At 41.5% G+C, this 121,896-nt stretch overlaps 2 protein-coding genes across 2 annotated transcripts; both read right to left on the minus strand.

Moving 5' to 3' along the window:
• Window positions 1-26,438: 26,438 nt before the first annotated feature.
• pid1 (phosphotyrosine interaction domain containing 1) lies at window positions 26,439-54,051 on the minus strand. The gene is made up of 3 exons (XM_061073216.1): window positions 53,930-54,051; window positions 42,913-43,059; window positions 26,439-29,049 (listed from the first exon to the last, which is right to left on the minus strand). Exons 1-3 carry the CDS (start codon window positions 53,957-53,959, stop codon window positions 28,558-28,560), a joined length of 669 nt encoding a protein of 222 aa, XP_060929199.1. The 5' UTR covers window positions 53,960-54,051; the 3' UTR covers window positions 26,439-28,557.
• Window positions 54,052-57,822: 3,771 nt separating this feature from the next.
• Window positions 57,823-119,714, minus strand: dner (delta/notch-like EGF repeat containing). Its single transcript, XM_061073505.1, has 13 exons — window positions 119,361-119,714; window positions 81,699-82,043; window positions 81,502-81,599; window positions 77,163-77,326; window positions 73,725-73,873; window positions 72,912-73,065; window positions 71,752-71,865; window positions 65,314-65,547; window positions 60,058-60,180; window positions 59,406-59,519; window positions 59,054-59,185; window positions 58,713-58,959; window positions 57,823-57,934 (listed from the first exon to the last, which is right to left on the minus strand). Exons 1-13 carry the CDS (start codon window positions 119,712-119,714, stop codon window positions 57,823-57,825), a joined length of 2,340 nt encoding a protein of 779 aa, XP_060929488.1.
• Between the last annotated feature and the right edge of the window lie 2,182 nt (window positions 119,715-121,896).

A 121,896-nucleotide genomic window follows, 5' to 3' on the forward strand; every position in this document is an offset into this window, starting at 1 on the left:
ACCAGAAAGGGTATTACGATTTTTTTTATATGTAATCGATCTCGTCACACTAAAGATATTCAAGTTAGAAGATGGGCTCTTTTGTCTCCTTTCTTTTCTATAAAATGAATTGACTTTAGTCAATCTGGAAGGAGGAAACCGCTGAAAGCAGCCACACTCCGACCAAAACATTGCTTGACCCCAGAATCCAATTCATCTGCTCCAGCCATCGCCTGCAGTCTTTTTCTGTAAAATAGGAGCCTACCAGACATCTGTCTCCTGCCTGCAGGGATAAGACAAACACATACACATAGGAATACAAGTTAGGGGAGTGGCCATTGGGGAAATGGGTTGAACAGAGGGAAGGAGCAAGGGAGGAGAGAAATTGAAAACTAAGGGAAGAGCAACAGCTCAGCATGGACACACACACACACACACACTGGTTGTGTTTAGTGCACCATAATTTAGTAGGAAAAGGCAAAGATTGAGTATTCGAAGACAGTTCTTTGAATGCCGTTTTTTCAGATTTCAGAATATTGTGGCGAAGATACTTTTTCTCTTGTATCCTTATTGATTTCAGAGCAATGTTCCATTCCATTTAATCCTAGTAAATCTTTGTTATTGTTGTCAACTAATGCATGTAGTATTCTTTGGAAGGAAAATCCAACATCCAAAATTTCCCCCTGAACTCAATAAAGAATATACCCATCTGTCTATCCAGCCATCTTGCATGCTGTTCTTCTTCTGCAATGTTTTAATGGCACTGGACAGTAGAGTTAACAACATCAAGGATTGCATGATGTGCGTTACTTTAGTATTTACATAACTGTAGTGGATGTATACAGACATTAAAAAAAACTTCACATTTTCTTTTGTAAATAGGCTACATATAACATTTGTGCTGTTTGGATGAAACTAGACTTGTGTCTCTTCTCTACCAGCATGCAGGACTCACTAGTTCAACAACGAGGACATGAACCCATATCAGCTAACAAACTGCCAATTGTGTTTGATGGAGCACCAAGACAGGCCCCAAGCACTGCTGCCCAAGATTGAAACAGGATCTCAGCAGTGGTGGGCGAGTGTGTTTTTTCTTTTGCACCATCCGGGCACCTCTGGTTTTATTATTGTATTGTGTACAGAAATTCTCATAAAAAATTTTCACCTAGGAAAGAGCTCTGACAAATCTGTTCTAGTTTAACTGCCATTAGATGTAAGATGAATCACCAATTGTAGATTTTTCTCAAAATGGGGCAAAACAGGATAAACACATTGTGGCCAAACTGAGAAAGAAACAGGAAACAAAAGAAATACCATGAAAAAAAGGAGTCAAAAGCAAATGAGTGGGAAAGAGAAGGGAAAAGTAGTGACTCACAGCAGTATCTCTGAAACCAGGGGTGAAACAAAGGTAAACTGAGAAACAGAAAGTACATGAGAGGAATCGGGGGGAGAAGGAGTGAGTAACAAAGAGAAAGGTCATGGCCGTAATTGGGGCCATTCATCATGGGACAGTTTTAGGAGTAGATGTTATGTGCCAACCATCCATAGAGCCACTGGTTCTCTGAGTGGCTGTTGATAAGACTGTCTGGAGCTGGTCCAACCAGTTAACAGCTTCTGTCCACTAACTGCTGCATAAGGCTTCAAAAAGCTGCTCATACACACAGTGCATTTCAGCATGTGCAGTGTGGCTCCATTTACACTTGTCATTCCCAGTGTCTCGTATCTGCATAAAATCCAGATGAGAAATCATCTATATGCTTTGCCACATATCTGTTATGGTTATGTACTTTTGGTGTGCAAGGTCACATGGTCTCCTGAACATTTTCAGTACGGATAGTATGAATCCTGGTATGAAAACCAACAGCACTGTTGGTTGTAAAGCTGAGTGTGCCAAAACTGTCAAATTATTATTATTGAAGCCGAGATTTAATTACATTTATTGTTTTAAATCAGTTAAGCATTTATCAACAATGGTTAACTGCAGGTGAAAGCTTGTAATTGCAGCCAAAACATTGAGAAACCATATAATGTGGACTAATACAAATCATAAAGTGCAATTTCCCTTTTCCTTTCTTTGTAGAACCTTGAAAACGGAGGGAGGAGAAGCCCCTGCTGAGTCCCAGAGGTGCTGCCAGTTAATAAATGAAGTTCTGAATTGCAAACATTACATCAATCGTTCATCCCTGCTCGAGTCAGCTCAGGACGCAGCAGTGAATTCTCCTCCATCGCAGCCATACCCGGTAAAATAGAAGCCTCAGAAGAGCACAAGCCAAAAGGTATAATAAAGCAGGGTATTTTTTCGGAGAGAGAGAGAAGTGGATTAAAAGAAGAGGACAGAAACTGGAATGTGAAAGAAAAAGAGCAGAAAGCTTATGAAAGGAGAAAGGAAGGGTGACTGGAGGAAGAGATGATAAAAAATTGTTTGCAGTTACAAATACCGACATTGCTGATTTAACAGCATACAAATAGCTTGGTCCTTCTGTGTCAAATCAGAAAGTCTCAGATTTTGTTCCGAGTTTTTCTAGATCGTTAATGGGTGTAAACCAGTGCCTTTAAAATATTTCTCTTAAAATCCTATTTCTCAAATTGCTCAGTTTTTATTATTGCACTTTTAGCCATGTTTGAGCATTACTATCTTGACTGGTATTGTTCCTTGTTTCACCAAACTGAAGACATACAACATGTTCTCTTTATTTTGGGGAAAATGCGAAATTCAATGGGGGTGATGAGGGTATTATGAACCTACAGTATATTATGTATTTATAAATTATTTTGGACCCAAATGGTATGTGGGTGAGCAAGAAACACAAATATGTTCCTGGGAATTGCTCAGTGTATGTTTAATAAAAGGTACAGAGTGCCAATGTCCTTCCATTCTTCCATACATAAATACTAAAAAACATCTTTTACCTTTGGCTTAAACAGCCATTTCAGGAGTGCCTGTTTTAGTGTCTCCATGATTATTGAATTCCTGTGAAATTGTAAAAAGCAAAAGGTTAATAAACATGTTTTTAGTGTGTTCATTGGAACAGAGGGTATTTGAACTTAGAGCTGTGTCTTTTGTATATTGAAGATAAGTGGATGAAACATCTGGTATAAGGAGGAGTGGAATCATAAGTGGCCCTCAAGCTCAAGTTGTATAGGGTCTAAATGTGTTGGATACAAGTCATTTGACAGTGTGCATGTTAGAAATCTATATATGGAAGCTGTACAGACATGCATGTTGAAATGTGTGTTCAGAATATACATTTATATGATGTCAAGAAAACACATAGCATGTACAAGATTTGGCTTTAAAGGGAGATTAAAATAGATTTCATCAAATGTAGTCTGTAGTATACTACATTATTTTAAACTAAGTAACTTTAATTTTGTTTGATTATCTTGTTCTTTTTAAAATATAAAGATAGTGAAAGTTAACCACTCAGTGAAAAAAAAAACATTTGTAGGGCTGTGTGATATGACCAGAATCTTACATCCTGATAGAGGTTATTTAATATCCACATAATGTTACATATCTGTACTTGTTGCAACATTGAAACAGCAGCTGCAATCTCCTCCCATCTTTGTGAGTCTGTGCCATATGGTGTGCCGCAGGCTAAAGTCTCTTGCTTCATAGTTGGGGGTATGTTTCAAGCGCTCGCACTAATGTGTAGGCTCTCTTTGTACTGTGCTGCATGATTCTTGCACAGGTGCTAAAGGAGACTAGTGCTGTTTGAGTCTGGCTGAGCCACGTGTATCTGCAACAGAGCTAACTCCTCTCTTACCTACGAGCTCCTTGTTTTTTCTTGGCTGGTCTGAGTCATTCTCTTGTTCTGTGTTATTTTCTAAAGAAGACTATTGACACAACAAAATAAATGATAGAGAATATTTCTTGACAAATTGCAAATATTTAAGGATGTAAATATTCACAGTTGATTGTTAAGCATCTCTGAAGTAAATAAATGCACTGAATATATATTTTTAAAAAGCAAGAAAAAACCAGAGTCGATGCAGGCCGAGCATATGGGGATGTTTGACCTTGGCAGTGGCCCTCATTCAATTCATGTATGTTCAGTTGAGCCTCCAAAGGGCTGTGATGTGTCACACCCTTGAGGAAGGTGACACAGTACATGGTAAGGGGAGGGCTGGGAAGTCAGATTAGAAACTATCCATTTTGGACAAAAATACACACAGTGGGGGCTTATTTATTATTCATAAGCAACTTCATTTAACCCCCACAAAAACAGAATATATGAAATCTGTGAGATCTTTGTACAGAAAAATATATCAGTCAACTTTTCTAAAGGCTGGATGTCAATTCAGTATTCTGTAACCATACTGAGTCTCCTTTGACTTTGTAGGGCCTCTCTTAACCTTGCCGTAAGCGTTCCCTGTAGGGCTCCAGTTCCAGAGGCCTTTTCACAGCAAGCCCACACTGGTCTCAGAAGAGTCAGTCAACCTAATAAAGTTTTATAACACCGGGTCAGACAAACCACTGGTGTACACAGCACAGAGAGCAAGACAAGTCCAGCTGTTTTTGTCCTTTTAGCTCCTTTTTATATTGGTGTGGTAAAAGTGACGAATCATACATTTTATTCAACTCAAAGAGCAACTTCAAAGCACTAAATCAGTAATTTATTTGTATGCAGACTGGAAACACCGAAACACTGGAATTATTAGATTCAGATTTTGCCAATATTAATTAATCAGCCAGACCTGTGATGTCCCAAGTATTAATCAATCAATTATCCATAAAATCATTCTTTTTATGCCCAATCTGGAATATTTCTGATTTCACACAGTTTCACTCATGGTGCTAAAATGCATCGTCTCTTACAGCATCTACAACAATATAAACACAATGAATAAGGTTAAGAACTCATTACATACCAAATAACATCGGTCTCACAATACAACTAAATGTAACGACAACATTGTCTCACAGCATGTTAGGAGGCTTCAATGAAAAGCAATTAAAGCAAGGACAACATTTAGAAATGTTTCCTAAAGTACGCATCTTCTTTAGAAAACTTTAAAAACAGCCAATCTGTGACAATCATCTTCTTCTACTTCTGAAAATAGATCAATGTCTGAGGACCTTCGGCATGATGTCCAACACTACACTGTAACTCAGGCGGCTGGCTCAAATATAATTGAGTTGTTACAGCTTGGACATGACATGGATTAAAATTGAGGTCACACTTTAAAGGCCTGAGGAAAATCTGAAGTACAATGTGCTTACAGACAACAAAAAATATGGACCTGTCGGCTTGTAAACACAATAAACCAAAACAGATTTAAAACTTTGTATGAGACGTACATGCAGGAAAAATGTAAAACAATAACAGCAGGATGACATCAATACAACAAAAGTGTAAGCAGATGCTAGCAAAGACGGCCAAACGATAAACATTGAAGCAACTCCCTCCACACACCAAAGTGTCAGCTCAGTCAAGGGCGAAAGACCCAAGTCAATTAGACACCCAGCTGGTAGAGTAAACTGGCTACAGGCTGTTGATATCAACTGTGGATCTCACAGTGCAAAGAGGATTTTATCCCAAGTCAATCGCCAAGAGACTCTACACCCGACAGAAATACAAAGGACTGGAGCTGAGTGTGATGGCTGCAGTGAGTCCTGAATGAAACAGCATCAGTTAAATGGCTTGAATACTAGTTTCACTACTGGTGCTATCTCCAACAAGGATCGTCTCTGTAGACCACCATCTCTTTTGAGAATGAGCTCTGGCAATAATGGCACCACAATAATGTGTCATGATCAAACATAGAGCCAACATTCATGTAGCGAAGAATCATGAAAGGAGGAAAACATCAAATGTATTGAACACATTTTGAAAACACAGTTTCTTCAGAAAAGTTGAAGTAAAGCCAGGGATGTGTCACAGTTCAAAACCAGCGGAAATTAGTTTCTTATAAACGACTTATTCCCACCATGCCCCTGAAATGCACAGACCTTTCCAGGGAGGCTCTGATGTATAGAATGTTTCCATCGCTGCAGCACACGAGTATGAAACTCTTTTTGAATGGTCAAGTCTGCAAAATGTCATTCCAAATATTTATTGTATATATATTCAATATTATGGAAATAATCTATTTCACTGTAGCAGAGCAACACACACAATAAATGTTCCTCTCCTACTGAAGCTCCTTTTGGTCTACCAAACCAAAATAAGGCCTCGACTGCTGAGGCGTAGCACCATCTGAACAGTGCACACTCTAAATCCACATTGATATTTCAATTGTATGCATCCAATGTGTTACAAATTACAAGTGTTGTGCATTAACCATTGACTGTATTTAAATACAGGCGACATGAAAGCCCCCACAATTGAAGCCACATTCTTTATCGCTCTTTAAACTGTTTTTGGATGCAATGCACATCCTGATTAACAGTTGCAAGTGAATTGTGATTGACTCTCAATTTCAAATAATGTCACAAGCACAAGATGGTGGCATCTGTATCCAGAATATTATGGCTTTGTTTTCGTGAAGTGGAGACAAATTGACTAATTGTATTCATGGTGTCTGGTATTGACAAATTAAACGCATGTGTGTTTGGTTGTGTCCTTGTTCCTTTCTTGTGAAAATATCAGAAGGGATAAGTAAATAAGGCAAAGGTCTCCCTGTGTGAAATACCCCATTTTATTTGTAACTGAAAACATAAAAAGGTTAAACTTTCAATTCTTCTGGTGGGGAAAGCTGTGCCATTGTGGGAGTTTTGCTTTGTGCAGTGCAAAGCTGTTGCAGAAAAGGAATAAATAAAACTGCAATTTTCTGATATAAATAGGCCTGATATGATTTATGACAGCTAGAATGGAAGAGCATATTCTCTGTCAGCAACATAATCATGTTTACAGAAGCAATAACATTCGAAAGCGATGCAAAATTGTTTTGTGGGGAATAAATAACAAAATCTATCTTTCTCTGGCAACAGATTTTTGTCATTTTGGCACTCAAAATAGTGCAATAGCAGATATTCATATGTCATGTGGGTGACCTCTGCCAAGACGCCAAACTTAATAGCAGCCAACGGATTCTGTTCATTTCTGATCTTTTACAGTTTCATACGAAAAAGTTTTTGCATTTATCACAAACAAATATCTTCTCTTTAAATGTTAAGAAGATATGTCCTCATTTGACTCTTTCACTTCAGCACACAGACTCACAGGGACACATTGCTAATATTAATTTAGTATATGTGCTGGGAATAAATTAGGTGCCTCTAGGCTTTGACCCTTGAAGCAAACACCAAGCTTAGCACAGCAGAGTTTGGGAAAATTAGTAATTAACTTCCCCCCACCTCAAAATCACATTCGACACAGAGTGAGAGGACAGCTTTGGAATCTGGCATTTCAGGGCCAGGCTCCTGCCACCATGTGGCCACTTCCTTAGGATGCACCTCCAAACAATGTGGGGATATTGTCTAGTGAACTAAGATAGTAACCAGCTGCAGGTTAGATACTGTAGCACCTCAGATATCATATAAACGTTACAGCAGATGACCTTCAGTACAAGGGCAATGTGTTTATTTGGGCTCTGACTGTGTTGTCCCACTCACTGAACTGAAACATAACTAGAGGTTTCCTTGCTGAATATTGGAGATAAACTCTGTTCTACATCTCAGCATTACTCTAGAACTTGCTGAGCCTGATTCTGGCAATATAACCTGCGACTTTCAGCCAGTTACTCACCTTCTTAGAGGAGATCTTACCTGCTCACCGACCTTACACGAACAGGAACAGTGAGGAACAGGAATGAAAGTGGCATCATTCTCTCTATTTCAGAACACAACCCAAATCAACAATGACACATTTGAAATGTTCGACAGCTTCAAATAGCTTTGACTCACACTAGACAATAAACTCTGCTTTGAACAGCAAACAAAGCACATTCAGATCAGCCGCAAACCCATCTTCTCTTACTGCTGTACACAAGAATCCTCCTGGTTCACTGTTCCATCTGTTTTTTCAACATCCTCTCTGTCAGAAAATAGAACAAAACTAACACATATATCCTAAACTGCTGCCAAGATACTCTGTCTAAACACTCCCAAACTCTTTGAATTCCGCTTTAAGGCCGTCACTCACAATAGCTCACCTCAATAGCACAGGAAATCCCTTGTTCACTCAACTGTCACTTCGATATTGTCATTTTCTCACAGGTTCAGGTCAGTAAGATACAACTAGCAAAAGCCTGGTACCTGCAGCCCATAACAACAATGACGCAGGACTGCAGCACCAGCACCAGTCAATCAAATTATAATAGGATATACATTCAACCACACATGCTACCCAATTGAATCACATTCATGTGAAAGAGGAGGAACAGTTGGCTGCCTAGCCTGGGGTGTGCTCATATGGTTGTGGATTTTATTTTGCGGGTACCTTTCTGTATAATTGCACTGAGGGATAGCATGGCAGATTAGCAAGAAATCTGGCTATGTTGCATGTCCGGAGCAGCAATTTGTGATTGTTGTTGTTATGAGCACGTCCACGGTCAAGTGGTTTGTAGGGGTAGTGGGTAAGATCGCATGAAAGGGAGCTATTGGCAGAAATTAAATATAAAAGAATCCTAGTGATCTTGTTGATAGTGTGTATCATCTAAATTGTACAAATTGTTGTTGTCTTCACCTTAGAATCAGCAGTTTAAATTTAAAAACATTATATGAGCCTCGGGAGAAGGGCCACCCTAAGTAGGCCGCCATGTTTTTTACAGTACTGGACAAACTAAACACTTTTTACGTTTTTATGACAATTGGAGGCTACCACAGGTTCTGTTTCCTGTATAGAAGGGGAATGTTGCTGGGTCTTTGAGGGTAAATTGTTGCTGGGTCTTTTACGCTCCGAGTGTGAGACAATACTGAAAAAAACAAAAGTGACATCACCAGGTCACAATACAACCTGCTAGCAATGAGTCAACAAAACAATAGGAACAAGCTAAAGTTCAGAAACACATAAATCACACTAGCACACTATTCAGCCGACAAAGTGCACGACAAAGAGGAGGCAAGCAGCACAATTAGCAGCTAGCAACAGTAGCTAGCTACAGCAGCTAGGCTCAAACTAGCTAGGTAACATTTAAAAAGCACAAAAACACAACACAATAGAGCTACAACATCTAGTCCCTGTGCACAAGCAGCAGATACTCACTGTGTTTAAGTACAGCTGAATCTGACCTGGGGGGTAAATCCTTGGTGGAAACTCCAGCTCCTGTTTTCAAGCTCACCGTTGATATGTATTTTTAAATGTGTGTTTAGAGGGAGCAGCATTGAAACATAATTATTCCTACATAAAAGTATTAGAGGATTAGGATTATTAGGAAGCTACAAGAGCAGCAGCAGCTTTAGTCAAAACAGAGCAGGGGGCGGGGCTTAAATAGCCCGCCTTACTTACAGAGGGAGCGCTTGTTTTGTAACTGTGTGTAATTTGTTGTAGCTTCATTTGAATTTAATGGAAATGTTGGGCCTTACTAGAGATATTTGCACTTTTGAGTGCTGTTCTAGTTTATTGGTTTGTTTGGTGTGTATATTTCGTTATTTATATTATATTTAGGGCTGGGCAACGATTAAAAGTTTTAATCGCGATTAATCGCATGATTTCCCTGATTAATCACGATTAATCGCATTTGTATACGCAAAATCCAATAATGAATTAAAAAGTAGTGTATAGCGCAATTTTATTTTCAATGTTCTGCCATATGAACGAAAGTGCCATAACATTTGTTGTGCAAACACTTTTAACATCAGCATTTAATACAGTAGCAGTTAAATAAAATATTCAGTGTAAATCTCAACTTAACAATGTTATCAAAGCAAATACAAAGTTAAAGCTCAATGCCACTGCCAGGGCATTAATGTTATCCTCTTCGTTATGAAAAATGTATACTCCTCCCTGCGTCTAACGTAGTCTGCCGAAGCCTCGCTCCGCTCGCTGTTTCGTTGAGTGATTTGCTGACATCAACTGTGTGTTTTGCATTCAGGTGATATTTTAGACTGGAAGCAACAGACTTTCACAAAATAAAAGCCTGACTTTCACAATAAAACAATAAATAATCAAACCTGAGTTAATGCGAGATAAAATAATTAGTTGAGTTAAATAAGTGATGAGTTAACTCGTAATTAACTAGTTAACTTGCCCAGCCCTCATTATATTATATTTTATTCAACATTATGAGCTTATTGACATTCTCAAATGATTAATGGAACTTGAAAGTCATCCATATCTATGGGAACTGATTTCTATAAGTGTGGGTAATTTGTTGCTGCTTGATAGAATTTAACGTGACTGTTTGGCCTTGGTGGAGGTATGGAGTTAGTTTTGAATATGCAGATATATGTTATGCAGGATGTCATAAAATGTAAAATAATTTAAGCATAAATAGCTTATCAAATTGTTTGGTGGCAGGAGCACCTTAACATACTGTTCGATCAGACATAATCATCTCACTTTATTTGGATTCAGGGCTCAGCACAGCATTGTTCATAAACCTCTCCGCTTTCTGCTAAGTTCATCCAAAGCTCTGTAATACCTGAAGGAAATGCAACCTGGAATGACTTAGACAAATCTCTCTGCACAGCCCCACCGTGTAGCTGGGTGCCTCCACTGAATCCTCACTGGCAGTGTGAGTTTTCAGACTTTTGTCATGCACGTGGAGTTTTGACAAAATGCAGAAAGACAGGGTACCTGGGGCTGCGAAACCAGACACGGTAATCAGTTGTGATTGGTGGTAGTGAGATTCAACAGGAGAGGAGGGGTGGTGAGGATGATGGAGCAATCACGTCCAGAGATGAGTAATCTGCCCTAGAGTATTTCTAGATTTCATTAACCCTTCAGCTGAGGTCTCTCCTCTCCTGCTTCTTCTGTCTCTCTCCTCCTAGCTCTCTGCACTCAGCCTCTCTCTCCAGCCATGTGGATGACTGGCCTGTCAGAAGGCTAACTGCACCACTCAGCTGGAAAATGAATGTCTTTTCATGTGGTGTGTTGACTGCAGTTGGTAAGGCACGCTGGCTCTTTCAATATTCACTGTTTGCAACATAAAGAATGCTGCACACAATGGAAAATCCACCGGTCTTTATTGTACAGATTAATATATAGTCTTTGTTTTTTAATCAGAATATTTAAATAAGCCTTATACTACCCCTCAGTGAGTCTAACGTATTTTTTAAATCGAATGTATATATTTCATATAAATATATTGTATATATTTACCATCAGATCAGGAAAGGCTTATAAAGTATTAATCTGTGTTCAGACAGAGGGCAGAGCCTAATTTTACAGGCAGCACAGCACACAAACAGCAAGTTAATCTAATGATTCCTAAAATCCAAACTCCGCAGAAGTGAAGCGAGCTGATGTCAAGATGTGACCGCATGAGTTTAAAATGTTCAGCTTGACTGAAAAATTGCACAAACCTCATCATCACTATGTCTGAGTCCTACTTCTCTCAATTTAGCCACACCAGCAGCTAGAGCAGATATCTCATCAATCATTGGATGCGTAGCCATTAAATACATGGAGGACAGGATTCTTCTCTGGTATTCAATCATTCATGAAGACTTTATTACCACCTACTGGTCTGGCATGCTTTTGTGATCAATTTGTAAAACAAAGGTCATGTGGACGGGAATTTTAATGTGTGGACAAAGTAAAAGTAAGCTAATGGGTTAACCATCTGTCACATATAACAAAAGCTAGTGAGTTCCAGATGCAAATAAGACATGAAAATATTCAATCTGACTCTGTGCCTCTATGTGTCTGTGCTTATTATAACAGTGGCACAGAATATTGCTTTCATTTACTAAACCTCCTTATCTGATCTGACCTGTACCATGTGTTTATTGTGCTTCGATAGATAGATTGATATGTCTTAAATCATCCAGGAACACCTCTCCATTATCACAATTTTATGAATACTAATCCTAAAGTGGTTTTATGCCTGTGGCTCTTTCAATATGTCTCCTCCTTATCACTACGCCTACCAGTCTTTTCATTAGCAGCCAGCAGCAGTGCACGATTGCTCTTTGGTCTATCATGGAGGATGAGTGAATGACCCTTGACACAGAGACACTGAAGACTGGAGGTAAATCCGGCACTTTATAGACTGATCTTCTCAAGATAGAACACCTGAGCTCCAATGTATGCATTTTGAATCTGTGTGAGTTTGAGAGACAGATAGTGGAACACCAAGCGAGAGAAAAATGAGTGTGAGGGATTTTTGGAGCTCGTGTTTTTCTCCTGGAGAAATGCCTCACATTCCATCAGCCCTTCCATTTCTTACTCTTATCACGACCTCATAGTGCCTAATATAAGCCTGGCTTCTGGTACAGAATCGTCTGTGCCAAGTCTTTGCACAAAACTGTTCAGCATTCGAAATAAACATCGGGATTTTTTTTTTTCTCTTCCACAGATTCCAAGTGCATGTGAGGGCAGTAACAGCCTGTGGGTATACTGTGAATAAAATACCACCCTGTTCATTTACATTTTCAGCTGCACATAGGAGTCAAATCAACGGTGTATTTATAAGAGATTATATTTTAATATCATGATTTGGTGTTAAGCCTTCATCTCATAAACAGATATTCAATTATGTTTTTGTGAGATAACCTGCTTCCATTAAGCAACTGCGTTCGAGCTTGGTCACACATGCGTCGGATTAAAGTTCACCGTATTTGAACTCCACGCTGCGATTTGCTTCGCTACAGGAAGCGAATGTTTTATTCGCCCCCTCGTTTGCAGCGATTGGAAGTGAACAGGTGGCGAAGGTTCTGATACAATCATGTATGAATGGCCCTTATACTTGACAGCGTGAGGGTGGATGTGCTGGCATCCAGCTGCAGGACAGAAGCGTGGAGGTGACGGTCACCAGTTTACTAACAACTTCCTCTAAAATGCAGCAGTGTGCTGGACCTGAGGGAAGCTGCTGCCGGCAAACACGGACACGCAACATCTAAGCTGCTCTAAGGCATGCACTGAACTCTGAAGATTCTTCTCATTTTCCCCAGAGCATGTGTATTTATGAATGCAAATGCCCAAGTGAGAGCCTCCAGACTTTATGCGCACTTTCTCCACCTAGCCCACGAGTATAAAGTCAGCAGAAAGACGCTGATGCTGGTGTGTTGTAAAAAAAATCACGTGACTCGCTGCAGAATTATTATGTTACCTCCCGCCACTGACTTCTGCATCAATACCCGCCTGAATAATGCCTCCCCCTGCTTTGCGTATGTGTGAAAAGCCAACTGCGGGTAGAGTCCAGACCAAGTTCTCCAGACTTTATCTGCAGGTCATGTCTTAAAAGGGTTCTAGTCCATATTATTTGCCATTGAGAGTAACTAAATCTGAGAAGCTGGGTTAAGCAAGCACACAGAGACAATTTGTGTTTCCTTTTGTTTTAGAAGTGTTAAATAAAAGAAGATGAAGGATGAGTGACTGTCTGGTTTTGTGTTGAGTAACACGCAGGAGACCAGTGACAGCAAACTTGTTTGTTTTTTTGTTTGATTTGTAACAGGAGCATTTCAAGGAACTTCAGGGGGGCCCAGGCAAATGGGATCTCAGGGGGCCCTACATCGAGCCAAATCCCCCACCAAACAAAAGAAACAAGAATATTGTGATGAAATTACATACAGTACATAAACATGAATAACATTAAAGTAGTAAAGTTTAAGTGCAAACCACAATAACCATCCCTGACACACTTTTAAACGATCATATTCAACCAAACCACTAAAATTACCAAGTTTTTGGCAAAAAGCTAGTGGCATGAAGCATCATTCACTGTCTTCTGTTAGTAGCTGATCATGAAATTTACGGTGATTCTCAAAAAATTTGACTAATCAGCCATTCTTCTTCTTATTATTGGCTCACAATTCATATACATGTATATTGTATTCATCTAAATCCAACAGAAACCCTAGATCAGTTCAATGGCTTTCACAGCTGAGGATTTTCGCAACAGGCCGTGAAAACATGTGTCAGGATAATACATAAATCTGTATAGTATTTCATTTGGTTTACTTAGTTTATTGCATTAAATTTGTCTGGTAACGGGTCAATGGACCGAAAGATGAAGCGTGAATAAATCCCTGCATCCTGTTAAAAACAAGCCATTATGATCATATGACTCATGATTTGTCATCAAAAATACATTTGCTATTCATCTAGAAAGCAGCCTGCCCTTTCTGTAATATATCAAAAACTCATCATCACCTCTTCACCGACGCTGCCCCCTGATTCAAGTTGTCAACATCCTCATGGGGGTTTTTTGAGGCCGTATGAGAGAGACCTTGACTGGTGCAGTGTATTTTGTTTATTATAATTAGTGGGACGCAGGCAAGGAATAAAATTATGCTAGTGAAGTTTGGAGATGTCTTAACTCAATATTTCAAAGCCAAGATAATTCAATTGTTCGTATATTAATCTGTGTAGAGCAGCATTGTAAAAGACTCAAGCCACCTTTTAAATGTGGGTGCTAGAGAACTAGCTAGCCTCTAGAGAAGAATCATTAGCTTCACCAGGAAGTTTTCCTTTTCGCCAGTGGCAGCTTGTCAATCTGGGCGCTGCAGCCCCAGATTGAAAGTTGCCACAGTCATTTAGACAACATAATGAGAATACATTTTTGAAGCTGGATTAGCATTGCTGAGCAGCTCGATTAAGGCTACAGGATTTGCATGTTGTGTGTTGTGTTGTTTTTGTTTGTCTGTCTTCAGTTTGTTTGTTCTGAAATGTATAGATTTCGAAGTAAATCTCTGTATATACTGAATCACATTGACACGTAATGTGCACATGCTGTTTTCAAACACAGTGGAATTTGTCCCTCTGGCTGTCGTCTTGTGTCCTCCTGTCCACTGAGTTCAAGGACATCACAGAGCTTCTCAGACCCAGGCAGTCAAACGGATGTTCCCTTCTCCTTCACCGGTGCCACCGCAGTTTGAACACGGGCCAACCGCCTGCTTTGGCCCCTGAGCTCCCCGGCCTTGTTGTGTGCTCCCGTAAGGCCTGTAATGAACACAGAGGGTAGACAAGGAAATGTCAGAGCACTGATGGGGAATTGTGATGCTATCATGGGGAAAGGTCAGGAGGAAGGAGGAGGGAGGCTAGGAATCCAATATGATTAAATAAGGATAGTCAGACTGAGAAGTGGATATTGGCTGTCACCAGTTAAACTGAGGAGGGGATCACACAGATGTTCTAGTTAAAGGTTATGTGATAATATTTTGCTAGAACTGAAGCCTATCATCATTTCTATTATTTCATTAGTCTGTTTATTTTATACCATACATACACAAATGAAATTGATGCATAGCGTAAGAACGTAGAAACCACGCGCTGACCAATCACAAGTCAGATCCACGTGCACTGTAACCTGAGTTACTATAGACATTGTTTTTTTGTGTATACTATGTAATATAGTTATATTCATACTACGTTATTTTTCATATTCAATTAATTAAGTTTATTGTTGAGTAAATTGTTACATTTGTATTTTGTATCACATGTGAATTATTTAATGATTTTATACATATATTAATATGTGTATTTAGTTCTTATTTACATTCCTTATGCTTTTGGCTTCTACCTGCCTGTGTGGTTGACCAAATTTGGGGTTTCAACTCTCAGTGATAATAAATGAAACTGTGCAAGAAAAAATATTTATAGATATATGTGTATATTGATGGAGATTCATTTATTAATTGGAAAACAATTTTATCATAAAATTTGTTTTCAGACAGACTTGGCTTCCTTTCAAGTTTCTGAAATCGTAACGTACCACCAGAGCTGAAAAAGGTCACCTCATCTGATGGGGGATTTGTCTTTTCTCTCTATAACCTAAATTATCCACAAAGACACATTATTATTCATGAGCAAAAAAAATGTCCATTTGGTTCAAGTGCTTCCTCTATGTTTTGTTGTAATTGTCGACTCTGCCTGAAGCGGTTTCCGCCTTTATTATTCAAGTGTTGAGCGAGCAGTGACACCTGGGGACGAGTCCAAGGACAATGCCTGGTTTAATAGTCATATAGAACGTCAAGAGGACCAACTCCTCAAGGACTAAAGAACATTTTAGGGCGAGACTCTATCAATGCAATCTGTTGATGCACGACAGAGCTGTGACATTTTTAAGATACATGTGTCTCTACTTGCACATGGACTTGGCACAGTGTTCTGACCTAGTTGGAATTTGTCTGTTTCAGAGTGGGTCAAAGAACAGCAGCTACTGTCACTGTCCTTAAAGAGTATTTTAAACCACTGCCACATGTTGAAATAAACACACCAGCACAGAGCTTTATCATAGGACAAAACACATATATGTAATTCTTACAGAGTGGGATTTGGATATATATATATGTTTTTTTAGTTTTTAGGTCATTTATCAGTCCAGTCACATACACATTCAAACGCAGACCTCATCCCTGCACTACAGCCTGCAGCCCTGAGAACCGAGGTGTGGTAGGATATGACATGTTGACAGGCAAGACTACATAACCTAGAGAAGGACATTCCAGGAACTACTCAGACATATGCCAGCACAAATACACACATACACACATACACACAACACACACACACACACACACACACACACACACACACACACACACACACACACACACACACACACACACACACACACACACACACACACACAGGTCCTTGAATTAAGGATAAAGACAACTGATAAAGTGTCTGGTTATAGAGCAGCAGAATGCTCTTTCTGGCTAACTAAACAAGTTTGAGGTCAAAGTAGATATGGACATGATAGCAATGGGATGGCAGACGCCCACTATGGTTGATCGATTGATCCAAGGTTAAAAAAATTGTTGTCATGTTTATCTGGACATGCTGAAAATAAGTAAGGAAGCCGAGGTGAGTGGCCACGTGTCAAGAGGGAATAAATATGAGGCGTTGTGTTATAATATGAATAATGACTAAATGTTATAAGCATTTATTTTATAAGACTAAGTCATTATTCTACAAAGTCTGAACTTCTAAAGTAAGCACACGCCATGCAATTTGAAGACTCCTTTAGGGAGAATACAGACTGAGCTAATGAAAAAACTCAATCAATACCTTGACCAGTAACAAATTAATAAGATCAATCAGTGTCATCACAATACTGGGTTTGCCCCCATCAAGTAAATTAGCTCTGATTTATGTAAAATAATACAAAATCAGCCTAAATGATTTATGATATAGTGTTTAGTGCATACATTATTCTTACTAGAAAGAGAACAAATTACATTAGTAGAGTTGAAAGGTGTTTTACACATTGATTTGACTCTTTAACATTTTTTCTTCAGTGACAATTAAGTGACTTGCCTGGAGAAATGATGATATAAAAAGTACATCATGTCTTACTTCAATTATCAGACATTTGATTTGATCAATACCTTAATAATCATTGATTGGAATTCAGTAAATTAACTGAAACAATAAAGATCAAAAACACTGTAATTTAGTCTGGTGCAGTTTGAGCGATTGCTTCAGATATCGTTTCAGTGTTGTCACCTTTGACTGATTCATTGCAGTTGCACAAAGTTTAGTCCAAGCTGGTTAAGTGTCTCTGTCACTGGCTATGGGTTCTGGGTTAGAATTACACAGGTTTTTCCATCAATATCCATTGGTCAATTGGTTGGTTGGTTGTTTTGTTGGTAGTTTTGTTGTTTAGTTGGTAAATGGGCCGCTTGGTTGGTCGGCCAGTTGGTCAGTCTGCTGGTTCCCATACAGGAAGTGGGGGAAGTTGCCAGGAGCACCAGGAAAGGACAGGGTTTCTTACCAGAGCATAAAGAGAGAACCTGCAGGATGAACGCATGTATCTTTGCCTTTAAACTGGAAAATAAATCAACCAAAACGTGAATTTTGCCAATCTCTTTTTCTTAGTTTGATTTATTGGTAACCAACACCAAGGTGCATTATCGTCTTATACTGGATCTGCTTCTTCTTTATTTAGTTTATTGACGGCTGATAAGCAACTTCAAGGTGCATTACCGCCACCCACTGGATGCTCATTACCGCAATTCTTTAATAATGTTTTCCTTCAAAGCTATTTTCAATACCCATGCATTTCATGAAGAACCACAAGATCGGCTCTCGGCAGTCTGTCACCTGACAAATCCAAAAAATATTCACAGTCTTAACTAATGCCATGGAAAAATGAAGGAATGCGTCTGCGAAAGAAGGAATGCTGTAGAGCTGAAAGAATGTGCTGACATAGAAAATTAACAATCCACAGAGAGATTTTTACAAAATCTTTAAAAAAAATCTGTGCAATGGGGCTTAATAAAACTATGGCACAACTGAGGTCTTCCACATGCTCACTGGATGCAATCCAGACTCAATTTTTTAAAGAGATTTTAGACAGCTTTCATCTCGATTTTTTTAATTTGCTGACCAGAAGCAGGTATTTTTCCAGATGCACTTAAAAAACCTCTGGAAAAGCCCCTCTTAAAAAATCTAATCTGGACTACTCTATGCTGAACGAATACAGACCCATTTCCAGACTGTCTTTCCTTAGTAAAGCCATATCCAAACAGTTGGATGAGTTCCCATATGAACCATATACACGACCGATTTCTATCTGGTTTTAGAAAGGGACTGTGGAGGTAGCTGGGAGAGCACCTTTACTTGTACCTGAGGATCAATCCGTGCAGGTAAGAGCTGTTAGCGGATTGATCCTCATGTTTTAAAAGGCAGCAGCGGAACTGCCTCAGAAAGACACTCAGAACTGAGACATGGGACATGATCAAAGCTCACACAGAGCTGGAAAGCCAGTTTATGAGTGATGGATGTAAACTCACGTGTGTGGTGGATAATAAAGATGCTGTAAAGAAACAGTACTGTCTCTGGCTGTGTGTGGGGGAGCCCCGTGGTATGGTAATTTGCCACAGGGACATAGCACAGAAATCGCACTGGTGAGAATAATAAATCACCTTCAAGTGAGATCAGATAAGAAAAATGCATCCATCCTAATGCTCCTCGACCTATCTCCTGCATTTAAGTCTTGAGAATCAAAACAGATCAAAAGTAGAGAGCCTGTGTGTTACACTTAATTCAAGATTTGAATTTGCACGTAAAAATGTCACAAAGATTGCCTTTAATCATTTAAGAAACATTGCAAGGGTAAGACTGTACCTCACACCCCAAAATGCCAAAAATGTGACTGTCTCGCCCTGACTACTGTAATGCACCATATCTAGGATTACTGGAAAATTGCAGGGTTTTAACAAGAAATAGTTACACTACTCCGGTTTTAGCGTCTTTAAACTGGCTTCCAGTATCACTGAGGAATGATTTTTATTGATTTTACTTGTTTTTAAATGCTTTATGGTACAGCACCCTCATACATCTGTGATAGAAATTAAACGGGGAAATGTAAATGAGCATTATTGTACCTTTTGTAGGGATGAATTGACTTAAATTGTATTGATATGGCTGCAACGCTGTTTACCCCTGAGTCTCCAGAACTGTTTTGACTCAAACACTTCTTCATTGGCATATATTGGTATATGGATAATGAGTACATTTTCAATGTTTCTGTGAACTATCCCTTTAATAATGACAGCCGTGAGGGTCCTGACGTTGTAAATCTTTCTGTTTCAGTAGCACAGAGCCCCCCCTCCCTCCCCCCCCTCATCTGGCAAGAGTGACCCGTGACCTTTTTCATTCCCCATGAACCCAACTGAAGAGGTAGGGTAATTATCCTCCATGAAGTGTGCAGACAAGCGATGGCTAACATTATTACATCTGACAGCGCTTCGCTGCCCGGCTGCATGTTCTGACAGCAGACATCCTGTACCTGATTACTGAGGAGTCAGGACGCATCTTGTTGTACTCTTGTTCACTGTGGACCAGATGACTGTAGAGTGAATGTCTCTGATGCGCTGGGTCGACTCGTGTCCACACTTGCTAACAATCACCGGTTAAAAATAGAGACACAAAAATCTCATTAAAGTGGATGAGTGCAGTAAAGAGTTGAGCTCAGTCACCTGGCGAAGGCGTCAAAGTCACTCACCACGATCAACAGTGAATCTTGACGGCAACTTGTCACCTTATTATACTTCAGAGCCAAAACCTATTTATGCACAGCAGTCCTAATTGAAAATAACACGATGGATTGTGCTGCTCAGATAATTAGAGCGAGAAACACCACGACGAAACCTTGAATTTCGTCTTTGCAACCAAGTGTACTGGTGATCAGGGGATCAGACCAGAGTGTACATGTTGTGATCTTAAGCTGATAAGAAAATACTTTGAATGAGACACTGCCATGTAAACAGCATTTTGTGATTCCCTTGACCTGAACGAGGTCATACTCGGAATCTAGGGGGTCATTGACCCCAGATGAAAATCAAATTGGCCCCTGTTGTGTCAGTAATCTTATTTTTTTTTTAAAGAGTCACTTAGAAACAATAAGTGAATTATTTACCAACAATACTAACAATAAATGCATCTTCTTTTTTTAATCGTTTTTGATGTGATCATTAGTTACGTCCTGATCATATACACTGTATATAAACATGGACAATATTACAGCCCCATTAAAGTGAAGCCGAAGTGTCTCTGTCACCCCTTGGGTAGCTGGCTGCTATAAGTCATAATAACTCCATGTTAGTGGATAGAACTTCCATAACGCAGCTTTTCCCCCTGATATCTCCTGGGCAGACTCTGGCTCCAAATCACATCATTGTTGAGTGATGGGGGCGTTTGTATCAAAATGTGTTGGCTTCATTTCTGGATAGTGGGATAAGTAGATACTTGTCATCCATCTTTAGATATTGTCTATGACACTGACCTATATATCTGCATTAGTTTAGGCACTGCACTGCTGCCATTTGAATGACTTTGGATCATTGCATTTAAAGGCAGGAGGGTAGGTGACAGTGTTCCTAATGAAGTGGTTAGTTAATGTATTTCTCAGACCAACCTACATGCATGTGCACACATTTTTACAGAAATTGGCACACACTGTACTGTACCTACTAATGGTGAGTGTGGGTATACATGTGTGGTATGCTCATATTTTATGTGTGTCAATGCTGAAGAAGGCCTCAGGCAGATTGTGCTTGTCTCTCCATGCTTCTGTGCATTAACCTATTAAAAGTGTTTTTACTTATCTGTGAGAATTGACGACTTCTTCTGTTTTTCTGCTGTGGCTTCTCTCCCATTATAGACATTAGCGTTGTGCACTCCAGTTTTGAGAGTGAGCAAGTTGCACTGCAGCCGCCAGCTGAGTGTCACGCCTCAGTGGGAGAGAGAATTCCTCATGAGAAAAAAAAAATGTCTGTCAGTGGTTTTGTCGACATGTAACACAATTTAACTGGCTGATAGAGAGCATATTTTTAGGTCGGCTCCCAGTCTGCTGCAGTGGCTCATTGCCTCTAATGTGTTCTCACAACAGTGTTTTCCTGAAAAGCAGAATCACAACACTGTTCATATTCACTGGTATCTACATCTCTACTGGACAGTCATATTATAGTATCATGTCATTATAGGCTAAATATTGTATAATCTTGTCGGCATGCAACAACCAAAACATGTCTGTTTTCAAAGCAACCAAAATAATTGCAGATGAAACAGTTGAGCACCAGAGTGCCAGTAATTTGTAAATCCTTTGTATGCGTCTGTATTGGAACACTATATCTCAAGGTCAAAGGTCAAGCTTGTTGTGACCTTGTAAATCACATTTTTGGTCTTGTGAACGCAACGTCCCTGGAACACCAATAGGGACTTTCTTCAAATTTGGTACAAACTTTCAGTTGGACTCAGGGATAATTAGATTTTGGAGGTTGAAGGTCAAAGGTTAAGGTCCATGTGACCTTGCAAACCCATTTACGCCCTTGTGGATGCTTTATTTTAGGTTCAGCTCAGTGAAAAACACAGTGCTTGATATCTGCTGTGTGCATTTAAAATGTCGATCCTCATGACATCCTGAAATCCATTTCCCATCATGGATTAAGTTTGTGAATCTTTTCCACACACACTGGTGACACGGTGCTGTGAAATCTGTCAGGGATCTTTTGAAGACGTGCTGGGAGCTCCATCTCCCTCCTTCCCAGCAGCCTGCAGAGCTTCTGCGCCTCAGGATCAAACATGTGAGCCACACAGGTAGGTCTCCGCTTCACATGACTTGAGCTGAAAAACTCTTCCCTCCCCATAGGGAGCTGCACAAACACAAAGATTGGCCTTTTTTGACTTGACTGAAAACCTAGTTTATCTTAAGTATGTTGACATCGTCGTATGTGGGCTGAATTCTTGGGTTAAAAATAGCCTTGTGTGGTATTCTGAGCTGCAGCTTTGACACGCGTTCAATGCTCAGTGATCTCATCTTTGTGCTCCTCTCATTGGCGTTGACATGGGGGAAGAGAAGCAAATGAGAAGGAGCATCCATCCAGAAATCACGACATTTTTCAATAAAGGGACCCCGCAGTGGCTGAGAAAGAGAATGAAACATTTCACATATCCTCTCGGCACCGGAGTCATTAGGGCAAACATTCCAGGGATGCCATTCAAACAGGCCTTTTTATATTACCTAGGTGATTTAGAAAATGTTTACCAATGTCATATTAAAATTCCCCCTGTCAGGTTAATCATAAATTGGGTCACACTGTCATGAGAGATAAGGGGGATGAGAAATGTTTTTTTTGTTGTATCTGGGTTCATTTCACTCTGTATTTAGATTAAAGACCAAGTTGTCAGCTATGATTAATTCAACAATCAACATTTTTATAGATGCCGTAATCTCACTGAAGACAGACCCTGCTAAATGTGAGGCTCGGTTATCTCAAAGTTGAGCTATGCTGACCCCAAGTGGACAAAGTGGGTAACATCAGCTGCACGTTGTGTAATCTAGTGCTCTATTTGGACCTTCTTCACATCTCTACAAAGTAAAAGTTTTTTTTTTGTCATCTGTCTATTTGCGTCTGTGATCTCAGCCGCAGCCGATGAGAAGGTCTGGTCAGTTGTTTACTTTGAGAGAGGTTCTTCTGGCCCGGCCTGCAGGATGTGACAGACCTGGACTACTCTTCCCTCAACATCTGGGTGCAAGATGCCCGGCCATATAAGCCATGTCTTCAGTCCTGTCAACAATTCATCCGATTTTTTTCCTCCTCCTCACACATTCCTTTCTAAGACATCTACTCCCTCCTCCTTCCCTGCTATGACTCCTGTCTGCAGTGAACTGTCTGAATCTGTGAATGAAGGCAGAGTACTAATTGAACAGCTTAGTTTAATAGATTAACTACTATGTGAACATATTTTGTTAACATACACAAAAGTTTCAGGTTTTTTTACAGCTTCACATTTTGGGGAATTATTTACTTACCACCTGAGAGTGAGAAAATAAAATTGATTCAACTCTCGGTGTATGTGACTGTATATAAAGATGAAGCCAAATCACCTTGATCCCCACCTTCCAAGATGTTAAATAAAACACCATTAAACCTTAAGTGTGTATTTTTTTCGTGCTTTTATTCCTAATTTGAATACATAATTGATATTAATGTTAATTAACTTTAAACATTGGATATGTTAACATGTAAAATACATATATAGGATAATGTACTGTCACTATATCTGACTAGTTTTATTGTTCAGTGATGTTACTGGTGTTGAACAGTAGCAGGTGATTGACCAACATGAAAATAGTGCACAGGAGGACAGAGCCACTGACATTCTCCTAGGATCACTTTGACTTTGTTGCTCTCTCAGACTTTGATCCCTTGTTCCTGACAGACCAGCTCCTCCTGGATCACAGTCCAGACATTTCCTGTCAGGGGCCCGAGCTCATCTCGACTGCGAGTGTATTACAACGGTGCCGTGTGCTGAATCCTTGGGGCTCAGGTTAACAGAGAGGATGAGAGGATCTGTGGTCTCAGGTTAAGACGGATATGCGCACGCAGAGCACCCCCCACTGTCGTTCCAGTCCACATTTCATAACGACAGGAATCCTAAATCATACGGAGGCTTCAGGGAGCAGGCCAACGGGAGGATGACAGGGGGTCTGGACATGATCACAGGAAATGCTTTGCATGTCACAAAATAATAAATCAAGCTGAGGCTGTCATCTTCATCATTCATCCTCAGCTCTGGAAGAAACATTACCCCAGAAAATAGTTTTCTTTCCATTGTGTTTAGGCTTTATTTAATCCATCATGATTCCCCATGTTGTTGAGGTCTCCTGAAAAAACTAAGTCATTTCTTTTTTACTCATCACTAGCACAGCAGAAACAGAAACTATGTGAATTATAAAGAACCAAACGTAGAATTCATCGTTTAATAATAATAGTTAGCTGCATTGTGTTTATTTATATAATTGTCAATGATAAATGAATAATGAATAAGCATTTTCTTAGATTTAGCAGCTGTTTCAAGGGAACTACTATTTTCCTCCTACCAAGAACCATAACACTCAGTTCTTGCCAGGAAATTATTGTGAAATTACTAGAAAACGATGCACCCATAAAACAAAACGTTCCCTGCATGACATTTATCAAATTTACTTTTTGTGTGAGCATGTTTTCTTCTGCTCATGCCAAAGTCATTCTGTGCACAGAATTGGATGTAATGCCTGCACTGAATTAGCAGTGGTTATTTATATATCTATAACAATCAGTCTTAATTGAAAACTTGTGCTTATTGGCTCCACACATGTTTTTTTTAATGTTTGAACCCTGTTGAACTATTTGCATCTTTTGAAATGCAACGTGTGCTTTTATCAGTCGAGCCAAGAACAGAAAGAATGTCTACAGTTCCTGGTCCGTTTCACACATATGTTACACACACATGTTGACAGAACTCCACTGCGCTCTGTCCGGGGCCCCTGCTCGGGGGAGCGGCAGCAGAGGGAGGAAAAGAGAGGGAGGCAGAGATAGGGAGCAAATCCGAGGAGGCTGATCAGAAGCCAGTCTTGGCACCGCTCCGCTCCCCAGCCGGACCTCAAGCATGCAAGCCCTTGGCGTAGGGATAGACAGGAGGTTCTGGGACTTTGGAGGAGGAAGAGCGGCCAGCTGGAGCGGTAGCAGAGTGGTATTGTGAGCTGACTGACGCCTCGGTGACGCAGAGACGCAGGCTGCCCGGGTGGCCTCTTCCCGGGCCCCACAGGGCCCCTCTCTGCTGGTGCACTGCTGGAAGTGGGTCAGACAGACACAAGAACACAGTATGGAGAGAGACTGGAGAGTGTTCGCTCAGCAGAGATCCAAGACAAAGAGGCAGAGAAAGAGCAGAGCTTGTGTACAGTGGACTGGAAGAGAGCTGGGCAGAGGCCTTTGTTGACATTATGAAACTTCCAGTGAGGAGACGATTATCAGCATTGGGGTCAAATTATCTCATGAGGATGGGCATAACAGAAAAATGTGACATCTGATTTAAATGCTTAGAATAATGACAGAAATATTTTCTCAATATACATGAGTGCATCTTTGTACAGATGCAGCAGCAGTCTGTTTCTCTGCTGCCGAACACAAAATAATGAGCCTCATCATGAGGATTTGGACTGTTTATAAGAGCATGAAAAGGCCTCATTGAGAAAAGAAATCTTCAAAGCACCAGCTGTAGCTCGTCTTGCCAGGAGGAGGCAGTGTTCGCATTCAGCGCACATTAACATTCTTCACAGCATCCATTTTGCCTCCAATTCTCTGCAGCACTTAAACTGCAAAATGATCGCCAGCCGTAGAAGCAGAGAGCAGCTAGTTATCATGTTATTAATGTGGAGTCTTTGAAGAGGAAGAAGCAAAACAAACACAATAATAACAAATAAAAATAAAAAGATCTGAGGAAGTCGGAGGAATGTGAGGAATGGACAAGTAAAAGTAAAAAAACTGCCTTAAGGAGGATGGACAAAGCTGTGGCTGTGTCACACTTAAACCTGAAACATGCCTGGAAATACCATAAAGTTGTTTTTGTGAGTGTTTCATGGGAGCGTGACCACATGCGGCCGAGGCGGCTGATTGTAGTCGAAGTGTTAAAACACTCAAACCTTCTCACAACTGAGCCTGAAAAGACATTTCAAGTATTTCAACCTCCACCTACGCCCGGCAATTATGATCCTGTGGAAACCGAGAATGAATAGCTTTTGTGTTAAGACTGTAGCTTTAAGCCACATCGAAGCATTACACCGAGATGGAATTTATACCTTTCATGGTTTCAGGGAGAGAGAAAAAAATATAAAAATTCACATTCCAGTCAGCGGGAACAAGTGTGAGTGAGTGTGTGTGTGTGGTTACGCTTTACATCTGTCCTGGCATCCTGTCTGAGCATCATCTGGTTATTCATTCTGTTTGTTCTGAAACTGAACATGCTTTGTGTTTATCCTCCCACACGCAGCCGCAGCGGGGAATCCAATAAGTTTCCAGATTGAGCTTTTTTAAGGAACAAAACAAAACAACTTGTCTCGGCCTGGATCTGATGACGGCAGGGACGGACATGTGGAGATGTGAATCAAAGAAACAGACCACACCGTCACACAGTCACTCGTGGTAAATACTTTATATGCAATTGTTTCTTGATCTTTGCAAACACTGTATAGAAAACACTGAAGTAACATTGTTTTTTTGAACATTTAAAGCGCGTCTGAGCTGTCAGACAGACATGACACAGTAATCTAGAGCTTTATAAACATCCCCCCCACACACACCTCTCTCTTGTCCATACACAACCCTCACCACATACAATCTCCTCCACACACACACACACACACACACACAGCATTCAGGCTCTCCACTTATAATTCACAGTAGGCTGTATAACACTGTTTCTGTACCGCATGATGTCCTCAGCATCTTTTTTTTAATTATTATTTAAAATAGCTATCAACATTTATACTGTAATATTTGGAAAGCGATACATTTGTATTTACATAAGCTTATTGAGCGAGATTCAAATACAATGTGTACATATGTATAGTCGTATGTAGGGTGCGAATGTGAGAGTGTGTGCTGATCAGAGTGGTCCGATCATTCTGTTCGAGTCACTGACCACTGACCAGTGACCAGTTTCATTGATAGCGTCCACCTGTTCAACACAGTCCAGTTAGAAAAAGGAGAAAGTAGTCTGGCGCTGTGGCGAGTTTTTGCTCCGCTCAGAGAGGCAATACAGGGCAACAGAGCAAACCCATCCTCGGTTCTCTCCCCGTGTGGCAGTCTGCGAGGACGCGAGGAGATCGTAGGAGGCTGAATTGACCGGAGGTGGCGTGAGGTGCTCACAGCACGTCCGACCCATCGTACATTCAGCAGAAGCCAGGATGCGCCACTTGTTTCCTTGGACGGCTGGGATTTTGTTGAAGGGGTCCTACGATCTCAGCGACCAGGCACATTTAGACTCGTACTGTAATTTCATACGTGATCAAAGTAAGAAAACGTGGCCAATGGTCACAGTACCATGTCTGATTTCAAAACACCTCCGTACGCATCGAAAATGGATGCTTCAGGAACGATGAGAAGTCCCTCCTCCCTCTGATCTTCCTGCCTTTACCTTTTTATCTTTCACACACAGAGATGCAAACACTCACATGTTACATTCATATACGCAAAGTACCAAAGTAAGCAATTACACCTACACACAGAAACACACAAAGAAATGTCCCTCTCACACACACACACATACACCTACACGTACACACACATACACAGGGACCTGGGTGAGAGACCAAACTAATGTGAGAGGAAAGTGAGGCACATAATCCGACAGGCAAACTCCAGCCTGAATTTTGGTTTACTTAAAACAGAAGCCATATGTGGATGATTACCGTGTCTGAGACGGGTCCAGGACTTTAGCCTAGAGAGAACTTCTAAAATGTAAAATCATTTAGCACCTTTAACATACTCTGGATCTGCACCTACCTTTTAAACAGAGACAGACGTAGAAGCTCTGGCTCCGTCGTCCACATGAGTAACAGCCATGCCAGCAAATCATTTCGGGGGTTTGGACTAAGGTACTATAGTGATGATATGGAGCAGTGCTTAAAGGCTGAGCTATTCTTTCACATCCTCATTTGCTATTTAACCAAGGCCTTCTGACAGAGATCCACATAATTAAACATTTAAGGAATTTATGTGCTCCAACAGTCTCATAAACTCTGGGTTGGGACCCAAAAAGGTCCCTGGTCTAGTGCTGCTGGGTCCCTACATGGCAAGAGTAGCAATAGGTTTATAATGAGCTGGGGTCAGAAGAACAGGGACCAAATTTCGTTGTTTCTCAGATGAAAAAGCTTAAGAACCACAAACCGTGTTTCTGCTGGGTGCAGGAGCGACAGTGGCTGAAAAAGGAACTGCTGAGTCAATCTCTTGAGGGCGATTACAGAGGTGCTTAAAAGGCCCTTGTGGGTCTTTATTCAAAGTGGCAGCTATTTGCTCGCCCTGTATGTAGATCTTTTGCAACTCCTTTTCCATCTACCTTCCCTTCACGGTATTTAAAAGCTACTTCATTATCCTGGGTGTGTTGGTTCACAGGGTCAGTTAATTTGATTCCAGATTGAAAACTGATAGAGAGATAGTAGGGGAGAATGAGAAAAGCAGGTAATCTGTCCATCCTTCCAGTCACCCGTCGCTTTGTTAAGACGGGGGAGAGATCAGGAATTTAGCCAAGTTTCTGTTCAACCGTCGTCCGGGGTCGTGTCTTCGGGGGTGGATGAGTCCTCGGCAAAGTCATCCGATGAGCCGCTCTTGTGGATGCGGCCGTCACTGCGCATGCTATGGAAAGTCTTGCGAAAAGCCTCCATCATGGAGTGTGCCAGCTTCTTGGCCTCCAGCTTACTCTCACACTCCACAGCATGGCAGTCCATCTGGAAGGACAGGTCGTCGTTGATCTCCCTGTAGATCCAGGCAAATACGTTGGATCTGACGCTATGGTCGGCTGTGCAGTAGGCGATGCGGGCCACCTGGTAGGTGTCCATGGTTACCGACGCCTCGCTGTGGTCATCCAGGTGGTGAAGGCGAACCTGGAAGGGCCGAATCTCCAGCAGAGAGCTGGTGCCCGGCTTCTTCTGAGTCAGGCCATGACTTTCCACCAGACCAATCACTGCTGACTCTGTGCAGCCAGATAGGAACTGGGTCCCCGAGATAGTAACCTTACCCAGGTAGTTCACCTGCAGGAAATGAGACACAGAGATACTATTAGACTCAACTTTTCCCAGAGTGCAACATGTTAGAGATGTAAATATACAGTTGAGAACAGATTCATCAGAGCATTTTCTGAGAGTTTTTTCCACCAGATGAACAGAAACTGCAAGGACGAAATAACAGCGGACTGATATGTCTTGGATCCTGGATGTTGTTTTTTTTATATTTAAAGAAGTGGTCACCAGTTACTGCAATTTGGTTGCAACACAATTTAAATCATTACCATTTAAAATCACTGCCAGCAGTTTGAAATAATAAAAAACACTGCTCGATAAAAAGTACTGAGAATATTCAATGTACATCTTATTAAACCTCACAAACCGGGGGTGTTCAGAGAATGGTTACTTTGCAACGCCGAAAGCTGTGTGTGTGTGTGTGTGCGATATTTCCCAAAGAGAAGCTGTGGTTGCAACAAGGATCATAGAATTCCATAGTAATGACACTGCATACCAGGAGAGTGATACACTGACTAGATGGAGAGGGATAAGAGATGAGGGAGAGAGAGAGAGAAAGTTAAGAAGTGAACAAAGCTGGAGTCAAACGCTCAAAGAGTTTTCACTCCTGTCTGTGTTTACACTGGGGCAGGGGAATACTCTGCACACTCAAGAGTTCATTACAGCTGCTCAACATGCGCACACATTTGACACACGGCTGCAGATAACATGAATGCAATGATAAGTGTGAATACTAAAGGGCAAGATTGGTATCATATCACAGTCTGGAACATTTGCAGAAGATGTGGCCTGCATTCGTCGGCCAACGCAAATTGGCCCAATATCAAGTCATGTGGTCTCGATAACACCATTCCCTTAAGACATTTAAGTGAACTATTATCTCAAAGCAAGGTTTTATGATGCTTATAAGGGAAAAGTCCACCCAGTAGATCAACAGATAAGCATAAAGCCTGACTGAGTGAGCGACTGACATAAAGGACCAGAAAAAGACAAAGCAGAAGCTTGGGACCTGTTTTATTCATCCCATCATCTAACTGCACCCTTCAATTCAACCTGCCCTCATTCTCTGCTTTGATTTTGACTGAATGGGATCTTTCAGAGTGAGCATGTAGAACAGCCAGCCAGGCACCAGCCTCTCGGGTAGACAAGCAATTAGTCATGTGTAGGATAGATATACTGTAGCATATAGGATTAAGGCGTGTAACGCAGGCACTGATATCTTGAGTAAAATGTAGCAACTTGTCAAATTTCTTTAAAAACCCCAAACTTCTCTGATGCCAACAACAGTTTATTTTATATACAAACACATGTGAAAGAATTGGAAGAGTCTTAAAATATCAGAAAATTAAAATAATAGAGAAATGGAGCAGCAACAAAAGGAAGAGGAAGCAAGTGAACATTTTTATGTAGAAGAACAGTCTGTTAAAAGATTGTTCTTTAAAGTGATAATTTGTGAAAAATAATTTACAAATACTTAGAAAATATTCATAGCAACAAATGTAATGCCACCACCAGAGACATGTCTTAACTCTGGGCAATGAAGCAATTGAACATTAATACTCAAAATTGTGTGAACTTGACCAGGAACAGTGATATATCATATTCCATGGGAAAATCAGGTGAATTAAAATGTGTATTGTGTTTTTCCTAAACGTTGTCATAACAGCTACAAGACTGATTGGGGGTGAACTGTATCCACTATCCACATATACACAAACAATAGCCTTGTACGACTTGGCCCAGGAGGGTTTCCTATAGGCAACAGTGATCCAAAGAGCCAGGCAGTAAAGCAGCTGCCTCCTCAAACATGGTTTCCATTAGTGGTGACCACAGGGTGGGACATAGTGCCTTCGCTCCGGATCCATCATACAGCTGACTACCTCAGGTCTGCAGGAGCAGCGTGGAGGAGAGGCAGTTTTCTATAGTCAACCACACCGACACCGTCTCATAGCCAAAAGGCGGTCAGTCACTCAGTCAGCCAACAAATCTAAAGACTGAGCCAAGATCTTCAGCCATTCAGTGTGCTGTTAGTATGTCAGAAGACATGGAGAGAGTCATTATGGACTTCTTTTCTCTGATACTCCTATTTTGATATTGAGTTACTTGTTTAATCTGTGATTGTTTCTACTGATTGCTCACTTCCTAGCTGAACTAAGGATGAATGCTTTGCCAGGTTTCATTTCCTTACAGGAGCTGGGAGTCGGCCAACGTCTTCTCTCATGTCAGCTTTACTGTCTCTGTTCTGCTGTCATGTTATAAAATGATGTTTGTGCCTGGATAAATAATGGTGGCAAAGTGAAGAGTTGCAGTGACCTGCTATTCAGCCTGAATGACAAGAATTAATTCTTTAGCCCAACTTTGCTTTTGTTTGATGGAATGCTTTCAGAATTCCCAAATGTTATTGGCATCCCAGTGTTTGTATAAACTATGCATGCAATTGGTCATTAAGTTATCAGGGTTGCTAACTTTGTGCCATAAAGGATAGAGGCCTCAAATTTGACAATTCTCAATGATTTTTAGGTTAAAAGTCCGGGTAGGACCTCGGACCTAGAACAAGGGTTTAGGACGGAGAAAATGAAAAATAAATAAGCACCGTCAAGAAAACCATAACCTTCATTGGTATTAGCCCAGGAGTGAAGTCCAGCAACAACAACATAACTCACAAGATTATCAGAGCAGCAAATTCTTTCCGTTCTTTCTTTCTGGAAAAAAGTTTAAAATTCCTACAAGTTTGACCTGTTTTGGCTAAATGTTTCTGTCTGAGTAGCTTTTATCATATAAGAACTGATGAATACAAATTAGATAAACTAGAACACAGTGTGTTTGTGTGTGTGTGTGTGTGTGTGTGTGTGCAGCAGCAGAGATAAGTGAGGACTGTGTGAGGTGAGGAGGTCACCAGACAGAGCAACATTAGACTTTGTTTCTTTTAAGTCCAAAGCAAACATGCAGCTGAAGAGGAAATTGTTACATTGCTTGAGCAGAAAGATGGAGGACAGATAGAGATAGAAAAATGCTGCCTACAAAGCTGTGCTCATAATTCAGAATTTTGGGGGCATTGCAGTGCATGAATCGACAGTTTTAACTTTACTGACTTTTTTCCTTGAGGCTTAAGATGACACTGAGCCCATTTACACCTGGTACTAGAATGTGGTCTGTAGGTGAATTCAGCTAATGTAGAAGGCAAGTTGAGTTTGTTCATTTATGTTCACTAAATGTGAAAGTGAATCTGGAGTTTATAAGGTTTGCCTCTTGAAGCATGGCAATGGATTGACAAAAAATGTGAACAGGTTACAATCTATATTATTGGAACTCAAAAAGAGTTGAGAATGTGCTTTGGTATTTCCTTGTGAAAAGTTCTTCCTCGTTAAAAATAAGGTTCAGACTTGAAACCACAACCTCTGATAGAATAACAGAAAGAGGCGCAGCAGAGCATCAGCTCCACCGTACTTCGTCGAGTTTTGTTTTGTGGGCAAACTCTTCGGAAAATTATAATTTTTCAGACTGAAAGAAGCCAGTGAGATGTGATCACATTGAAATTAAAAGCACAAATCTAACATCTGACACCAGCTGAATTAAATACAAGGCCACAAAACAACAGCATGAGCTGGATCTGTGCACAGTTTGAGTGTCTGGGAGGAAATTGCAGAGGTGGATCCGAGACAAGTTAGTGGGTGACTTATAACAGCCACAGCTGTGAGTGAGTGCCTGTGTGAGTGAGTGTGTGAGCGCATCGGAACAGTTTCCAAATGTACAAATCATGGATTGGAACAATGAAGAGACAAACACTGACTCAAATGATCGTAAAATTCTGCAGATGGAAAAGAAACAGAAAGAAACATGATTCAGGTTGGAAGAGAAATAAAACTTTCTGTCCATAGACTGTACGTAAAAGATGGAAAACATGACAGTTAGCCAAATGTGAAGCCAAAGCAGGTAGATTGCCCCCTGGTGGCTGGCTGTAGCATGGGCTGTAAATCTTTTGCCTCCTCCATGTTGGTGGATGAAACATGGAACAAACTGTAAGTCAAAGCAGGCCTACACCTGACATAAACTTTTCTAAAAGATGGTTTCTGACATTTTAGGTAGCTCTCTTCACACTGCTGTATGTCCAAGTGCTCATTTTTCTGCGAAGATTGGTTGTAGCTAGTTATTAGATGCTATAAAAACAATGTGAAACCTCATGATCGACGGCTGAGACGGACTCGGTACTGTGGCTCCGTCCCCTGATCACTACTGCACAGACTTTGGCTCCAAGTGATATCTTCGGCGCAAGAAGGCAGCATTTATATCTTGGATATTTTGGCATCTCTGACGAGTGGGAAGAAGAAACATGCTGACTATCTTTATATACATTCTAGGGTTTTTATTATTTATTTTAAAACTATGCACAAAATGTATACATCAAATCAACTCGGTCCCAGACCAGAACACATCTGCTGTCCTGTGCTCTGGCAGCCTGCTCACCAGTCGTCTCAGTCTCAGACAGCCAACCTTAAATCATTTTAGAGATCTGCAGAGACGTCCCAGTTGATTCAACTTTCCATGTGTTTCTCCTATTTGTCCTAAACTCTTCTCGTCTTTTGTCGTCCCTTCTTTCCATCTCACTCTCCCTTCTCTCTTTTACCCCCTCTCCTCTAACCTCAAATTCCCTCTACTGTTGTGTACCCCCCTCCGAGGCTAAATGGTAACAGTTCCATACCGTCAAACTGAAAATATTGATTGAATTACATGAAGCAATACAGAGACAGAAATAAGGATGAGTTACAGGAGCTAAGGCCTTCGGGGGCTGCAAAGATGGAATTCTACACTGACAGAAAAATAGACAGACATACAAGCTGGAGGGAGAAAGAGGAAAAAACTGTGTTGGGAAACTTAAATGTTCAATATGCCAAGGTAAGATGTGAAGTACCCACTGGATTCCTAAACTAAATGTGTTTGTGTACCTGTTTCATAGCAGAGAGAGAAAAACAATGAAATGGAGTGAGAGTGTTTGTGACACTGAGATGGGGGGGAGGAGTGTGGTTAAACACTAGCATGTGTGACGAGACATGTGGCCACCATTACTGACTCTTGGTTTATGGAGGTTATTGTCATTTTCTATTCTTTCTAACTCCTCGATTGGGAGACTCTCGATGAGCCGCCAGACCTGCAAGGAGAAGGTCGCACGGCACAGAAAAGACAGCTGAAGTCGTCAGATTGCTACAGTTTATAGCCTTAAGGAAAGTTAAAAGAAGTTAACAGTAAAGTTTAAGTTGGTACGAGAGGATTTACTTACATAAGGAGCATCAGCAAGCAGCTGGTTTGCTTAGCCTAAAGACTGACCAACAGGGACCAGATACAAAACAAATCCAACTTATCGGAAGCTGCTCTTTTAAGCTGCAATGATTTTACACTTCCCTATTCGTACAAAATCAGCAGTTTTATTTATCCTCTTAAATAGTGATCGTTAAAAGTGCAAGCTTGAGGAGCCAGGTGAGCAGTTATCCAGTCTTAATGCTAAGCTCAGCTAATCAGCTGCAAATGGAGCTTCAGATTTACAGTACAGGTACAAGAGTGGTACAAATCTTTTTATACGTAAAAGGGAAAAATCCACAACTCCAGAAAAATCTCAACCCACATCCTGAGAAATACAGCTGTCCCTGAAATTAGTGTTAAAACTCAGACGCAAATGTCCCTGATACTTATTAATCGGATTTTGAAAACTTTCCTGCATTATGGTTGTATTGTAATTTTCCACCAATTCTTCAATGAGTGCATCTGTAGCCCTGCAAAATATCCACCAACTTCTATGTCTGGCTGGAAACACATTAGATCATGAATCTGAATATTGTTCGAAGACACATGTATGATAATAATCAGACAGGTTGTGCAAATGCCTCATTAAGTCCTTTATCTGCGTGTTTGTAACACTGCAAAGGACTTGAGTCATTGCAACCATGCTGCAGTACATGCATGCCAACACAGTCACTCTGCCACCACCACATGCCAGCTTCAATCCGGTCTGAGTTTGATGATGAATGAGGCGGACAGACTTTAACATTTAACATTTTCTGATGATTCACAGGATGAAAACTCAACAATGCCTGATAAACCGCAATTATGCAACGAACGAAGGAGAAACAGACGGACAGAGAGAGAAACTTCCTGCGGTAAACAGATGTGAAAAATAGGCAGAGAAGCTGATAAAAAGGAAGTTTAATGCAAAGGAACACTGAAGAAAGTGAGGGATACACAGAGGGAAACAGAAAAAAAACATCCGCAGCCCAGCAAGCAAACCAGGGGGGGGGAAAGACAGTAACATCCTGGTCCACTCACGCACAGCACACACCGTCTGTGTGTCTGTCTCTGTGTGTGCGTGTAACCTCACAGGCATGCATGTGTATAAGAGGTGTAGAGCTAGGGCAGCTGCTGTGGCTGCTCGGGCCACAGCTGGTTCAGCTATCAGCAGAAGAAAGGAGGTATGGGAAAAAGGGGAGGAGGAGGAGGAGGAAGAGAGAGACTTGGAGGAATCAGTGAAGAGATACCTGTCCCTGCGGAGGAGCTTTGGCAACGTAGATAGAGAAGAAGAAGAAGAAAGGGGCTGAAATGACAGGAAAGAGGGGCTGAGAGCAGAACAAGGAAAGCAGTTTGGTCCCATTGGATCAGAAGCAGTCTGGGAACACACTGTGATGTGAAGGTACAAACAGTTAGCAACACTTCTGGAACTTGTCGTTTCAGCATTAGGCAATTTCCCAGACACCGATCCAAGGACAACAGCTTCTCTTAAGCTGCAGACAAAAACACAGTCTGTCTCTCAGTGATATCGAAGATCTCTCCATCCAAACTTTGTATTGTTTTCTTACTAGCGCGAGATGATTAAACACTGTGATTGTTTTTGTTTTTACCTCAAATATCAGATTTGTCCATGGCAGTTGAGTGTGGCTCGAACTAATACTTCTATCCAAACCAGTCAGAGCCTGAGAGAAGAGCTCACCTAGCCTGACCCTATCCAGAGGGGTACACTGCTATTTCTATCCATAAACCAACCTAATGTTTTCCCTGATAAAAAGCACATGCAGTATAAAAAAAAAGTCAACCAAACCTGGCCCAAACCTGAATATATTTCAAAATTTTAATCAGAACCTCGTGGGTCGGCAATGGTGATACTTATCCTTTGTGAGACTTGTGATTCAGCTAATATTCAAAAGATTAGGACGGGATTGGCATATTCCCCCTCCTCATTAAAACAGGTAACCAGTTGTAATGCTGTAGCCAATCGGTGTATATTCATTATCTGAACATTTGTAAATGTGATTTAAAACTTATTTTTTAGACCAACATTACACAATATTAATCCCTTAAGCACTGACAAGTTTATATTACTCACCAAGCACATATGGTGTCTCGGTCAATATTCATTCTATTTTTATTACCTGATATTCACAGTATCTGTAATGAATTTCAGCTTGAAGTCAGTTCCATGAAATTGGGATAAAGACAGTTACTGAGTCACACACAAAAATGCTACAGCATGTTCTAACGTTAAAACACAAGTGTCCCGCTGTTGAACACAACGGTTACCCAGGCGCTCTCCCTCAGTAGGCCCCTGCGTCTGGATCCCCCAACATGACTGGAAATCCACTGCTTGGGAACGCAGCATTCCTGAGGAGGTTGTTAACATTCCTCTAAACTTATTGAATCAGCAAAGTACAGCTGGCTCCGCTTGCCACGGCATGCAAAGATGGATGAGGGCTTTTTTTCTGAACGTTCTGTGAGTATTTGCTTGTTTGTTCTGCGCAGTGAGAAGAAGGTGCTGTGTGTGTGTGTGTGTGTGTGTGTGTGTGTGTGTGTGTGTGTGTGTGTGTGTGTGTGTTAATGCGCAAAACAGAGTTCGAGTGTTGCAATGTAAGTCAAGACAGGAGCACCTCAGTGTAAATGAAAGAAGCTTTTTCACCCCTCACAGCCTTGTCCATACAGCCCACTATAGGTTAAAATTCTCCATATTTCAACGATGGTCATAAATTGCTCTGAGATCTTCGCTCTTGAGACACTGGAGTCAGTTTATTTTTAATTCCTGTCCCACAAACATTCGCATTGCAAGTACTACTTTAAATACACTATTTGATGCTGTAACAAATGGTGTTTAGTCAAATCCTCCTGTACTGGGTACATCAGGATCAGCCCACAGAGCACACTGGGGTTTATCCCGTCCAGATTTTTGCACAGAGAAGGTTTTGTGTAACACTGTACATATGTTACAGCAGCGCCACAGCTTATGGCTCATACTCCCACCAGAGACATTCTATGTTTATCAGGCCATCGTGATTCTTGTCACACATAAGTAAACAGAGAACATTTTAGTGGTACTGGGAAGATTTGAACCTACAAAAAAAAGAAGGTTGCACCCTGGGAGCCCTGTCAAAGTGAAGTTTAAGTTAAACAAAATGAAAGCACCGTAGGGGCCCTGTGACAGGGCACCAGTCTAACTGGTTCCATCACACTTTCATAATATATTCATAAATTTTTTACACAACATAAAAAAGTCTGTAACTCTATTGTTTTTACACCTTCGCTTCTTGGTCGAACAGTTTGCAGTGGTATTTGCCCTCATGCCACTCTTCTCAGCTGTCAGAAGGTGGAGTGGGTCGTCCACAGACCAGAGGGTCAGTGGGTCAACCTCAGTCTGCCCCATTCCGTGTGCTGATAGTTTGTGAGTGAGGTGTGATAGAGAAAGTACTACACATAAATGCACTGCATGAATGTGTGCCTGAATGGGTGAATAGCAAAGCTGTACCGTAAAATGTTTTGTCATTGAGACTAGAAAAGCTCTACATGAATACAGACCATTTACTCGACCATTCCTCTCCTACACAAACACATTGACCCATCTGTCACAATCAGACTGACCACCTGGAGCCATTTCACCTATGTCTCTGGCCTGTTAAATCATAGAAACGTTTTTACCATCCTCTGCAGGCAGGTCGAATTCGTTATAAACACGGCACCGCTTTCACGCAGCACATTTACGTGACAAGCATTCAATTCACAGCAGGCACTGGCCCTGGTATGTCTCAACATCGCTCAACCTTCATACTAGCACATTCGCGCAGCAATTCTTTAAATTATGCTTACAACATAAATCCTCAACTTTCTAAATTATTAAATTGTCTTGTTTCCAAACTTTCTGTTAAGTCCTGATACAGATAGCAATACCCTCTGCACATATGGTTATTATAACTACACTACAGACACAGAACAGTAGCATGCAAGCTAGCTATTGTATTTAAAAGTCCTTACAACACATCTGTCCTTGTATTCACTGTGACCCTGGACTGATGCTCACAAATATTCTGCAACGGTAAACAGATAGGGAGCAGGAAACTCACTTTGCATTTTATACATTTTTCTATTTCAGAGGAGTATTGTCCTAAGTGTGGTCACACTGACCCTTGTCTGCTGCTCCCATTAGCTATGTGGTCCGAGAAGAAAATTGCGGTAACTACTCAAGCTGGGAAGACACAACCTGGAAAATGTTGAACACTATTACAGATGACAAAGCAAGCTAATGTCCAAAAACCCTGATGTGAAAAAAGGCTGCCCTCAGACTCAAGCACAGACATTCACATTTAGCAGGGAACTGGGAGCACCGGTCATCTCACCCTGGAGGTTACTTATCATATAAATGTCATCACTGTGCGTTCTGTTCTCTGTTCGCCAGAGAAGTGGCGGTACGCATAGCACACTAACTGACATCAGCATACCAATTAGAGAGGGACAAAAAGCCTCTCTGCCTGACAGATAAGATAAAGACATGGTAGGACCAGCCTGCCCTGCGCTGCGAGTGTGAATGACGTCAGTGCAGGAGAATCACGCTCTGTCGCTGGTTTGGTTCAACTGTACATGAGAGAAATTGTGCCAAGCAGCAGCAGAAACAGAGCCAGACGAGCTTGGACTGTAACTGACGATATGCAGACATTTTGACTTGTCATAGCAGTAAGAGCACACATGCTACTGATAACATTAGCAATGGCTGAGCCCTATTTAGGTGTCCCAGTAAAGTCACGACAGGGTGACAGGTGAGCCAGCCCAGCCCAGCACCAGGAGCCTGACACTGAAGCAGCAAAATGGAATTCAGCCATCATGGACTTGACTACAAGCAATGCTTTTCTACTGTACCATCTTTCAAAGGCCTATTAGTCCCATTCTGGCGACAGTACTTAGTTTAATCTCTGCCAGTCACAGCTTAAAGTCAAATCTCTGGCCGTTTCTTTCTACATCTCGAGCTTCTTTCCCTCTCTGAGTGAGGACCTAATGCCAAAACACTAACAGCAAATATTTAGATTGCATCATAATCAATATGCATTCAGATACCAATTCAAAGTTTTTATATTTCTATACCTTTTTTTGAGGAAATACTTTCAATACTTGTCAAGCATATCGCAAGACAGGGCTGACGTTTTTTCATTTTACTCTGGGCATAGCAGTGAGTATGTTTTTGCAATTTTGCTTTAGAAATGAAAGGGTTATCACGATAGCTCTACCCTCAACAATTGAATCACAAATATGACCTTTTAGCAGAATTTTGACAGAGGAGTTTCAACTTTGTATCCATGGTAACAAGCCATCATGACATCCCCCCTCGGTTTGTGAACTGCCACTTTGAAGCCTTGAGTTTGGTATTTTGGTTGGGCCATCTTGTGTGACTCAGAGTTCATTGGACAGTACTAGCTGTCAATCACACGGTATCCACGCCCTAATGCATATCCTCTTTTATATGCTATTTTACTCTGAATGGGACCATCGTTTATATAATGAACATCATGCTGTATTGAAGAAGCTACGATTAAGATCATAAACCTCTTAGGGAAATACTGACGTTATAAATTGAGATAGAAGTGGAGATATTTTCTCAGGCTACGATAGAAATGGGCTCCATTTTTAAACCATTGGAGGCATCCTCTGCTGGTCACTGTACAGGTTGCAGACCAACAGTCTACCATTTTTATTTACTTTTTATAAGCCTAATTTAACTAGTGACGCCCGAAAATAATGAAAACAGGACTCTGAAGAGACAAGAGCAGAGAGTTAAAGGTGAATACAACCACTAACCTAACTGTTCATTCCTAAGTGTGAATGTGTTGGTAATTCTTCATTTTTTACCCTTTGAAAATGAAGAAAAAATATTTACTTCATCCACAACAAAGTCACCGGTAAGCCGCTGAGTTGTATTTTCATCAGTCTCCAAAATAATAATAATGTCACTGCATACGACTGTGGAGCTGGCACGGCTCTAAAGAGCATTGACTATCTTTTCTCAATGGACGTGAAGTGGACCACTTTGACAGCAGCAGGCCAGGCAGGGCAATGAGAGGCAGCCTTTCATCCTTTGCTAGCTGTTAGCTTTGGCAGGGGCTCAGCGGCCCTCGGACAGCCTTCCTGCCTGCCTGCAAACTGGGACAACACCTGGGGGCTGGGAGAAAGCAGAATGAGGGAGACGGGTGAGAAATGAAAGACGGGGAATCTAGACCATGAGGATAATATATTGGATCATATTGCACTATATAAAGGCCAATCACGAAAGGGGAGAGAAAGGCAATATGAGACCACTGTTTCCTAAGTTTTTTACCATGAAATTTCTCCCATGAAAAGAAAATAATGTCTCTTTGAGGTCTGATGGTGGAAGCAGAGGTGCTGGGGCAGGTGGTCAGACAGATATGCAGACAGGCAGGTAGTGACTCAGACAGTGAGTTACACAAGATAGAATACACAGGCCAACAAATGCATGCGGCGAGGCAGACAGAATTGTAAATGAGGAGGTCGCAGACAGATGAGGGAAATGGATTTTTTGGTGCGTGTGGCTGGTATTCTACTGAATAGCTGTAGTGGTATCCATGGCAACATGGCTTTGGCATTTGCGGCAATGCTGGAAAGAGCAGCCGGCGCAGAGTGAGGAGCAGGCAGAGAGCGGAGGGTGGAATTCACACTAGACAGTGAGGAAACCAAGTTCATCTATGTGCAGTGTTCACCGTGGCAATACATCAATATTTATCTTAACACAGTAGCGATAGCCAGACGGATAATACGAGATGCTGCTGCATATCTCTGTTGCCTTACACTAGAAATGTGAATCATTAAACTGTTAAGTTTAGATCTTAAGTTTAAATGTGTCACACAAAAAGAGCATATAACCAGAAACCAAGTATGACACACTGAACATGGGGATACTGATGAGTCGGTAGCTTGAGACCGGACATAAGCTCACTGACCTTAGTATAGATTTCTGTTAAAACATCTTTGCTAAATTGTGTGTGTGTGTGTGTGTGCGTGCATGCGTGCGTGCGTACGTATGCGTGTGTGTGTGTGTATGTATGGGGGCAATTTCTCCCACTTTGATTTACTTATGAGTAGAGATGTTGCGGTACCATTTTTCCTTCTCAATACAGATTCCGAAACCTGGACTTTGGGCCGATACCAAACATCGAAGTGTTGATTTCCGTCATTGTTGTTTGGGCTGGCTCAGGTTAAACCCTCTGAAGAAGAGAATTAATGCCATAGAACTTCATTTATTATCAAGTTCTCGCTCTACTTCTGGGACTTTCCAGCACGAAATATGACCAAATTACTGACACGTCCGTTAGCTCGGGCTAATGCTACATTACTGGAAATAACATATTCACTGCTCTACAACATAACTTGCCAGAGGCGCTGCACTGCTGGCAAAGAAGAAAAACAGATTTTTGAAGAAGGACAATTACAGTTTTAACTGTGTGAAACCAATTCACTTCAAAGACGTGGTATCTGATCAGTAAATAGACTTGCATACTGGCATATGCGCATTTTCAGCAGCATAGGAGGCCTTTCTGTTGCTGGTAGCTGTATCACAACATCACTACTTGTGAGCCAATGAAAACCCTGCTGGATAACATACGTGTCTCCATGTCTGAATGTGTACCACAGACCAAACTTCTCTGCTCTACCAATAAAGGCTGCCTTACTCACTTTCACTTCATGTTTTCATTTGAGCCTCTGGAGTTTTTGGGAAGTGCTGCTGATGAGAACTCAGCACTTTTGGCCTCTTGGCTTTCTTAGAACATTTTTGTTTTCCAACACATATATGCATATAAATATCTCTACAGCATACGTCTGGGTGTGTTTCTGTTAGCTCTTCTGTAAACTGATCCAATAAACGTGGGGACTGTGTGTTCCATGTGTGTGTTTCTTGGCAATTATGTCATAGGGGGAATGACTTTTTGTCTGTGTTTTGGGTAACTAGCTATGAAATGTTTTGTTTATTTAAGGATAAGTTGAAAAACCTTAAACTCCTTTTCCGACATGCTTGTTAACAGTAAAGCGTAACTGACCAAACACAACATTCCAAGTACAAAAAACGAAATCCTCGTACCCAAACAGCCATTTGAAGTTGTCTCCTCTGTGACCACAGTCATCTCACTTTATTTGTTATTGTTACAATGCTGTGGCATAAGGCAGGCGAAGACACAAAGACGCACTCAGTGACATGGTGGGGGAGTGTTGTGTGTATAACAGAACGTTGCTGCTATTTTAATCTGTAGTCGTGTTTGTTTTCTGTTTTGAGAAAAGAGAAAAGACTGCGAGTCCAACGGCTCATTGGTTCAAATGCTACATCTGACACTCGGCAGAGCCAGGGAGGAAAACAAACGCATCCATGCCAGAGCACACACACACACACACACACACATACAAGTGTGTACTTCAAAAAAGTGTGTTGGTGGAGTAGCACGTGGCAGCGAATCTAACTTGGGTGTCCAAAAAGAAAAAGGAAAAACAGTTGGATTATGATTGTATTAATGCTATTATAGGTTTACTGTTCAGGCACGGGGCTGGATTTGGGGGATTATGAGACCCATGTGATCCTACCTTGAATCCAGTATGGGTCCTGCTCTTTGTGAGCGGCGTGGTGGAGCACAGCTCAATGGCCTCGGGCTCATGAAAGATCACCGTAGGCAACGGCTCCTTCCTCAGCGTCAGCACATTCAACTTTGTTTTCAGCATGGTCTGGAAGTGCTGAGGAAGAAAGAAAGAAAGAAGAGACTGAAACACTGCTGTAAGAAGAAATAAAATCAGTTGCAGGCAACTTTATGCCTATGATTCAATATTTAGAATTTCCTTGTCAACACCATTGACTGTATATAAAGATGGATGACAAATGCTCCCCAATACTGAAGGCAAAGCATCTTGTTTGCCCCATGGTGGTTTGCTTGGTTTAGTTAGTTATTTGATATATAACTATATTTTGAGTTATTTGATATATAACTAACTGTACCTATAAGTAACCTAGATCAATAGAACTCAAAACATCAGGATTAACAGCTCTTTCTGACTTGTGATTGGTCTAGAGCTTATAATGGCGGGACATCGACACCACAACTCTATCCCCTGATCACTTCTTCACAGACTCTGGCTCCAAATGCGCAAGATTGAAGTTTTGGTATCTGAGATATTTTGGCTTCACGTATGGTTAGTGGGAGGAAGTGGAGACACGTCGTCCATCTTTACTGTCTGTGGTCAACACTGATGGAGTCTTCAAAATTGCAACCCCCCCACACACTGTTATCTTAGTGCTTTTGTCCATCATAAGTGTGTATAAGCATAGGTTTAACCTTTAACATACATATATGAATACCAAGAATACACATCTCAGTGGTGAAAAATGGGGATGAAGGCTGTAAGTGAGATGGTGCAAGAGGTTTATTCTGCAGAAAGGGGAATGTTGGGAGCAGGAGGAGGGAGAACTGCGCTCGCTGCCTCTGTCAACACAAGAGTAGCGAGCATGAACTTTTGGTCATGAAGCAAAGTATTGCAAACAAATTTTGACGATAGATGAAAAATCAGGATCATTAAAGTGATAACAATTTACCCTGATGCAGATCTAAATGTGTGTGGTAAATTTTACGGCAATCCATTTAAGCAACAAAGTACAAATGTCATCTTCACAGTGGTGCTAGAGGAAAAGACCTGGAATCACTTAAGTCATTAGAATTCGTTATGTGGGAACCAAATTTCATAGTAATTCATCCCAAACTTTTAAGAGAAATGCAAGTAAAAAATCTCGGATGACACTCATTAGAGCGTATAACTCTGAACATGCCCCAAAACTCCTCTAATGAAACCAGGTTTGAATTCACTAGATCCAGATTTTTTATTTGGATCTGCACCAAAATACACAAAATAAATTATCCATCCCTGAAATATGCCTCTTTCCATTAAGATCCATCAATTATTCTGTGGGAAATCGGTGAAAATGTCACTCAAAACACGAGAAATACCCAAATTGTATGGGTTCTTTCTTGGCCCACGTCCCATCCTTCCACCAAATTTGTTTAGCAGTTTTTGCGTTATCCTGCTGACAAAAATACAATAATAAACAAACAACAATAGGGGAGAAAACATAACCCTCTTGGCTGAGGTAACTAAGACCTCAACCTTCTGATGGAACCAAGGTCAGAGGATCTATCTGACAGGTCAACATTGCCATCCTGTGAAGACAGACAGACAAACTATAATGCACCACCACGACCACGACTCACAACCACGACTCTAACAATATCCCAAGGATGGGTTGCATTCACTGGAGGACCTTTTTCAAATGGAGCCCTTTCTACCTGCAACAAGGAAGGACCACATATCTTGTCTTAACTGGCTTTACAACTCCATGCAGAAGCAAGGTGGTTTTGACAAGAATAAAATGCTTTTCACACAATGCTGTAGTAGAAATGTGTAATTAAAATAATAATAATGAATAAATACATTAATGTGGCGTTCCTCTGCAAGTACAGATTACTTTTACAAATGCTCCCATTCACTATTTCACTTTGTCTTATCTGGTGCTTCGAAACAGTTTTTCCATGTTGGACGTGCACGATGTCCTTTTCTTACAGAACAGATGGTCAACATATTCAGAAGATGAAGACTGTGAATCCTGCCAATACAGCTGATCATCAATCTTCGCTGTTCTGTTGGTTCAGTGACGCCAAGCAGACCATCCTCAATCAACTACACAACACAAGTCAGGTGTCCAGTTTCTAAATCCAACTCCACTACATCTAGAATCTACATTATAATGCTTTGCTCTGCAAAATATATCAGAAAAATAATAGCCTTTCATTTCATTACCATCATCCTAGTAATAATGACAATAATAATAATTATACTTTGACTCTGTTAATGTAATCATTGTTTTGAAAATGTGTTCTTATCTTTGTCCTCACCAAAAAAAATTATGGATCCTGTTTGCCAGGGTATTGTGTTCATCATATGTGTAAACCACTGACATGTTATGTAGCATGACTAATATGACTAATTTAATCCTAACAATAATTTAGAGAAAGGGGGGCATGAAAGGCAGACAAGGCAAGAAAAAAAAATCTGCAGATGAAAGAGAAATTCAGCGAAAAAGTAAAATGGAGTTGTGAAAGTAAAGCCACATGTGTGTAAACGCTTTCTGACCTCCGCGTCAGCACTTTACAGCTTCCTGACAGCGGCTCACATTCCTGCGGCTGGCCCCAGTACGGAGTTTAGGGGGCGGGGGCAGGGGGGTGTTTGGAGACCTGTGGTGGGCTCCCCGACTCCTCCACCCCCCACCAGGAGCAAAAGCCTGAGCGGATGGCCGCTCGTGGAGTAAAGCTGGAATTCTATTCATAATATTTTCACTGAATTTTTAATGTTTTTATTTCTCAATCCCCAACAGTCTCCTCATCAAGTTACTGCTGTTATTGATTCTATTTCTGACTACAACTTGAACCCGGGCAGGTTTTCTGTCTCCACCGTGAGGCTGCTGTGGGCTAGACCATGTCTGAGCTGGTTACAAGACAAAGGTTGTGTCTGCAATTACCATCTAAATGCTAAACAATGACTTCAGTCATAAGAAAACCAATGTTCCTCACAAGGATTATAAAAAAACAATACTGTTTGTAGATCAACACTAAGGGGTCTGATCTCCATCGGTACGAAGCAACAAGCTGATGTTTGACTTAAGTTTAAGCTTCTACATGTTGAATATTTAACTGGTTGTAATTCAAATATTTGTTGATCTACTGAACAGCTACAGAGCTTTCAGTGTAACTATAACTCAGGTGTTTGGCAACAGCTGGTTCATCCTAGCAACTGACAAGTGTCACAGAAGGACCTGAGGGGGGGTCTCCAGAGTCCACACATGAGTGGATCCCCAGTTTGATGGATTTGAAGTGACCTTAAAAAAGGACTAACCCTAACAGACAGATGAGTTTTCATTCTACAGTGTAATGGAACATTTTACCGTTACACCACACTCTGTATTATCTCTGCTTATGCATACTATTTGTTTGTGTAACTGCCAAGATGACATCACGGCCACAAATCTGAGACTGTGCTCGTCTCCCCCACCAAGACCTCGAAGAGGCCTTCAACCTGTGTCAGGGTTTGGCTCGGCCAGGAGGCCTTCAGCATGTGTCTGTGTCTTATCTCCTGGGATTTTACTATTCACTCAGTTCACACACACACACACACACACACACACACACACACACACACACACACACACACACACACACACACACACACACACACACACACACACACACACACACACACACACACACACACACACACACACACACACACACACACGTAGTTCAACTCTTCATACACACACATCTCTTCACTGCATCTGCATAAAAAGCACACGCCTGCAACTGATTCTTTGTCATCCCCTCTGCAGAATGCTCTTCCTATGCTGTAGAATTGTCTGACCTTCCTCGCAAGGAATAAAATATACTTAAAAAACTATGATTCTATAATCTTTTTATTGCAGAAGTCTCACCAGGTCAAATTTCCATCACAACAGTCAATATTATGAAGAAGCTGGGCTACACAGAATAAAACATGTACTTTCACTTCTCTATGTGTTTTTGAATTCACATGCACTTTCATTCCATCTCATCATTTAAAGGTTGTTAGTGCCACTCTTTCCATATTCCAACTTGTCCTAAACCAGATCAGAGCATTTGCTATTTTGGAAACAAATTATGACATTCCCTGTCAAAACAACATAGTTGTACATATTTAGCAGCATCTAAAAACATCAATACTGATGCACTGCTGCCAGTGTCCATGTAATTCATCTTTATTTATGGAGGAAAAAAGTTCAGGCCTTATACTGCCAAAGCTCGAACATTGTGAGTTTTATAACATTTCAGTTTTTCTCAGGGCCTGCATTAAAAAACTACAAACATCGCACAATATTTGAAATACTTTGGATCTAGGTGTAAATATTCGTGAACTGTTTATTTATAAGCATGCAAATCCGGGAAAAACCCTTCTTGTGCGCAATCACGTGCATGAGAAATCTAGACGAGAGCCATTTGCAGATTGTCTTTTGCAGTTTGCCTCCCGCAGTGATGAGCTTAACAGGTCACAGATGGCAAGTCAAACTTCTATCCCCCTGAGGGAGCATTCTTACAGGACAGAAGTTCTCAGGTCAATCTCATGCACTGCATAGCAGGGTAGAAACAGACCTCTGCCACACCTACCAACACACGCAAAATAGGCATTATGGGGGTTTTATCATGGCAAAACTGTACAAAACAGATGAAAAAAAAAAATTTCAGAAGCCAGCAGATGTAATATGGGCAGATGTTCTATGTCTGAAAATGAAATAATAAAGTATACACCCCTTGGAAACGTCAATGGCTACTGGTTTATCCTAAAAGCTCAAAACATGGTTAAGTGAGATTTGTTGGGAGCTTGCAGACCTCAAGACGAAAACCGTTTCTCAACTATATTTTAACCTGCCTGAGCAACATCTGCATTCTGCAACCCAGACACACTAGATGAAAGACTTTGCAGAGCTCCAAACCAGATGTTGTAGGTCTGTTGGGTGCTGGCAGGGAGTAGGACAGTAGGAAATCTGTTTGTTATCTGCTCATCTGTTCTACATCTCATCTTGTCATTTCCAAAAGAGAATCACCAGCCTGATATGGGAGCCAGACTTGTTCCAAAATCAGAATCATTTAATTTCCATGTTGACAGAAAAGGTATTGTGATATATGGTGATAAGAATAGAACCACAAAACTGTAGGGAATAAGTAAATCACCACTAGCTGAACAAATACAACTGCTTTGTGGTCGGTACAAATGTTGGGTTTATGCATCAACTTCTGTATCACCACCACCACCCTGGGCTCGACAACTGAAATCCCTCTCTCCCCACAACCACACTATGGTTGGTCAATGTGGTCAGACGACCAACCATGACAATTAGTGTGTGATAGAGCTTTAAAAAAGAGCAAAATATCACGATGTGGTCGGTGGTATATTAGATAATCCTTCTTTTGACAGTAATACACAGCTAAAGAAGAAAGAGCATCGAGAGCCCACCCAACCACTTGCAAAACTTAAAGGTGCCCTTTGGAGTTTTCAGTTAACGATGGTGTTCAGACACCCACCATTACAGGACTTGCCCAATGGTTCCACCGTTCCACTTTTTTTAACCAAACTTCAAACACACATTCGAAGATGAGGGTAAAAGTTAATGTTCGAACTGTAACGACTGAGGGAATCTGCAAACTTTCTCTGATGATGGTGGCAATATCTGAAGGGAACGCTTCTAATCTACATGCCTTCAAATGTGACACAAGAGAAAGGCTGCCAACAGGGAAATCTAACGTTAAAGATCAAAGCATAAGCACTCTACAGATACTGAGCTGACACAGGTCATTTCTTGTAAAACGTCTGGAGTAATCAGTAGCACCAGTGTTTTACCTGGTGGTAAGATTTCCATAGTGTAGCATTCCTACAGTTTAGATCTAGTTTTACACACCGAGAATAATTGTGTGTATGCTTGAGGTCCCACAAACACATTGAAAGCATTTTTTTTCTTCCTCAGGAAATATTTGTAAAGCCAATATAAAAAAATTAAATAAACCTGCATTGTTCGCATTGTTGCTTGCTAGGAGACGTCTTCCCTCTGGTGGTGTATTTCTACGAACGTTGGTCTGTTATTGCCACCTGTTGTTCAGCAGCATATTAAGAAACCACTGGCAGGAATGTTTATCTCATGCATCCATGAGTGAACTCACAAGCCACTAGCCAGAGGGGAATAAAGTCATATAAACATTACCCAATTGAGCTACTTGTGGCCAAAAACTCCACAGGGTACCTTTAAAACAACAGAAATAAAAGCAGCATCACCAAGCCCGCATATAAATATTCCGTCAGTGGGAGACCGTAGAATGAGTTATTTCTTCAGTGGTGCCATTGGCCAGTGAGTAGACAGCAAAAATGTTTGAGTTACATATCAGACGATCTTGTTCAATCAACAAAACAAGTCTTTCCAAACAATGACTTTACTTTCAGACGAAAAAAACATGCGTCATTTTTCTATTCTGCCCTTGTTTGTACCTAGTCGTACACCAACATATTCTTCTTTCTGTATATACTGAGGGAGTAAAAGCTGTGGTCCACAGGTGGAGCAGGAGGAGGTTGGTCCTGCATGTGGTTTCAATTACTTCCTAAAGCCAGAAGTAGGATTCCCCCTCCAGTTCCCTGTGTGGTGACAGACTGAACAGTGTGACTTCCTCGGCTGTCCCTCTATGCGTTTACAACCACCCCTTCTGGTCCTGGCACAGTTTACGAGAGGAAATATGCCTGAATGGGCTGGGGAGACTGTGGGAGGTCCCCATGCAAAGCAAAAACCTGTTTTTTCTTTTTACCTTAACTGTGATTGGAGCGTTCGGGCATGTAGGAGGGAGAAGGTCGATGATCATATGTTATGATTGGTTGGTTTTATTCTGTAGGGCAAAGTGGGTATTAAAGTATCCAAACCTCAGCATGGGGGCAGCCATCTCTGTCTGGCAGTCTCTTTGACGTAAACAATGAACCCACCACAACTTCTTAAATTGTCTACACGTATTCAAGGGATGCGAAAAGGGATCTACGAATGACAAAACATGGTCCACTATGTCAGAAAGAATGGTCCATTTACATGTGTACCATTATTAATCCACTGTCAGACAGATCATAGTGCAGTATGTTCATAATATGCAATACTTTTTCCAGATACGAGTGGCACCATCTTGCGCTTTTGAGGTCATTTGTAGCTAGAGTCTGCACGGTAGTGATCCTGGTGTGAAGGTTCTAGGGTGCACATGAACAATATTGTGCTGGTCTGCCGTGATTTCCTTTTACCACCGAGGCCACAGTCTCAACAGCATAGCTGAGGCTGAGAGCCACCTCAGACAGACAGAGACAGACAGACATAGAAACAAATAAAGTAAGGCAGAGATGGCCCACAGAAACAAGACGAAGATGGGTCTGGTTTTGACTGTTTGACCTCAGTCAGCTATTTCTGCACTGTCACAGTCGCCCAGCCGTGTTTGTCAGTGTCCACAACACATTAAAGCATCAAAAGTGGAAACCATTGCTAAAGAAAGAGCTGCTGACAGCAGGAAAAGAATACAAGTTAGCCCTAGGGATATTCAAAAAGGAAGTAAACTTGCATATGCGTGTGTGATTTTGTGTGCAGATCACCGCATATTGTGCAATTTGCCGTTAAACTAAAGTGGCCTCTTAAAATTGACGGAGGGATATGGTCAGCGAGATGTAGGATGGATGGAGAAATAGACACAAAGGACGGACAAAGGAGAGAGAAAAAAGGAGAAGAGGCTAAATGAATCACCGACACATCACAGCACAGTTTGGTTCCAGAACCTCTTAATTTTCAGTGTAAAAGCAGTTTTCCACCCGTACTGCGTAACTCCCAACACCATGACCTGTATTTCCTCCCCCCCCCCCCACCGCCTCCGTCAACCCCCATCCTCCTCTTACCGAGTGTGAGACACAAATGCAGCAAGACATCAGGTGTTGCTATGGCAACAGAGGACAGCACAAGTGTGGACGGGTGCCATAGTGAATGAAAACAACAAAACACAACACATAATATACAAGAGTAAATTCTACATCAGCCACCTCACGGATTCAGCTACAGAAAACACCACCGTTCCGGAATCAGAAGAGGCAAAGGATACAAGCTGAAAGGATGGTTGTCATGGTTACTAAGCAGGAAATGGCCAGGTGACTATATTGTTTAATGACCACTTGAATGGTTGTCCTTTTTTTAACAGATTATTTTAAACTGGAACCTTTTTTCACTCATCCAAAAGATCCTGGCAGTCCATGTGGACCTATTCATGCTTTCTATTGTAGCCTGGGTACATGTTGCTAATACCAAGTCATCCATCAAGTTAAACACTGCCATTCAGTGGTTCATCATTCAGTTTTGCAGGGTACAGCAGAAACATGCCAAGCTCCTTATCCGTTTTTGGGCCACAGCTGTTCTCCAGGAGCTACACCGATGTGAGCCAAGTGTTGGTTACCAACAGAAATAATTCTTTTAACATACAAATCTACTTTTTCCCTTTCATACATTTAGTATCGCACCTCCATAAAGCAAGATCCTACATGTCCCAGCATACAACTCAACAACTCAACTCAAGATAAGAGTTGGTCAAGAGAGGGTCACAGTGCACTGACGATAAAACACAATGTCCATGACGTTTGGGGTTAACAATAGGGCAGTTCACCGTAATACCGCAGTTCTGGAATGTCTGGTAGCTGTGACTCACCACTCTAGCACTGTCAGCATATACTACTACCCCCTAAGACCAGGCTCGGCTCATACATTGTGTTACACCAACACAAACAAACCATATACCCTCCTGTAACTTCCACCAGAAAACGCAAAAAATGGCAGTGATGAGCTCAATTCCGTGGTAGGCGTCCCATAGTGTAACTGCTGTGATGCAGTCACTGTCACACCCCTATTTAACAGCAATCTTTGGTTGACATTAGGAACCTCGGCTCAATTTCCAGCTACTTTGAGTTAGGAAACACAAAGTCAGATAGACCAGAGTTTTTAAATAATTCTGACTTTCCCAGTAGTCATTAGAATTGGGATGTGGACATGAACGCTATTTGCAAGTGTGAGAGTCCTATATGACATAAACGCATGGTAACATCATCAGGGTTATTTTTTCTTGAAAGACCCTCCAACAGTTTTCGGACAGAGTTGCACTCCTGAACTCTACCAAACTCTTCTTCATGGTGGAATATCCCCTTTAAAGAAAACCTCGGACCTTCCAAGTTTTACATACATAACAAACAAAAGATCTATTCTTTTGAATCTCATAGAGCAACTATATGCTAATTTGGAAGGTTCTTATCTTGCCCTTTGGCAGAGGTCTCGAGAAATCCGTGTAATGCTAACACATGATATTCAAGGTTTGGCAAGTTTACAGTTGCTAACATGAAGTTTATAAAGTTTTGAGGGATTCATAAACAGGACTGCACACTAACTGATGATGGCTTTCAGTCAGATATGATCCCAGAGATTAGACTGAATACAACAACATGTGCACTTACTCCTTAAATACCCAACACTCTTATGGAGCTGTAATGTGTGCAAGTAGTTACCTGAATACTGCAACAATATCACCAATGTCCAGTGAAGGAACACAGGATAACTAGTGAACCTATTTGGACAGACTTTCCAAATAGGTTTGAAGCAGCTGTGAGTTTCTGTTCTGTTCTGTACGGATTTAAACCACATGGCTGTCCATGTGGCTGTTTTATGCAGATTAATAGATAAACAACAAGCCAGGGGAATAAGTGAGATAGATGTTAACTGTGTTGAGTTAGATATCTGCCCTTTGTCTTTGACTCCCTATTTCAGCTGGCCAGATGACGGACGAGGCAGAGGGACTCATCAAGACAATGTAACACTAACTAGCACCTAACCCAAGTACTAACCCCAACCCCAACCCATGGTCTAATCCGAACCCTTACCCATGGTCTAATCCGAACCCTAAACCATGATATAAACCAAACCCTAACCAATGGCTTAACCCCAACCCATAACCAACAGCAGCTCGATTACAAGTTCTAGAACCTTGGTACTTGAGTGATAGCTCTTGAAGTTGCTAGGAGACAAATAAAGCATGGCTCTTGGTCATAACCAGTTATAGGCCAATTTATAACGGACCATGCTGGTTGAGGGTGTAAGTAAATGTCTTTACATCGGCCCCTAACACCACACTGGAGGACACACCGGGACTCCCTCTCTCGGTTATAATAATACTTCGTGATTCCATCTTCTTGACGCCTGGGCAGGGGGGGGGGGATTGTGCAAGTTCACTTGGCAGGCAGTCCAGAGGCCGAACATCTGGAGAGCATTACGCGTGCAGGAGACGTGAAGCCAGGCTCGTTGCGCGGCTTGCCCCTGGATATCAAACTACGTGTCATTAACGATGGTGTGTGTGTGTGTGTGTGTGTGTGTGTGTGTGTATGTGTGTGTGTGTGTGTGTGTGTCCATTTCTTAACAGGTTACTGAAAAAATGTGATTCCATGCAAGGTTAATGGAGGGAGAGCATCCTGATGTGGCAACGTGGGGGAGAAGTAAAGAGTGACAACGGAAGAAGAGGAGGAGGAGGCCTCCAGTTGCACTCAGGTTGGTGGGAAGGTCCAGTGTCGGATGGGGAGAAGGCCTGTGGGCCACGAACATCCAGTTCACATCTGGATCTACTGGACATTTGGAGAAAAAACCTCCAGCGGCGGATGGTCACGGGGGGGGGACAGGCGGGGGGGGTGCACATTGTTGCACGGTGCCCACGGTGCTTGCGTAACGTGAGAAGGTGCGTTCAAATGCAGCTGGGGGGGCAGATCGAACCGAGGCGCCGAGGACACAGCGACAGATTCCAGAAGAAAGACGAGCGAGAGACGGAGGTGTCTCCGGGCTGCAGCCATGCACAGTGTGTGAGTGTGGAGCTCAGTAGACAATACACGTCTCTCACACACACACACACACAACCACACAGACACACACAGACACACACACTTCTCTTACCTGCAATCGGTCCGTCGCTGGTTGCCACATATTCGCGGGATCGCGGGTTGTCCGTCTGTGCTGCAGCGTGTTGTCCTCCGGTCCTCCGGCTCACATCTGCTCGCTCCCACGGCTCCACTGTGTGTCCTCCAGGCTCCGCGCTGCTCGACAATCTACGATGGGTTTGCTCCGCCTGGCTGCAGTCAAAGGGCTGACCGGCAGGTGGCGCTGCCTGCTCTCCCGGGCTGCTGTGGTGACGGTGAGCAACGTGCCGCGTTCACTTGCTGTGGGAAAGTTGAGGCGTCAAGCGGGCAGTGCCAAGTTTGGCTTGAGCCTGAGGTGGAATTCAGCTCACATCGCATTTGCACCTATGATTTGCACATGATGCTTACGCTGGCAGATGTGGCAAAACTGCACACATGCTTTACTCAACTAATCAGTCAATCAATTTTTATTTTTATGGCCCATATTCACAAATCACAACTTGCCTCACAGAGTTTAACAAGAGTGAGGGGAAACTACCCTACCCCCCTCTAAAAAAAATCCTTTTAGCAGACAAATAAAACTGTAGAAACCTCAGTGAGAGCTGCATGTGAGGACAGACAGATGTGCAATAGATGCTGCATGTAGTTGAACACGTCATAAATTATTAATTACAAAGTTCAAACATTCTGTCATGATGTCAGGAAGGCGGCGCTCGATATTGCAAAATAAAATCTAAAAAGAATAATTCCTCTCAAATAACTAACAAATCGACTTAAGTACACAAACGAAGCATTTTTAATTAGATATTTTCCACCAGTGTAAATTGACACAATAGACTGAAAGAGACTTACTGGTGCATGGCCATATTGTCTAAAACTAAGGGATTCAGCTGGTAATGCCAACACCTAATACAACCTTCCCTCCATAGCTCCTCCCCTTGCGCAGACAGGTACATCCCTCCTCCAACTCTGACCTCGCAGAATGGGCCAGGACTCTAGTTTGAGGTTCTTTAACAGGATATAAAGATGGATGACACGACTGCCCTCTCAAAATCTTTGCGAAAGCAAAAACTCCCCTGGTTGACGACTCCCCTACAAGTCCTAAACCACGCCTCCTCCTCCATTTTAGTGGATGGTACATGTCAAATCTATTTTTCTCAAATTTGGTTTCTGTAATTTTTAGGAAGTTCTTCTCATATTGACCTATGTTAACATGTTCAAGTATGGTTGTAAGTTTGATGCTATATGATGACATGATTGACAGCTGAGACAGACTCACAATTGGACGAGCTAAAGCGGCTCCATCCTCATTCGCCACCAGCGCAGACTCTGATGAAGCGAGTTAAAGCTACTGATGAGATGTGATAAAAACACACACATATATGCAATTTTCATATTAAATTAATGAAAATTAATGATTTTTCAGATGGAACCCAAACGCCACCCTTATAATTATATAGTACATTTAAAAGAGCACTCAAATGCTCAGAATATTAGTCATGCAGACCCGTGTTGCCAGCACAGCGCAGTGAAAATGTAAATTATCACATAAATCCGGACTTAAATGACATGGCAGGCGGCGACTGGTGTGACTGGTGGCAATAAAACCGTGATTAGTTTGAATGTTCTGTTCACATAATTCCCGAGTCTCTCGAAGGCAGCGGTGGATGGTGGATGGAGAGCTGCCACAGTCAAGCCCACAAGAATCTTCAAAAACAAGTTGTAACAAAAACCTTCAGTTGCTCACATCATTCTGAGCTGTGCTTGGTTCGCAGTGACCTTGTTATCGGGTCTGGGAATATACTCAAGGGCCATCCATTATTTCACGGAAACTGTTGAAGGAATTATTTTTATTGCTGCCAACATTTTGTTCATGCTCTAACCCTGTTTCTGACAAATAGAAAAGCACCACACAACTGCTCCGTGGATCAGGGTGCAGGCTTTAAAAGAGTCTGACCCTGAAGGGCACAGGGCAAAGACCACCAAAGACAACAATAAGCAAAGTTGAGACCCATTAGTAATGTCTGCTGTACCTGCAGTGTGTGTGTGCGTGTGTGTGTATGTGTGTGTGCACATGAACGTATGTAAGTGTGTTAAGCGACATGACTCAGCGCTCTGTATTTAGAGATGTTTGCATGGGGAACATCTGGATAAAGCCTGAGGTCACTGAGGTTCTTCACATTCCATCAACTGTCTTTCCCACGGCTGACGCTTCTGTCTGGTGGCTACGACCTTGGAACTTGGAACAAAAAGAAGACACTCTTGAGAATTAGCTTTTTTATTTATTTTTTTTTTTCAGCCCAAAAATATCTTCATATTTATCAGTTTAAGTTGATGCTATTTGTTTGAATTATTGGAGCTGAGTATTGGACCAGAATTACTTTTTCCTCAGCAACAGGTGTTGAAAACAACACATGGTAAACCTTAACTAAACCATTAAGACAGTTATTACGCAATATTAAGATATTTTTGTTTCACATTTTAATGCAACAAACTATCAAGACGTATGAATTATCATACACAGAGGATGAAGCTCTCCTGTAGCAGCTGCAGAATCAATTCCGAGCTGGTCCTTTGCTGCATGTCTTACCCACAATAAAGGCTAAATACCCCCTCCCAAAAAAATTGCAATAATAAAATCACATTTCTCTGTACATATGTACACATGCAATTTTAGCCTCATTTAGAAAAAGCAGGTAACACACAAGACACCGGGAGAGTTGCTGTAGTCTAAGTTCACTTGATTCTTTATTGTTTATATCATTCAACATAGATAATAGGTAATCATGTGGCTGCTGTGTTTAAAACGAGAGAAAGAAAATATTAGAGGATTAGCTGAACGTATCGGTAAAACATCTCGTGACCTTGAGGGGGAAACAACACAGCTGCACAGAGTTTTCCATTGGCAGAACACAGAAGCACAAATATTCTGGAGTAGATATCATCATCCTATCATTCTTCCTCTTCCTCCTCCCCCTCCTCCACTCCAACAGAGAAACTGTCATCCAGAAACTATTCAACACTGTCAATACTAGAGGAGAATTTGTACATTGGGATAAACAGGTAGACTGAGTAAAACCCACTATGTTTCTGTGCACTGAGAAATATACCTACACTACCTATTGTCCTAAATATCACTGAAGTACATACAGTGGCATTGGCAGGGTGACAATACTCCAGTAAACCCACTTTCTTTACTATTCGTACACTTGCATGTAAATAACAGGACAATACTGTATGTATTAAAAATAAGGAAAATTCAGTGCCTATAGCATTTTATAGATGTATTTGATCTACTGACAACAAATGAAATATTTGGCACAATCTCGACAGAGAAAAATACAATGCAATGAAAAAAAACAAAAACATAACAACAAACAATCAAGTACAAAAGATTTTGAAATAATGCCGAGAACATCAAATCTAACCATGCACGAAGTAAGGCAACCTACAGCAGAAGTTTATTTTAGATATAGAAAAAAGATACAGTTTATGCACCTGTGAGCAGTGCACCTATTTCTACAACACCTGTAAGAACTGTTGTCAGAGCTGTCGCAGTTTAACGCTAAGAAATGTGGGCCCCTGTGTTTCTGCCTCCACCTACACACAGAGGTTAGATGTTGTGTCGCCCGTCATCAATAACTTATAATGTAAAGAATGCTCTTATGCTACAATAAAGCCTTATTATGGACTTTGACAGGAAAATAGACGTATCAAATTCCATTTTTTTTTTAAACTACAGAATATGTTTTTTTGTGTGGTTTTTTTACATTCAATTTAATTTTGTTGTTTCTTTCCATAAGAAATAGTTAAATACTTTATACTGACTTCCATTATGCATGTGAGTGTGTGTGTGTGTGTGTGTGTGTGTGTGTGTGTGTGTGTGTGTGTGTGTACATGTGTACATGTGCAGTCGTATGTGGTTGTGTTTTACAAATCCTTCGTCTTGATGAGGGTAACCAGCGGCTTGTCATCAGGACTGTAGTCTTCGTAGGCGATGGGGGTGGCATCGTACATGGCAGGCCTGGCCTTTTTGCCGAATCTAATGAGAAAGCATCGACACCAACTGTTCATCAGATACGATTTTGTAATATTAGTGAATCGGTAAAATAAGAATATTATAAAATAAAGTAAAAATGTATGTAGCAGAGGACAAGATATCCTGAATGTCTGCTTAATTACCACTGGATACTACATTATACGTACTATCGGTAATCACACCACCTTGTTACACCTCAAAGTTAAACCACAGACTAAATATACAGATGGACGACATGACAACTCCCCAAAAGTGAAGCCTAATCGTCTCGATAGCCACATATAGGCTGGCAGAATTGGTCACAAATACTGCCTCCTCCATGTTATTGGATGGAGTTACACAAATAGATTTTTCTCAAAAATGGTTTCTGTCATTTTAGGTGATTAAAAATCACACTGATGTATTTTCAAATGTTTATTTTTTGGATAGGTTTGGTTTTTATCAGTCGAACGTGATGGTCACGCTCGTGTATCGGCAGGACCTCCGTACCACATCTCCAAAAAGACGCCGGGTCCAAATGTGCAAGATGACAGCATTCCTATCTGGGACATTGTGGCTTCATTTCTGGATAGTGGGAGGCAGTGGAGATGCATCATCTTTATGAACAGTCTGTGGTTCAGACTGTTCTGTCGATCATGAAATCACATTATTAAAATGGCCACATTTGTACACAATGAGAACACATAAATAATACCAGACAACACCAGACGTTTATACACAAAGTGTGCCACCACTGTTCCATAACAACACTTATACTTTGTATACAAGTCCTGTTACTGACCTGGCGTGGCGGATGGAGGCGATGGCGTTGCTGAACTCGCTGTCGATGCTGCGGCAGTTGTAGAACTCCTGGTAGGCGTGGCGGGATGAGCCCTGGTACTCGATGCGGCTGATGCGGCAGATGCCCACGATGAGGATGATCAGCATGAGAACGAAGGCCACGCACAGCGCTCCGATGATGATGTAGAGGGAGTGTCGGGGCATGTTGGTCAGAGAGTCCTCAGTGTGGGCTGGCTTCCACTGCAGGTCTGAAAACACACACACACACATAAACATCCAGCTTTCCACAGGTCTCAGTTTAGATTAATAGCTGGGCGGATCATTTCTGACAGGATGACTTACGGATCTCGCAGTTGGGCCCCACCCACCCAGGTGGACAGTGACAGGTGAAGCCATTTGATTGGTCAGTGCAGGTGCCTCCATGGTGACAAGGGTTGCTCTCGCAGTCGTTGACATCGACCTCGCATTCCTCCCCTGACGGAACAAGAAAGGTGGCGTTCAGTTAAATCTCGTGCAAGAATGGTGCCAAATTACAGAATTGTAATGTGTCGCTATTATTTCGCTAAAGAAATATTTGTGGAATCAGATGCTCAACTCTTATCTTTTTAGTTTTTCTATTTATTGAATCCTTTGTGGAAAATCAACAACAGGCAGCTGATCTATTGGTTGTCAGGCTGATCGTGGCAGAGCTCACCCAGGTATCCAGGAGGACAGGCACAGGAGGCGTTGAGTCCTGTGCTCTCACATCGGCCTCCGTTCTGGCAACGCACCTTCAGACATGGGTCCTGATAGATTTCACAGTGTCTACCTGTACACACATATTTTGTCACAAAAACAATGAATTATGTTTCAACAGGCTGGTTTCTTCACAATGTCAACCTTGCATCAGTCCCTCTATATTACGGCTGAGTATGGAGTGTTTAAAAGGCGTGAGCATGCAAGTGAGTCATTCAAATCCCTGCTCTAGCCTGCAGGGGCAGTGCTGAGTACAGACATTAACACACACACACACTTGCAGCTTCAACTTTTATGTAAAAACTCAAGAAATCACATCGAGATGATAAAGTCCATCTGATTGTTAAAGTAATTCTTTCTTCAGTTTGTAACAAATCAGGGTCTTAGCCGTGACTTCAGTATAATTTAAAGTATGACCTTCAAAAAGTCCCTTGTTAGTGAATGTGTAATGAATACCAGGTCCACTGTTGGATTGGTACCCAAGTGCACACACACACACACACACACACACACATACAAAGTATACTTCTCATCTTATTGTGTGTACTGTGAAGCTAGAACGTGTCTAAAACTAAGAATAATCACACACATTCAATCACATCCACACATACCTTCAAACTGTGGTGTGCAGACACACTCGTAGGCGTTGATAAGGTCCTTGCAGGTGGCGTAGTTCTGGCAGGGGGCCGACAGACACTCATTGTACTCCTCCTCACAGTACAAGCCATGGTAGCCTAAAGCAGACACAGAACAGAATACATATTAACAATGTTCTCACATCATTCAGCATGTGATTCTACTGCATTGTCGGTGCAAACCATCAGAGAATAAACATTTATTGATCAGGGAAAGGTTTTGCTGAATGTGTGTGTCTTATTAGCTGTGATTAGCAGTTGGTTCCATTGATTCTGGTGGATTTAAGAAATTAATCTGAGGATGAACAGTGCACAGTAAACCTGCAAATACAATGTAGTTTAATTCAGTTAGAGACAGAGATCTGATTCTGAGAAAATCCATTTAGTTATGCATGTGTTATATAGTAAACACATGTGTACTGTAGCACGTTGTTCAAATCCACTATTACCATGCAGCAGCAGCAGCATTAGACTTGGTAAATGTGGTTATAACTGAATAAAGGTTCCTTGTACTGCACAGCCACCACCTACTCAGGAAATCTGAATTTATTACAAATTACATAATTCTCTAACCAGATCTTTTGCTCTATTTCACAGTTCACACTACCATGACATTGCAATGCAACCATAACATTTGTCTATGATGGTGTTGTAGTCAAGAGATTTTAAACTGGAGCCTCTTAGTCATACATTAACCTGAATGAGTTACATATTCCTGATCTATAATTTCCCTTGTATGTGATATGAATTAAATGAGATATAAATGTGATATCAGCTCCTACATTCATTTTTGATGCATGTGAATCATGATCCATCATCAATCATTAAGCCAAAAAGAAATTTGGCTTAAATGCACAAAACAACACAGAAGCTGAAAGTCCAACACGCATCTTCATCTTTGGATATTCTGATAAAACTCCATTAACAGCCATAAGTTAAAGACGACCTGTCCTGAGTTTCGATGGCATTGGACATGAGGTCAGATGACATGCAGTGCTCTGTGTTTTCCATGGGATGGCAGCTGTGTACTGAAGCAGAATAAGCCTGCATCGTCGGAAAACATGGTCATTGAAGGAGGAGCAGACGATCGTGCTTCTTCTGTTTTACCTCAAAGAACAAAGTGTGTTGAAAAGAAGATATGGCAAACCTGAGTGCATGTATTTTATTTGAACACAGACAGTTTGTAGCTACTTATATTGTCAGGGACCCAGGTGGGACTGTTAAAGTGAGCAAGTCAGTCTCCGACAATTAAATGACCTTCGCTGTGTATTTCAATCAGCATTAATAATTCTGACAGATAGCTGTAAAGTTTGTGAATGCATTGATCTAACATTCCAGCTCAGAAATGTTCCACCATCTACTTCTGAGGGACCCAAGACCAGCAGGGGGCCGATGTCTCTCGAGTCCGTCCATGTCTAGTAAGACAACATGTTCTCATTAGCTCCGCGCTCCCTCTTTACCTGACTGACTGTCTCAGCTGGGTCCCAGCACTGACAAAGTTTCAACAAAGCCTCCCCGGGCCACAGCTGATGTGTGTTTGAGGAAGGAGAGAGAGTGGGGGGGAATTTATTAAGAGCCCGGCTGGAGCCTCTGGGGTCCACTCTGTGAAATGCCAGAGAAATGTCAAGTGCCTTCCAACACTGCATTCTGCGTGCTGGCAGCCTCTCATGTGAGCTGGATTACAGCAAAGTGGAGGACGGATCCTTCTACATATCAGCCCCCCCGGCGGCTTTTCCTGTCAGACAACCGGCGGGCGTTTACACAACCCATACACACCATCGTCCTCACACCTACACAAGGCAGACAGGCGCACAAACTATTGTGGTCCTGTGCTCACAAACACACACCAGATGCAAATGTTCACACCCAGGATACACACACAACACATTTCACTCGTACCTCAGACACCGGCTGGCATTCTGATGAGGTGGAGAAAAGGTCACCGTCGCTCCACAACTCTGTGTGAATGTGTGTGTTCGCAGTAATGTCTGCGATGCTAATTACGAATAACCAATTTCACCGATCCCATTAGACAGGGCTGTCTCAGTAGAGACATTGGATTGGATGGCAGTATCTGCCCAATGAACATCGTCATAAACACAGAGCCACACATACACACACATGCGTAAACACACACACACACACACACACACACACACACACACACACACACAAGGCCTCACAACGGGAACCAGACAGCAGAAGATGAGAGAGAGACAAAGGGAAATGAGGTGAGGCAAACGGCAGGAAGATAAAGACAAGGAAGGACAAAAGGACAGGCAGGAAAATATATGAAAGAAATGCAAAATAGAAAAACAAAATAAGAGCGAGGATGTGGTGTGAATAATGTGTCATATATCTGAATAATTGGAGAACAGTGAACAGCTGTTCTTAGTCAAAGCATCTGAATAAACATGAAGAATGTCAAGTATGGAGGACGGATTATTCCGTTAAGCACAAAGTCTTTTTAGTCCAAATATTTTCAAGGTTTGGATATAAAGAAAATGTCACTGTAGAGATTAAAACTATGAAGGCACAATAAAAATACCAGAACAACCAATAATTTCAATGTTAAATGCAAAATATGTAACTTCGGCCACAAGGAGTCTCTCTATCAAAACAAAAGACCTAGTTTGGGATCATGGAAGTTGTTGTCTTCACCATCCGTGCAGATATAAATCTACCTGATGCAACTCAGGCACAAATCATGTTCATGGATGAGGTCATGTGTTAAAGGTTTTTTCCTGTTGCACGGCATACAACAATGAATAATCGCTATCAATTACAAGTTAGGGCGTAATTTATAATAGTGATTTAAAACGATTCAATTTAGTTTGCAGCACTAACAAAGACCTAACACACTATATAACTGTAGCTACTTTGGCTACAAGCTATCTGGCTAGTATGAGATATAAATAATGATTATTTCTAAGGTACATCAAGCAAATATTCAATGGTGACAGATCTAATAATATTCCTTAGTAATATGTTGCTTGTCCCGGATTTTATAGCAAAGACAGACAAAGCCACGGGTTAAGCTGATATGTCGCGAATAATAGGCGACCAAAAGGAAAAGTCGCATTACCTTTGGTCTGAATTTAAGTACACAAGTCAATAAATTATAAAACATTGGTCTAGGTCTGTTTTTAGAGATCTTAATTCAATTTTAAGAATTGTTACATATTATCTTTAACACTATGTCGTGAAGAAGTAGCCTTGAAGGGATCAAGACTGGTACTTGCTACATTTGACTGACAGATGGTATAAAGTGAGGGAGCAGGACAGGCTGAAAGTCAAATCATATATTTGGGCCACAGGGAGAGTCATCTATCAGCGTCCCAGCAAGATAATTGCAAGACGATGGATAATGATAAGTCATCATTCCACTCAATTGATTCCATCTTAGGAGCATCAGCACCAGCGCTCCAACCATCACGCTCTAAAAATAACTCATCAGTCCGACAGACTCTATTTACTGGTACTCAGAGCCTGGGTCAGTGCTACAAGTGACTGTGCTTTTATCACTAACCTATGTGCACATTGTGAAATCAGATTTATTGTGGTGATAGAGACAATGTGAACATTCAGCAGGTTTATAATTGCAACAGAAGGATTTCTGAATGAGCTACCACAGCCCAGAGGGTCCAGGAGTCCTGATCCTAAAGCCACAGCTTGAGTGTTTCTTGTTAGAAGTCTAAGGCCCACGATTTTCTTAGCCAAATGTACGCGTAGGTACCTGGATGCATTGTGCACATTATCATTCACATACTTGCGCTGTTATCACCCGTGTTTGTCACAAATTCACCTTCCTATTCATGTTTCTACTTGTCAGATTTCCAATTACTAATCCCTGTGTCATTTCAGAGTCAGCCACTCCTCTCCTGCTCTGCACATCCACACTGGCTCCACCCACATACGCACCTGTCTCCAATCGACTCATTAGTTACCACCAGTATATCTGCCTGCCAGTTTCCTTTGTCCTCTGCCAGATCGTTAGTGTTTCGTACCTTACCTTCCAGCGTTTACCTACCTTACTCATCGCCTGCCTGACCTCCTTGTTATCTACCTGCCTGTTCTCTGGACCTCTCTCTCGCCTGCTCCCTGTCGGACATTGTTTGCCTTTGGACTGACCACCTGGCTCCTGACCTCGGCTCTGTTCTCTGGATTCCCCTGTCGCCAACTCCCTACTGGTTCTGTTTGCTTCGGACTGTCTGCCTGGATCCTGACCTCTGCTTCGTAATAAAACCAAGAACTTTGCTTAATCCTAGTCTGCTTCTGTGTCGTTGCTATTGGGTCCACGCCTGCCATTTCTGCCGGCCCTGACAGTGTTGGTGGAATAACTCCACTAAACCAGTACCTTAGCATGTTTGCACTATTGCATATAATTGCACTATTCCTTTTTTTTCTTCATGTGTATATATATATTTATATATATATATATTTTATTTTCTATTTAAAATTTCTATTCTATTTTATATTATTTTTGCTTTTAATATTCTGAGCATTGCTATAAGAGAGCCTGTGACCCATGCATTTCATTGCAAGCGGCTGCATAATGTTATTGTGCATTTGACAATAAAATCTTGAAACTTGAAACAGAACTCCCTAAAGATTGTACAGCGCTCCGCTCCGAGTCAGACTGATCTTTCTGCCACTCACAAATTTGCATGCAGTAAACATAAACAAAGATGGCAACACTCGTCAGCATCAACATTTGGCTAGTGTTAACATCAAGATAAAAGTAATTTGTAGGTGGTATTTCAGACAAAATCAGACACATAATGGAAATAGCATTACTTATCTCGTTCTACCAATGTGGCTCCGCTATTTCTGACGCTGATAACCTGCCCACAGAACCCGTCAAGGACTCGCTACTGCCCCCGACCTTTATGTGGGTATTGCCTCTTGCATACAAAATGTGTAATTTCTGAGGACGTGCACAACATCAGCACCAAACAGAAACAGGATACGTGAAGTAGGGATCGTGCGTTCACATAGTTAACGTCAAGTAAATCCCAGGCCTAAGAGCTCAGTCGTTCTGATTGTGTTTTAATTTGTTCAATTCATTCTTAACTATGAACATTTGCTGCAACTTAACTGCAATTCAAACTTAACTTACTCGAGATGATTTTTTATGCGACCTTTGGCTAAATTTAACCGACGCTCACACTGCAGCAAGAAATCGACAACACCCACAGTCAAAATCACTGATGTCATGAAAGTGCAGCTCACCTGGGACACACAGACACCTGTAGCTGTTGCCTATGCTGCGGCAGACACCGTGGGCGCAGGGGTTCAGGGCGCAGAAGTCCACCAGCTGAGCGCATGTTGGGCCGGTGAAGCCTGCTGTGCAGCTGCAGCCGAACCCCAGGGGGCCGGGACCCTGGGCGTAGCACGTCCCGTTGTTGTGACAGGGGCTGGAGGCGCATGGATCAACCTTCTGCTCACATGTAGCACCCTGGAAACCTGCAAGAGGAGTAAGATAGACCATCAGATAAATGTACAGATTCCATTGCTAATTTTAAAAGTCTTAACTGGCCCTGCACCCAAATACCATTCAGATTTATTGACCAGGTCCTTCCCCTCTCAACCACTAAATCACAGGTCTCACTTTGTAGTAAAGGGTGACTGAGCCTTTGTTATGTTACAGTACTGGTGCTTTACTGCTCTCTACTTTTCGATGCTCCAAGCACCTGTACCGTAAAACTCAAATAAACAAGCATCATATTTCAAGCAGCGACTGACTTGTCCAGGTTTTCACAAACGATGACTCACTTTACCGCAGCAACTAACTCTGCTCGTTTCATTGTCAACATCTGTTGTAGCTCCGCTCACAACCAATATTGCCTCTCACCCAATGTCAGCTGGGATTGGTTCCAGTTCACCTCTCAACCCTCAAGAGGAGATCCTGTATATGTATAGGATGGATGAGTGGACTTTTTATTCCCACTGTTCTATTCTAATGTTTTTTTATATGGTGTGTGTGTTGTGTGTATATTTATTCCTTGTTTGCTGTCTTTCTTAAGTTCCTCTCTGTTTTTCCACAGTTGCCCACTGTGGCTGTAATTGTTAAAAAACGAAATTATTTTTAATCATAAATAAAGAGTCAGTCAGGAAGTGGTTTGATTCTGTCATCTCCTACCACCTCAGAGTTAATGTTCTTTCTTTTATCTTTTCCTCTTCATTGCGAGAGCAAAAGTAAAAACAGAGCGAAAGCATCTCTGCAGAGATATAATTTTTGTTTTTCCGAGAAATGTCATTGTGTTGCACCAGAATCTCTGGTGATGTGTTTTCTGTGGAACAATGCATGTGCACTCCATGTCCCTGTGTGAGTGACTTTGTGTGGTGAAGCCACTGATTTCTTCTTCACTATCTATGTGGGCCTCCGCTACAATCACCTATTCCTTCCCCTTCTAAAAATAACCTCTTTTCTTCACCTCCTCTGTTCCTCTGTCTTCACCTCCCATGAGGACTGTCATTGTGTGGCAGCTCGGAAAAAGACTGCCGCTGCGTTACGTGCACATGCTTCGCTGTCAGATAGTTTGTGTGTGTGTGTGTGTGTGTGTGTGTGTGTGTGTGTGTGTGTGTGTGTGTGTGTGTGTGTGTGTGTGTGTGTGTGTGTGTGTGTGTGTGTGTGTGTGTGTGTGTGTGTGTGTGTGTGTGTGTGTGTGTCCTCTGATATGCAGTAACAGTCGTAGTAAATCCCTGAGCTGACTGCACCCTCCATTGAGCTAATGAAGAGATCCCTCTCAAGCAGCCATTGATCTGCAGGAGTTTATTTCACCGCGTGAGAACATTTATCATTCAGCAGCAGAGAGACAGGAGCAATCTGCAGCAGTCTCCAAAGCTTTCTCTTCTCTCCTCTTCTTCTCTCCCATCCTCTCCTTTGTTCTGCTTCAGCCTCTCTTTTCTCCGCTCCTCTGCCTCCCTCCATACTCCCTCAACTCTTCTTCCCATTCTCTCGTATACGCTTTCAAACATACACAGATGACGACCCCCCCCCCCCCTGCCCTTGCATGAATTCAATTTGATGGTTTGTATTTGATCTGTCATGGTTTAATCTCCTGTTTTTCCTCTGTATTTAAAAAAATGTCTCTGTGTAAGCAGATCTGTGGGCACATCCACGTCTCTTTCTCTGTTTTCAGCTTATTTGCTTGTACATCTATCTCTCTACCTAGATGCACACACACACACACACACACACACAGACACACATTGTGACATGAGACCTGTCCAATGCTGACATACAGGATTCTGTTCATTCTTGCTTTTGGCAGAAAAAAAAGAGTTAACAGTTTAAATTTAGCCGGCCTGCTAACTCCCCCGCCCTGCCACTTCTGACTGGAAGCAGTCACAGTACCGACACTCACACTGTCTCCTCTGTTAGTGTGTGTTAATGTGTGTGTGTGTGCTGAGAGTGAGATTAAGACTCTAGAACAGACGACGAACCTAAATTATTATGATTAACTTTTGAATATCCATTCATTCATTATATAAAAACCACTTATCCGAGTCAAAGGACAGCCAATTCCAGCTGATATTGAACGAGAGGGAGGGGGATGCACCCTGGACAGGTTGCCAGTGTATTACCGGGCTGACACATAGAGAAAAGAAATCATTCACACCCACAGGCAATTTAGAGTCTCAAATTAACCAAACTTGCACTTCTTTGGACTGTGGGAGGAAGCTGGAGTAGACAGGAGGAAACCCACACAGGCAAGGGGGGAACATGCAAACTCCACACAGACATTTCGTGGTCGGTCGTCAAGTTTTATCTCAGAACCTTCCTCTGCAACACAACCACCACTGTGCTATACCCTAACTTTAGGCCACATGTGTTTTGTACACATGTCTGAAGGTGTTCGCTTAGAGCAGAGGTCTTCAACAGGGGGTCCGCGGCCCCTAGGGGGTCCGCAGAGGTACTGCAGGTGGTCCGCGAAATCTTTGGTTGATTAGACAATTTTTTAAATTTTTTATAACTTTTTTTTATTTTCCCCACAAATTTAATTGTCTTTCAATACACATTAACATGCATCCAACATATTGTGAGGCTGATTTGACCCTCTGCTTGACAACCTCCATCCATCCAAGTGATAAGTTGTGTGCTACCCATCAGGGTCCGACATCTCACTAATCTGGGAGTTTGTGTGCCATCCACAGATGAGGATTCACTGTCTCTTCTACATGTATGTTTAAAATAAAAACATGAATCTGTGAATTACTTTAATAGCTCAGTGTTGTATGCGAGATGTACAGTGGGTACGGGAAGTATTCAGACCCCTATAAATATTTCACTCTTTGTTTCATTGCAGCAATTTGCAAAAATCAAAAAAGTTCATTTTATTTCTCATTAATGTATACTCAGCACCCCATCTTGACAGAAAAAAACAGAAATGTAGAAATTTTTGCAAATTTATTAAAAAAGAAAAACTGAAATATCACATGGTCATAAGTATTCAGACCCTTTGCTGTGACACTCATATTTAACTCACATGCTGTCCATTTCTTCTGATCCTCCTTGAGATGGTTCTACACCTTCATTGGAGTCCAGCTGTGTTTAATTAAACTGATTGGACTCGATTAGGAAAGGCACACACCTGTCTATATAAGACCTTACAACTCACAGTGCATGTCAGAGCAAATGAGAATCATGAGGTCGAAGGAACTGCCCAAGGAGCTCAGAGACAGAATTGTGGCAAGGCACAGATCTGGCCAAGGTTACAAAAGAATTTCTGCAGCACTCAAGGTTCCTAAGAGCACAGTGGCCTCCATAATCCTTAAATGGAAGAAGTTTGGGACGACCAGAACACTTCCTAGACCTGGCCGTCCAGCCACACTGAGCAATCGTGGGAGAAGAGCCTTGGTGAGAGCGGTAAAGAAGAACCCAAAGATCACTGTGGCTGAGCTCCAGAGATGCAGTAGGGAGATTGGAGAAAGTTCCACAAAGTCAACTATCACTGCAGCCCTCCACCAGTCGGGGCTTTATGGCAGAGTGGTCCGACGGAAGCCTCTCCTCAGTGCAAGACATATGAAAGCCTGCAGAGAGTTTGCCAAAAAACACATGGAGAACACTCCCAGACTATGAGAAATAAGATTCTCTGGTCTGATGAGACCAAGATTGAACTTGTTGGCGTTAATTCTAAGTGGTATGTGTGGAGAAAACCAGGCACTGCTCATCACCTGCCCAATACAATCCCAACAGTGAAACATGGTGGTGGCAGCATCATGCTATGGGGGTGTTTTTCAGCTGCAGGACGACAATTGAAGGAAAGATGAATGCGGCCAAGTACAGAGATATCCTGGAAGAAAACCTCTTCCAGAGTGCTCTGGACCTCAGACTGGGCCGAAGGTTCACCTTCCAACAAGGCAATGACCCTAAGCAGACAGCTAAAATAACAAAGGAGTGGCTTCGGAACAACTCTGTGACCGTTCTTGACTGGCCCAGCCAGAGCCCTGACCTAAACCCAATTGAGCATCTCTGGAGAGACCTGAAAATGGCTGTCCACCAACGTTCACCATCCAACCTGACGGAACTGGAGAGGATCTGCAAGGAAGAATGGCAGAGGATCCTCAAATCCAGGTGTGAAAAACTTGTTGCATCATTCCCAAGAAGACTCATGGCTGTACTAGCTCAAAAGGGTGCTTCTACTCAATACTGAGAAAAGGGTCTGAATACTTATGACCATGTGATATTTCAGTTTTTCTTTTTTAATAAATTTGCAAACATTTCTACATTTCTGTTTTTTTTCTGTCAAGATGGGGTGTTAAGTGTACATTGATGAGAAATAAAATGAACTTTTTTAGATTTTAGCAAATGGCTGCAATGAAACAGAGTGAAAAGTTTAAAGGGGTCTGAATACTTTCCATACCCACTGTATGTTTATAAATGGCAGTGGCATGGCCACCCTGTACCTTGCACATGTTTAAATTAAAAACATGAATATATGAACCGGTGTAATATTTGAATAGCTTAGTATTGAATGCACAATATCAGGGTAGTTATGTTGAACATGGCACTAGGTCCAGTTTAATATAAAACACAATTTTATGCAATATATATAGTAGGGGGTCCCTGCTCCATCTCTCCACCTGTTTGGGGGTCCTTGGCCTGAAAAACGTTGAAGACCTCTGGCTTAGAGAGTTGACATCTTATACTGTATGTGAAGAAAAACATATACAGATACCTGAGGGACAGTAAAGGTCAATGATCAAACTTTGAATTGCTTCATCATCAAATTAGTTGTTTTAATTAAAGTTTGTTGGGCATTTGGAAGGAAAACGCAAAAACTACAGGGGTGATTACCACGTGATTTGGGTCAGGGAAGAATCCAATAAATGTTGGTGTGGATCCTGATCTGGACCCTGGCAGATCCAGGGGGAAGTAGAGGGGAGGTACTTCACAATTCCAGGTGTCCTCCGATGCTGCTGCTGTGGAGGCGGGGTCTAATATTACCTGCCTGCTCTGATTGGATCAGTGAACTCAACTCTAGTTATTGATCATTTAAAAAATTTGAAAAACAACATGAATCTAAATATCAATGCTTTCACATTTGAAGAGCCAACATGTCGTCCATTATATACAGTTCATGTTTCCTTATACTATGTCATATTGAATCCTTCCATAAAACATGGCTTGTATACATATAAACATGTTTATTATCGCCCAATTGTTCAGAGCAGTATTAACTATGGCTGTATTCTGTTCAAGTGCTCCGGCAATTAAATAAATTGAAAGATCTGATCCTTTTTAGTGTCACAGACGGCTTTAACCTGCTGCCTCCTGTAAATAAACACACAGATTGGTCATTTCTCCAAAAGTCCAAGTTCAGCTCAGACGGAGCATTATCTAATAAACCCATGAAATTTCTGAAGGCGCCCTCTCAACAGAATCTCCTCACACTAATTAGGGGTCGCTGGCATGGCTCTCTCCCCCGCTGACAGAGCTGATTCCCTCATTTTTTGAAAGTGAACAAACAAAAGGTGGTTTGTGAATTATTTTCAGCTTTAGAGACCATATTTTTTTGGGGAGGTTTTGGCAGCCGTAGTTTAACAATACAGCCAGGAGTTCCACAATGACTGAGACCTCCTCCACAATGAACAGACCTGTGCGAGCTGTACCATCGGATGATTTTGTGATGAGGTCCATTGTTTCCTTCTCCTTTCCCCCCTGTATTCTGCATGTGTGTATGCACACAAACAGTCTGTACGCAACTGTTTACATCGGCACATTGTGTGTGTTCATCGCAAACGAGAGAAATGCTTTTCCTGCAGAAGTTTTGCGGCCACAGATTTCCCCAGAGAGGCTGATGCAGGTCAGTGAGGCTATGAAGACTAATTAGAATAGAAGAGGAAGGTTTAAATTAAGCATCTCGGTGGCACAGATACTGTTTAACACACACATACACACACACACACACACACGCACACGCACACACACACACACATACACACACACACACACACACACACACACACACACACACATACACACACAGCCTCATTAAATGTTCAATTTAAATTTGCATCAGAATATAAAGATATAATTGAAAAAACTGACATAATGTGCAGTCAGTACCTCCGTCAGTGTTTCTGCCAGCTTCACTAATTTGCATCTCCCACACACACACACACACGCACAAACACACAAACATGCAGTAATGGGGCTCCTACCTTCGGGACAGTAGCACCTGGGCCCTGCCAGGCTGCTGAAACAAGTGGCTCCATTTTTGCAGGGATGAGAGAGGCAGTGGTCGACCAGCAACTGGCAGCGCTCCCCTTCATAACCTGAGCAACACACGCACATCTCAACATACTGCATTTGTTTAAGCTAAATCTGCGTGTTAGTTTACAGGCTAATAACGCTTATAACAACTGCTCCTAAATACACAATACAAATGTTATCTTATACATGGCAGGTGACTAAATGACAGATTGTCACCTTGCAACCCAGAGCAAATGCAAATAAATGTACATATATCTTGTTCACATTATATAAATTCTGTTTTTATTATGTATATTATTTCAATTTGAATATGTGCATGTGTATATATTGCATGTTAACGTATTTATTACGTTTATTGATGTTACCATTTTATATTTCCCCCCATTTGCTGTTGCAACATGTGCCTAATAATAAGGATAATCTTATCTTATCTTATCTTATCGTATCTTATCTTATTATAAAACACTAATCTATAGAACAATAACATTATGGAAAAAAAAATGTCATTACCATCATTGGTACACAGTGTACAAACATATAAACATTTAAAACTGGAATCGTGTTTTGTTGTGTTGTGTTTTTTTTCCGTATTATTGATCAAATTTAATAGAAAGAGTAGCAGCAACCATGGTGGCAACTAAAATGAATCTTAATAATGAAATACAGAAATATAATCTACAAAATGCACTGATTGGAGCCACCTCTTGAAACTAAATTAGACAATGATTTGATCTTTTGTCTGTTTAAACGTTTAAACCAATTAAACTGTTTTTCGTTTTTCTCATTTGCCACTCACACAGGGCTTGTTAGCACAGTTCCCAGTAGGGGCATGACGGGGCTTCAGATGCCACCTCTGACATTTACCTTCACATCAGAGACTAGAAGCTGGAGGCTTGCTACAATAAATCTGACAAGACCAAAGGTTTCATACACACTCTGCTCTTTTGTACTTATATAGAAATTAGAGGGGTTTCTGCACAGCTCTTATCAAACCATCAGAGAACACACAGTCAGGCTCACAATCTCCGTTGGGCTTTAAAACATGTGTAACTGTTGATCTCAACACTTAGAGCTGGCATCAAGTACACATGGACAGACACACACACACCTGAAGTGCAGCTGCATGTGAAGTTGCGGCCTTCCCCCCCCTGCCTCACGTCTGTGCAGGTGCCGTTGTTGTGACACGGCCGGTGGAGGCAGGCGTCAAACTCCTCACAGAAGATTCCAGTGTAGCCGTCCTCACACTCACAGAAGAAAGTGCTCTGCAAAACACACACACACAAATTTCACATGTCACAACAATGAATACAATCATTCATGAGCAAACTCATGCTCATTATTGACCCTCACCAACTAAATCTGATTAAAACTCCCCCAATGTAAGTAAAAATATCTAATCATATGCACATCTGTTAGTTGTGGCATTGCATTGTGTTGCTCTGCTGTTGTGTTATGGTTCTTTTTTGTTCTTCCTGGCACCTGGTCTCTGCTGTTAAGTGAGACTAGAGGAAAGTTTTTTCTGCTCTTTGTGAATAATGATGCATCACTGAACGTAATGATGCAGCTGCAGCTTTAATGTTGAAGTAAAATGTGAGAATTATATGGAAACTTTGTTTTGCTTATTTTGCAGTTGCACTATGGTTACAAGGTGTGTGGTAGCTTAGACCAGTTGTATACAAAGAGCAAGAAGAAAGATGAATATCATATAATCACGAAATATGTACAAATGCATGTTTCTATATAGATGACCTCAACAAACAAACTTGTAATAAATGATCCTACTGTTAGATTTTCTATTCAAGTATAAAAACACACCCCACTGTTTTCCTTCAGTGTCTCTCTCAGCTTCAATCACATTTAAATTCAAATTCTTTCTTGATGAGAGGAAACTTTTGAGGATTTAATTCAATGGCGCTCTCACCTCAGAGGGCTGTGTGATACATTTTCCTTTCCCCGAGCACTGAGGGTCACTGAAGCTGCTGCCGGGCTCCACACAGCTGCTGGCCTTCACTGTCAGGTTGAGGCGCAGGGTGACCTCCGGGGCTGTGGGGGCGCCCACGTGCATCACACCTAGCACAGAAGAATGGAGGGTCTCATTCAACGAGTCTTTTTTGTATTCGGTAGATATTTATATAAAAAGAACATACAGACAGGAAAAAACAACAACTTCATGATCACATCTGTCAGTTGTTCAAATGTTGTGGCTCTGAGGATGAATATGCTGATCTGTGTGAAATATTTCAACAAATAAATGGGTGTTATGATTCATGGTCCTTGAAGGATGTATCCTGATGATCCCCGACCTTTCGCACTAGTGTCACCAGGAAGCTGACATTTGTGGTGAAATTGGTGAAATTTCTTCACAACTATTCCAAGCTAATTAGCTCATGATAGCTGTAATGTTACACCAAGAAGGATACATTACAAACATTATACCTGCTTAAGATCAGCATGTTAACTTACATGTCTCCACTTCCTCCTCCTATCTAGAAATGAAGCCAAAATATCCCAGATATGAACGGCGCAACCTTGGCCAGAGTCCGTGCAGCTGTCAATCATGATCATCACATCAAATAACTAATTAAAACCAAACTTACAGGAACAATTTCAACATCAGCTTGATAAGAACTACCTGAAATTAGAGAAACCATTTTAGAAAAAAAAGTATTTAACATGTATTTGACTTTTGTCTGGTCCATGCCCCATCCACTAATAAAGAGGAGGCGGGATTGATAACCTAAATTGCAGCCAACCATCAGGTGGCAATCAAGAATGTCGTCCATGTTTATATACACATATCTGATGTCAACATGTAGCATTTAGCCTGCAGCCTTATTGCTGTTATGACTGTGGAATCTCAGCCTGAGCAGGTGTTTTAGAGCAGATTTGACATGACTCCTCTCCTGACAAAAACATTGTGCTTCAAAAGAAAGAAACTAAAAGAGTTCTGAAGCTGTTTACTGTGACCAAGATAGAGCGTGTGTCTCTCCGACTCGACTCTCTCTGGGTCTTTAAGTCTAAAACATCTTACATCTTCGATCAAAGCTGACAGCCACACAGGCACTTGGATAAAAATACCCTCATCATGAATATCAACTGACATTTTTTGAGCACTTGAAGCCAATGAGCTGTGAGTCAGTGACGTGGCGTCAATGACGTCAGCTCCTTAGCCAATCAGAGAGCTGATCAAACAGCGTGTGCTCCTCTGTCACCACTGACCGAATGATCGTCAGACCAATGACATCAAGTTCGCACCTGCAGAGTCACTGCACCTTCGAATCGTGAAAGCGCGTCGACGAATCTCAGACACGTGTGGAGAAGGAAATGCAATGTCACCTCAGAGCTCCTCCCTCTTCACTGATGCTTTGCACAGATTATCATGGCTCGAGCTCACGTACGCAAGGTCACACGCCCTCAGGTCTGCACGCCACATCATTGAAACTGAGTGAACATGTGAGTTGGTGGTTTTGAACCATTTCTCAGTTAGTATCCAGCCTGACTGCAGAAGCGGAGAGAACGTGTCATTTCTCCCCTCTCCTGCAGTTTGACCTTCGTTCTTCCCTCCTTCTGCATTCTCTATCCGTCTGTCCTTTTCTCTAATCCCTGTTCGTCTTGCCTCCTCTTCTTTCCCGTCTCTCTCTCTCTCTCTCTCTCTCTCTCTCTCTCTCTCTCTCTCTCTCTCTCTCTCTCTCTCTCTCTCTCTCTCTCCTTATCTGACTCTTCCTCTCCCCCACCCTCCATTATCCTCCCTTCCTTCTGACTTAACTCCTCAATGTCCTCTCCACTGTCTCTCCCTGGTGAAGCGGAGGAGGCGTTGCCACAGACATGTCAAGGTCAGCAGACAGGCAGTGGAACAGCATCAGGTATGTCGAGCCCACACAGGGGTCAGCCAGCCCTTCAGTCAAAGAGTGAGACTACACTCACCACCCCCCCCCCCCCCCAGCACTCACTGCAGCTCACATACCTGTTTTTACCACACGTGTGTGAAGCTCTGTATTCAAATACAGATGGCAAATTGCATAAATATATTTTTTTCAATCTGCTCATATAATATTCTGACTCATATATGCAAATATTATGTGATTCTCCCCAATGATTTGTAAGGAATAAACGCTATTAATAAAATGTATTCAAATTTATTCCCCCTCTGATGATTTTGGCTCAGTTGTGAATGAGCTATTTGGAGAGGTTTCCGGACGTTTTCTATTCAGACTCTCTAAGCTTGTAGGATAACTATGGCACAAATTAAGGAATAAAACCAGAGATAATAAAAGAAGAAAATTGAAATGACACATTTTCCATCTCTGTGAATTTAAACTGGTTTAAATAGGGATGATGACTCATTTAATAAAAAATAGATTCTAGTTCATACATTTATTTTGTATATTTTTTTATCTAAGCATTTTTTTTTATTGATAACTTCCTTGTTACTTGTTATGTCCCATTATAGATTTATGTCTAACTAACACATTTTTCATTAACTCCTTAGTGTTTTCACAGTTGCATTTCATTTTTGAACACAAAAACTCACATTAATCCAATAAATTTACCCATATTGTAGAAATTGACATGTTTTAGAATTAATTTATAAATGAGGTTTATGTTCTATATAAATAATCTGAAAGAATCAAAGAAAACTCTCAAATCTGTTTTATTTTCATCTGGTCTCTATTAGTGAAATCAAGTGAAGTCAATTTATTTATATAACACATTTAAAACCACAAAAGGTGAACAAAGTCCTTCACGAAAACACATGCTGGCTGAGATCAAGACAAAAACAGTGTGGAATAGGAAAACGATTGAAAAGAAATGAATATTAATGACTTATTATTGTTTTATACTTATCCTTTTATCTTCATATCATTATTATTCGACTGACCTGATTGTTTGTGTGTATGGCTGCAAACTCACAGTAAATGGATGATGGAGCTTTGAAAATAATGTGGTTGATAGTTTTATTTCCGCAGGCTTTACCTGGGCTGCAGCTTTTACCACTGAGTTCTATCAAGCTACAATAAAGCCACAATCCATCACCTACGTTTGGCCTTGATGTGCGTCACTGAGGAAACAGTAGACCAATCAGAAGCGAGGCTCTCGTTTGATTTACTGACCAAGCTCCGGAAACAAGCCTGTGGAATGAAGATGTAAAACTATATTGAGGTGGTTAAAAACACAAATGTATCTTTTTTTGGAATATCAAACTGTCAAATAAAACCCTGCACTGTGACAGTATGAAATAAAGAGCCTATAAAAGTTTCCCCTGTCAGGCTCTTAGCGCATCTTGGTGAATGATGAGGCGCCTCTCTGTATCGAATAGGAGTCAACGACGGTATCATTCAGGTGATTGGGGGAGTCTTACTGAGGAAGTAATTCTGTCCCAGGGGCAGTGATTGGTCCGGCACCACCAGTCCATCAGGAGCCTGCAGGAACCACACCACAGTGCCGTTGGAAGTGGACGAACGGAGGAAACCCTCTTCATTCAATCGCCAAAGTTCTGGAGCTCCGCTGGCATTCACCACCACCCTGGTGAGATAAATGAAAAATAGGGGAAGGTGGAGGATGAGGAGATACAAATGAAGGAGATTCAGAAAGAGGACCTGATGATGGTAGCTTTGGTTTATGTTTCTTGAGTTTAGTGCCGACTGCCAAATGGTTTTAACTGGTCACAATTCTCAGCTTCTCTTCCAGCAATTATACTGGAAGTTTGGAATATTCACAAATAATGGATGGGCAAGAAATATGTTGAATATAAGAAATACAATCCACACAATGTAGCACAGCCAGTGAGCACTTATCTGGGCATTTTAAACTGTATTAAAAAGTCAACAAAATCTATATAAGCAAGATTAATGACCTGGTTCTCTTTTGGTTAAAGGACAGTTTGCATTTTGTAGATTTACATTTTTGAAATATTGCGGTTCATGGAGATATATAAAACACTTAACTTTATGCCAATTATCCAGACGCAGATGATGCAGATGACAAAATTGTTTCAAGTCATCCATTTACAAAATCTTGTTGGATTTCCGCGAAATATTCTGAGCACACTCAAGCTCCCCAGAGGATAAACTCTTTTATGTGAGCTCTTTTTGAGCAGCAGCTCTCTGGTTGTCAAAAGGATGGTTGAGGGTAATTTGATAAAATACCTTTAATTTTTCAGATTCTGGACACATGTTAGTGCAGGTAACATTTTAAGTTAAACTGATGAGGTTTCATTGTAGTTGATCAACATAAATTAAGAGTTTTCTGGCAACAGTAAGGATTGAAATCTGTGAATACATGAGTGACATCAACACAGCTATTCACGGATAACAGCCATTAGGAGGACAAACCGTTTGAAGGTCAACATTCCCACAATCCCCTAATGAGATGGTTTTCTTGGGCAGAGCGAGAAGAAAAACGCAGACGATGTTTCCTTCCAGAGACTCTGAGCTCCAGCAGCTGCCAGTCAAACAAACACCAGCGTCCAGCTGAGGTACCACATCGAGTCGTGGTAAGAGAGCGACCATATGGTCAAGAGGTGCAGAAGAGCTAGGGCGGTAAGAAGGATGCTGAAGAACTTCAATGAGGCTCCTCACCAGTTAAATGCTTTGAAGCACCCCTCTAACCTCGCTCCCATACCTGACACAACCAGTTTCGTTTTAACAAAAACAAATAGACAACCAGCAATTATCCTCTCAGCCCTTCGCTCTTTCTGTGTATTTTGTGTTCTAATGTGTGCTTGAATAAATAACAATAATTATCAATCCCTCTGCAGTGCTTTTTCAACAGAGATGCAGCTGAAAGTACTTTGCAGAGAAAGTGAAGGTTTAAAATAGCAGCTGGATGATGTGTTAAACTCTTAAACGTGTTTATTACTCTTATCAGACATCTCCCAAGTAGCAACACACTCAAGTGTTAATGACGAGCTGTTTGATTTATTTTTAGAAGATGATGCCTTCTAAAGTTTGGAACCAGAAAATAAAAGAAAGTTGACATTGCGTCTTACTTAAGGACAGAAAAGACCTCGGAGGCAAAGTTTAGTTCAGGATACAGGAGGATATATCTAAGGTCATGTTCACTGAGTGAGGGCGAGTGACGCTGTTGTTAACGGATCGACACGACAGCTGTCCTAAAATGTTGAGGTGAGGAGGAAGCTGAGCCTGAAGGTGAATCTACGAGCAGGGACAGAAATGTCTGCTCACCGCTGAAATGAGATTTGGGTTTGCAGGGTGTCTGGACCTAGCCAGAGGGTCGACATGAGCAGCTCAGACATCTGGGGAACTGGTTCAATTTAAAATGACCATTTGGTTTTGGATTTGGATGGCTCTGTAAAACGATGACCTAGATTTGTGCAAAGATTAATATGATACATTTTTGGAGGTATTTTCTATTTCATTTTAAAAATTGGTTGCCAGTCAGTTTTTAAGAAGTTTATAAATCATAATTTTAAAACTGTTTGCTACGCAATCTAAGGAAAAGTAACCATAACTTTTAGTCCCGGGAACTTTTTTGAAGGAGCTAAATTGTTTCAGCAGAATATTGTTCGTCTTCATTTTTGCTGGAGATAAAGCAAATTATCGTTCTTAGTTATGAACAAACAATGGCTAAAACAAGCTGTTCCACTCCAGTCCACCAGGTGGAAGTAATGTAAAAAACTATTATAGTGCTTCTTGGACTATAATTTCTGCCTAAACCTGACCAGGTTCAAGAGAAAACTAACCGAGTCTGACCAGAAGCTTACAGAAATTCTGTTTTACGCGTCCGAACCCAAGTCCAAAGCTTTCCCCAATTACAGGCATGTGATGGGCAAAAACCAAGTAGGCTAGCCCATCCAACGAGAGCTAACCCGCCAAAAACCCATATATAATTTTAGATATTTTGTCAGAAACCTGAGGTTGGGTCGGATATTATCTTCAAAATATATATTATAAAAAAAGCTCATGCTCTATAGATAGGGCAACACTGAAATAAGAGTTAACATGGGGGATATTGAAATCACTCATTCAAAACATCCAAATAAGAAAACAGAATTTACGAGTTATGGCAGACACCGATTGGTTGAAAATAAAGCACTGGAGAACTTGACCAATCAGATCCCTCAGCACTGTAAGCTGTACTTTCGTAAAGTGCTACCCCCCTGACATGGGAGTTGTTGTGGGATGAAACCATTTCCTTGAACTTAATTTAGATCCTGGTCCCTGCAGTGGAAATTTTGTTTGTATTACTTATAGTCATCTGTGTTGTTAATATTCCTCCCTACAATTGTGCTTGTATGTATTATTCTTTGCAAACACAGCAGCAGCGGCAGCAGCAGCATGACAACCACTCTCAGTCTCCTTGGGACACAGGGGCCGTATTTTGTTATTTTCAGCATCTCTAAATCCATGTCACTTTTGGATCCCTGCTTCATTTCCAAGTGGCGTGAGTGTGTTTGCATATGAGCGTCCTTCACTGCCTCAATCCCTGTGCGTGCTCAGGTGTCCTGTATAATTATACAGTATTCGGCTCGTAGCTTCGAGTCTGCAATCGTGATCGTGGCCCTGAGTTGTGCGAACCGTCTATAACGAGGAACAACATCAAGGGCATCCAGGAATTGACACTGACCAAAGCTTCTGCATTAATCATTGACCCTGATTTATCGAACCATTGTAATATTGTTTATGAGCAAACGTGGTCTGCAGAGATGCAGTACACCTGGAGTGGTGTAAAACAGCGTCTTTTGTGCCAGAGGGTTAGGAGATTCTCATGGAAGGTCATTAGTTACAAACAATACAAGCTGTGCTGTTGTCAACATGAGTTGCAGCATTGTAAGGATGTGGAGAAAATGCGGCACAAAGAAGATTCTATTTTAAGTTTTTTTCTTTGTGATGATTATGCAGAAAGTTTTCTGCACAAACATGTGTTGTTGTTGTTTCTGTTGATCTGAATCTGAAAAGGACCAGAGTAAGGCAGTTCAATTGTGTCCTTGCTTTTCATGTTTAATTGTTCAAGCTGCGATTAGCTAAGATGTGAAACAGGTTTATTAACTAAACTTTGAATCAAGTGTTCCAAAAATTATTCTTGGGTTTGCTCCACCATGTCTCTACAGTAGCCCAGAAAGGACAAACCAATCACCAGCTCTAGAGGGAAGGCCATCATATTTTAACATAATCTGAAGGCCACTGTAAGTTATCCTTTATATATATAAAACAATGGTGGTGAAGACAACATCTCCCATGATCCCTCGCTGCTTCACGAAGTCATCAAACTTGGTTTAGTTATTGTTTTGATTCAGAGACACAAAGTGGCTGAAGTTACATATTAGAAGTTTAAGCTGCAAACATCATCACCGCACTAAAATATGTCTTACAGGAGAAATGAGGAGAGTGAGGAGTGGGAATGGAAGTGGCACTATTCTCCATATTCCAAATCAGTGAAGCATCAAACTATATTTTTGCTTCTATTTTTGGGAAAAAAGTTGCATAGTTTAACTTTAATTCTGGATCCCTGGGCAAAATGTAATGAAAATGTCACATGTAGTCTGCCATGTAGACCGCACCTACTGGGAAGTTCCACTGTAGGCTACAGGATCCTGTACAAGGTAAAGATAGTGGGAGAAAATACTGATAAATGGGGGCCCAAAGCTACATGAAGCCCATGGACCCAAACCTGATTAACCCAGTCGTGCTTTGAGGGGATACCAGTCAATTATTAAAGGCACTGAAGGGCGCTCTTACTTTACAGCCGTCTCTTCAGGCACCTCCAGAGATACAGTCAAAGTTCCTGATGTCAGCTCACACAGCTCAGGACTCACACAGTGCAGACTCTCTGTCACCTGAAACAGACACACAACCACGCACAACATTTCATTTCTTTGGAAACATGCTAAAGACAAACCCACAGAAGCTTAAATGTATCGGTGAAGTTATCTCACCCTGTCTGCCTCCCACGGCACCACCAGCAGCCTCTGCCCAGGTTTGGGTTGCCATGGCTGCAGGGTGGGAGAAGCTGGCGTGGTGGTGGACGGAAAAGTGGTTGGCTCTGATGGCTGAGTGGCAGCTGCGGTGGTGGAGGCGACGGGGGTAGCCAGACCAGGAGCTGAGGGGGTGGCAGGGTCCCAGTCAGCGGCCGGCAGGTCCAATAGGATTTGATCACACCTCTCCCCCTCGTAGCCCTCGCTGCACTCACAAGTGTAGGCCGGCTCTCCCTCCTCCCCGCTGCTGCTCCGGCTGCAGTTTCCATGGAGACAGGGGCTGCTGGTACAAGGATCTGTGAAAAACTGAAATAAAAAAAGAAAATAAACAAAAACAGGAAGTGTGAGGGGGGACTGAGCAAAAGCATTATTATCTAACAGCATTTTTCTCTTTCTTCCTGTCTGCACTGCAGTCATTTAAACCAAGACCCATTTTTGTCAAAGTATCTCCATCTTTCCAGAAATAAAAACCCAGAGTACAGAGCTGGGATCACGGCTGCAGATCAATATGTTCCCAAAGTAACAACAGAGACTGTTGAAAGAAACATCTGAAAAAAGTTAACAACTTAAGCAACTTAAGGAACCTTAGACTGTAATAGACGACGCCTCTGCACTTCCTCCCACTATCCAGAAATGAAGCCCAAATATCCCAGGTACCACCTCGTGCTCAACAAATTGCGAGTCGGTCCCAGCTGTCAATCATTTTTCCAGGAATATCGTCACAATTAACCCTTGAACAATAAACTATCTAAAATGACAGAAACCATTTTTTGGGGGAAATGAATCTGTACTTTGACTTTCTATTATGGCTGGTGTCCCATCCTCTAACATGGATCATCCTCTGACAGGATTTAAGATCAATAGTCCAGCCAGCAACCAGGGGGCGATGGAAGCACTTCAGCTTCACTTTTTGGGAAACGTCTTGTCATGAATCTTTTCTATACAGTCTATGGTTAACATATCAGACCATATTTCAATATGTTTTTTCTGATTAAATGGTTTAAAAAGGTGTTTATTTATAATTAACTATGATAGAATGAACTCTACGGTGGATGATTTAGTTAATGTAGAGATAGAGAAAGAATATTTTTTTCTCATAATAATAAACCTGTGATAAGCTTTATTTATTTGGCGCTTTTTCTTGACATAGTGCTTTACAGAAAAAAACAATGGAGATTAAAAGAGGAAGCAGCATGAAAACAATAGAGAGTTCATCATTTTGTAAAAAGAGGGGTATCAAATGAAGTCAATTAAAAAATAAAACCAGTAGTCAAAAGTTCATAAAAGCATTGCACCAAAAAATATTTTCAGAAGAGATCCACAGTAGGAAGACCAGTGTAACGAATTCAGTGGCGAAAACAACTAAGTCGAAGATTGTCTTAGGTTTGCTTTTGTGTGGGTTTTTGTGCCAAACTCACTTTTATTATTGTTCTGTGACTTCCCACCCTGCGCTCTGCTCCGTCCTTTTGTCACATCTTCACTTTGTTTTCCTAATCTGTTGTTGCAGCACTGCAATTCCCCCTCTCACCCACACATATAGTGTGAGTATATATAAATGCGTGCACATGAGCACAGTGGCTTTTCATCCGCTGACATGGTTCTTGCTGTCATGCAGCTGTGAGGAAGATGTACCCTAACATTCTCCTTCATGCTGGTTTCACCCATCAATAATTGATCACGTTTGGAGGAAAATGTTTCAATGTGGATGTTGAAAGTAACAGAGGACAAAGCAGAGCCTGCCAAGGTTAGAGTTTTTTTTGTGTGGCTCTCTGAGGCATTTTAGGCTTTAAAATGTCTATAATCCTGCTGCGTCTTATTCACGTGAAAATTCCATGAAACAACCTCAGGTATCTGCGGTTCAAGCTGTCCAATTTAAATGTGCTGGAGATCACAGCTTTAATAGAAGCAGGAGGAAAAACAAAAACCCAGGCTGGAGAGAGGCTGAACAGAGGGGTGGAGATAATGCTCGTATAAATCCCTCAGTGCATACAGATGTGTGCGTGTGAGAGAGAAACAGTGAGGAGCAGAACAACAGAGCATCATTAACAGTCCGTTCGCTCCACGACAGAGTCACAGCTCATTAGTGTTAATCTCTCTCAGGTTTTTTACTCGCTACGCGCTCTATCAAACCCTTTCCCTGCTCTGCTCTGAAGCACAGCAATCAGAACGGTCCCGGCAGGCCCACTCCTCGCTTCTTAGACAGTCTGCCCAGCTTATTTGAGTTTATCAACCTTTTCAGAACAGCAGCGTTGGCTCGTCTGGGTGAGAGGAAGCATCAGAGTCCAGCTTGTGACCTTTTTCATCTGTCACTGCTGATTTCTCTTCCGTCCTAACAGGCTCCGTGCAGGCTGCACACAATGTCCTCGAACCAAGAGGAACGCAACAGGAATTTAAACAAGGCTCAGTATATGAGCTGAAATCTGGGTCAGATTTGACTTACTTTTTCTGAAATTGTTTGTAAACTGCAATTCTTACATATCATGAACATATTATTCAGGTAAAAGATCATCATATGTATGAATAGTGAAACTTTTGTGGGTATTCTTAACTCAATTATACGAGCAATGATTTATTAATTAAAAACTGTAAATTGTCTCTTATTTCTACTTATTGGCCCCAATAGAAGGTGGAGCCTGATTGTCTGACATTTCCCTCAGTAGTTCAGCCTGTTAAAGATAACCTACACTTTTATGACTCATGTTGATACAGTTTGTTGAATCTATCTCACTGGTATTACTATTTGATTGTTGTTATGGTGCTTGTTGATGTTAGGAACTCATGTGTTGTACCTGCGTCACTGTGCTCGTCATCGTTCGGCACTGAACAGTTCACAGGCCCTGAACTCTGACAATCAATTTCCTCTAAGCAGCTGATAATAACTTACATTAGTGGCTTTGTCTGGCCAACAAACACAACAATGAGATGCTCTGAGGCTAAATGAATTGCTTCACAAGTGCCTGTGACCTATTTGCTAATTTGGGACGGCTGCACCGAGGAGTTGGGATCGATACAGGCAGGCGCATGCAAACAGCAGCGCTACCTAAAGTATTGGCATCATCAGTTTAACCTGCTGGTGGAGATGGATGTGTCTTTTTCTGCAGACATGCCACACACACGCACACACGAACACACACAGAGAGATAACTAATTAGACTGCATTTGTGCTCAGTGAGCGAAACAGACAAGCATCAGCATAAAAGCATAAAATCAGTAACGGCTTGGAAAAAAAAGAAAAGAAGAGAGAGTGAAAAGTGAGCAGAACGTTCCGTTTATCCGTTTGGAACATCATCACTTAAATATGAAACTCAGCAAATGGATAATTGAATTTAGCAGCGTGAACTAAACACGCAACCGAATGTTACATCTCATTCTCCACACAGGCTACACATCCATAATGTAAAATGAAGACGAACACAGTCTGGTGAAAATGTACCTACAGTGCATATGTGAGAGGAGCTTGAAATGCTCTTTCTTCACATTTAAAAAGTGTTTTTGTTGAGTCCTGCTGCCTCTAAAATGCCTCGAGGAGGCTGTCGATCAGCTCACATGACAACCTGACATCCTCCGACAACCAACTGAGGTGTGAGAGTGTCACATTGCTGTTAAGGATATCAGCAACACCTTGACAGGAAAAGGAAACGTTCACACTCTGATGAAGCAGCCAACCGGCCTGATGTGCTGCAGTGGCAATAGACTGCAGAGTTAATTAATGAGGAAAACGAGAAAACACATTTAAAGTTGGTTTTCAACAGTAACAGACGTATGTATTTATACTTAAGTTCAACTAAAAACTTGGACTGATGTTGGTGTCTTTAAATGGCATGTGTAACATTCAAGAATTCTCATTTTGGAAACATCGAGAAAATTGTTCAGAAAATGTAAATATTAAATTTGGATTTGGAAAGATTGAGACTGTTCAGCTGATCCACTTCCATTTGGTCCCTGTTAAAATGTGATTTGATTTAGAGCCTTTAGTCAGTGCACAGCTTGCAGGATTGATAATCAAAGCTAGTAATTGATCAATTGGGAAGCAAAGAAATCAACATTTATGGAGAGTAAAGTTTACGTCAACGAAAGAATATTTCTTAAATTGTACATGTTTATAATCACTTGCAACGGTTTTACCACTTTTGTGCTGAAGTGTGTGTTAAAGGCATTAAAGGTAATTCCAGAGTTTTTCTTTCACATTTAAGGACGCAGCGTGAAGAATTAATAGATTTAATTATGTGGATGTGATGATGAACAGCGTGTATTAATGAAAAGATGTGGCACTGAGGAAAAACCTTGAATAAAGACGCACTTCAAGTTTTACAAGCACTTGTCTTCAGCCTGATCATGATGGAGCAGGATGAAATCATTCCAGTAAAACATTCACAGCAGCCTCCTTCTAATAATTCACCATCATAACCCCCTGTTTGTCTCTGTTCATGCAGCGTTTTGTTTACTGAACGACGCCCACCGGGAGAGAAAGAAACTCACAACTGCAGGTTTTCAACTTTCTCTCACTCTCACTGTGAGTCAGACATTTTTCTCACCGATGCTCTCGTGGCTGAATGGGCAGCAGGTCCTTGAAGGCACATTTAACCCCGGTTGGTACGAGTGCAGGAGACAACCGTGAAAGTCAAAGTGAATAATTCAGTGCCTTGATCGTCTCTCTTTGTCCTCTCCTGATCTCCAGAGCCTCCATATTAAATGTTGTGGTTCAGTAGAGGTTTTCAAATTAGTTGTTTCCTCAATTAAGGAAGCTATTAATTTAATAAAGTGGGTTTGCTCTTTCCAGGCTAAGTTCAACAAGCTGCTCTAAACCTCCAGCCGTGATTGAGCTTTAGCCGTCTGCACTTTCATAGCAGGAGTTAACCGACCGGTTTATCAGCCATTTACTGTTTATAGGTGACTCATTTGAGCGTCAGGTGATCCCACAGCAGGGGCTCACTGCTAAATACACACACAGTGCTCACTCAAACTGCACATTAAACTCCATAGAATCTTCCAAATGAAGAAATGGTAAAAGATCTGTATTGATTTATCACTTTTCTAGTTTTGATGACAACTCAAAGCGCTTTAAAGTGATTGTGCTATGCATCCATTCACACACACACTGATACAGTGCATCTATGTGCAGAACTGTCTCTCTCACCCACTATCGACACAACCGTCGGGGGGGATTTTCGGGTGCAGTATCTTGCCCAAGGAAACTTTGGCACTCGTAATGGGGGCGGGGGGGAGGGACCTGGGATCGAACCGTTGACCTTTTGGTTATAGCACAACTTCTTAAGTTTCTCTTAAGTCACACAATGTTGAAAAACAAATTGAAAAAAAGGAAAATACGAAGCTGAAACTCGTCAATTAACACACAAACACAAATCCGACTTATTTCTAAAGGCAAAAGATATTTCAGTATTTTTAATACAATGCATAGAGCAGCATAAGAGAAGACACACATTCCCTCGACATCTGCAAGAAGAAGCTCTGCTTATTAGCACTTTGCTTTGACTTCCATTCATTGTGGAAAGCGTAACCAAAACCTTAACCGGGAGCTAAGGAATGACGTTTGGTCTCATTAGGACATAAGGTCCTGAAGAGGCAAACAAAAGACGAGTCCAATTACAGTGAGTGTGTTTGAGTGTGTGTGTGTGTGTCTGTCTGTGTGTGTGTGTGTGTGTGTGTGTGTGTGTGTGTATGTGTGTTTGTGTGTGTTTGTGTGTGTGTGTGTGTGTGTGTGTGTGTAGCTCATACTCTGCAGTTTCCCTGAAATTGTTCCTTTATAAAATGGTTACTTTGTAAAGCTCCTTTATAACGATCAAGATGAGTTGCCATAGCTACAGTAGCTAGGGAACGTGACGGCAATTAGCACACAGTATTATACAGTATTGTTCGCGGAGCATGTGTGTGTGTGTTGTTGTGCTCGCTCTCCTGCCTTTGCACACACAGTCTCACTCTTTTCCCATCGAGCTGCAGCCATAGGATCTGTTTTATAATCCACTTAATTCCACAATCTGGGCAGTTGCTCAGCAGTTCTGCCTCCGTCAGTCAGAGTGACGACACCTCCTGCTGTGGAGGGAGAAAAGATACACACAGCTTCTTCCTAATCGCTCTCTCGTGAAAACACTCGCTGAGGAAAATATATCTGCAGGACGTCAGATGGGATTAATGTGTCCAATAAAAGTTCCTGCTAAACGACTTGTAGCGGTACACAGAGTGCTTGTATCTGGACCACTGCAGTCACCGATCATGATGATGCTGCAACACTGACGCAGTGTTGTTACTGTGCAACAACAGTGTGCAAGTTTGAGCCTCGAGCACACAACATCTTCAGCCTCTTGTTTTTCTGTTGTGATCAGAGCAGATTGCCTGTCATTCTTTTGTACACAACAAAAATAACTACAATACTTTATCACGGTGGGAAAGTGTTGCCAGACACTCATGTTGGTGTTTTCAAACTAAAATGATATTTTTCTCAAATCTATTTTAATCCCCATCCAAACACACCTGAAAACACATCATATGACCTAAACAGGAATTGCTTGAATAACAGCTTGTCACAATCGTATGTGTTTTTGTATCATTGTAAAATGCAGAATTGAACGGCACAGCAGCAGCATAAGAGAGTTATTGATTATCCATGTTCTGCGACACACTGACAGGTGTTTTCTTCCGGAAGAGTCATGTGATAAGAGCCTGACAAATCAGCAAAGGCTACGTTATGGGACATGGAACAAACTAAAATGCTCCTACTAAACGTCAAACTCATTTTTCTCAAAGATGGTTTCTGTTACACCAGGTGATTCTTATCACACTGATGTTTGTCTATGTCACACTGATGACAGGTGACGACCCCAATGCACACTTAACATGCGGAAATAACTGGTCCAATAAGAGTCAGTGGGACCAGTCTACTGCGGCTCCATCCCATGATCGCTGCTCTGCAGACTCTGGCTCCAAATCACGTCATATATTTTTTTGCTCTTATTAAGATGAGGGTCGAAGGATTTGTCAGTTGGCTCTGTTCAAGGCTGCAAATCAGTCAGTCACCTCCAGTCTCTTTATCCATTATGAGTATGGAAGAATGAATATCTACACATAACAATGAAGACGATATTTCTGAAGAGATAAAAAGGTATTAAACCCACTGACTGACATTGTGCATTGAAACACTTCGATTTATATTCATAAATTAAGGTAAATTGCCAACTCTACAAAAGTTCCAGTCATCAATTTGCTTATTCTGAAAATCTATTAGGGAATAAAAGAATTGGAGCATCATTCCTACCATTGTTTCGGGTTATGACACTGTCCTCGCTGTCGTCCTGACTCCAATATCAGCACAATCCCGATGTGATGTTCATGTTTTACTAATGAGAGGAGTAGTTAAAAATTGATGCGTCTGATCTAGATCCGTCTTGTTTCTAAGACTGAGCGCGTATTTGTCAGGCGTTCGCTGTTTGGAGAGGAGCATTGCATAATCTCAAAGGAGCAGAATAAATATAGGGAAATGAAAAGCTGGAGAGGAAATATTATCCAGTAAGACACAAGCTATGTTCTAACCAACAAAGCTCTAATAGTTTCCACAGATTGACAGCTGTGAAACACTCTCTATAACCGCGGTAAAGGAATTACAACCAGGTTTAAAACATCCAGGGAATAAATACTCTAATTATATGATCAATCATGCAGCAATTAGCTGGATGAACCAAATTAAACTTTCATATAGCCAGCAGTGATTTCTATCTCAAATATGCAGTGTGTAATGAGCACTTGCAACCCAGCTAAAGCAAAATATTTAATTCATGATAGTGACAAAATAATACTTGAAAATCATCCCTCAACAGAGTAGTTTCCCCCCCCCCCGGTCTTCTCTCCAGTCTCCTCTCATGAGGTTTGAGCCTCAGGACACACAGAGGTGTCAGTGGAAGTGTTTCTATTACAGGCTTGAAGCATCAAGGAGTAAAGTGATGGGGGATAACAGGTGATAACAGGTCCCTAAATCTGAGGCTGTCCTCCTAAACAGATAATCCAGCTTAGAAAACTGAAATTGAATTATCTGGATTTTATAACTTTAAATACCCAGGAGTATTAGGGTCCTTATAAAGTAAAACAAATTCTGAGATTTCAAAAATAATGTTATAATATTATAATAGTTTAACAGACAAAAAAGTCATAAAATTGCGAGAAAACATTTCACTGTGTATTGTAAAAATAAAACTTGTTTTCCATATCACTTTATTTTTTAAATCTTATATTGTTAACCTTAAGTAGCCCTTTTTCTCCATTATATAAAAAACATATTAAATAGGTTAAATACTATATATACTAGGTCTTATGTATGTTTAGGTGGGTCATGATTATATTCACATAAGCTTACATAGTTTGAACTGTCTCGTGTCGTGTTGTAATTCTTCTTCAACAAAACAGATATTAGCACAGTGTAATAAAACTATAGAAACAAGAAAAAAATGGAAGTGACAATTAATAGTCCACAAAGGTTATTTTCTATTCCGCTACTTCACTTTATCTTCAATTATGTGGAAGTGGAAGATATTCTGGGACTCCTTCATATCTGTTGTACTTGACACAGGTCATAAACTCCATTCACTCTGGTCTTAAAAGGTTTTAATTATAACTTACTTGAACTGGCAGAAACCCTTTATATCAACCCTCTGATCCTCACACGTCTGAAGCTCAGACACTGCAGGTTATATCCCCATGTACACTGGCTTCCTAATCTGTGACGACTCCACTAAAAAGAGACATTGGAACATGCGCTCACATCTTATCTAACTCCCTCTCTTGACTGCTGCCTCACAAAGAAGGAGCGGTCTCCATCTGTCTGTCCCCGACTCGTTCAGACGCTTCATATTTTCCCCTGGACGTCTCCGTACTCTTAGCATCAACAACAGGGGCCCTGCTCTAGCCTTGGTTGCTATGGTTACCGCTGATGGGAGCAGAGCAGCTGCCGCACATCCTCATCTAGAGCTAAACAGTGGACTATGGTGGCTTGTACTTGACCTTGTGGAATAAGAGACATACAGGCAGTTAAAGAAAGACATTGCTTCAAATGTGGGATGAGTGACACGTCTCAAAGAAGGACAAGGTGGTGGACCCACTGACCCCATGAGCTACTGGGAAAAGGGAGCAATGGTGGAAAAACTGCATCTTATCAAATTATTCCAAATCTCTTATGTCTTGTGATCCAGTTGTTCTGCCATATTATGGATTTTGTGACTATACTTGCATATGAAAGGGCTCATTTATAGTCGCAAACCCCCCAAGAGTTATTATTATGCAGTTTCCTTCAGCTCCCATAGCTCACTGTGGGGGTTTTCTGTCCCACGATTGGGGGGGCGGGGGCTGTGGCTCAGGACATAGAGCTGGTCTTCATCTTACCAGACGATCTGCTACTCATATCTCCCATGTAAATGATATGTGTTTGTACAGAGTATTTCCAGTCTCACCGACCAATAAAAGCGCTCCACACATTCATACTGTACTTCTATTTACAACGCTTTTTCTATCACAAGCCATTCTTACATCGTTGGTACAGATCTCAGGGGCAATTTAGGGTTTAGTGATTTAGTAATGAAGACCGGATCCAGGGATTGCACCATCAACCTTCTGCTGACAGGCCAATCTTCTCTACTTCCTTAGCTACAGCTACCATGTGTCCTTAATCCCTCCTTTACTCAAGTTGTGTGTGTAGACAACTGATTTGTAAAAGGTACCAACTTAATAATGTGTTTCCACTGCTCCCATGTGTCCAAAAAACAATTAACGCAACTTTTAAGCTGCATTAACTTTTCAAACGTAAGTTGATGTGGCGGACCTGTTAGCAAACAGCCTCCTATTTACACTTAAGAGCAACGTTTACATCTGTGCTGTCTCCGCTCACTCCTGAGGGAAAAGTCTGACTTCGAGACAGCTAAATGCTCCTCTATATTTTCAACAGCTATAGTTGTTAACGTTTTCTATGTGCCATCTGGTGCTGGGCATATAATGCAATGTGTCTTTTCAAATGCTTTGCACAGAAAACAAACTCATAATTGTTTGCAGCAAAGCCAGCAGAAGGAAGATGGATTGCACTCATTCACGTAAGCCTATGACCTGTCAAGTGATGCCACTAAACAGTCTCCGTCAAGGGTATTTACAGAAAAACACTAACATCATCCAGAAGGAATTTATGTCCACAGGAAAGATCTTCTACTGAGAATTGCACAAGCAGCTTTCACCTTAGGAACATTTCCAGAGGTGCTTCATGTGAGGAAACAAATATCCCAATTAATTGCTCTTTTTTCCAAAGCTTTTCCTGACAGACCCCGAGAAATGTCCATTTACTATCCAGGCTCCAACCCATGTGAGAATACAGGAAAAGAGTTGTTGACATTTCTAACATGCAACAGATTTAGAACTGAAAAAAAATGCAAATACATCAGGATGAAAAAGAGGCGTCATGCACGTAGAGGACGCTGACAAAGATGTCAACTTGGAAAGACAAGGAGATTCAAGAGGTTTTGGCCTTCATCATGTCCGGCCTCCTGCATGCCTGCCTAACCATGAAAATCTCCTGCTCATTTTTTTCATGTGTGAAAGGAACATTCTGAGATTTCCAGAGTTCTGTAGGGCTACTTAAAGGGGGAATAATGGATATTACAAGAAACAGTTGTAAGTCATTTGTGAGTCATAGCATGACTCACAAATAAAGGTCCAAAATCTTGATTAGCAATCTCATCGGTTCTTGAGAAATTATAAAATCCCTAAAAAAACACACAGATGTAACCAACGATACAGTCAACCACGGCTTAACACTGCCTCCTTCACAATTCTTTTTTTTTATATATATATGTGTGTGTGGTTCAGAGTAGACACAGTATCTTGCAAAATCTTCCTGATACATGTGATTACATAATATCATGACTTCATTCTAGCAAATGTACGACTTTTCTTTAAATATTCCGACTTTAATCTTCTAAATATATGACTTTTGACTTGTAAATTCTCATATATTTCCCCATTAAGTCTCTCTATTACTCCATCATGAGATACATCCTTATGAACACAGCTGAGAACAGATGACGACAACAGAAAACAGTTTATATTAATAATTATTGTTGAAATATAAATAAATATCCTCATTCCTTCCAAAAAAAACACAATTAACTGTTGTACTCATAAGCTCTGGCTCGTAGTATTGTATTGTTCTTTCATTCACATTACGCCGACATATTCCAAAATCATACCCCAGGATCAACTCAGGATAAAGACAATCTGCTGCCATCTGCTCCACATTCATCCAAACTACTTCACCGTCCAGTAACACAGGACGACAGTTGTGCTGGGGCCTGAAAGTGCATCTTTGCCAGCAAGTCTTTAATGTGGTCTATTTCTGCACATCAAAGCGTCTCCCATCGCTGCCTCTCTCTAAAACTTCCCCACCACTTCCTGGCCCGTCTGGCTTCAAAGAGCAACTTCTCTTTCAAACCTTAGATCCACGAGGCCTCGACACAAACAAGCACCTTGATAAATTTCAATCGTGCTTCGATGCTTAAAGAGATGTAAATGGAGGAGCGGTTGGAAAGCATGCCAATGAGGTGAGAAGACCCCTCACGCTGATCATTTCACATCCAATTATTATATTTCACTTTGCTACATACATTTATTTAATCAAAGTCCTTCCTGCTTTTCTGTTTCTACGTATCTTGACTTTTTGTTGTCACATTTTAATTGAGCTTCATATTTTTTCGGCAAAATCTGTCACTCAAAAGCAGAAATGCAGCAGGAGGACGCTCACTTTTCCTCCACTTTCATCAAACAAATGATATTAAGTAACCTGCCGTGATCGCCTGACATCAATCAAAAGACAATTATGTCTCCAATCTGCCAAATGCCAACACAGACAAGGAGAGAGATGGGGGCTGATGCAAGAGATGAGAACAATAAGAGGATGAAGAGGAGGAGACGGAGAGGAAAAGGAGAAAGTGAGAGGAGACGGATTTAAGAGAGGAGGTGGTGCAAGGCTTTATTTATACCCAGACAGAGGGAGTTTTTCTTTCGTTTTTCTTTTCATCGGGTATATAACATCTCCCATACGTAGCTTTCAGCTGTCACATTACAATGACAGCTAGTCCGTCTGCTCGACAGATAATTTCTCGAGTGTGGACACTTCATAACGCCACAGCTAGACTTGATTAGTCCCGACTCAGCTCTGTCAGAGATGGTGCTACACTATTACAGCTGTCAGAACACTAGTGTCATAAAAAATTTAGACGATTCCTCCTGTAATTTTTAGCGTTGCTGCACATCGGAGGGGCGGCGCGTTGGTGCAGTGGTTTGCACTGTCTGCTTGTTTTCTGTTTGCATGTTTTCTATCTATCTATCTATCTATCTATCTATCTATCTATCTATCTATCTATCTATCTATCTATCTATCTATCTATCTATCTATCTATCTATCTATCTATCTATCTATCTATCTATCTATCTATCTATCTATCTATCTATCTATCTATCTATCTATCTATCTATCTATCTATCTATCTATCCATCTATCGACCAACCTACCAATGATATGTTGATGTCAGCTGGGATTGGCTCTACCTAACCAGCTGATAAGCAATCTGTAGGATGGAGGGATGGACAACTCTATGTATTAGTATTGTTAAAGGAATCCAGAGTATTTGCAGGGAAATGGATGATACACATCAGAGCTCCACAACATCTAACTTGAGAAATTGTCATTTGCCATCTCTTAACAACCCGTGACTCAAACTTGGCTGCTGACTTTCCCTCATTTTGAAGTAACGTATGAGTGAAATCTAACTGAGCCATAAAATTACTTTGGAGCAGTGATCTAAAAGTATAAAGTTTTGCTGTTATCTAAAAGACGCTCTCCTGTGTTCATGTGCAACGAGTTGAACCTGAGAGCTGAAATCTCTGTGTGTGGACCCACTCACACAAAAGGCATCTTTAAATAGGATAAGAAATAAGCCCAAATAGAATATGGCATTAAATGGGATAATCAAAATCAAAGTACAGTTACAGGATTGTAAGATGTGAGTCAATTGTCCCATATTTAATTTAACCGACGGCAGTGGCTAACAGAAAAGTTTGAATCCCTGATTTTAAAAAGCAGAGAGCTGGAGCAGACCTGAGGTTTTCTGAGAGTTTGTTCCAGATATGTGCTGCAAAAAAAAACTGAAAGTTGATTCTTTGTTTCTGACTCTGTCTCATGGGGACAGAACTCAGACCTGCACAGCCTGAGGTCAGGAGGGTTCATAATGGAGCAGCAGGTCAGAAATGTATTTTGGCCTCAAACCATTCATTGATTCCTCAGCCAGTAAAACTTTTAAAGGAAATTATTCGACAAACAGGAATCTAGTGTGAAGATTTAAAAACTGGACGGATCTGATCAAGTTTCTTTTCTAAATTTGGAGGTTAAAATTAAGGTCTAGCTCCGTGTGCTCACCAAGCTTTCGTATCTTCAACTTAAGCGACTGAAGCAGGGCAAGAACTAATTAGTAGTCTTTGGGTTCTGCCAACTTTTATTTCAGTTTTAACTTTATTCAGTTGAAGGGAATAGTACCACACCCAAACAATAAGTATTTATCTTGGACCATGGTAACCTGTTATAATTGTTATATAAGTCTGTATGTTGTCTGATTCATTATGGCAATTCATTCTGTTCCATGCAAACTAGAGCTTGTCTTTCAAGGATGATTGAAATCAGTTTAGCATTGTGAGGCATGGTGCTAACTCACAGCAGCAAAACATTCAGATATACTGGGTGTGGTAGTAGGAACTATAACAATCTACCTAAAGAGCATTAAATCTCTTTCTTTTTTCACTGTCACATTCAAAAGTCACTGCACATATTGCAAAGGGTCCTACCCTTCAGGGCAGCCAAGGAAATCAATGCATTCTATATTTACTGCAACAACAGAACACAACAGTTGGTAAACAGGACTTTTGAGACATAGCTAATATCGTTAAGGTCACATATGTCTGACTTTCCACCCGACTCTCCTTGTTCAAGCTCCTCCATCAGGCACAAGCAGCATCAAACGCACATCCTGTAAGTTAATACACTGGCATATGTTTGAAACTCCATATTTGACAGAAACCGTCCAAACACCAACCTCAACTGCTTCCCCAACTGTCCTCAAAAGGATCTCGCGCAATCATAACATGCAATTTGTGGGCCCTGTAAATTATGTGGGTTTCTGAGTGACATGATACATTATTTAATGAGGAGAGGGAAAATCCTTCAAATACGTACAAGGAGGTAAAGTAGACTGGAGAAGGATTTATTGAGGAATAATAGCTTAAGGCTTTAGCATTAGAGTATAAGGAAGGATTGGTAAACCATAAATTACCATAATGTCTACATGTGCTGCATATTGGACACAGAGTCATGGTCGTGGCGCTGGTTTATTACCCATCGTGTCTGGAAAGGATTACATCCAGGATTAGATCTCTCACAGTTGCAGACAGTTGTGGTCTGACAGTGGACGTACTGTGCGTCTACTGTATATCACTCATGTTTCAAGGGCAGTGTAGCTGCAGCGGCACAGGGTCGGCAGCTGTTTTTCTGTATTTCCTCTCTGCCGCCTCCTCCAAAGCGTTAAATCAGATGCAGACACTGCTGTGCAACACAGAGGACTTAATGATTTGGATGGACGCCCTCCTTCTGGCTTTAAAGCTGCTTCTCTGTGTGACACGCTGTTTCATCATTACTTTGGACATAAAAAAAGTTACGACCAACTGTGAGCCGCCTTGCCGAGGAGCAGGGACTGAGTTGTTATGCATTACAGTTAAGTATTTTCTACAGGAAGAAAAGACGATAACGCACCATAAGACGGCCTCTGCTGGTAGATATGGACGTCATTACGTTCTCTGATCTCCGAGCTTGCCGTTCGTTCTGACTGTTAGGAATTTCAAACTTTTAACTATAGGTTGTGTCTGAAAGAACTCTTAATAATAAAGCTAGAGGTAGTTTTAGCTAGATATAATGCACATACAAATTAATTTAATAACCGTTGCTGTTTAGTGCCAATAATGTATCTTTTAGTTGTCCTCATAATTAACTTCTTGGATATTAAAGCATATTTTCATTAGCTGTATTCAACATCAGACAGAATTCAAGGAGCTGTCCTTTCTGGGGCAAAGTCAGTATGACATTGTTTAGTTTCGAGGATGCGAATGTTTACACATTCACAGTCAAGATTGTTTTGATGGAGCAGACACACACAATAATAGGTTCTCAAACCATAATGGCACAGACTCTTTTCATAAAGGCGGAAGGGGAGGTAGGAGCAGTGGGTCAATAACATTACCTTATACAAATCATTACTTTCAACCTTTCGCTTATCATATTTAATATTTGGAATTTGCTAATAATGTTTGTACGTCACAAGGATGGCCAGTCTAACAGCTGTCCTGATAGGAGAGTCGTAGGTTTGTTATGGTTAAGTTGGTGCAGCCAAGATGGCTAGAGCAAGACACTTTCTACTCAAGGCTGAATTACGAGACAACATCAGACTGTCAGGGTAGATAGAGTTGCCCTAGCAACCGGTAGAGTAGCGTAGGTGCATGACGGAGAGCTGCTCGCTGTCACTTCCTGGATTCGGTAACAAGAGGCGTGGGACTGCGGCTGGACCAATAAGGGAGATCCAAAGTGATTTGCGGTGACTCCCCTCCAAATATTCATAACCAATCACATCAAATCTACTGTTATAACTATATCAAACCCCTTCTGTTCGGGGCCATTTTCATCGTCCTACTGCTAACTTAATTAGCATAAGGCTGTGATAATTGTCCATAGCTATGAATAACTCTTCATTGTATCTTTAAATAAAACATTTGATTGAACCAAAATCTTGGATCGGCTTCTCTCATTATATAGGATAAAAAAACACGCCTTAACAGATGGTGACCCCGACGTGATCCTATGAGAGTTTTTGACCGACTTTTTTCCTAAGGAAGATTTGGACCAGACAGCAGGCCTCAAAGTCTAAGCTGCTCCGATCGATTCTTCGCATTCTCATTGGACGTCCAAACAAAAAGGTACGCAGAAACCAGTTAAAACAAATTCTGTATTACTTAGATAGTCACTGTTATAGATATGAGAATGCGGAGAGGAGATAGGAGGTAAAATTTATAAATAAAGTTCTGTGTGTTTTGAGATACAATGAAAAGTGTTGGGAGGAACTAAATGAGTCAACATACAATGAAAATGTTGTGAGGAAGTGAGTCAACATACAATGAAAATGTTGTGAGGAAGTGAGTCAACATACAATGAAAATGTTGTGAGGAAGTGAGTCAACATACAATGAAAATGTTGTGAGGAACCAGAGGAAATAAGAAAATGTTGTGAGGAAGTGAGTCAACATACAATGAAAATGTTGTGAGGAACCAGAGGAAATAAGAATTAAATATAGGAACAATGAAAAGTGATGTAAGAAACCATAGGAAAAAAGAGTAAAATAGAGGGACAATGAAAAAGTGATGAGAATGGAATAGGAGTCCCAGATCTTGGCGCATATACCGTAAACTGACGATTTAAACAACAGTTTGCAAATAGTGCAACCTAAACTTTTTAGGGTGTGGTTTTAGAGGAAGGTGGCCGGCCTGCACTAGGAAAGTGAGGGACCGAACTGCCAAACACACCGTTGTTTAATCGGACCTAAAGATAGAGATTCAGGTAGCAGGGTTGCAGTGGATTCTGGAGGCGGAGTGCCGGTTCTGACGGGAACAGGTGCTTATCGGATCCAGATACACTGTAGAAGCGAGCCTGAAGCAAATATTAAAAAGGGATCCGTGAAGAGAATGTGAGCTGAAGGCATGAGCGCTGTTATGACGAGACCAGACACTTAATGAATTCAGACACAGCTTTTGGATCGACCCTTAGATTAGAGATAAAACGGCTGTGAAGATGTTGTTATTCTGTAACAGACGTGTGCTTTCGACGGGACCGGGTCTGAATAACCAGAGTGCAACGTTGGATCAAGCTTAAAATTCGCCGTGCGACACAAGTAATCATATATGATAAGTCTGCCCCAGCATCAGTACTGACGAGACTGGAGCTGGGACCACAGACTTGGCCGTTGCTATGTGTCAAGCCTAAAGATTTAAAGACGCCGAGATCATAAAATATTATTATATGTGAGTTGAGTGTTTTGTCCTAATAAAGTATTTTATGTAAAGTAGCTATACGTGACACAGCACTGAGGCTGAAACAAGGGAGTTTCCCTTTTTCCTGCTATCTCTCTCTCCCCCCCCCCCCCCTCTTTCTGTGTATATAAATTAAAAAAAAACTTGGCTTGCTTATTGAATCTGGCTTAGTTTTGTAAAAACAATTGGGTTGTGTATTTCACTTTTAGAAATCAGAGACTATTTAAGATTTCCAGAAACCGTAGAGGTTTAATTAAAATGTGGGTTTGTCTGATTCAGAGGTAGAAGGGCAATTATTAATCGGTGCTGCCTGGAATCCCCAAAATACACACCATCGTTTCAATTGGACACAAATAACGGAAGGATGTTACGAATAAGGATTTGAAAGAGGAAATTACTTAAATAAAAATTATTATACTACTATTGATTATATAAAATAGAGAGGATGTGAAGTAGCTGATTATGAATGGAAGTGTGTGGCTGTTGGTCTGAGTGACTGGTAGAAAACGTTGGGGCGCGGCCCTTCGTATCTCAAAAGAGGGAATGCGGTCTCTGCCTGAAATTTAAAAAAAAAAACGTGGCAGCGCACGCTTGGCTGTGAATGTTCGTGTGCTTGTGTGCAGGGAGAACTCCCAGATGTGTGTGGGAGTAGGAGTGTTTGTGTGTGTGGAAACGAGAGAAAAAGAGTCAAGGTCAAACGATTGACTGAGACACAGAACAAACTGACTAAGACAGAATTAACGGACTGACAGGAAAACAACTTTTTCCTAGAGAAATATATAGGAATTAGATTAGAAGTGGTATATGTCTGCCATCTGATGTATGTTGTGTTGAAAACGGAAGAGAGGAGAAAGAGTGTGTCAAAGGTCACAGGATTGAGAGAAACAGAGGCAGAGATTTATGCTTGACGCTTGGTAGATGACAAGGGTATTGAGGGAGAGGAAGCTATTGGGGAAGGCCAGAAACCTTAAAGCTTACATCTGGCGTTAAGATCACAAGGAGGCTTGGTGTTTGTGTTTATTTGTTTGTTTGTTTGTTTGTCTTTTACTATTGCTAAATTCAGAAGTAAAGAATTCCAGAAGGAATTGTTAAAATGACACTTTTTGGCACAATTTTGTTGTTTCAGATATTTCCAATACATCTAATCTTTTAGAGGAAAGGAGAAAGGTTTTGGCCTCTAAAGTTCTACATAAAATCCAATCATTTAAATATCTTATTACTATGTTAGTCCTGCTACAGCAGGGATTACAGTAGACACCAGTATAATACTACACAATTTATTAGTTTGATTTGTTATACAACTCCATGGAAAAGTGATTAACGAAAACACAAAATCACATTAAAGTGCTTTTTAAAATATAGTAATTAAAAAAGATAGTAATTGGCAGTATTTTGTTTTTTTTCCTGATTTCTTTTTCTTTAAAACTATTCACACTAGGTGCATTTTCTGTCAATATTTTTTAGTATATCTAAGCCATTTGACCCGTACAAAGCTTCATCCTCAACCTTGGCTTTGTTGACAATGAATAAGTTCACAGTGTCTTTGTTTTGTATTATGGAGAACTAGGCTCTGATAAAGTGGGCACAGTGAAACTAAATAGTGGAGGCCAGTTGAGCTCTCCTCGGAACAGGGGTAAATGTGAAATATTTCTGTCCCCTTTAGAATATCAATCTATGGTCCAACTTTTTTCTTCTTAGAGTATATTTTCCATAAAATTTATGTTGAAACAATTATCAATTATATCAACTGAATGAATTAAGATAATTGTGTCAAAGGAGGGAATATTGAGTATGTTTTTTGTTTTGTTTTTTGATAAAAATGCTGTAAAGCTGATTCTTATTACTAACTGAAGTCATCCAATTGCTCGCTAGGAACGGATGAGAATTTCAACCTAAGCTTTAAACTTGTTTACGAGCTGCCTGGAATTAGCAAGATACAGAATTTAGATCTTTTTAATTCATGTTTGTTTTTTGACTCAATACACCATCTGGGGTTAGATAAAAGAAATTACAGCTAGAGGCTTCAGCCTGCCATCTGGTAGCTGGGGAAACTTAAAAAACATTAAAACTCGGGTTACAACTGTGTAAACATCATTGAATTTGACTGATAAATGGTTAATTAATTAGTTTATATTTTACAAATATTTGTAAATATTTTTAATCTTTTCAATCTTTTTAATCTTTGTAATATTGTATTGATTTTTGTATTGTATTGTTTTGTTTTGATCTGTTTTGTTATTGTTTTCAATTTTCAATTTTTTTATTATTATTTTAATTTTCATTTTCATTCTGATTTGTATTATTGTTATATTTGGAATTATTATTATTTTATTTTTATTTTTTCTCTCTCTCATCCACTAAGAAATTTATTTATTTTACAGTTAGAGATAAACACCCCTGACATACCCATACGACAGACCCACCAAAATACACACACATTTATCAACGAGTCACAGCGCTAGAAAAACAGTGTGTGGATAATAGGTGGATGACCTGGTATATTCTGAGTCTGAACCATCTGTTTGAAATACTGAAGTGTGCTGGTCTGGAGGTATTATTATTAACAGGCTAAAGAAAAATAAATAATAACCTTTCGAAAACAGTTTTTTATCCCGAAAGATGGCCGCCGCCCCTGTCCAGACCCCCACCACCATGATGCAGCTTCTCTCTCAGCTGGAAGACACAGCCTGTGATGACGAACGTCAAGTCCAGAGTCTACGAAAGATGAGTATCGTTTTAACTGAGAATCTCTGAAAAAAGAACTTTCCCTGATTCAAAAGCGACTGATGGAGTCTGAGTCTTGCTGGCGATCATGCGAGAGAAAGCTACTAAAGGCCCAACTGGAAGATAAGAGGCCCGACAGGAACCCCAACAAGAAAGACAAGCCCCTTAATAAGATGGCTGCTGTGTCAGGATTACATTTAGAAATAGCTGAGGCAGTGGCACAGGCTATGAGGATCGAAAGAGACAATCAATCCATGCCTCCATTTGGTCAACCCCCTCCATTCAGACCAAGAGGAGGGTATGGCCCTGGTCAGTATCGAGGTCAAACAAGAGGAACCTCCAATACCGGATGCTTCATATGCAACCAGCTTGACCACTGGGCCCGAGACTGCCCTCATGAGGGACAAAGAGGAACACCAGCCCCCTACGGAGGATGGGGCCCCGACAACAGAGGCCCCCAGGTCGAGGCAGAGGAAGAGGCATGCCTCCGCAGCCACACCAGAGGCCATTTTCCGCCTGGGAACAAGGCAACGGCTATGACCAATGAAGTTGCCAATGTCCACAGCAGGTCACGTCATGCCCCCCAATTAGACCCCATAGTGACCTGTAAAATCAATGGAGAGCCCATCCCCCTCATGGTCGACACAGGAGCAGCAGTATCAGGAGCGATGGTGAATGCGGCTCCAGAGTCCTGGTTCAGAAAAAAGAGGGAACCAGGAACCTGGAATGTTTCCCCTAAAAGTCAACTCGGACCACGGCATCACTGTATTTTCTGAACTTTAAGGCAATTTCTTTTTCACCAGCCCGAATCGAAATCTCTCAGGCGCTCAAACAGCCTGACATCACCTTTGAATCTAAACCTGTCAACATGGCCAATGAAATGACAGCGGACACACACGCCCCACATAACTGTGAGGCCCTCTCCGAAGAAGAGATCAAACTCAGAAAAATCTCCAATCCAAACTAGCCCAGATATTTCTCATATAGCGGCCAATGGGCCAACACATATCAGTAGGAAACAGACTCAGAATAACATAGAATACTCTGGTCTCATCCACACACGACACCACTGGTAGAGAACTTAGGACATGGGTAAGATACATGCAGTTCACAACACTAAAAGATCATACAGATGTAAATAGGCCATTCAAAGCGCTGACCACTGAGTACAGGGCATTTTAAGATAGAAGTTTGGTTCACCCCCAAGTAACTCTTGTTAAGACTCTTGAGAGTCCTAAAAATAATTATGTTTCACCATTTTAAAGAAGAATAAATTAAAATCCAGTTAAAGGTCAGAGGTCAAATACACTTTAACTCATAGCCAGTTTCGTCTTAAATGAAATACAGAAACCATAATACAAGGCCCTCTGGTTACACACTTATTTGAATGTCATATCTATAATTAGATTTAAATTTATTTTGGACCCTTTAATTTTCAAATTCAGGCGAGAGGGTTTTTATTTTTTGTTGTTTTTGTTTTATACATATCTTAACATCTAAGGCTCTTAATTTGAAAGGTGATGTTAAGCTCTATTTTTGGTTTTTATTTCATCATGAAGAAAATTGTGAGAATAACTTTTATTTAAATTGTTTTTGTTCAGCTGTAAACTCTGAAATGTTTAAATTGAATCTCATGTCTCACATATTTGTCCTTTGTATGTGATTCCTGTTTTATCACAGGACAGTTTGACGTCAAAGCTTCTGAATTATCGTGTTATGGAGCAGTCGAATTAATTTTGGAAAATGGTTTGAACTCAAATACTCAAACGCTGTCATATCTGCTGTCATATTATTGAAATTCAACTTGTTTAACCTTTTTATTTTTAATGTCCACTGATTTGGCCGACCACACCTCAAAAGGGTTAGTAAAATAGTTGACTACCAAAAGAGGGTATGTATGTTTTGATTCGATATTTAGTTTTTTTTTAATTATAAACTTATATAATCTACTTTAATCTCAAATTACGCATCGCAGTAAATTAATCATCTTTCTGTTTGTTTTCCTTTCAAACTCTGGAATCTGGGCTTCATGTCTTCACAAACCAACTCTCATCCAGTGTGAACTCCACCTCCTCCACCACGACCGACTGCGCCCTGCGCCTGGCTTGTTACAGTGCAAGCTTAAAACACCTGGCCTGTTGGCAAGTATCAATTCCACGAAAGGATCTTTACAAGGCTTAGATCCAGATCATTGACTCTTAAAATTGGAAAAAGCCTCACTGACAATTCTTGATAATTTTGTTCTTGGAGCAGATCTGAAAAAAGCTGAAATCTGAACAGCTCGCTCCTGTACCCTGTTTGGTCACACAGAAACGAATGGCCCTGGACCTGCTGCTTGCAGAAAAGGGTTATGTGTGTGTACTGATAGGAAGTGATTGAAAGACATTTTTTCCAAACTGCCCCTGGTGGCTGGGTGACCAGTGCCCTCTCCACCTCTACGTACCAGGACATGACATGGCTGTAGACTCTGAAAATTACTGAATAGATCACCAAGGCTCGGAGGGAGGAAAACATGCCTCATGCCCCCAGCTGAGCTGATGCTGTGAAGCTGAGGATGCTGAAGACGAAGGAGATGCTGATGATGATGATGAGGATGAGAACGGGTTTGCACTGGATGGGATGAAGGGTTTGCGGAGTGTATGAAATTCCCAGTAGGTGGTCACACCGATTTGAACGGTGTGAAAAGAGGGTCTGTTAGGAATTTCAAACTTTTAACTATAGGTTGTGTCTGAAAGAACTCTTAATAATAAAGCTAGAGGTAGTTTTAGCTAGATATAATGCACATACAAATTAATTTAATAACCGTTGCTGTTTAGTGCCAATAATGTATCTTTTAGTTGTCCTCATAATTAACTTCTTGGATATTAAAGCATATTTTCATTAGCTGTATTCAACATCAGACAGAATTCAAGGAGCTGTCCTTTCTGGGGCAAAGTCAGTATGACATTGTTTAGTTTCGAGGATGCGAATGTTTACACATTCACAGTCAAGATTGTTTTGATGGAGCAGACACACACAATAATAGGTTCTCAAACCATAATGGCACAGACTCTTTTCATAAAGGCGGAAGGGGAGGTAGGAGCAGTGGGTCAATAACATTACCTTATACAAATCATTATTTTCAACCTTTCGCTTATCATATTTAATATTTGGAATTTGCTAATAATGTTTGTACGTCACAAGGATGGCCAGTCTAACAGCTGTCCTGATAGGAGAGTCGTAGGTTTGTTATGGTTAAGTTGGTGCAGCCAAGATGGCTAGAGCAAGACACTTTCTACTCAAGGCTGAAATACGAGACAACATCAGACTGTCAGGGTAGATAGAGTTGCCCTAGCAACCGGTAGAGTAGCGTAGGTGCATGACGGAGAGCTGCTCGCTGTCACTTCCTGGATTCGGTAACAAGAGGCGTGGGACTGCGGCTGGACCAATAAGGGAGATCCAAAGTGATTTGCGGTGACTCCCCTCCAAATATTCATAACCAATCACATCAAATCTACTGTTATAACTATATCAAACCCCTTCTGTTCGGGGCCATTTTCATCTTCCTACTGCTAACTTAATTAGCATAAGGCTGTGATAATTATCCATAGCTATGAATAACTCTTCATTGTATCTTTAAATAAAACATTTGATTGAACCAAAATCTTGGATCGGCTTCTCTCATTATATAGGATAAAAAAACACGCCTTAACATGACCTACATACACAGACGGTTCCTTGCCAAACCAGATATCCACTGTGTAAAAAAAAAAAGGTGACACCTACCGCTGACTTGATTAGATGGGCGCTGGCATGAAAGTAAAACAGTTTCTGGAACCAAATCAAAGACATGAGGCACCTTGAGGCTTTCGTCACTTTGAGTAAACTGATTTTCAGGCCGTGTTTTATTGTTCTGAATCGGTAAAGAGCAGATGTTAAAATGATTAAATGATCCCCTTTTTTCATCTCTTTAACATCGGGCTAAAAATGGGTCTGGAGCTCGGCCGTGCTGCCACAGGGAATTAGTCACTGGAATGCTGGAAGTGTAACATCCTGCTCCATTTATCACTTAAAAAATGGGATGCTTATTAACACAGATCAATTGAACTTCCTCACAGGAAGTCGGGCAACACCGAGTAGGCAATGGTGTTAGTCCTGACACATAAAGATCCTAGACCAGGGGTCACCAACACGGTGCCCGCGGGCACCTGGTCGCCCGCAGGGACCCCGCGAGTCGCCCGCAAGGCATGCTCTAAATTAAAAAAAAAAAAACGAAAAAATAATTACATTTGAAATTTAAAAAATAGTCAAACCGCCATCTCACTCTATGCCAGTGATACTCAAACAGCTAGGGCGCGCGACCGGGAGGGGGACATGTGTGTGTGTGTGTGTGTGTGTGTGTGTGTGTGTGTGTATGTGTGTGTGTGTGTGTGTGTGTCCAGACAGCACACACACACACACAGGCCCCGGGGCTCCGCCCCCAATCATTCGCTCAGAGCAGTGATTCTCAAACAGCTAGGGCGCGCGACAGTTAGGAGGAAATGTGAGGTGGAACTAATATTAGAGGCGAACTAATGTTTTCACGTATGCATCTCTTTAACGGCGGAGCAGTAAACAAATCGTTTTTTCGCCGTAGCCAGTGGTCAGCAGCCCGCGGCTTCAGCCCCTCTGCAGCGGCTCCCTGTGCAGTGACGTGCACGTCGCGCACACACTCAGGCCCCGGGGCTCCGCCCCGCCCCCACCCACTCACTCAGAGACACACACAGTGGAGAGCATCGTTCACGTGAGGCAGCCGGTCAGGGACAAATAAGAGACAGTGTTCAAAAACCAAGTTGAAAAGAAAGTACGATGAAACCTGTCTTGCTCTTGGGTTCACAGTCAATGTGGTAGGACATGAGGAGAGACAAGTGTGTATTTTATGTCTGAAAACTCTATGAGACCAGACAAATTAAGAAGACACTAAGAAACATTACACCCTGTTACATGCATGTGTTCTTTTTGGTTGAGCTTTATCATCCTTGTGACAAAGTGATTTTAATTGAATTAATTTTTTCTCTATTTTTTAAAAAGTACAGACTGATGGAGGAATGTAGTGATAAATGTCACCAAGTTGAAAAGAAAGTAAGATGAAGCCTGTCTTGCTCTTGGGTTCACTGTGAATGAAGGAGGACATGAGGAGAGACTTGTATGGATTTTAGGTCTGAAAACTCTGGCAGCTGACAGTATGAGACCCAAAAAATGAAGAAGACACTTAGAAACATTACACCCCAGTCATATGCATGTGTTATTTTTGGTTGAGCTTTATCATCTTGTAACAAAGTGCTTATAAGTGGTTATTTGGTTATTTTTATCTACTTTTGAAAAGGAACAGACTGATGGAGGCATGTAGTGATAAATGTCACCAAAAGTACTTCAATTAAGTTGAATTTAAGCAAAGTTGAAACAGTTTAACAGAAATAAATGTTGCATGTATTAATATATCTGTTTCCTACAATCATTGTTGTGGAAATCATTGTTAATAATTATTTCGAGGAATAATTAACATTAACTTGATCAGACAGTCTCTTCACATATATTATTAATAATATTAAAAGGTGATCTGTGCAACTCTGTTATTCAGGACGTTTGTATCAAGCAAGCAATGGTGTATAAAGTACTTGAAAGCCATACTTAAAAATTGTTCAGTTCAGGATTTATTTCAACTGACTGAAAAATTATAACAACACTATATATATATTGTATAATTTTATAAATTTTGAACCCGAGATGCTGAGGTTAAAAAAGTATTGGACAAGTGCATCTGAACTTCTAGAAACAACAAAGAATCAACACAACAGAATAAACAAGTGCCTCTTGATTCTACCTAAGAACACTAGACCTGCCACTAATAGACCAAATTAACCTTTTGTGTCTATTAGCTGTATTGTGTAACTGCCTGGATGTTTAACTGCCTGTAATCCTGCCCGCCAGCTTGTCCACACATCTACATGTAAGCCTGTTTATTTATCATTAGACTATCTTCACTGAATGGGCCTGCGGTTGTGTTTGCATTTGTTTCCAGCAGGGTGACAATACATCTGTAGGGTATCTTGCCTGTAGGGACGACAAAGTGAAGACACAACCCTGCTTGAAGTTGTACACATTAGCCAGTTTGTACAATACATATATAAAGACTCAACAGCTTCTAAGTTGTGTTGAGTCAGCACAAAGGGCGACTAAGGATTGGAATTGGCAATATATAGATATAATATAATATCTTTTCAAAAATTATATTGGCATTATAGTGAGTGGAAAACTGCGCCTGATTACCCAGGGATCCATTTGTCAAGGTCCATTAAAAAACCTGAATTGCGTGCGTAAATATGCAGTAGTCCACGACAGAGTGTTTGTTTTTGGTTGTGTTGGCTGAAAGTTGTTTTTGCGTTTGCTTATATAATTGGTTGTGTTGTTTGTTTTTCCATCTCGACTTGTTTTAAATCTGTTTGTTTTGTTTACTTGGACGTTTAGACTAAGTAGACACGGCCAACCAATGATAGTCTATTTACCAACAGTTTTTGTTTAAACCAAATACTTCCAATATTTTCTTTATGAAAAGTTAACCACTTGCTGCTTCGAGCTATGTATTTATGTGCAGATGTTGACACGAAGCAGGAAAGGGAAAACGAATGTGAATCGAAAAAGGAATACCTTCAAAAAATTATGTAAAGTCACCTAATAAAAGCCCTCAAAAAGCATTTAATTTGCCTGAATAATAATCCTTACAATTTCAATAGGGCCTCACGTCTGTCAGTGCCTGTCAGTGCTCTGGCCCTAATAATAAAGACTGAACCGAGCTCCTGCAGGAGTGCGTAAAGGTGCACGTTGCGCCAACCTCCGCTGCTCAAGTAACGAGCCAGTTTTGAGAATGTAAGAAGTAGAAAGTACAGATATTTGTGCTCAAATGTAGCGAGTTAAAAGTCGTCAGGAAAATAAATACTCAAGTAAAGTACAGATATGTGAAAAATCTACTTAAGTACAGTAACGAAGTATTTCTACTTTGTTACTTCCCACCACTGGAAACAAGTAGCCCTTTGTACTACTCAGTACCTTCGAAGTAGCTCTCAGTCTAAAAAGGTTGGGGACCCCTGTCCTAGACCATACGAGGAGAAACACTGAAAACACGTCCTTCCTCCTCCGGACTAAATGTTCTGGATGTAGGCCGTGTGATTTTTGTTCTGAGCACAGGAAGTAGCTCTTGACATTCTCTTCTCGATGGCGCTCTCCACCTGTTGATCTCCTTGCTCCCCCTCGTCATTGCTCTGTTGCCATGGTGACCCTGCAAGAGGAATGCGGGCAGAGCAGCGAAAACTGGGCCTCATGTTGGGAGCCGACACTGGACATGCATCATCGCTCTCCTCCCACCGGCTTTGTCCCCAAAGGCCACGAAGAAGAAGAAGAAGAAGAATTTGTTTTTAGGAGCCACGACAGAGAGGATGCAGCATTTTCAGAAGACTGTCTGGTGTTCTATATTTTCTTGGTTATTGTCAACAATTTCATGAAACAACTAAGATCAACTAAGTGGTAGTAGATCTCATGCCCTGTCCACACTAATGCAGATATGTTGCTAAATTAACTTCTTACTCTACGTTCTATGTTTTACTACTTTTATGAAATGCTGTGAACATAAGAGGGGCAATATCATAACTGTGAGCACCCCCCACTGATGAACAGCGATTGACGGCAGATCAATAAGCTTTGATGTGATCAGAGTAGAGCAGCTGGAGGAGGAGGAGTCAGCAGGAGACCAACACTCCAGACAGGATTGATTTCATCTAGCAGAGAGTTTGACTCTTTTCCCGACAGTCCGAACACAAGTGTAATACAAAACACTTACAACCCTGCCCACCGGTCACTCAACAATGAATATCCGGTTGAAATATTCTGTTTGTCTTTGTTAGACCCTTTACATTTGATTTGTTAGTTAATAGTTAATTCACATAATTTAGCGAGAGCAGAAAGGCTTTTGTATGACAAACGACTTAATATACGTCCTGTCGCCATCAGCTACATTCTGTTCTCACAATGCACAAATAGAAAACCTATTTTCTTAACTTTTGAAGCTATTTCCAGTAGACTTGCATGTAGAATGTCGTACAAGTAAACCAGTGTATTCAATGAATTAATTTCATTTCAACATTTCGAGTTTGATGTTCGTGTTAGCGCCCCCCTCCTCCCACTACAATGAAAAACTCTTTTAACAAAAACCAGCCATTTTAGTTTTATCTTCTCCATTATGTCGGGCTTACTTGGTGATGAATACATTTCCAACACAATCCCCAAACAGACAGCCCAAAATTTTGCACAGCGTCTCTGCTATCAACCGGCAGACAGGCCCAGCTGTTAATACGTGCTAATCTCTGTGTCTGACGCCCGGGGCTTGTGACTGCAACTCGCTCCTCTCCCTGTCGGAGGTGCTCTGCTGGTCCTGAAGGGATTTTTTTTTTTGGATTAAGCTAGCATTTATTGTCTGCCGCTAAGAGACAATGTTCATGACGCACACCAGTACACACACACACACACACACACACACACACACACACACACACCACTGCGGGCTGGCCTGCGTCCCAGCTGGCTTCATTAAATAGCATATTGTCAGTTCAATTTATATGGCAAGTTGCATGCGTGTGACGAGGAGATAGCAAAAGACGATTCTGCATCTGTTACCTCTCATTGTCTCTTTTTCAGGAAAAGAAGGGCACCAGAGCAGAGAGTGATACACACTCTAACATACACTGAGGCCCTGTTCAGACCTGGTATCAACATCCCTCCTCAGAGGTCCGATCACAAGTGGAAAACATTATGTTCTGTTCAGACCTAATATTAAAATGTGTCCTGAATGTTACTCCTGTGACCACTTCTGATTGGATCTCACTTCCCTGCTGAATATGCAAATAATCAATCTTATTTGTGTTTTTGTGAAGATCAAAGGATGTTGTTTTTACCCAGGTTTAGTTTACAGACGTGTCAGATGAGAATGTTTGTGAGAGGAGACTCAGCTATGATGACAGATTTTACAGAAAATTCATCATCATGGAGCAGTTTCATATCCACATACAGGCACTGAGAAGCGTATAGATATGTTTAACCTGTAGCAGGTTAGAGACGTCAGTGGACTTGGTGGCCCAGACCACCTCTGAATGTGATCTGAGTGATTTGATCTCAGGAAACACATGAATGCATTCACACTTGAACCTGTGATCGGATCACTGAGGCCAGGTGTTAATACCAGATCCAAGCAGAGGTCTAAAATACATACAGACCAGAGTCTGTTTCCCATCAATCTGTTTCCTCTCTCCTTGACCTCCTCACCTGAACCCAGTAGCTCAGCGATATCTAACAGACCGAGGACCTAATGCAGTTCAGAGGGGGACAAATACTTCAAAGAAATTTAACCAAATTGGCTTTTTTATTGTTCATCAAGTTTTTATACTCATGGTCTGTGGACAACATGTTACCTGCAATTTTTACTGTGATAATTTCCTATACGTGCAATACTGTAGCAATTACTTTCAAATTATTATATTCCCCTTTGTTTATATTTAGGGCCGGAGCACTGGCGGTGCGAGGACTCTATTGTTTTGCTTACATTGCATCTTTACGCACCTACTTAAATAAGTAAAGATACTTTTACTGAGTGTATATTTTCACTAACCTCTTTGCTGCTGTAACATGGCAAAAATCCCCATATCTCATGTTAAAATCACTTTAAAGCCTGCTGCCTGTCGGGGTTTGACGGATGATGGGAGTGAGTGAATCATCTGAATCTACAGAGAAAAAACACATCACTCCTACACTCAGATGGAAGCTTTCAAATGAAGTCAGTGTAACACAACAGTCCTGCAGTAACCTTTGTGAATTATACTGTGATCAGGTCAGTTTGTGTTGATACTGCGCTATAGGCACAGGTGTTAGAATTATTTTGTCTTACCTCTCTGCATGAGAATAATGTAATATTAACAAAATAAGAGGGGAACCTCCCTCTTGCCATATCCCCTCACTAATTTGATAACAGCAGCAACAACAGCTAAACATCTGAAGTGATGTTGTTGGAGTGCAGGGTTATTGCAGAGCTGAATAACTGCTGAGTAAGAGTGGATCTGCCCTCTCTTACATTCTACAGCACACGGTGACAAAACTCACTGCTCCATTTAAGTTAAAAATAGCAACAAGGGCAGACAAAAAGCAATTAAAAACAACACCTACGCTAAACCACTGGGAGAAATGTAATTTCTTTATCCGGGACATGGAGGGAAGTTTCAGCTGCCGACACAGAGATGAGAGCTCTGGACATAAAGACTGGCAGAGGATAAAAGAAGGAAAAGAAATACAGGCTGCTGATATGTGAGCAGTCCGCTGTTTGACCATGCAGATACTGACTAGGTTGTATTTAAGGAAATAAGACTCAGACCTATAATATGTCTGTTGTGAAATGCGTCTATCAGGTTTTAATCTTACTTTACTCAATTTATTTGGTTCTTTCACTTTTAACAAGTGAATTTCCCTGGCGATCAATAAAGCTTATCTTATCTTATCTTTAAAAAAACAATGAAGAGGCAAGGGTGCAACATGTACAACTAATTCATCATTAGTATTTTACTTTAATCTGATAACTTTCATTGTTGGAAAACACAATGTTATTTATTATTATAACACATGTCTACAGCCTCAGATGAAGCTGTAGAGAAAAGGGGCTAACGTGATGACAGGTTCAATGTTCCCCATGTTGGCCCTCTGTGTTAGCATGCTAACATTAGCTTATCAGCTCTAAACTCAAAGCTGAGGCCAACGTCAGTTTAAAGAACTGCTGCAACAGCTGGAACCAAGATGATAGTTTTATTTTGGTATATTGTTTTTTTCTGTTTGTGTTTGAACAGCTTAGTAGATCACAGCATGAAGTAGGGAAACATCAAATCCTTTTAAAGACACAAATAACTGAGAGCAATGAGTAAAGATAAACATTTGAAACAAATCGACAAATACATCATCAGACTGGAGGGAGGAGGAAGCTTATCGACTAGATACAGGTTTGAGAAATAATGTACAAATTAATCGTAACTAAAAAAAACATCTAGTGTGCACAGGCCTTTCCTCTGACTTTAGCTTAGCTGATTGCAGTGAGGGAGCTGACGAGTCATAAATCAAAGGTACAGGTTTGATCTGTCATAACAGAGCCACACTGTGACTGTGGCGATCGATACAGCCTGAGGGTTTGCTGCTGAAGCTCTCGTGTCCGCTGCAGATCTTGTATCATCTCCTGTCTCATCCATATGTATCACACCTCACCTCCGCATGCACTCAACACAGATCAAAAGGCCGGCTTGTGTGTGATGTGGAAATGACCAAAGCCATTGGCCACGAGCCGGCCTGTATTAAAGGCAGCACTTCTGAGGACGGCCACATGAAGAGCAGTGACAGCTCACTGATGAGGACTCAAAGGAGGGTTTATTCTGCTGTATACAAAATATCTGCAGGGTTATAAAGCAGCCTGTTACCAAAGTTCCGCCGCTCGCTTTCATCAGACCATCTGTAACTAATTACATGAGGATGCATGTTTCCCACAATGCAGCAGTTTACCATCTGTTTCCCAAGTTGAGTGTGAAAACTGCGATACTTTACTCACTTACTAAAACCAGAATCTCTTTTTTCGTTTCCCCATTGAAAGTTTTTAAGAGGACAAACTTTCTGCTTTGGCTACTTTCTAATAATCTAGTATGTGTCTCCTTCAAGACAAAATGTCAACAAGATATCTCACATCATGAAGACACGTGTTCATCACGCTTCAGAGCCAACGAGTGATCCCACATTCTCTATCATGTTACATGGTTAGCGGAAGAGCAGATATTCACAGGACAGTATCAACATGTGTAGAACTCGTGAGGACAGGACAGAGACCGACGCTGCCGTGTTACACTAAACAAGCCAATGTGGAGCTGATTCTAGACACTACATATTATCTGAACTGGTTGTAAAGATGGTATTACGAGGAGTTTTCTTCAATTATAGGAAAAAGTCATTATAGAATGATATAGAGGACAAAAAATATCAAACGTACTCTGGTTCCAGTATCAACTGTGGGGATAAGTTTGTTTTATTTTGAAGAAAATATATTTGCTGCAGTGGTTTTTTACTGCCGCCAGGAAGGTTCTGGGCTTCAAAACCAGTTTGGCCTTTCAGTGTGGAGATTGCACGTCGTCCGTGTGACTGCGATGCTTTCCTTTGGATTAACAGTCCAAAACCACACAAGTTAGGCTAAGTTCCTTGTCTCTGTATGTCAGTCCTGTGATGACCGTTGTAGTAGAACAGTGCATCTCGGTCTAACTCAATGTGTGGAATGTGCTCTTTGTCTTATAGGAAATGGATGGCTGGATGGATGGATGAATTAAGTAAATCACGAATGACATTAATAATTGTTTGCTGTCCTATTTTATTTCATAACTACTCAGAAAAACACAGTGGAACATATAAAGAATCCTCTGAGAACATGACCACACACACACACACACACACACACACACACACACACACACACACACACACACACACACACACACACACACACACACACACACACACACACACACACACACACACACACACACACACACACACACACACACACACACACACAGATACACACAGATATGTTTATGTAAGAGCATATTCCTTGTGGCCTCTATATTCCCTAGGACTAACAAGCCAGGAAATCAAAGACACCAAAGGCTGGTGATGAGCTTTGAGCTGCCTTTAATTGGATGTAGCTCAGACTGAATCTAGCAGCTGAGTGATTGGCCCAGGGAGAGAAGTATGACCATCACACACACACACACAGACTTACGTTTTACTGTTTGTGGAGATGTTGTCAAGTTGAGCCATGATTTCCAAATTAATGTTACTTTCTGCTCGGCACAGTTTTGAAGCAGCAGGAATTCAAGTGATAGCATCTCCGACACAAGTTTATTGCTGCCTTCACATCTCAGCATCTGATTATTCTGCTGCCGACTGAAACAAGAAATCTGCAGAGCTGGAGATCCTTTAACCTTTTTGTTACCGAATCATCTATTTCAAGAACAAAGTGATAGTGGTGCTTGGTACAGTATGTGAACATGCTTTTTTCTTTTTTCTCTTGTTGGGTTATGGTCTACACTCCAGCCAGCCACCATGGGGGGAGGGGGGGGGGTTGTAATGTTCTGGCTTTGGGGGAGCTGTAATGTTGTCCATCTTTATACACAGTCCATGGTTTCCCGTCTCTATGCTAATCGTAGCTAAGGAGCTGCTGCAGGTTCATCCTTACTCTATAGAGATGGGAGAGGGAGGAATCTTCTCATCTAACTCTTGACATGAGTTAGTTGTGTCGTTTTTTTCATCGTGTTTTTCCCAAAACATCAAACTATTCCTTTCATATGTTCTTCCACTGAGTGAAACAGGGAAAACATCAGTTAAAAGCTTGAGAAATTCAAATGATGCTTATTAACGAGTGAAACTGAGTGGAGTGAGTTTGCAGCTCTAGCTGTGTAGAGGACCAAGAGTGATAAGCTAAACTCTTAGTTGAGATTTATATAAAAACAAACACATCATAACAAGGATCAAAAAACATTCCGCCCATCCCAGCTCTGATTCACTCTGTGTGATCCTTGTTAAACCCAGTCAGAACAGTCTGCTGCAGTGAAAGCTGAATTACTTCTGTGCTTCCTTGGATATATCACCTCTTTCATCATCTTCAGTCCCACATCCTCTCTCCAAATAGAAAAAGTGCACTCTGCGTCATGATGCTGAGCCTGTAAACCTAATTCGCTCTGCAAATTCATATGATCCACTGCTTCCAATGGCTGAAAAACCCTACAAGAACCCTACACCCTGGACCTGGTTCTTGACAAATAGATGTTTTGCGTTGCAACGGCCCTATTGTCCATGTTTGTGTGCGCGTGTGCGTGTGCATGCGCGCGTGCGTGTTTGTGTGCGTGCGTGCGAAACAAGTTACCAAATCCATCAGGGTGCACAACAGGCCTTTCAATAATGAATAAGCTCGAAGCTGAGAAGCCAATAACTCACAGAAAGACCAGTAGCAGTGAATTCCAGCAGGACATCTCGCCAGCAGCCTACCACAAAAGGTGCGGGATGATATGAAAACTCAGTTAGTTTAACAAGTAGTGTGGAATTGTTTTTCCACTGGCGTCTCCTGCTGTGGTTTATATTAGGGCGTGTTTGATGCCTGCAGTATACAACTAAAAAAGTAAAACACAGCTGTGGGAATAAAGCCACAAAACATTATTTCAAAATAATAATAATATAATAATCTTGCAAAACTTGCAGTGGACAGCAGGAGTCCAGGAACCAGGTTCAAGTAACTGCTCGTATGATATACTAACGAGGGTGTCATCACTACACCTGGCATCCTGTTGGTAACTTTGACTTAGATTAGACAGATTAGATTAGATGGGCTTTATTTATCCACACATCGGGGAAATTGTAGCACAAAAGAATTCAAACAAAGAAGCAAAAATTCCAAATCAAAATGTTTCATGTGTGCACAGACGAGGAGAAGAGCCTAAGCAGGAGTAAAGGACAAAATATCTGAGTGACAGCGACAAAATAGATTGAAAGCATTACACCATCTGACCCTCTGAAATCGACATCTCACCCTCTCCAACTGAAGGATGGTGCTCTTGAATAAAGAGAAGGAAAAAAAACATCCTCTAATCCACCCAGGTTTGACAGAGAATTTGAGATAAAATTGCAGAGAGGACATAAGACTTCGCTAAGCTCCAAAAACTCTCTTTAAGAAACGATTTCCTTTCACCCGCTCTCCTCTTCCCCTTTTCTCATGCTCTCTCTCTCTTTCCTTTCAAGGTATCTTAACAACCCTGGAGGGGCAATTGATTGTGCAGCCAGCACATAAGGTCAAACCACATTGTAACTGACAATAAAGACAAATGCGTCACAGTGAGATATTTGGCTGCAGGAATAAGTGACTTTTTAAATCTGTTGGCCAGAGGAAAGCAACAGAATCTCACTCAGGAATGGGTGGCTACAATCGTCTTAGATTGTTCAGACCTTCAACATCTTGACCTTTTACAAGTGAAGGTCAACGTGACTGCACACGTTTACACAACCCTGCGGCTGAGTCCTGTTTTTGAGTGAGTGACCAGCACAATCAGATAAAAGAGAACAAAACAAGAATACAACGTATTCATAAAAGTACTACGCACCTTAAAACTACTAAGCTTAGAAAAAAATATTTTTTTCAACAATTATCATCAACATGAGGCCCGAAACTCAGGTTGTCATCAATGACAGTGAACTGATATTTATACTACACCAACTCAACAGTCTGATCATGAATAAGAACAGGAGAGACAACCATGGGACTCTACTTCTAAAAATCTATACTCATGTCTTAAGTCATCGATGACCAAGAAGGACGACTAGCACTGGGTTAACTAACAGCTGTTGTACAGTTATTATTATGTGCAAGCTATTATCCGTGTAATTTCCAGCGGGAAGTGCATGCCCAGTGTGTTTGTGAGTATTATGTGTTTTCAGTGGGCATTAGTATGGACGGGGATTAAAAGGGATTCGGAGCCAAAATAGTCATGCGGACTGAGATCATTTTATTTTGAAAACGCCTTTTTCAAATGAAAATACAGTAGTTTGGATGTAGACAATGACAAGCAAAAGCAAACTTATTGATATGACGCCCCACATGACTTTGATCCATCCTTCTTGTTTCCCACTAACTCATTCCCCACCCTCCTTTTCCTTTCCCTCTATCTCTTTCTTCCATCTCATCTCCTCTCTCATCAGTGTTGTTGCGCCACATGCAGAGGTCAGAGGATGCAAACGAGCACCTCGCTCAGCCAATCAGGTCACTTATAGAATCTCCATCCACCGCTGCTCCAGTTTCCATGGAGAAGAAACAATCAGCGGGAGGGAAGTGACGGGGGAGCAAGAACAAAAATCGACAATTCCCCTTGGGTCCGGCCGGGAGCCGGTGTCGAACCTGAGCTTTGCCTCATGAGAGGGATGGAGCTGAGGTGGCTGTTGTCATCTCTGAATTTAACACCAGAAGAAGACCGAAGGCTTTTTATTAGATGGGTGACGTGAACAATTTGACCACACTGTGAACGTGTAGTACGGCCTCAGCCCAGGCTGTGTGACGTCGTCCTGTGAGCTTTGTGTGGAACAGAGCGCAGTGAGGTAACTGACTGCAGCTGCTTTCTATTCTGAGACATGAAACCAGGACAGACCAGGAGATCAGGTCCTGGGCTAAATGCTACACAAAACAGCTTCAATACTGCCTGCACACCAGCAGCAAGTGCATCTGTACATTCCCTTCACATGCACATACACAGGAAAGGCAAATAGAACTCAAAAGAAGGGGGTATGGCTGCCACCTGTTGGTAGTTCTAGTTCACCCAGTCCTCTTGTCTTTTTCCCTCAGCGGTGGTGCAGGCGACTCATTTATCCTCTCTGCTGCACACATGCTCGCTTTCACCCCAGCATGACTCACAGGCCCGGCTGCTTATTGAGCCTATAGCTGCTAAAGCTCGGCCACAGTCTGTTTGTTGTAGAGCTCAGATGAATTTCATGCAGTGCAGCGGAAGAGCTGGATTTTGCAAAATTAGGGAAAATGGAGGATGTTTCAGGACGTTAAATGTCATCAAATTGGCAGAAATGTAAAAGCACAGCAGTAGGAGGAACAAAGTTGTGTAGATCAACTTCAGGGAACATGTAAAAGAATGTGTGATACTGGTTTATCCATATTAGACTTATTAGAACTTGGTCTCTATTCGTATGCAAGCAATTTATAAGGGATCTTCTAAGGGATTATCAAGTGCTACTCCATATTCATGGGTTTTATGAGGGAAATAGACAAAATGGCGCACAAAATAAGTTTGTTTGTGTGACGACCTCGTGTAACTTTGCACCACTTTCAGTTTGCAGAGAGAAGCAAAATTAAAAACGTCCAAAAAGACTCATGATGTACATGCAGTGTAATGACTGCGCTATTGTGTTACTGGGTGGGATGTTGTCCTGTCCATAATCTCTAGCGTCATTGTGTCACCTCTGTCTGTGAGGATGTCTTTGTTAAATATCAGTCTCACACACACACACACACACACACACACACACACACACACACACACACACACACACACACACACAAACACACACTTCTCCCTCTTCCACACACTCGCACCTTCCCTCCTGTTGCCACAGCAACGCAGCACTCGCCTCCGTGTCTCAGCGGCAGCACATGCTCCCAAGAAGAGGAAAACATCGGCGAGCAGCAGAGGAGCATGAACGCCTCTCACATACCGTCACACACTGTACCCATAGACTGTTTATACCACACGCATACAAGTGAAAACACTCCGGCGCTGCAGGTTTCTCACACACATCAGGTGGACACTCTGGATGCAGCAGCAGCAGACAGACGATGGCAGAGGCAGTAGTGATATTTAATACATGGACAGTGAGGATAATGGATCCTAGAGACTCTGGTGTGAAGAATACAATATAAAAAGGTGCAGTAAAGTGATGGAATTCACACACACACACACACACACACACACACACACACACACACACACACACACACACACACACACACACACACACACACACACACACACACACACACACACACACACACACACACACACACACACACACACACACACACACACACACACACACACACACTGAATGTGTCCCTACCTCGCAGTTGTGTCCTGTGAAGCCCTGGCTGCAGGTGCAGGTGTACTCCCAGGTGTCCTCCGGCCTGCCGGCAGAGGGCAGGGCCAGGCACGACCCCCCGTTGAGGCAGGGGCGGCCCTCGCAGGGGTCCGGCCGCGGGGTGGCCTGGGTCGGGGTGGGCTCGGCAGGAGCCGGTGTGTCCGGGGCCAGGTGGAACAGGGAAGGGACGGACCCGATGCTGCTGCCGCTGCTGATGCTGCTGCTGCCCAGGAGCAGGAGGAGGGGGACGAGCAGTGGGGGGGTGACACGGCGGACAGAGTGGGTGGGGGGGCAGCGGGGAAGTGCCGGCACACCGCACAGCACACGCGCCTTCATCCTGATCCTCCTGGTTCTTCTGTTTTCCTCCTTTTCTTTGTGTTGGGTGTTTCTCTCCTTCCTCAGGTCGTTGCTGAATGAGCTCAGCAGCAACTGAGAGGTGTGTGAGACAGTGTGTGTGTGTGTGTGTGTGTCAGAGAGAGAGAGAGAGAGAGAGAGAGAGAGAGAGAGAGAGAGAGAGAGAGAGAGAGAGAGAGAGAGAGAGTGGGAGAGGAGGCTGTAAGGATGCTGAGCCTCAGCTGTGCGCAGGGAGGACGGAGTGGTGCTGAGGAGGCTGAGGGAGAGAAGGTAGGGATGCTGGAGGAGAAGGGGAGGGCTCTCTGCTCCTTTTTGTCTCTGAGTCACAGTGACGACAAGAGCTGACGACACTGACCCCTCCGCCCCCCAACACCACCTCCACACACTCACACGCACACCTCTCTCTCTCTCTCTCTCTCTCTCTCTCTCTCTCTCTCTCTCTCTCTCGCTCTCTCTCTCTCTCTCTCTTCCGTGCAGAGTCGTGGAGGAGCTTTGCAAACTCCTCATTTAGAGTCTCATCGTCCATAACCTCTTCTTGGCTTCAAAGAAGGCAGAGAGGGAGGAGGCTGTAGTAGGAGGAGGAGGAGGAGGAGGAGGAGGAGGAGGAGGAGGAGGAGGAGGAGGAGGAGGAGGAGGAGGAGGGATGGTGCTGGTGATGGTGGAGAAAATCTTCATCAGCTTTGCCATAAGATTACAGCTGCTAATCAGTGATAACAGGTCAGCAGTAATGCTACCACAAGCAGTGTGAAAAACAGCAGAATCATGCTGATGGAGTCCGAGTGATGGAGGACGAGTAGTGAAGGTCAGTGAAGAACTCAGATCCTTTACTTTGGTGAAAGTACTAATACATAAGCCCAAGTAAAAGTGATACATTTGTAATGACGCCTTATTTAAAAGGAGAGAAGCTTTTTCAACTCAATTTAGGAAGGAAGGAGTCCTGGACCTGATCCACGTCTGACAAGCGGTCCTGCAGCCCAGGTGCGGCTCCTGGTACAGGCGACATAGGCGGTTGCCTAGGGTGAAAAATGCCGAGAAGGCGGCACAAGAGACTGAATTATCATGACTGACACATGCAATGTAAAACAATATATTAACGTCACACCATTATCCTCTAACTCCGGGACGCACAGGAGGTAGAAGCGCCGCGAAAAGCGGTCCGCCTCATTTCCTCGAGCATGTTCGCACGGGCAGCGTAATGCCGGGAAGAACCGGGAAGCGCCGCGGCCACACACACACACACACACAAGCACATAATCTCCTGTGGGGGGTGGGGGGCGGCCACAGGCTTGCGTAGGTCAGTCACCTGTGAAGACCAGCATCATTTACCCCTGAACCAGCGCGGAGAAATGCGCTCCCTGGGCCGCAGGGATGATCCAGCCCCACGCCACTACTGCCATGGGTGGAACCAGGACACCAGTGGACACAGGAGCTGGGTCCGAACTCATGGGTAAGTTTGGCAGGCTGTCGTGTTGGCAGGACTTCAACCACCTATTCATTGCACAATATCTAATAATATGTCAATTTAAAAACAAAAATTAACCGTAACCATTTCAATAAAATATAAAAAAAAGAATTAAATTAAATTAAATTTAAAAATTAAATTATATTTTAAAAAAAAATTTAAAAAAACTGCGCGCGCACATCCTGCGCAGAAGCCCATTGCGCAGGAATTGCACGCAGTTCTTTTTTTTTTATTATCATTTTTTTTTATTGATTTCATTTAATTTTTCTTTTTTTACATTTAATTAATTTAAATTACACAGTGTGATATATTTTGCAATTAATAAGTGATTGAAATCCTGCCAATTTTAAAAATTCAGTATATTGCCGGCACGAAGATAAGAAAGATTGGGGATCAACCCCGCGACCGTCAAGTTGAAGATCTACCACTCCACCCACTAGGCTAAACCGCCAGACTGAAATGGTGAGGAACTAAGCACCCGCAAAACACAATTTATCACAACAGTTCCTCATAGCAGCATGATGCATAGTAGGGACATTTGCTGATGTCACCATCCAAGGCTCCGTGGACAGGCAAGCCAGCATCTAAAACATCCTCCTGGATGGGCTCCCTGTGTGAACAGACACGCTGCGGTGACAGACTGCGGTTAGAGTCAAAGATGAATCAAAAAAAGTTTAAATTATCAGTTGCACAATTCAGAAA

This window comes from Limanda limanda, chromosome 6 (genome assembly GCF_963576545.1).
Source record: "Limanda limanda chromosome 6, fLimLim1.1, whole genome shotgun sequence".
Taxonomy (NCBI): domain Eukaryota; kingdom Metazoa; phylum Chordata; class Actinopteri; order Pleuronectiformes; family Pleuronectidae; genus Limanda; species Limanda limanda.

What these genes read in the sequence shown, in the direction of transcription:
- pid1 (XM_061073216.1), bottom strand. Translation starts at nt 53,959, where the DNA reads ATGTGGCAACCAGCGACGGACCGATTGCAG. An exon ending in CAGCGACGGACCGATTGCAG is followed by an intron (nt 43,060 to 53,929) that starts GTAAGAGAAGTG and finishes TTTCTTCCTCAG; the next exon opens with CACTTCCAGACCATGCTGAA. An exon ending in GGACCCATACTGGATTCAAG is followed by an intron (nt 29,050 to 42,912) that starts GTAGGATCACAT and finishes CATTTCCTGCAG; the next exon opens with GTGAACTACCTGGGTAAGGT.
- dner (XM_061073505.1), bottom strand. Translation starts at nt 119,714, where the DNA reads ATGAAGGCGCGTGTGCTGTGCGGTGTGCCGGCACTTCCCCGCTGCCCC. An exon ending in CCTGAAGAGACGGCTGTAAA is followed by an intron (nt 77,327 to 81,501) that starts GTAAGAGCGCCC and finishes TTATCTCACCAG; the next exon opens with GGTGGTGGTGAATGCCAGCG. An exon ending in GGGGCCCAACTGCGAGATCC is followed by an intron (nt 58,960 to 59,053) that starts GTAAGTCATCCT and finishes GTGTGTTTTCAG; the next exon opens with ACCTGCAGTGGAAGCCAGCC.